This window comes from Alosa pseudoharengus, unplaced genomic scaffold, assembly GCF_046254945.1.
Source record: "Alosa pseudoharengus isolate Yale_2024_CS ecotype anadromous, Long Island Sound unplaced genomic scaffold, YU_APseudo_1.1 YU_APseudo_1.1_scf_18, whole genome shotgun sequence".
NCBI classification, from domain to species: Eukaryota; Metazoa; Chordata; class Actinopteri; order Clupeiformes; family Clupeidae; genus Alosa; species Alosa pseudoharengus.
The window spans coordinates 27,976,325-28,120,503 of NW_027468650.1; the positions used below are offsets into that span (position 1 = coordinate 27,976,325).

At 43.1% G+C, this 144,179-nt stretch overlaps 3 protein-coding genes and 2 long non-coding RNA genes across 5 annotated transcripts; 4 read left to right on the forward strand and 1 right to left on the reverse strand.

Annotated features, from left to right (window-relative positions):
• Positions 1 to 2,255: 2,255 nt before the first annotated feature.
• On the reverse strand, positions 2,256 to 46,956 carry vopp1b (VOPP1 WW domain binding protein b). The gene is made up of 5 exons (XM_076291347.1): positions 46,602 to 46,956; positions 34,744 to 34,802; positions 13,173 to 13,250; positions 11,407 to 11,540; positions 2,256 to 2,671 (listed from the first exon to the last, which is right to left on the reverse strand). Exons 1-5 carry the CDS (start codon positions 46,662 to 46,664, stop codon positions 2,487 to 2,489), a joined length of 519 nt encoding a protein of 172 aa, XP_076147462.1. The 5' UTR covers positions 46,665 to 46,956; the 3' UTR covers positions 2,256 to 2,486.
• A 19,193-nt stretch (positions 46,957 to 66,149) lies between these two features.
• Positions 66,150 to 66,775, forward strand: LOC143131738 (uncharacterized). Its single transcript, XR_012988198.1, has 3 exons — positions 66,150 to 66,175; positions 66,280 to 66,303; positions 66,694 to 66,775. It is a non-coding gene; the product is annotated as an uncharacterized LOC143131738 (long non-coding RNA).
• A 5,798-nt stretch (positions 66,776 to 72,573) lies between these two features.
• LOC143131739 (uncharacterized) lies at positions 72,574 to 73,962 on the forward strand. Its single transcript, XR_012988199.1, has 3 exons — positions 72,574 to 72,938; positions 73,512 to 73,587; positions 73,843 to 73,962. It is a non-coding gene; the product is annotated as an uncharacterized LOC143131739 (long non-coding RNA).
• A 25,880-nt stretch (positions 73,963 to 99,842) lies between these two features.
• Positions 99,843 to 102,889, forward strand: LOC143131740 (U5 small nuclear ribonucleoprotein 40 kDa protein-like). Its single transcript, XM_076291349.1, has 2 exons — positions 99,843 to 100,811; positions 102,391 to 102,889. The coding sequence occupies exons 1-2, from the start codon at positions 100,027 to 100,029 to the stop codon at positions 102,647 to 102,649; spliced, it is 1,044 nt and encodes a 347-aa protein (XP_076147464.1). The 5' UTR covers positions 99,843 to 100,026; the 3' UTR covers positions 102,650 to 102,889.
• Positions 102,890 to 109,764: 6,875 nt separating this feature from the next.
• On the forward strand, positions 109,765 to 116,817 carry hnf4g (hepatocyte nuclear factor 4, gamma). Its single transcript, XM_076291350.1, has 10 exons — positions 109,765 to 109,891; positions 111,769 to 111,937; positions 112,253 to 112,347; positions 113,166 to 113,272; positions 113,958 to 114,113; positions 114,484 to 114,571; positions 114,729 to 114,881; positions 115,019 to 115,255; positions 115,497 to 115,619; positions 116,681 to 116,817. Exons 1-10 carry the CDS (start codon positions 109,765 to 109,767, stop codon positions 116,815 to 116,817), a joined length of 1,392 nt encoding a protein of 463 aa, XP_076147465.1.
• Positions 116,818 to 144,179: the final 27,362 nt, after the last annotated feature.

A 144,179-nucleotide genomic window follows, 5' to 3' on the forward strand; every position in this document is an offset into this window, starting at 1 on the left:
ATAAAACATTTATTTCCTCATAAATTTGACTCAATTTGAATTCTGGCATTTATTGGGTACAATTCTGGCACTGCAGAAAAAACAACACAAGCTTGCGTTTGACATCCAGTCATTTTCGATGTTGCATCACATTTGTTTAGCTGTTACTTTGGAGATTTCCATATTTGACTCACCTGACCCCTACACACAATGTAGAAACAATTCAGTCGCACAGCTTCCATTATGCCATATACAGCAATAATCTCTTCATAGCTGCAATGTCAAAACAGAATCCAATAAGGCTGCTCAACCACCACAGTTACTCAAGGATAAAAAAGAAAAACATATACACCAACAATGAGCCAATTTGGAAATGGGCTTTTCATTCACCAGAGATGGGTGTTAACATATGCAGGTTTCAAAAGTGCAGATCGTATCACTGTTAACAGGCAAGGGAGAGAAATTATAATAATGATAAGTGTGCTGTATTATATAAAATTATCTTCAGTGTCAGGTAAATAAAACATTTTCTCAGATCAATGCCATTATCAGTCAGTTAGTTCAATGGGTGATGAAGCTACTAACATTTGTTGCAACTACTATGTTTGATTTCAGGGTCATTGCACCACCAAATATTTTGCCTACGCAGTTCAGCAGCAGTAGACCACATTGCATTATCTTTCTAAAACCTCAGTATCCAGCACCTTCAAAACAGACATTTCACGTTTGTTGATCCTTGTTACAGTATGAGTATTTGTGTTTCCAGAGGTGGAGTCAGTCACAGTCACCAAATAGACTGTGACCAAAACACAGAGAGTCAGACATGTTGCTGTTCTATGGTCGTGTTTCAAGTTTCAATGTTCCATCTCATCATCAGTCCATAAAGGCTGGATTAAACAGAATGTTTCAGTTTTTATGAATGACAGATGTCTGTTCTAGTGATACACCATTATCTGTGAAAGAATATCACTTTTACGAGTGCAGCGTCTTAATCTATCCTGTCCCCTTGGTTGGCATCCGGAGGTCATTGATCGTCACAAACAAACAAGTCTCTGAAATCTCCCTTTCTCTCTTTTCTTCACGGAAAACATGGCACAGGGACAAACATGATGGCTTAGATAACTCTGGTGTTATTCTCCCGCATTTCCCAGCGCGAGATGGGAACTGATATCGACTCTGGAGCAAATCTGGCTGTACATCTGCCACATCAGCACCACAGCTGGTGCAGAGTCGCGTCCAGTGAGCTCTGATTGGCGACGTTTGGAGGAGAGTGATTTTTGTGCGGGCCACCAGGCACCCTGTGGAGCGTGCTTCCTAATCTCTATATAACATCTCCATAAAGCATCATCTGGAAAAGCCAGGCCAGCAGCAAATCGCTCGACAGAAGCTGATGGCCTGATGCTTCGACGGAAGCAATTAACAGCAGGCCCCTTCATTGCCTGTGCCTGACATGGTGCCTTTGAACTGTGTAAACCATACAGCTGCCTCTGCACAGCAGGCCTTTCCAAGATTATAGTAGTGGGAGCCTCTGATGCCTGTTGTTTTGGGGAGGGTATCACAAGCCTCTGTGACTTAATTGGTACACTTATAGGTGTGGTACACATACTGAGGGAAAGGTATATCTTCTCTACACTTTGCGTTACGTGAAATAAAATCATGGCCTAAATGCATAAATGTAAAAGTAAAAGCCTGAGGCTCTGCTGGCTGTTCTCAGACCTGGTTGCTAGACGTGCCCCAGGAATGATGACGCTGAAGGACTGAACAGCAAACAGATTATGAATCAGTGCCTTGTGTTTACAAACCAACATGGGGAATATCTATTTGATAACAGAAAGGATAATAGGCGTGCGTGTTTGCAAATTAAGGCATTGTTTTGTGAGAAATGCGCGGCTTAGAGGCCTCGTCATGCCAACTGGCGAGGCTCCCATGGCACCTACTCGGTTACCGTGGGAACCCATTCCTTCCCATCTGCCTCAAGGAAGCCGGGCACCCACCTGTGTATCTGTGGTTAATGACTCCTCAGCAGAACAATGCCTTTCACACGCACGCACACACACACACACACACACACACACACACACACACAAGCACAGTTTAAAAAGGAAGACAAGAGAGATTAAAGTTAACTCAATTTTCTGTTAATTTGCTAGAGTTCTCCAACAACTTGGTAAGTTTGTTCCATGTTCCATGTGTCATGGTCTGGTCCATCACTAGTTCAGAGCAGGCTATAATTTGGCCTCAGAAACATCAATAGGTGAATAAGATCCTGAGGACAGTGCACTGATCTCACACACACACACACAGGATCGGTTTCTGAGCATTTCGCGAACACACACACACACACACACACACACATACACACACACACACACACACATAAACACATACAAATCTGACTTCTCTTAGGTGTGGATCTGTTTGATCAGAGTTTCAGAGGGAGCGCCGAGCCTAGAGCGCCCCCTACATGTTGAGCAAGGAGCTGTGAGTGCCCATCAGTCCTACTTCTTCTACTTCTTTTCTGTGTTGTTGACCACCTGGTCATAGGAGGGGGGAGGATGGTTGCAATAGGATGGAGGAGGCGGGTACGAGCTCATGATGTGGGGGCCAGGTGTGGCAGAGTAGGCGGGGACTATTGGCGTTGTGGCAGAACCTCCTGGGTCACCAAACATCTGAGGTCCTGGTTGCTGGGATACTGAGAGAAAGAGAAAGAGAGAGTTTAAAATCAAAGATTCTAGAGCTGAGCGGACTCTGAATCTTTGGTTTAAATACCTGAAGAGCTATGAGTGGACTGCAGTGAGATAACATTAAGATAATCATAGAGGCAAAGAAGTACAAAGAAATAAAGGAGATAATATATGAAGAAACAAGCAATACTTTCAATGCCGCCTTCACATTGCCACTTGAGATCAGCTCCGATATTCGTCATATGCTCGTCCCTTTTCGATGACTTCTGTTCTGTGAAACTTTATCGTTTAAAAGCATGTCCCAAAGACTGGGTCGCAGGATTTGATTTGGGTCGTCAGCACAATTTATGTTGTCTAATAGGCCTAACTTATACCATTTAGGCCAGGAAACCTATCAGTTTTCTATTAGGATATAGTTTGTTTACCACAGTCACGGCCCTCTGTGCAATTTTGCATTTAGAATAGCTCTGAAACTGGGGGGAGAACACGTCGCACAGGGGACAGCCTGGACATCTCACTCGCAAAATGAAACATTTCTGTGGGGCGCCTGCCATGGACCTCGCAGTTGCAAAATGCAAGGGACATGAATCAGCCTATTTGCACAAACATTAACGGACACCAGCTCTTCAACTTGACCGATTAAAATCTAGTCAACTAAAGCAGACATCCGTATACCGGACATGGCTATTCAATTTGCGTCATAGGCTGTAGATAGTTTCAATTGTAGATGCACTCTTTAAAGTTATACCATGGTCTAGGTTGAAAAGGGTGTCGTTTAAAAAGTGATATACTACACCTATAAAAAGACGTTCCGTTCGAATTGCCTGAGGACAGTTCTAAATCACTGCGCTGGCTCAAACGCTAGTTGGTAATCAAGCCAACGGAGACTAAATATGTTTACTAAAGTTGTTTGTGTACAACATATGACTTATGACTAACGATTTTAGCTCTAAAACTCATTTAGTATTAATAATTGATTTCAAATTTATTTATTTTGTAAGTGACCATGGTATAACCGGGATAATGCCCTTCGATGTGTCCATTATCAGGAATTAATTCAAGTCCATTATCCGCTTCGCGTCGGACAGTTCACGCCTCCGCGTCGTCCATTTATTTCTGATAATGGACACCTCGTCGGGCATTGTCCCTTACTTAATAGTAACCTCCTCACATTCCTTATTATTTCGGATTTAAAACGCTCAACAGTGCATTATATTAGGCTACAATTTAAATGGACATTTTAAACGCTATTATTTCCTCTCGTTTTCCACCTCGCAAACTCTTTACTAGGCTACAGTAAAGGTGCATTATCTTTTGACTATTGCGCAAAAGCCTCTTGTTCTGATATTTATTCATTTCACATTCTTACAACATAGCTTGTCACAACATCAATACACAGCCTTGGTATACGGCCTACAAACAAACGTTTAACTCCAGAGGAAAATGCGGATTCAACTTTCCAAATAAAGAAATCTCCACAAATAGGCTACAATATAACGATTTGAGTTACTTGCTATGTTTACATAGGAATTGACGGTGTTATGAATCCATTTGTCTGCAACGCAACGTAGCCTACAACATTCTTTAGAAATACAGGAACAGCTCACTATGCTGAAGAGTGACGACTGCGTAGCATGCAAGAATACCCCCAAGAAAAGTTTGAGAACCTGTGGCCTAAAACAATATGGTTGCATGCAGGTTGCATGTTAGATCGGAAGTGAAATGGGTCTAGATGGTCTGTCATTTTTAAAAGTGGGTCCCCAGAAAAAAAGTTTGGGAAACACTGTAATATGTAAAAAAGATAATTATTCAGTTTGTTTATCAGCACTAGGGTTGCAAAATTCCGGGAATTTTCAAAGTTGGAAACTTTCCATGGGAATTAACGGGAATATACGGAAATTAACGGGAATAAACGGGAATTAATGGGAATAAACTGGGAATTTTTAATATGGCAAGTTAGTCTATAACAGGGAACTTAAATGTAGTGGACAAAACCCCATCTTGCTGAATAATATTAGTTAAAACAACCTGATTTAAAGCAATTTCAGTCAAATTTCTACCCTGCACATACGTCAATCCCATGCACACAGCAATCAGCATAGGGTACATAAAGGAAACCTATGGTGCGTTCATGTGCATGGGGAAAATAAATTCCCAGTTAAAATGTCATCTCATGTGACATAACTGGTGTGAAACTGGGGGAAGTTTGCAAACAGAGTTGCCCAGTTATGGGCTTGTCGTCACTTTTGTCCTCATTAAAATGGGTGTACGTCATTTTGCATAAGCTGTAATGGGACAATTAATCTGTCTGATTAAGTTTGACAACTTATATATAACTTAATAAACATAATCTATAAGGTTTGGTTGGGGTGGTATGTTGCGTCATCATATTTGTATTTGTTTTACCATTTTCTGGGATTCTAACTGAACAAAATGATAGTCAGTCCATGTTCCAACCAATTTGATTTTGTTGTTGAGTGGCGTGGTGTCTCTTGGGCAGTTTAGTGGTTTCAGTGTTGCTAGCTTAGCACGCTAGTAAACCATAGGCAGAGAATGGAATTCCCGCTAGCATGGTAGCTAGCTTTGTATGCTAAGCTAAGCGAAAATACGAACAAACAAATCATATTGCTTATTACGAAACAAAATGTTAATGTCTGTATATGAAACAGTAGGAATTCCCAGTTAATTCCCATAAATTCCCGTAAATTCCCATAAATTCCGATAATTTCCTTTAATTCCATGAAAGTTTCCAATTTGGAATATTTCCAAAATTCCCCAGCTTAACTTCCCATGGAAAGTTTCCGGAAATTTACCGGAAATTTTCCGCCCCTTTGCAACCCTAATCAGCACCACAGCAACGGTCGGAATGTCGGTACGAGTTGTCGGCGCATCTGGATGACCAACGGACCCGAATGTTTTCACACCGCACTCGTTCGCAGCAGTTCGGACCTGTTCGCATGCAGTCTGCGAATCCCATAGGAAATGAATGACTTCCGGTCGTTTCGCTGCCGTATCTACAGTTCTAATGTCAAGAGGGCATAAAAAGGCATCACACAAAAAACAATAAATAAATAAGTTGTGTGTGTGTGACTGTGTTCCACTTCTAACTCGGCTTCAAACACAAACAATTATTTGAAACAATTCATCTCTTCTATCTCCTACAGTATGTCGTCATGGAGACGATTGCTATAATAATTTCACCCTACAGAAACTGAGGAGCCTATGATTTAGCGTCCAGCTATCTATGAGTACAACAGGGCTGACATTTCAGAGAGACATGAAGCCCGACTCGTGGAGGAAGATATCACTTGAGCAGCAGCGGCAGGATTTCTCTCTTGTGCGCTCACATTCCCCCGTGACTTTCCCCATCTGTGACACACACACCGCAGAGATAGAGAGTGTGAGCAGACCAGATAAAACACAGAGAGAGAGAGTGTGTGTGTGTTATGGGGTAGAGAGAATCGCTACAGCATTATGATACTAATGTTTTTTAAGTCCTTATCGAGACTAAACTTTGTTCTGTTGTTTAAATACCTTTTTGTGCTGAAGTTTGCACCTTTCAACCAACTAAACAGGAACATCAATTACCGAAAAAGAAAATGTGACATTAAATTAGCTAAGAATACAGAGATTTAATCACAGATTCAATGCTAAACACTGGCATTCTTTTGGAAAGTAATTTCGAGCCCATTTAGCCAAAGAAAATTGGGAATTTCCTATGTATTGATGAATATGAGAATTTGACAAATACAAACCAGAAAAAAAAACATATTTCTGTTCAGTTCAATTCTCCAGCGTGCAAGACTTTATATGCATAGAACTCAAGGAGCAAAATTAAACATCAACATATTATTCTGTCCTGGAATTCAATTTTCTGCGCGACTGAGTGAAATAATGACCGATTTATTTTTTTTGCTCTGAAGTGATGCAGAACTTTGAAAAGCCGGAGAAAAATGTTCGGTGGCCTACTTATGATGCCTTCTGATTATCAGCCTGAACTTTGAAAATGCAGCAACAAGGTTTTTTTTTAGAATTGAAGCAATTTGTTGGTGAATCTACCCAACTCACTACTTAATGTGACAGAGAGATAAGAGAATAAATATGGTTATCTAATACACTGAGACAGAAAAGTCTTTTTGGAAATATAACATACTGAAAAAAACTCCATTATAGACCAAGAGCTTTGAGTAAGCCTGAGACCTAGCAGTCTTCTCTTAAAAAAAAAGTCTGATTTAAAATATGTGATAACAGAAGGGTACACCCCCACTCCCACACACACATACTGTACAAACTCCCACACAAACACACACATATGCACACACTGTGTACACATACACACACACACACACACACACACATACAAACACACCCTCTATGCACACACACACACACACTATACACACACACAAACACACACACACTACCAGTCAAAAGTTTGGAGATACTTAGACATGTCCATTCCACTTGATTATAGACCGAATGCCAGCTGAGATCATTTGCATTGTTTTTAATCAGGGCAGCAGTTTTCAGATTACATTATGTGCTTACATAATTGCAAAAGGGTTCTCGACTGTTGGCTGATCTTTAATGCAATATCTACATTGCCCATTATCAGCAACCATTCATCCAATGTTGCAAAGGCACATTCTGTTTACTAATCTGATATCATTTTTAAAAGGCTAACTGAGAAAACATTGGAGAACCCTTTTGTAAGTAAGCACATAATGTAATTTGTAAAGTAAAACTGCTGCCCTAGGTAAAAAAACAATGCAAATGACCTCAGCTAGTATTCTGTCTATAATGGAGTGGAATGGAATTTTTTAAGTGTCTCCAAACTTTTGACTGGTAGTGTATGTATGTATGCATGTATGTATGCACACACTACACACACACACTCACTCACATACAAGTGCACACCCTGCACATACACACACACATAAAAAGACACCCTGTATGCACACACACACACACACACGTATGTATGCACACACTCTACACACACACACACACCATATGCACACACACTCACACACACCCTGTATGCACACTCACACACACACACCCCGTATGCACACACACACACACAACCAGCCCAGAAGATATTACAGAGCGAGAGAGCGTGCCATCCATATTCATGTCCTAATGACAGATCACCCACTCTGGGTCCTGTCACTGACGAATCTGCGGACCAGGGGCTGTTTTATAATGGCGCTCTACAGAGGGAGAAGATGTAGCGCTTTCAGCCCCGCTATCTCCCCCAACTCCCCGTGGGACGGGGCTTAGCGAGAGCAGCAGCTTCACTCCTCCCCTCCGCCCTGCTCTCCTCCCCGGCTCGGGCTGCGCTCCTCGGGTCATGAAGGATTCAGAGCACCAGATGCCCACGTTCGCCGGGGTGTAGTCGCCGAGGACACGCAGCGCAGACAGGGCCTCCAACAGGTCTTTTATTTATCTCGCTATAAAGGCCTCATGTCAACAGACTGGCTTCATTGTGATGGATAGAGAACACAAGCGAGGGAGGAAACTCAAACCAAGACAAAACAGATTATCATTGTAAGATATATGGAAACACACACACACACAGAGCTGGAGGCACTGTACGAATAGCGTTTGTTTCACAATAAATGTTTGATGTCAACAAGGTTTTTCATTTTGATGGATACTGAAAAAAGAAAGAGAAGAAAGAGAATATGACCATGTAAGATGTAGGAGTGCTCCAACACGCTTGCACACACACACACACAGACACACACACACACACACACACACACACACATACAGAGAGAGAGCTGGAGGCATTAAATTAATAGTGTTTGTGTGTAGCAAGTCAATTCCTCGTTGGCTTCTCCTTCTCTGCCGCTGAGAGGAGAGATGTTGCTGTGAATCTTTAGCAGCCGTATGGCAGCGTTGCTGCCTCTGTTCCCAGTCAGGCCAACTTCATTCCAGCCTTTACTGCTTACGCGACACCCAGGAAAAGTGCAACCATCACCCGTGGCAAGGCGCCAGTCTTCTGATGAGTGTCTAATAATAGCTGGTTTCCATGCTGTTCCTGGGGACCCATCAGTATTGCTTTGTGCTAGGGTGCACTGCTCAGGACACGCAGAGTGGGTGAGATGCAAGGCATGATGGGAGACACATGAGGACTCGGTGGAGCAGGGCATGAGGCGGGGATCACACTGACCAGCGCCAAGCGGCAGGTTTCCTATTGTTCTCTACGGTCCGGCAGCATAACGGTGGCAGCGCTAGTGTAACGGTAGCATTGAACAAGCTGAGCATTGAACTTGGTTCAACTTTCAAAGCGCAACGCAAGCATCAGTTTAGGCAAATCGTTTGTGTTACCATAGGTACGAAATAGAACTAGATGGTCTGGGCATTGCTTTACCCTTGTTGCAGCCGCTTGCTGCTGGCCAATGTGATCCCTGCCTAAAGGTAGGATCCCCGTCTGTCTGGACTGAAGAACTGGCAGCAGTGAAGAGGAATATGATTGACTGCTTAGTCAGCATGGACGCTTGCTGCATTAATGAGAAACTTAAAGGAATTATCTGGAGTAAAATGCACTTTAGATCAATTTACGGATGATTGGGAGTACACACGTTGAGTTGACATCAAAATCATGTCATTCGGATGTGTTTTGAGAAAGTTTGATTTTACCGTTTTTAGTCAAAACTCGTTAGCGTGGAAGTGAGAAGGGCATATTATTTCGCCGCTACAAAACACTATTTTTATACCTCTTCTACAGTTCCAAACAACATTACACTTACATGGTAGTGAGTAGAGGGTCCCTAAAGGCAAACCGAAGTATCCCGAGGTCTTTATGTGGTCGGATAGAGAGTCCAGAATGAATTTCATCAAGCCAGTACCTTTCCGGAAATGTTGCCATCTTTGCTGCCATCTTTAGGGGAAAGTCCGTAGGAGTCGATTGCCAAGTATGGGAGTAACACGCTCTGGAAATTCACAATTTCGTCGCCGTTTAAAAAAAAAAAAAAACATAGTCCAGTATTTCTTTTGAAATTGAAATGAAGTCGTATGGACTGGACTATGTTTTTTTTTTTTTTTTTTTAAACGGCGACGAAATTGTGAATTTCGGCAATCGACTCCTATTCTACCCATCACAATGCTAGAATGTATTAAGTGGGAAGGGCGATTTCTAAGTTTCGACCCTGCAAAATCAAAAAGTTGCCCTCACCTAAAGGGTTAGATATTTTTCTTATGAGTGTGTGCTCCAGGTAAGAGTACACTCATTTTGTGGCTGCACCTTTTAGTTGCCTAGATATTAACCGTGATGCAACCTGCGCATATTTTCCCCCTTGGGATCTACCATATCATGGTCTCTACGAAAATTAATTGACGTTACGGTATCCATTAATTGTCTAACAAAGGAAAAAATAAGACCTTGCAAATTAAATTCAAGACTTTGTAAACAAAGTTCCAACATTTTAAGGCCTTAATTTGACAACATTAAATTTAATACTTTTTCAATACTTGTAAGACCCTGCAGGTACCCTGTTGTACAGTATGTGGTACAGACACTGTCATACTTATTACTGTGCTCTTGCCTTTATGTGGATAGGCCAGTAAGAGCACTCTTTTTAGACACAACATACCCTAAATGACCCCCTCAAAAAACACCTCATGCCCATGTGTAAAAAAAGAGCCTTTAACTGTGTGAGAGATGAGAGAGAAAGCTGCAAAATCACAAAAGCTGAGAGAATTGGGTGTCTGCTATGACATAAAAGGAATACCTCTGTTCTTTCTTCTCATAATCACCAGTGATTCACAATGGCTCTGGGGATGGCCATGTATGAGTGGTTGTTGGTTGATAAGAGCAGCTAAAAAAAAGTCCTTTTTTTCTCTCTGTCTCTCTCTTTTTCTCACTCCGAGCAGGAGAAGAGGACAGCACTTCATTTCTGGAGAGGCGCGGTGAGAAGTCCTCTATAGGAAATTGATCGGCCAATTACACTCCAAGGAGAATACCTGCAAACACACTGACCCTAAAGGAATGGAGTTCATCAGACTAGTCTCTCACTGGGCCATTGTTTGCTGCAGTAAGGGGCGGCTCCCACTGGGCCACTGTTTGCTGCAGTAAGGGGCGGCTCCCACTGTTTTACTATTTAGAAGTCTAAAACACATGCATGCAAAGGGAAAACATTGTGTGATGGCATAATGCTATGTTCAAAATTTCAGCTTGCATGCCAATCATTTCCATCATTTTTGTGAGGAAAATTTGACTGCTGGCAGTCAAATTTGTACTTTTTTTGTACTGCTGGCAGCAGGGTGGGAACTAGGGACAAGATCTGTATGTATATAGGATAGGTGTAATTGGAGGTGGAGACGTGCATAATTGCTACAACTATACCTGATCTCCCCTATCTTATAAGATACCGTTTCTCTTTTTCATCCAATATGCATCTACAACTACAATTTTTGGGGCAGCCGTGGCCTACTGGTTAGCGCTTCGGACTTGTAACCGGAGGGTTGCCGGTTCGATCCCCGACCAGTAGGCACGGCTGAAGTGCCCTTGAGCAAGGCACCTAACCCCTCACTGCTCCCCGAGTGCTGCTGTTGTAGCAGGCAGCTCACTGCGCCGGGGTTAGTGTGTGCTTGTTCACTGTGTGCTGTGTGTTTCACTAATTCACAGATTGGGATAAATGCAGAGACCAAATTTCCCTCACGGGATTGTGTCTTCACAAGACTTTACATTGCTGTGATGCTGTGATTGGCCAAACAACCCACTGCTCCCACTCACCTGGAGTGCTGATTGGCTGCCTGGTGAATGACACGTTGAAGGCCGGCTCATCGCTCAGGGGGGAGGGATACATGCGTCGGCGAATGAAAAATCCGGCACCGCAGCAGAAGAGCACGCCCATCATCAACATCAGCCTATCAGAGACAGCCGGAGGGGGAGTCATGTGATCAGTATGATGAACGTTACAAGAATTGAAATGCCTCTGAACAGCTGCTCATGATTCTGAGATAATCAATTTTACAGCCCCAACCTGCCACTCCAGATACACACTAGAGCAAGTGCACTAAATATAGCACATATGTGGATGGTAATGTATTTCTGTTTGATTAACCATAAACTCCTGCTCCATGGCATGACTATGAATCATAGATGAGTAATTAGCCCATATATCTCTGCGTATCCCCTTCACTTACAAGTCATGCCAGGAGAGACTAGTCCTCATTGTAGTTCTTATTATTAAAAGCAACACATTGTAACAATTAGTATTTGCCCACTGGTGTCAATTTTACTGGTGTCAACATACTAAATATACTTTACTTGTAGCATTTGTTTTTTTTAAATTACGCTAAAGAAGTTCCCAGGGTGCCAAAAAGGGATGATAAGGGTCATGTTCAGTACAGCGTTACATAGTGCAATACTAGGCATTCTGGGAACAGGTTTGAAAAATCCATCCTTCTTCACAGACTGAGCAGACAATTGTATATGAACTCTTTATATTAGATTAGATTAGATTCAGCTTTATTGTCATTGTGCAGAGTACAAGTACAAAGCCAATGAAATGCAGTTTGCGTCTAACCATAAGTGCAAAAAAGCAGAAAAGTATAATGTGATATACAAAGTATAGACAGGTGATGCATAGGCAGGACAAGAAATACAGTGCAGTGTAGACAGTAGTATGCAGTAGGTTTACAGAAGATGGTTTAGAGTAATATAAATTAGATATAAATATGTGCAGTGTATTAGCAGCTATTCATTATGAAATCATATAGACAGATATATGTACAGTATGTGCAATGTGGTAACAGTACCATTCTGGTGCAGATACAGTAACATTATAAGACTATTAAAAATATGTGTATGTGCAGGATGGATAGTATGAAGAGCAGTAGAATAAGGCTATGTATAAGTGTAATTACAGTGTGTACATTTGTAAATAAATAGAACACTATGGGTGGGATAGGGTAGTGCACATTTGATGAGCCTTGACAGTTCAAACTTTTACAGTTTTGCATGGTTTTACAGAAAAATACAAAATTATATATGTGTAAAGCTAGGGCCACCTACTTTTCCCTTCTCTAAACCAGGTATAGTGACTGGACATACACTCGTCGCTCGCTCCATCTCTCAACTCAAATGTCTCAATGCCACATCAGCACTGACTAATGCTTTCCCTTCTTTTCCCCCTAAAGTGCTGCATCAAGGACTTTTGCCTGAATGGCTCAGAAAAAAGCGGTGTGACAATGGAGCACTTAGGAATAATCAGGGTGCGGAATGGGGAAGGAAATTAACTCAGAGACTCTCTGGAGGCCCCTAATGCACCATATTGATTAGGGAGGGCAAAGCATTGACCTCTGTGCAGGTTCCACAGAACACCAATGCATGCTGGGAACAGTGGGACCTAAGGTTGGAAGAGCACCTAGAGCAGATAGTAGAGGCATAGAGAGTTTTTCTATTCAGTCAGTGCTGTCTCTTCCAGCATCCTGACAGAGGAAAGCTCCATCTCTTGAAGTAGGGTAAATACAAACACCCGAGGAGGGGTCTCTTACCAGAAGTACCACAGCCTCTGGAGGGACAAGGCCCTGATGCAGCATCGCGTCCCACAGCAGTCTTCATAGGAGCGACATCTGAAACATATACAAAATGACATAACAATTAAATAACAATACATACAATTCCAAACTCCTTCACACCAGGATCAGAGTTGTCCTCACAGACCAGCTGACAAAACCTGGAACAGGTGCTGTGCAAGGTTCTTATCATACACTTTTTGTCACATTCAGAAAATTGTTCTTTGCAGTCCTCTAGTTATTCAACAGGGTTTCAGGAGAAAGCAAGGGAGGGGTGCTATTAGATTGGTGTTGGCCACACATATCACAAACATGTGCAACACATTGGATGATGAATTCATGTCTGATCAATCTTTTTTTACTGCCTGTCTTTACAGCGGTCATCGGCCTTTTGAAAGCCTGTGCAGAATCAGTAATGGAGATCTGGTGTCAGGCACGTGGGCGCATGTCCATTATGCTGCTCATAAGAGAGGCCTTGAGAGCGATAAAGGTCAGGGGCCAAGCATATACATGGCAATGCCGCCCCATATCCAGACGATGAGGAGGGTGCAAGGGGTTACGTTTTTCCATAAGAGGGTGCTCAGGAGACCACGTGTCCTGTTAAATGGCCAGATTAGCCATGGCCAGTAGGTTAAGGTCCTGAAGGACTGTTTCAAGATGAGCAGAGCAGGGCTTCGTCAACACCTGCATCCTAGTTTAAAACACTTGATAGCGGCAGCACAATCAATATGGAACGCACATTGTAGTCTAAAGGAACACTTTAATGCTTTGTGTACAAACATCTATTTGATCACAACAGGCAGAGATTTGCTCAGACAGTTTTAAGGCCGACTGCAGTTTGCTGAGGCTCGGCCGAACTTTGGCACTCTGGTTGTGATGTAACATCTCAGCCTGGCCCTGAGCCCCAGTGTATCAATTATGGATGCAGAAGTACACCTTGCACAGAGACTCTACCGGTTTCGAAGAGGGTGATGAAAGATGGTATAGAAACTGCATAATTCAGTGTTTCAAACTGTTGTCTCCTTTTTCAAATCGAGACACAAATACGTTGCACACACAAGCTAAGCTTTCACAAAACAGAGAGCATCTCATTTAAGGTAAATCTAAGACTAATCTAAACCTCATCTAATTACCATCTAATAATATTACCACTAATAATTTTTAATAATATTTCATTTGCTTTGTAATATACTGAAGCCTGAATCAGAGCTTGAAAAGCAGTGACTGATCAAAGCTATTGTAATGCACAGCAGCCAGTGATAAAAGCTACTGTAATGTACCAAAGCAGAGCGTACTGCTACACCACTCTACCAGGGAGCGTAGTTTAAAGGAACCATGGAGACAAACAAGTTGCATAAAAAAATAATAAATAAATAAATAAATCAGTGATGTAAAAATGTACAAGGTAATAAATGATCATGGTCGGACATAGTTTTTAAATAGACCTATCTGGTATCCTAATGAAAGGCTCTTATAAAATATATTGTGAAATAATTTATTATGAATAATAGTGTCAGGTCTTTGTTGCCACAATACCTTTCAGTATGATAGTGCGATACATTGTGTGATTGCAAAGGGAAATTGCATAATGTAAGATAATGTCCATACTCTCATATGATTTACAGCTTGAGCATATTGCCTGCGTTCCATCTGTTGAGCAGCTCCATTGCCTGTTGATTTTCATTTCTGCGCCCATGTTACCTGGTCAGAGGTTACCAGGTTAAACATAATTTATGTTTAAAAGGGGAAATGGAGGCCACATGTGTACTATAAGGTAGCAGAAATAGGGTGACCACCAACTAGACTGTTGAAAGGAGGACAATTTGTATAAGGGCCCTATTTTGGCAATCAGAAACGTAAAGTTTATAGACATTAAAGGCGTGTCCAGTCCACATTCACTAATTTAATGGAGCGATTATGTGGTCTAACGTCGGGCGCTTGGTGCAAAAGGGTTGTTCTTATGTTTCTTAATCAGTCATACGTGTGTTTTGGGTGTAACATCCTTTAAACCAATGAGAATGACAACAGCAAGCAGCGCAACTTCAAACATCGCATCAGTATTTTGATAGTCAGCGGTACATTTGAAGGAATCTGCTTGCACGAGACCATATGGAACAGGGATTCAAAGTATAGCCTACATGCATCTGCACTCATCTATTATTTGAACTCATAGGCAAGGTGAAACTAACTTCACTGTGGTCTCATAGTCAACGACAAAACAGCTCTACACATTTAATTACTTTCACTACTGACTGACACCTGGGTTACTATCGATAACATGAGAAAAGCTGGGCTAGCGTGCAGTAGTCTGAAAATTGTGGGTTCAATTCCCGGCTTCTGAAAAAAAAAAAGATACCCGCACACTGTTTCTATAAGCTCCCAGAGTGGTTTATTAACACAACGTTTCGACCAGAGGTCTTCGTCAGGTATCAAGAAGATGAGCGGGTGGGTGGAGATATATATAGACAAAGTAGTGGGTAATGCCCCATGTCCACCAATCAGTCTGTCCTATCCATTAATGCATCAGACAATTGTAAGCAAATGGCCTATATGGCCTACATCAGCCCACCAAGTGTTACAGTTGCATCAATTCAATCCTTTGTATAGGTCATTATACATCAGACTGAAAAACACACCCAATCCCTCACATCTGTACAAGTGCCACACATTACTAGAAAAAAAAAGGAGAAAAAAAGAAACATAAGAAAAAAAGGGAAAAGTTGATATTTCCAAGTCTCCAATGTCTTGTGGCAGACGAAAGGAGAGTAATTGTGCAGTATGGTCAATCTCACACACTGCAAAGAAACAAATGACAGATTTTTAGAAAATAATTATAAACGTTTAAAAAAACATTTATAAAAAGGGTTTTATATCAAACTCCTCGTTCAGTCCAAATGGAGCCATGGTATTGAGGGCATGTATATAATATGTTTCACGCCGTACGTGAGCAGACGTTCATGGTCACCACCCCTAGGTGGCCGTTCCACTTTTTCAATGCCCATATAGCGAAGGGTGCTGATATTGTGCCCAGCTTCTTTAAAATGTGCCGCTACAGGGTTCCTCACATCCCCACACCTGATATTACTCCGGTGTTCACTAATGCGTGTGCACAAAGCTCTACATGTCTTCCCAACATAAGCAAGACCACAAGGGCATTTGATCAAATATACAACAAACGTGGTGTTGCAGGTTATGGCCCCACGGACCTTAATGGTTTTACCACTGTGAGGGTGTGTGTATGTCTTACATCTGGTGGTGTAGCTGCACTGTGCCCAACTACCACATCTGTAGTTACCGTCTGGAATGTTTATTGTACCAGTGCGTTTGTCCCCAGGTGTATATGATCTCACTACTTGATCCTTTATGTTGCGAGGGCGTCTGAAAACCAGCTTAGGTGGCTCCTTGAAGACATTTCCCAGTCTTGGGTCAGATTCGACTATGTGCCAATGCTTATGGATAATTTTCTTAAGCTCAGACCCGATCGGTGAGTATTTGGTTACAAAGAAGGGGGAGTTAGTGTTTTTGCTTCTAGCTTTAGGATGTAAAGCCTCATCCTGAGAGATGGTGCTGAACCGGTCAACAGCAGCTTCAACCCATTCCTGTTTGTAACCCCTCTCTATGAATCTGTCAGCTAGATCAGTAGCTTGTTTTTTGTAACTGGTCTCAGAACTGCAGATTCTCCTGACCCGATGGAATTGACTGATGGGGAGACTTTTAATGAGATGAGTGGGATGGAAACTATCCCCACGTAATATAGTATTCCTATCAGTGGGTTTCCTGTATAAATCTGTCTGTAGAGTTTTTCCTTGTTTGATGACCATAACATCCAAAAGCTGATTTTGTCTGGACTAAATTCTAAAGTGAAATTAAGGTGTTCACTGACCGAGTTCAGATACTGGTGAAATTGTTTCAGAGCCTCTATCGTGCCTGTCCAGATGAAAAAAATGTCATCAATAAAGCGTTGGTACAGAAGGATATTCGTAAAATATGTATTTACTTCTGGATTAAGGACAAAATTATTCTCAAACAAACCCATGTATAGATTGGCGTAATTGGGAGCCATTGTACTGCCCATAGCAGTACCCTTTGTTTGTAAAAAGTAGTCCTTCTTAAAAAGAAAGTAATTGTTGGTAAGTACAATCCTGGTCAGGTCAGTGACACATTCAACACTAGGTGTGCTAGCAGGAGACTTTTGAATCTTCGGAAGTGTATAGATCACAGGAGTGATGGGGAAATCGTTTTTCATAAACTCATATTCTGATTTATTGATTTCACCCCTCTCAAACCAGCTTTTCAATTTCTCATCGACCACAGTCTTAAACTGAGCTGTGGGGTCAGATGGGAGCTTGGTATAAAAGTTACTATCACACAATTGTCTGTAAATCTCCGAATCATAGTAAAAAAAATTCTGAACAACAATGGACCCACCTTTATCTGCCGGACGTACTACTATCGTGTGATCATTACGTAGATCAGTAATAGCCTCTCTCTCCAATTTAGGTAGGTTTTTATAAACCTTAAACTCCTTTTTGTACATAGAACATAGCGTACATCTTGGTCAACCAAACGGCAGAATGTGTCCAAGGACGCATTTCTATTCTTGGGGGGGATGTATGTAGATTTTTTCCTAAACGGGGAGGCAGATTTAGAAGCATTACAACAAGTCAAATTCCACTTCAATTCCCAGCTTCCACCGTTGTGCCCTTGTTTTAGGCTACTATTGTTAAATTGCAATGTGAGCGGCAGCCAGCAGGGGAGGATACGTCAGCAGGATTATTTACAGTTTTTTCTGAATGCTTAAACACATTTTTTGTAACTATGGCTTTTTTTGCAAAACTCTACACACAAATGGCAAAACCACTCACTGAGTTCGCAAAACTAAAAGCACAAACACTGCTTTGCACTCAGTTTGCAATTTTGTAACACACACTTTGCACAACTGTAGGCACAATGGCTATTATTTACACTATTTTGCCAACTCTCTGGCACACTTTCTCATGTGAAAACTGTTTTAGATAATTAGTTCACTTTGCAATCAGCCTAAGCACTATAAATAAGCCACAGGTAATGTACAATGGGTACAATGGAGTGAGCAGGAAGAGTGAAAAGAGAAAGAAATAGCCCTTTTACAGACAAAAATACAGTCTACATGTGGGGATATTGTCATGTCAGGTCTGGATACGTTATTCCAGAATATATTTTTCCCGGTGCCTTGGACTAGAACATTGCATGTGATGTAGACAGAATTTTGAGAGAGACGACCCGATGTAGACTGATTTGTTTTGTCTCAGTGAAATGCTATTTTGTGTTTTGACTTGGAAAAACACACTTGTGTTTGTTTTGATGTGTGTAAATAAACACTAATACTTGAAGTTTGGATCCCTGTATGTTTACAGAACTATGACAAAAGTATGACCTCAAACTGACATAGTCTACCTTGTGCACAGAGAAAGCAAAAGCCAGATGTGTTTTTTATTCATACCATCAGTGTGTAGTTGGCACATTGTGTGCTTACTATTGTGATGGCTTGTGTTTACTGTTAGATACGAAAACACCATTTTTACGAAGGTGTGAAGAGTTAAGCAAGGTGTGTTAGCTTTTGCAAGAGAACTACAATGTTTTGCTGATTGGGTGAGAGGTTTTGCCATTTGTGTGTAGAGTTTTGCAAAAAAAGCCATAGTTACAAAAAATGTGCTTAAGCAATCAGAAAAAACTGTAAAAAACAACTGCTACATTGTGCGTCTGCCCTGATTCTGATACCGTGGCGGTATTAATTTAAACCATGGCGGGCTGCCATGCTAAAATAAACGTAGAGGACTGACATCGACACTGACATCGATTTATTGGTTGGGCTCTGTACTATATTTGTTCCACAAGAAATTTTATTTCACAATTTGAGATCTATTTACAAAAACCTAAATACTTACGCATATTGCTTGCATATTTATAATACAGTAAAACCTATTCAGCACAGTGTTTCAGTCTGTGTGCATTATAATGACTCCTATAATAATGATGACATGGTGGTGGCAAGATGAGGGCAATGATACATGTGAATCATGTTGATCATAAGAATGAGGATATTGATGATATTCAGTGGAAAGGTAATTAGTGTCACTGGGGCATCGTTAGCAGTAATGCAGATGTGTGATGAAACACTAGTTCATTCTGTGTTTTATCATGGAAAGATACACTTACAGTAGATTGCAGTCTGCATTAGTGTGCCACAGAGCAACATCTCTCGGTCAAATTTCCTGGAAATGTGGTGATGGTGATGTGAAGGCATACAGTACAAAGTAAATATAAAATATTGCATTCATAATGCACTTCCCCTTTAAAGAGCTGTACTTCCTCTGCCTCTGGCACCCCTTGTTTTCTCTTGCTGAACCTGCTGGAACCTGAGTTGTGAGAAACAGTCCCACAGAAGACGCAAGCCATAGTCACACGCTGACATGGGAGGTGGGTGTCCCTGCAAGTAGATTAATTGCGTGATCCATTTGTACATGCTGACAGTTTGTGACAACTTGTAACTTGTGAAATGATGTAACTTCCTTGTCGTAAGAACTCGCTGTGAACTGGGCGTCCATTGACTTGTACGAGATCGCTTCTCGTCTGACGAGTTTAATTTTTTTTTGTGTAAATTCCGTTTTTTCAGACAACTTACTACTCGTAAGACGAGCACATTGGACAAATGGATCACACCATAACACCTCTGGATCACTAGCATGAGTCTTTGATGTGTAACAGGGAGGCTACACTGGGCACTTAGCCTAGCCTAACTGAAGCGTTTTGTTTCTGCAGCATCTGGAACCAGACGTGATAGCGGCGCATCCGATCGGAAAAATCAGACCAGTATTCTAAAACCATTTTTACACTCCGCGAACGGAGCACTTTAGTTGCAGACCCAGTGTAGCCCGGGCCTAATGTCTACTCAAATCTCCTTATTCACCTGGATACTGTTACACTAACTTCAATGTCACTGGATAATAGCAATTTCTTTCTTTGTGATTGCATTATGTTCCATTTACAGATTCAGTAGGGGTTCCAATATCTATTCAAGGCTTATGGCAGGTTTCATTATGCAAAGCAACATCAACCTAGTCCAATACATTTATGCATTCAAATTCTGAAATTACTTTTACAAAGCTCGTCAGTTAATTTCTTCAAAGTTTGTCCAAGGTGACTTCTTTCCTGACACTAATCTCCTTCTATATCTGTAGTATTATTTGTGACTTTGTGACTAAAATCGTCCAAACTAATATAAATGACTTCTAATAATTATTACATTTATAGTACTAATAACCTGACTAAAAAATATATGAATCACTAAAATCAGTGATTTCCAAGGCTTTCATCTGATCACAAATCACATGTGCATTTATTTGTTGTCACATGACCTTTAACAAAACTAAAATGATTAGCCATCTGAATCTTCTTAGATCATCAACTAGAACATTTCCATGCTAAACATACTCATCAAGACAAAAACAAAATGTCACACACTAGAGCCTAATTATTTATTTCTGAATGCTCCAGATATTTTGCATTTAGATGAGAGGAGACGGAAATGTCAAAATTAAGCCTTATTCAGGGATATATGGGAAATGACTCCAACACAAGCTGAAACCGACTGAGAGAGATCAAAACAAAAAGGAAAAAAAAAAGAGAGAATGACTAGAAAGAAGAAGTTCAGAATGAGAGAAATGTGTGCAACTGTACCCCTGTAGAGCTGGGTATCACCGCGTATTTCCTGAAACGGTTTGATTACGATTTACAAGGCCTCAATTCGATTCAATTTCCATTTTGATTCGATTCAATTCCATTCCTCCTGCTGTGTGGTGTATAACCTCTGCTGTGTGGGGCATGTTACATTGCATTCTCGATGCACTGGGTTTAGCCTAATTGCCTCAGCACTGAACATGTCTACTAATGCCACCACAGTAATGTTACAGTTGTTGTTGAATGGTCATGATCATAGATAGCTCCATTCACTCACCTTCATTGATTGAGCACTCTAGGTGCACACAGTGTCAGTGCTACTATGATTTTAAGTGGAAGTGAACAGGCTCTCTGTAGATTTATGCATCCATGCGAAAAATGTCTAGCCTATCAATTGATCTCATAATATAATGTAAAGGAATATCGATACAAATCGGAAAATGTATTTTTAAAACCCATATAGCCTAGCACTTTTCTACTCCTCTGAGCACTTAAAGTGTTCTACAGATTCACACACCAATGGCAGTTTGGGATTCAACGGGGCCGAGAGGACCCTGAACTTCTGGCTGCAACTTCTCCATCCCCAGAGTAGAGCTCCATCACATTGACTATCTTATATCATGATAGTTCCTCCCCCTGATAACAATCTCAACTAGGATATTGTCAAATCACCATACTGAACTGATGGGGGGCGGTGGATCTGAATTAGTGGCAGCACCAGCTCGTTCTCCTCCCCGGCGACCGTTTAAACCCGACCGTTTTAAAATGTCGAGGAAACTGCATCAAAAGCTGTTTTGCTTGAGAGTTTTACCTCCACAGCGTCTCTCTAACGATCACTGTTCAAAGCCACTGATCAAAGCGCGACATGAGAGGGAGCCCAACAACGACTAACGCATGGTTGCCAGGGAAACGACACAAAGTGACACCTCACTGCTCCTCGGGTATTGACAAGTGGAATAATAATGAAAGCAAAAAGGAGGACATGAAAAATTCAGCTTTCCTCACAAACAAGTGCGCATGTTATTAACCTCTGCTTAAAGAGGCCTTTCTAGAACGCCCTTCTGTGTCAGAGAGAGACAATGATCTGCACACCAGAGCAGCACGTCAGGAGAAATAGAAAGACTCAGAGATTCATCCAGTTCTGTGTCTCCAGATTGGCTGGGACATATGAGGACTGACAGCCCTGGCCGCCCTAATGAATGAGCCCCATTAGGACTGCTGGAGGTGAATATTAGCATACTTAATGGGCTGTGTAAAAGGAACTCGCCGAGTGACATTAGTGGTGCGGTAATGGGAGCCTGATAGCAGGATGCTCCAGCAGCCGAGTGCTAAACGCCTCTGATGGAGAGCCATCACAAACAGTACCACCAGCCACATGCTTCATGACTCTCATGATGTTGGATTATTTTATTTTTAGACAGGCATGGTTTTATATATCAGAGAGGCACAACACCCTTCTGCCTGTGCATTGCATTCCTGTGACAATGTAATAACACATCTATTGCACAGAAGGTGATATATATTTAACAGTAGTGAGAAACGGCTCCATTTCATCCCCACAAAATACCATTCATCAAATGTAGGACAAACATGGTTCACTTAACTTGTACATGAACGTGTAACTTAAAAAACACTAGATAAGTACTTTCTACTCCTTAAAATGACAGATTCAAACATATTTTGATACTATACTGGCTTGTAACAGTGATAATAGTCTCTTTGTCACTGCCACTGGGTGCCTTGAACACCTGTGTAACTTTGGAAATGTGACGTTCCTTTTCAATGCACTGGGTATGCCTTTAGCGTAATTTTCCATCAAATTAAGGTGTGCCCAGTACGTTCACAGCACAAATTAGAAAAAGACCAATTCTTATATTGTGTTGCTTTAATTTTTTACACTGAATGGGGAAAAATGGCAAAATTGTGGTGATGAGTTAAACCCTGTAGCAGCAGAAGGCCTGGGATCTGAATCCAGGGGCTGTGGTGAAGTGGGCGACTTGACCAGAGCAGAAATGAGTGTGGACGCCGTCGCTAGTTTCACACTCTATTACACACACAGGAAGATAACACAAATGACATCTCTCAGGCAATGGCGCCAAGTCATTTTCATCTAGCACAGTTGCTGGACTGATTACTCTCAAAAAATGACAAAAATTTGTCCATGTAGCCTTAGGCGTTAGTCTATAAAGTTAACTCTGGGAAATTGTCTCAACTCCCTAGACGTAATTCTGTTTTGAAAAGGTCTAGATTTAACATCACAAAGAGACTGCCAGACACAAGCCTTGACATGAGGAACAGAGAACATTTCAGTGCAGGGTTTCCCTCGTTTCAAAAAAAGGTTAAATGCATTTAAACTGCTTGTGACATCCCTTGATAATTAGACGTCTGACCCGGGTAACTTAATTTTACATCCCTTCAAACTGACCTTCAGAGTTCACATCCTAATGAGGCTGAGAGGCAGAACACAGCTCCGCTGCTCAAACTCTCGACAGATCGAGAGCAAGAAAGAGAGAGAAAGAGAGAGAGAGAGAGAGAGAGAGAGAGAAAGAGAGAGACAGAAACAGAGTGAGAATGTAAGCTAGATGGAACAAGAGCGATAGAATATGATAGAGCAAAAGAGAGAATGAGAGAGCAAGAAATGGAATGGAAGGAAGAAAGAGGGAAAGCAAGAGAGAGAATAAGAGGGACAGAGGGAGTGAAAGAGAGTGAGCGAGCTCTGACTGGCGTTGTTTTATAAGACTGAGGGGGAGACTCCCAGACACGGATTGCTCGCTCGGTAATAACCTCTATTGCAGCCCCACGGGCCTGTGTCCGCCTGTGAAGACTTCTGAGAGCCTCTGAAGGACACAGCAGTGGGCGGACCAGTCTTAACAGGCTTCCCCACCGCCTTCACAAGAACACAAGCATCTTAGAAAGCCACAGCTCAAAGTATTACACTCATAATGTCATGTAAGGCAGAAAAGAGTTCTTTTCCATTTTCTTTTTGCTTCTGTTTGTAGAAGGCTAAGCTATGAACCACACACGCCATCATGGTGGTGATGGCAAAAATAAGCCGACTATTATTATTTTTTGAACTAAGACATTTTAATATCATTGAACAAACTTCCAAAGGTTGTTATATCCTGTTATAATTGCACTTTTTGTTAATGTTATGTTAAACGTATACTTGTTTAATTTAGAACCAAATGCACCATACTGCCAACTGCCACAATGGTTCCCCCGAGTATAAGACATATTTCTAATACTATTCTAATACAATAGTATTTACCCCTATAGATTTTATTTTATGGCCCCTAAATATTCCAGACGCAGCTCACTGCAACACATCCAGCCATTACCTAACACTGACTTCCCAGATCAGGGCCAGAGCCGCTGATATACCAGCTCCTATCACCATTTGTTACCTAATTTATATCTCTTCTTCTCTTCTTCTCGCTCTGTCTCTCCAGGAAGAGAGTGGGCGTGAGGTTATTCTCTATTCTCACCCTGTGTATAAGATACCTAGTAGTGAGTAATACCTTTGACCAGCATGTTGAGGTCATTGTTATCTAATAATTGCTTCTGGGAGGCTGATAAGTCTTTAATATATTGGCTCTTTGTCCAACAGGGTCGACTCTGCAGAGGGTCCCAATCTTAAGCAGCATCTCTAAAGGTGATGATCTATGAGAGCTTTTTGAGCAAGGTTACCAGGCAATGTTGTTTGGGCTGATATTGGGCTACACATGTCTGTCTGGAGAACTTCAATCATTTGTGGCAAGTTGTTGTAATTGTGCAATCAGAACACTTGGAATCAATCATGTGACGGGAAACTCTGCTCAAAAAGTGGATCCATCAAGGCCCCAGCTGTGGCGCAACTGGCTGGGGCACCTGCACCGTACGCCGGCGACCCGGGTTCGATTCCCGCCCTGTGGTCCTTTTCCGGATCCCACCCCTGCTCTCTCTCCCATTCGCTTACTGTCACTATCATTAAAGGCATAAAAAGGCCAAAAAAATATACTTAAAAAAAAAAAAAGTGGATCCATCACCTTAACAGTCTCCATATCTGATTGACTGGGCACAGAGCAGGAGCCATTATCAAACACTGTCATCTGTGGACGTAAATAAGAAAGAGCATTTTTAATATGCCGTCAATGTGGCATACACAGAAAATGTTACTGCGGAGGAGGGTGAAGTGTGTAATTACCTATTAATGATGACCTTTCAACATACGACTTGCAATTAAGGCCTTTTTCCCTGTGTCTGCCACGCTGCAGAGACAATGGCGGATTTAAGTTTGAAAGGTGAAATTAGCCTGCATTGGATTCTTTATTTCCCCCCTTGCAAATGCCATTTATCTCTTGGGAATTCACAACACAGTCTCTCCCTTGCTGTTGACAGAGTCACACTTGGTGCAGGATGGATCCACAGCGTCCACTTAAAAGTCATTAAAAGGTGATTTTCGCCAGGTGCATCTAGCGATAATAACCGGTTGAGTGAACTACACAGCAGGTCCAATGAAGACTATGTAAACAATTACCGGTAAGAGCTAAAATACTTGGTAACCATTAGCTGTCTAATTAGCCTAAGTGCAACAACACCAGCAAGCAAGCAGCAGACTCAAAGGAAGTTGGACACTTATTTATCATTGCAGAATGTACCTAGTAATTTATCTACCTATCACGTATCTAAAAAGGCCATCACAGTAAGATAGGATTAATTGCTTAAAATGACTGCAATTAGCATGTCAATCATTTCATTCTGCCAATTAATGTTTGACAGGATTATGTGTATTAACTTTTTTAACACTGAAAAGAAAATAGTCATAAATAATGAGGCTTTATGAAATTGTTAATTTTTGACCAAAGTTTAGTCCATCAACAAGGATACAAGGAGGTTTATTGTCACATGCATATAGTTACTGGAAGTAAGAAATGCAGTGAAATTATGTCTGGTGTCAGCCTATTTGTGCATTTATGGGGGGGGGGGGGGGGGTAAAAAAAAAGAGGGGGTTTAGTAGATATTAAGTGGCAAGGGCTGCATAAGAAAGGTGGGGGAGGATTTGGATTGGGGGGGGGGGGGGGCACCAACAAGGAGCACCCAAGAGCAACAGGGGCAAGGAAAAACTCCCTTACCAAGGAAGAAACCTTGGGCAGATCCACGGAGATGGGATAGTGTGCTGTGTATGTGGGGAGAGGTCAGTATGCAATATGTGTGTTGGAGAAGCTTCCTCATGAGACAATGTGCTGTGTATTGGGGGGGGGGGGGGGGGGGGGGGGTGCAGTGTGCTGTAAGTATGTTGGGGATGTGTTTTGGAGAAGCTTCCTGATGAAATAATGTGCTGTGTATATAGGGGAGAGGGGGGGGCAGTGTACTGCAAGTATGGTGAAGGGACTTACTATTGCAAGCAGAGTACTGTATGTATGATGTATGTGAGTGATGACAGTGAAGATGTGTGTGTGGGCGGGAGGGGAGCAGTGACTGTGTGTGTGTGTGTGCAGTGTGTGTGTGGGTAGGTGGGGGCAGTGTGCTGTAAGTATGTAGAGGATGTGTGTTGGAGAAGATCCTGAAGACAATGTGCTGTCTATGTATCAAAACAGTATGTGTATGTATCAAGACAATGTGCTGTGTATGTATGTAAAAACAGTATTTGACACTGTAATACTTCATTCTGAAATAACCCCTGTGTAGTTCTAAGAGAGTCTGGCACACTATATTGGTACACTCTCCCTTTAATTTGTTCCAGTCTTGTATTTTGCTCCAAAGAAATTGCAGCAGATGCCAAAACATCCTAGCAGGCAACTGTCTAACAGACACACACACACACACACACATCTCCCTGGGCTCTATTCCCCCAAAATAGCTCTGTATGTGTGTGTGTGTGTGATGTGCAATGTTCAACATGGCTGAAACCAGTGGGAAGGACAAACTGGTTGATGAAACGAGACATGCCCCATCTTAGCCTCACAGCCCCTTCTGCTCCCTGGGCTTCTGATATGATAGGGTAGCAAGCGGGCAGGCACTGGGATGGAACTAGTGGTCCTCCACCCAGTGATTCCCACCACCGCAAAGAAGTGCACGCTCTGGGCTAATGTGGCCGCCAGGACAGACTGCTTAGCCATGGCTATTAAGATAAGCTTAAAAGGTCAATTGTTTCCACAGTGAGGGAAGCCAAGCACAAAGGCACATTAGAGAGGAGTGCAATTAGCATGGTGGTCGGGTGGGGTGTGGTGTGGTGTGGAGAGAGGAGAGGAGAGGAGAGAATAGCAGGAGGTTTCTCAGTGGTGTGTGAATCCGCTTCAGAAGTGAAAGCTAATCTCCTTCAGCTGCTTCAGACAGGATGAGAGGCTGGTGACAAGTGGTCTCGTCGCTGGCCCTGCCACTGTGAAATACACTGCTCCTTGCCTCGCCTGGGTGGTCAGACCATCTATTATTCCTGAACTCCATCAATAACAGAGAGCAACAGTGTGCGTATCTTGGCTGGCTTACGTCCATATTGTTTTGATCTTAACAAAGTGACATTGCCTTCTATATTTGCAGCAGGCAGTCATGAATTATGCACACAACACAGAATCCATGCAAAGCTTTGAACAAGCTTGATTATCCCACTTGTGCAGCCTCCTGCAGGGTAAGCTGTTTATAGAGATGTACTGTGTTTAAACTCATGAATGCATATGAATGCGTGTATGTATTTATGTATGCATGCGTATGTACATTTGTTTATATATGGTCATACTTAGAGGAAATATTGCACACTGGACTGGACCAATTTAAAGGTTTTGTCAACAATTCTGGACATTGTCTTCCCTACAGGCTCAAAGGGATTGCATTTGAAATTGCTGCCACTACCTTTAATGTATCTGATGCTGATACAATCTAAATCCTAGGAACCAAAACCCTGAGCCATGAAAGTGTGAGGAGACAATTCCAGCACTCACACTATTCTACATAATCATGGAGAAAAGCACCATTAGATTTGTTTTCCAGCCTTTCAGATCAATTCACGATGACTTACGTTTGAGTGTGTGTGTGTGTGTGTGTGTGTATCTCTGTATGTGTGCATTGTTTCATTTCTTTTAAGAGGTAAACCTGCTGTTCAAACAAAAAAGTTGACTTTCTGGCCTGCTCTGCTTTTTCATAAAATTATGTAGAACCTATTCATCGTTATACTCTTTCCTTAAACACACACACACGCACACGCACACACACACACACACACCTGCTGGAGTTGCATAATGAAATGACTCTGTGATGGAAAAGGAGTTGGGTATCGATGGGGTGGTCTCAGACAGGTAAGACACCTAGGCCGGTGATGAATGGGGAGATGAAGTGATATTGCGGCTGCCCACCAGCCCCTCCGCGTCTCACAGGACAGAGCCAATCTGTGATCCACTCACTCCCTTTGGCAGCCGTCGCATTTGAATAACGGGACGATCGCGTCGGAGGTGATTTACGAGCGTGAGGCTTGCGGAACGGGTCAGGTCCAATCATCCCGAGATGAATCGGAGGTGTTCCTCGCCCGTAATGTTTCCATTTTCACTCACTCACGCCGACGGAGAGAGAGAGGCGTCGAAGCGGCGTGCGGGTGAAGAAGATGCTAATTTGTGCCGCGTCAGCTAGAAAAACAAAAATGCTAAGATCTGCTTGCTCTCGTAAACTAGCTGCGTTCTGACACTATTTCCATTCTCAGCACACAAATCACTTCTCAACCTTTGAGGCTGCAGTACATACTGTATAGAGGCTGCAGTACATACTGTATAGAGGATACAGTACATACTGTATAGAGGATACAGGGATACCATCTTACAGATCTTCCCACAGACAGAGAAGCTGACAGTCAAAAGAGGTCTGATCTTACAGACTGAAGGCCCCCATACTCATTATTCACTAAAGTGAATAATATATCTCCTCAACTGTTCATATGTGTAGGGGGCCATGGATTGTGAACTTATCTGTCAGTGACATGGTAAGGGAATCTGTCAGACAAAACGAGTAGCTTCTTAGAATTGATGAATTCATTTTACAATGTTGTGAGCACTAAAGGACTGTTTTGGTGACGATTTAATGGTGCAATTTGACTTGTGCATGTCTGAAATGAAGACACTATTTGACACATAGCTCTTATAAAACCACTGAAAGTTGGCACACACAAGCACCCGATCAGATCACTTCACTGCTGCTCAGTGACACCACTCTGGCCATCCAAGTTATTATGGCCCGGGCCCATTGGGGTGGACAGCCATTTTTCTGAGCCTCTGTTTAAATGTTCAATGAATGATCCTGTCTCTATAATCTAATCCTTGCTGTGCATCTATTCCACATCACACACTCCCCACAGCACCAGTGGAGGAGAACTTAGAACCACTTTATAACATTAAGCATTTATTTTTTATATAATTTATTTTTTATTATTAATTTCTGTGAGTCTTCATAATTAGGTACCAGGAAGTACATCAAAAAAGGTAAAAACAAACTCGATGAAAAAAAAGGAACAGTTTCAGAATTTCATCAAAACAGTATTTCATCTCTACTTTTACACTATATGCTTCCTTCAATACTTTTTAGTATTTATTATTGATTATGCCGACCCAATCCTACCAACCCCACCTCCCTTCCCCCCACCCACCGCCCCTATTAACCCATACACCCCACAAATGGTCCACATTCACTCACCCACAACAACAACAACGGCGACAACAACAACAACAAAAACAAAAACATAAATAGAGGGGTTCTAAAGATACATTTTAGAGGGCATTATAAATTTGGCTCCATTGGCTATCAAATTGTGTCTTTTTATTTGTGTCCTCTGACATTGATCTTTCAATACACAGGTAATACTTCATTAAGGCCTTCCAGTTATCTATTGAAGGAGCTTCCTTATTTTTCCAATTTTGCAATATTAGTTTTTTAAAGATAAGAGAGGAAAAAAGTGTCTGCCAGCTAGTAGGATATCTTATTCCCTCTATATCCTGAAAAATACACATTCTTGGAGAAAATAAGATTTTTCTGTTGGTATACTTAGATAACCAAATCTCTATGCTCTCCCATACCTTCTTAATTCCTTTACAGTACCAAAAGGCATGCAGGAGGGAATCACCATACAGGTTACATTTTAAACATCTATCTGATGATGTGTTATCAAACTTGCTTATTTTATCTCTCGTATAATATATATCCTTGTCATAATTTTAAACTGTATTAATCGCAGATTTTCATTAGTAGTTAATTTGTATGTTAGTGACAAGCATTCTTTCCATTTTTCTGTAACATCAACTCATAGGTCTTCAGTCCATTTATTGTATATACTTTGTAGTAATACATCACTGCTTTCCATGCTTATCAATAAATTGTACATAGAGCCGATCAATTTCTTCTTTTTGTTACTTTGGCTTAAGATCTTAGCCATTTCAGGGCTGATTTCCTTTCCCAAGTCGAAATTCCTAGTTATCCAGTTCTTCAGTTGCATGTACCTAAATATTTCTGTGTCTTTTAGGTTAAATCTACTTTTTAATTCACTGAATGGTGCAACAGAGTTGTAATTTGTGACATCTGACAACCGCTGGATTCCAGCTTTTATCCATGTTTCCCAGTATAGCTGGGTGCTCTGTATATTTATTGATGGGTTGTTCCATATTTGTATGTGCCTGGGAAGCCCTATTTCTTGATGGAGATTTTTTTTTTTTTATTCCATGCCTTTAATGTACTATTAATAACAAAGTTTGTTGATTTAATGTTGTCTTTGGAAAAAAGTGCTAACAGTAAACTGTTGCATTGTACTTGATTGTTTTCTATGTCTACCCATGGATCTTCATTTGTCTTATTTATTATACGATCAATATAAAATGTCTGAGCTGCTACATAAGTTAGGGAGATTAAGACCCCCTTCTGCTCTTGGGTGATACAAAACTTTCCTTTTCAATCTACATGCCTTATTTGACCAAATGAACGAAGAAATTATCGAATTTACCTCTTTAAAAAAGGTTTTAGGAGGCGTTATAGGAATATTTTGAAATTTAAATAAGAATTTCGGTAGCCACATCATTAAGCATTTATTAAAAGATTATCAAACGCATATTCACAGTACTTACCAATAACTGTTAGAGTCCTTTTAAAAGTACTTCAAAATTAATGGCTACTGACACCATATAAATCCACAACAGAAACAGTCTGAATAGCCTTCTAACACTGATTAACTTTATAGTCTCTCCATCTAATACCTTGTACATTTCTAACAGCAATGTGTTTTCAATTGGTCGAGACATCTAATGGGTATTTCAGTTCCCTGTGGTATTAGAGGGCTTCTGCAGCTCAACTCTGTCCATCAATAAAAACTGATAACATGTAATTTAGAACATAACATCATCAAAGCCTTAAAACATGTGCTTTCAGGTTCGGAAGAAAACAACATGAGTTTCCCCTTTTCCGTCACAATCCCTCTGAGACGGATTCCACTTCATCCGACAGCGCGAGCAAAATGCCCCAATCATCACTGCAGAGAGCTGGTCTGACAGCTCCAGAGGTGACTGGCTGAAGAGGAACACCTCTCTCCTTCTCTCTCTCTCTTTCTCCTTCATCCACTTGTTCATACTTTCATCCACTGTCAGTGCACAACAGTCATATAGTGTGTGTGTGTTGTGTGTGTGTTGTGTGTGTGTTTATGTGTGTCTCAGCCAGGATGTGGGACAAATCACTCGAGACAGGGGAAAGGAGAAACAGTAATAAACTGGCTCCTCTCCAACCTGCCTACTGTGTGTGCGTGTGTGCGTGCTCTTTTCCCTCCTCACTCTAGTCCATCTCCCAGTCCTGCTCTTTCTCTTTGAAAAACAGAGGCACGTGTTCCATGTACTCAAAACCTCAAAAATAAGTTGCAAATACTCTTTCTCTACTCATTCTCTCCCCACCCATCTCCCTCAATCTCTCTAGACATCCGTGATTGGGTTAAGAGGGTCTGAACGCTGAAGCCCTCTTCTCTCTGATAGCTGCTAATGGGTCTCATCTCATCTCTTGTGGCTGAGCGCATTACTGGATCACTCCCAACCCCCTCATCTTCTCCTCTCCTCATCTCCTCTCCACACTCTTCATCTCCTCTCCTCTCCACTCCACACTCTTCTCCTCCTCTCCACACTCATCTCCTCTCTTCTCATCTCCTCTCCTCTCCACACTCATCTCCTCTCTTCTCATCTCCTCCTCTCCTCTCCACACTCTTAATCTCCTCCTCTCCTCTTCTCCACACTCTTCATCTCCTCTCTTCTCATCCTCTCCTCTCCACACTCTTAATCTCCTCCTCTCCTCTTCTCCACACTCTTCATCTCCTCTCTTCTCATCCTCTCCTCTCCACACTCTTAATCTTCTCCTCTCCTCTTCTCCACACTCTTCATCTCCTCTCCTCTCTTCCTTTCCACTCCACACTCATCTCCTCTCCTCTCCTCATCTCCTCCTCTCCACTCCACACTCTTCTTCTCCTATCCTCTCCTCATCTCCTCTCCACACTCTTCATCTCCTCTATTCTCCTCCTCACCCCTTTTCTCATCTCCTCCTTTGGATCTCCTTCACCAGGGATGGTCCAGGGTCACAGAACAAACATTAACAGCAACTAAAACTATACTTAACTTCTCCATTTTTACCAGCTCATGTGACAGAGTGAGCCTCTTGGAGGTTTGGTTAGTCGGAGAACATCCTAACTGTGATTAAAATGTTTGCCTGCCAGTTACAAACTAGCTATCACTTCCTTGGATGCTCTTGGAGAAAGAATCAAAGAACATTATTCACTGCATTTCTGACCCTAATCAGTGATTAGAATAGGCTGCAGTGTGAATTGCACTGTAAGACAAAAATTACTCTGTGAGCCATAAGCTCTATGTCATTGGTCTATGGCTTTTAAAAAAAAAAAAAAAAACAGAGCCAATCCCATGCTGGAAAAAAAGGGAGCTTAGACTTAGATGATCATACCCTTGCTACAGTCAGACCGAGTGAAGCAGGGGATTATCTCGAGGTGATTCAGTCAGGCAAAACTGAGTCAGAAGGCAGAATTTCAAATGTACCACACAGGTAAGTTGATAAGGAGAGAGACAGTGGGAAAAGATGTAGGGATAGGGATGACATTAACAAACACTGTTATCTCTCTACACAGAGTGTGGAGTAGGAACATTATCAGACATTCTAAGGCCCCTCAGATTGTAGGTGCTTTACAAACCTGTAATTTATTTATTTAGCAGATGCCTTTATCTAAAGCTACTCATGCTATTAATATATTGTTCATTTGCCGAAAACACAAATGAGAGAAAATTAGGATTAGTGAGTAAATGAAAACAACACAGAGGCTTCTTATTAAGAAGAGTAGTGCAAGGTGCCCTCTTCTCTGCCTCCCTCTCTGTCTCCTTCCCCCCTCGCAGACTCCTCCTCAGGCCTGTCTATCTAATCTGGGCTCTTTGCATGAGGAGTTGTGTGAGTAAATGAATGAATGAATAAAGGAAGAAAGAACTGTTGGATGACTCTGATCTGGCAGGAAAATGAAGAGTGCGCACTCTCCTCTCCTCCTCCTCCCCTCTCTCCTCCTCCTCTCCTCTCCACACCACTCGGCTTCCCTCTTCCCTTCCCATGTCTGAGGTCTCGCCACGGGGAGGTGGGGGAGTTAATGGCATGGAAAATAACGAGAGCAGAAAATCCTGCAAATGCTGGGATTTGGCTTCCAAAAGATTAATGCGGCTGCTACATGTTTCATTACAGCCACGTGAAAAAAAGTCAAGGCTGCTTCTGTCTGCCTGTAGCTGCTCAAGTTTATGGCGAGGCAATGCAGTCGTTGTTCTATCCCTCAACAGCACTGCAGTGCGTGAAGAGAGAGGACTGAGTCACTGAGCTAAATCTCAGCGCAAACACAAAGTTTATGAAGAGGAGAAACGGTTATTGCACCAAATCTCAACACACACAAAGATTTGTGTAGGGAAGCGTAACTTGGAGTACAATGTTTGTAAACACTGAGGTTTACATACAGAAGAACCAGACACTCACCTCACCATTATCTCTTCAATGAAAACCAGAGAATGACACTACCTAGTCATTAGCTTGACTGCCCCATATTTCTGCATCTCCAGGATTTTAAAGCTACGCCCTCCTCCTCTTCCTCACCTTCCTCCTCAATGTCAAACTCCCATCTACATCACCTTCCACACTAACAATAGCTACAAAGCAATTCCATTTGGCTGGCAGCCAGTCGCTGGTGCTGCTGTTTCTGGGAGGCAGCATTCTCTCATTACAAGGGCCGTCTCTCCTCGCCACCTTGGGCACCTCATGCCAACTGCACCAGTGCAACAAGGGCACTCACCGGCTGGAGAGGCTACATAAGAGGGCCCTGTGGGCATCAGAAGCGCGTAATGGAGTTAAAGGTGCAGTCTCCAATTTCTGTTAAGAGGTTGTTGATAGTTGAGGTAGACAGCCAATCAAATTACAATGCTCCCTTTCGCACTCCTCAAGAAACATTCTGATTGGCAAAGAGCTTGATCTAAGCCACTTGCTTCCCATTTACCGAGCCAGCTCTGTGCACATTGTATGTATTTTTTACATGGCCAGCTAGAGGACTGTGAGGAGCAATTCATTGAATTTTACAAAAAGTGTACTGGATCACAGACCTTACCATTAGGGATTCCTCTCCCACATGTTGAGCCATTATGATCCAAGGCCCCAGACATACTGTATGAGACAACACAGCTAGTCTTGCACAAGGGAAAGAGCCAATTATGTTAGTGATAATGGCTGAGGCGAGAGATTACTATTATTCATGGATTGGGAGATAATTATACCCTCAACAATACAGAACCAAACAGTGCAGCATTGGCTATGCAGACTTTTTACTCACATGAAGTAGATGGGGTATCCGCCTTCAAAATACCAGCAGTATTTCTTGGCCTCGATACACTGCAATGTAGGATAGAGAAAAGAAAAAAGTTAGCTTTCCATTATTTTATTGAGTTTATCATTACCGGTACCGGTGGAATGTATTTAAACAAATTAATTAGTCACTGTAGGAAAATAAAGGGACTAAAATGAATAGGCTCTATGAAAGAGGGTAAAAACACTAAAGCACAAACCAGTTACAAGGTATTTGAATGCAAGGGTGAGCTATTTAATGTTATCATAAAATTATATAATTTTTTATTTCATTATTATCTTCATTTAATTTGCTTTAATACAACCCATACATATAACCCATAGGAAAGCAACAATATAACTGAGATGTTGAGATGCTCAAGCTCATCTGTTTCTTCTAAAGTGAAATAGGAGAAATAAGTAGTCAGTTCAAGTCAGGGTCAGTTTAAGTCCAATTTCATCTCAAAATACCCAGTTTTTCCTCTCAATCTATGCATATTTCTTTGTATTTCTCCTAGGGGGGCTTTATGATTACAAAATGTATTTCTTGTGAGACAAAGAAAACACATTTTTGAGACAAAACATTTTCCTTTAGGAACCGATGATACTATCTGAACTGTTATTATGTACTGGATTTATTATACATTCTCTGAAAAAATAAAACATCATTGTCCATGGTCTGAATAATCAATTCTATAGTGCTCTGCTGAGAATAATTTATCTAACAGACATTTGCAAAAGAGCTTTATGTAGGTGCCATTTAACACAGACTGGACTGTCTGTAGACATCTCTACCTCCCTTTATAAAGGAAATAGAGAACCTTTCTTTCAGTCTGTATTTAGTTAAGGATGAGGATGACTTGAGCCATACACAGCTATGGCCTGTGACATGAACCCAGTTTGACCATCCGTAGTGCTGTCCATCTCTCTTTCTCACTTTATTTCTTTCTCCCTCCCTCTTTCTCTCTCTCTCTCTCACTCCCTCTTTCTCTCTCCCTCCCTCTTTCTCTCTCTCTCTCTCCATCTCTCTGTATGGAGTAAAAGTACCTGTCAAGGTGCATCATTCTCAGGATGGGTAAGTGAGGATCTCTCCCTTGCTCTTGAAAATCGATGTGCAGCAAATAGACGCTGTTAATGGCTCTCAAACATTCGTTTCACAAGACAACAAACTTCCGGAAAAGTGTCAAAAGCTGTCAGGCCTGGGCCCCACTAACAACACAAACCCTCCAACACCCGGTAACTCAGAGCAGCAGGAAGGCTGTGTTTGATCATTTAGGGGGCTAACACCAAACACTTCCCTCTGCATGCTACTGCAAGGAAAACACATGCAGAAAAAATGAGGAATGAGGCAAGCTGAGGTGAAAAATATCTCAGAGAAAGAAAGATACTTATTTGTATCTACCTTGAGCACATAGTGCAGCTCTATAGAAACCACCATACTTTTTTCCCTCCTAAAATATGCTCCTGTACACAGAGGTCTGTCAGTATAGTGGTGGGCGGAGGAGAAAGCAATGAGAGAGAGAGAGAGAGAGAGAGAGAGAGAGAGATAGAGAGAGAGGGGGAGACATTCCATCCTAAATAGGCAGGCATAGTTTCCATTCTCTGAGGTCTGTTGACAAGGATGGTGCATAACTGTCAGTGCAAACTTCAGCTACCACACACCTCTTCCAGGAGCCAGCCTGTATTTACCCACCCCAACAGCCTATCATCTCCTACAATCCAATATACTCAATCTCTTTACTTCAGACTTAAAACAAACGGTAGCCTACTCACTTTTAAGCTCTCACACACATCAAGGTAGATGTATTTAAAAGGCACAGATTTGAGCTGGATGATGTGATGTGAAGTAGTGCAGAAAATACAATTGTGAAAACTGATGATGAATCAAAGTTTTAACAATCAACGTGAAGGGGGAAAAAAATACAATATCCGAGCTACCCAAGCATTTAACTCTACATCGAAGACACTGACACAGGGCCCTATTAGGCAAGATCATTACTCTGAAGGTCTGAAGCCATAATTTTTATCTCAGTGTGCCTTATCTGCCATTATCTCGTATCCTTTTTTCTTAATTATTCATTACTTGCAGTAAACACCCTGAGAGGTAGCCTGAGCGTTCTGTCAGTGCAACTTGTACTTTGAAGTGCGCTATTCAGATTAATTCTCCTCTGCTAATGGACATTAATCTATTTGCTGCTGTGTGTAAGTCTAACCAACTGACTTTCTCAGTGATGAAGCCATTTTCTGTAGCTTGAATAATAACAATAATAATAGTATCAGGGGCCAAGTGGAGATTGCAGGCTGTGTGGAAGCGCCTTATTAACCACTTTACTTCTCTTACGTAAATTCTGTTTCTTAAGTCCTATCATTCATGCTGACAGTGTTTTGGCCTGCCTGTCAGCTCAATAAGACTACGAGCTGCACAACATGCTCCATGCGGCCTCTGCTGAACATATGCTGCCATGATGCCAAGACTCTTACCGCCGTGTTACAATATCTGATGGGTCATCAGGGAGACAATAGTTCTCAAGCTTTCACAGCGAATCCTAAACGTCTAAATATTCAGACAGAAAGACAGACATGATGCCAACAGACAGGATGGGATAGGACTCCGTAGGAAATATGAAGGACAGGTAAGGGATAATGGATAACATTGCATCACATTTGGGTAGCTGAAAATAGTCTATGCCAAGATGGCAATGCAGCCATGACACAAAGCTGAGTGGCTGGGACACCTTGAAGTGCATCATAAATATTTATATGTATTTCATATTTTTATAAAATAATATTATGTAAATGTTGATTTTTTTTTTACTACCTTCAATGCAGTGAAGTCTATTATCCCAATTACACCACAGTTGCCATATGGCAATTCAATACACATGAGTTACATTTACATTTTGTCATTTAGCTGACGCTAGGAGTTACGTGAGTTACACACGAACAGCACATGAGTTCAATCAAGCATTAGGCTATGCATACTCACAGGATACAATAGATTATATAGCAGGAATTATGAGATGTAGGCTTGAGAAACAAGTGAAAACAATGCTGAATATAGAATATTAAACAGAGAAACACACTTTAGAACCCATCTAAATGAGTCTAGAGTTGGCATAGGTGACTGGACCTTTGCCAAAATTCAGTTTAAAAGAACATGAATGAGACTAGTGCAGAAGCTACAATGAATGAATTAAGAAAAAGCATTGCACTCACAACATCAAATATTCAGAGAGAGAGAGTTTAAAAGTCTGAAATTGGCATCAACATCTGAACTGATTCTAAAATCCAGTTTAAAAAAGGAAACAGTTGTTGAAGTGCTTCAAAGCAGGGATACAAATCAAAAATGGCAATTCCCATCGGATATCCAGAGCAGTTCCAAACTATACTCATTCAGAAGTCCTCCACAGATCAAAGTGGCCAACGTCACCAGTGAAACATCAGCAACCCGATGGTATTACAAGAATTTATCGAGACATCCGCTGGGGGGGGGGGGGGGGTGGGGGGTGGGTGGTGGCGTGGGAGAGGGAGTGGGGGGCGCAGGTGTGTATTACAATCAGCCAAGTGGTGATTTATGTGACAACAACCTGGATCCCCGCCGCTGGATCTGGTGTCACCCTCAATTATGCCCAACTCTGCTCGCCACCCCCCTCCCTTCGACACCCCATCCATTCACTGCGCCCAAACAAGACAGACTCATTGATGCCCTTGAATATAAATGCCCCTGATTTAAATAACTCTGCATGCCCTGCGTCTCCCTCTCGCTGGCACGTCCCCTCGGCCTACACGGCTGCGGGGGAGGACAGGGATGTACAGAGAGGTCGGCCTATGGACAATGTTTGCGTTCAGAGACGTCCGCACTGTGTGGGCCGCACGCTGTATGCCTGCTGGGGTCCCTGACCATGCTCGCTCAATGTTCTCTCTTTTCATCTCAATGGACACAGTGTGTCTGATTCCCTGAATATATCACTCTGACATAGACAAGAGGAGACTGAGAGGGGTTATGAGGATGAGAGGCAGTGTTAGACTTATCTAACGTTCAATCGGTTTTTGGTTTATTCTCTGGTTCTCTTGTGCTTCCCAGACGTGCTGCTGTCCCACCGCGGCAGTCTCATGCCAAAACATTACTTTACCTTTCCAAATGTTACTTTACCTTTTACTTGAATTTCTTAATTACTGTATTTCTGCAAACTCAAAGCTGCTGTGAGACTGCTGTTGTCCCGACTTTGAGGAAGAGAAGCCTGTGCGAGCTCTCAGTGTTTTTATAAGGGCAGCATCAGACGTTCGCAGAGATGGTCCTCCCACTCTGTGCAGGGGCAGACGCAAGTGGACAGAATGGGAAAGGTCAGCGATGTTCAATTAACACAGAGTGTCAGGTGCGATCTTTTAGCCCCGACTGCTCCTTTAGCACTCACACAGACAAATACCTCCTGACACGCAGAAATCTCTACCTAACAACATACACGTGTGGGACACACAGGAAGACAAAGGGAATAGAGATAGAAAGAGACAGAAAGACAGAGAGAGAAAGAAAGAAAGAATGAAAGAGCAACAGAGGAATAAACAAGAATAAGCAAGAGAGTGATACATAGACATATAGATAGATAGATAAATAGACATAAAGACTGAATTAAGGAGAGGGGGTGAAACAGCATTATGAAATGGAGAGAGAGAGAGAGGAAATTAAAGAGCATAGGGAAATGGAGAGAGAGAGAATGGAAGAGTGACAGAGCATGACACTACATCATTGGCATGAGCAGAAGAAAACAGGTTGTTCTTTCCCAATTTGTTCCAGAAATTTCTCCCGTGAAAACTGGAACAGAATAGGGCCTGTCCATACTCCTAAGCACCAGCACCCCCTAAGGTGCCCACGAACAGGGACTCCAGCTCTGGGGCAAACAAACAGGGGCACAAAGCAGGGGGCATAATGGGCTGTTTGTCATCGAGGTGGGCAACAGGAGAATGGGCAACAGACTGGGCAACCAAACGGGCAGCAGAGTGCACACTAACAGCCAGCCATGGCAGAAGACTGCTGGCAGACACTGGAAAGGCGGGTACCAGCGATACACCCACTGTGTACTCAAATTCTCCTGTGCTGATGCCAGCTTCCTGGTCTAAAAGCACATTTCCTGAGCCAGGCACCGAGAGACCATCCTTATTCGAGCAACACAGAAGAAAGACAAACACACACACACACACTCTCGCTCTCTCTCTCTCTCACACACACACACACACATACACACAGATCCCTCTCTTTATCCACAGAGCTAAAGCGACTGTGGAAGGAGATAATGTGGTACATGCAAGGAATTGCAATTAGGTTTAAATGCTCTTTGCTTTCACTCAGAAACCACACAGCCAGTGGCTATACATGCAACATTATGTTGCCTTGCAGTGGTGGAAACAACAATGTAAATTACATTACTGTATAAACGTCCCTACAAGGGAATCACACCAAATTTGAATCCACACAAACCAAATTGTATTTCCCAACACCTATCATTTCAATTAGGTTTATATTCTGATTTAGGAAAGTGCTGGTGTCCTGACTTCTGCTCTTTTGTAAGAATACCAACTAGGGCTGCAACTGATGATTATTTTCATAGTCGATTAATCTGCTGATTATCTTTTTGATCGATAAAATATCAGAAAATCATACAAAAATGTTGATCAGTGTTTCCTAAAGCCCAGGATTATGTCCTGGATTAAGTTTAACAAGCTGTAATCAGAGAATGTGTATGTATTTTCCTTGAAAGATGACTAAAACTTGTTGACAACTAATCAATTCACTAATTCATTGTTGCAGCCCTAAAATCAAAGTAATTTAAATGCCTTGAGATGCCATGTCAACTTGATCTCTCTAAACTGTTACAAAGCCAGGGTACAGTGTGCAAACAGACAGGTCACTTACTGAACCTGACCTATGATGGCAAAACAGGGCAGTAAATCCTCATTAAACACAACTAGACTAGCTAGCTTTCGGCACACTTCCCACCAGCACAGCACGGGAGCCAGAGAAGGCAGTGTATCTTTGGAAAATCTTTGGCCATTAACATCCTTCATTAGTCTGCCCAGGATGAATGGGGGTAATTGTTGGAGCCTGCTGTAACAAACTGACAGATATTACAACTGGGGAGAAATCTGATCACTGGCAGATTCTCCCAATTCTATTTTCTTCCCCCTGGCTGCGGAAGAAAATAGAATTAGGAGAATGGCTGCGGAAGCGATAACATTGTTTAGCCACTGCTTCACTCGGGGAGAAAAATTCTTATTACAATCGAGGTGAGAGACACAGAGAATATAACACTGCAAAGCCCCCGAAAACACATTTATCTCTTTGTGTGTGTGTGTGTGTGTGTGTGTGTGTGTGTGTGTGTGTGTGTGTGTGTATGTGTGTGTGTGTGTGTGTGTGTGTGTGTGTGTGTGTCTTGCTGTCCACCTCCTTGTCCACTAATGTAACATGGATCATTTCTGTGCGCTTAGGTGTCAGCGTCGCTGCCGGCAAACACAAACAAGCCCTTGAGGATCGTTTTGCAGTGTTTTATGTTGCCACTTATTGGTGGGCTAGCCAGTAATCCCTGAAAAGAATTTCGGCGATGGATTAGTGTTGTCTCCCCCTCCTCTCCTCACAGCCTCGTGTTTAACTTTGAGCTTTCCCTCCTTCAGCTTCAGACACAAGTCTATGAACTTGATCAAGAGTGTGTTTGAGCTAGCGTCTCTAGCAAACTAACAAACGTTGTCTCCTTTCTTCAATAACTTGCAAGTAAAGGCCATCCGGCACTTATTAGGCCATAAGGCACTTATTGTTAATCTTACTGCTTAGGGATATTTTAGCCATGGTTGCATTTTAAATGCACTTCACTAGCTCAACAAAGTGCTATGAACACCAAAGTTACAGGTTTGATAACCATGGATGATGCATATGGTGAAAATACACTATCTACTCTATTCTGTTAGATAAAGGAGTAACAAGAAGTGCATTTGGAGAGTGCAGACCTCCACCAAGGTCAAAAGCTGTATCTCACAATATCAGAGAAGGACTCCCTGTGCGTCAGAGCTGATCCATAATTTAATTAAATCCATGCTACACCTTTTCACCAAGTTTCAAGTGGGAAAACATAACCTCGACAAAGGTAATAAAAATGTTTTGAAAAGGTTTTCACTTTCTTATACAGTATCTACTATCTTTCAGAGCAGAATGGGCACATGCAGTGCCAAACACACTTCTACCCAGTAAGATCCACAATATCAATGTTCACACAGTGGAGAGAAGGTGCTACACATGCTACGTTGGTGTCGCATTCGCACTTCATGGGAAAAGTGCTGTACGTGTGAACAAGACTCACTAAGATGGAGTCTGTATGGCCTGTTCAGAGAGTCGAAAACTCACACTGGAAAACCTGCAGTGAGCCACGTAAAAAATATATTTATAGCTAGAGGTTTTTATCTGTTAGACTGAGCAAGATGTTAAACATTTCAATCTGCTGGGATGTAAAAATGATGCTTGGGTGATGCTTTGCACAGCCAAAGGCTACCTCATATTCCAAAACTCAGGATCCGTTAAAAAAAAATGTTTCATTGATCATTTGAACCGCATTCACCAGGTCTCTTTATTTCAGTCCATATCTCTACTACTGTGAGTCAAAAGTCTCTTTTTATAGAGTGACTGTGAGCAGAGCTTTATTGCTTGCCTGGATCGAAAGGCCACTAAAAACATACAGTGTGAGAACAATACAATTACACACTGATACAGAAATAACCGGCAAGCTCTATAGTCATTTCAAATTCTATTATCAGCTCAGTCAACCACTTATTTTCCAATTTTGGAAAATGAATTATAAATCGAAATAAAAAAGGTCATTGTTTATTTTACCCATGTCACTTCACGGTTGACATAATTAAAAGCTGATTGCATTAGGATTGGTTCATACTACCAGCCTTTTGATTGAATTCTTATTTACTGGCTGACTACACAAGTATGACGAAAGCTTGAAGATACCATAGAGGTCCGCATACATTGCATGAAATACCCGTCTTTGCTTTGTATGTAAACAACAAGCAAAAACACACAACCTCAATCAATAAACACGCCTAGCTTGCTCAGTGTAATCCTTCCAGAGACAAATGTTGTTCAAATGTTATTCTGTGAATCCTCTATGCATTTTTATGAATCCATTTTAGGGCCATGGAAATGTAAAAAGATCTAGTAGGCTACCTAGGAGAGACAAAATAAGATGCAGTTTTGTCTTGCCCTCAGAATTTCATCTCAACTTTAAACACAAACTGTAAACTACCCATCACAACTTCAGCTAGACCTCAAACAGGATGCCTTTGTTTTTGTTGTGTGTGCACAGTCCCAGTAAAGGCCAAGTCTCATCACTCACTCACACACCCACGCACAGTGGAGAGAGCATTCAACATGGCTGTCACGTCTGCTGCCTCAGAAGTGTCCTTGTAAGAGGCTGAACCCTGTTCAAAGAGAGGAGAGCCAGAGAGGTGTAAGAGTGACACTGGCACCGAGCTGGGAGTTAACTAAGCACTGACCTCTAGCATTAGTCTTATACATCTGTTGCTGATATGAGAGAGAGTAAATTTATGTGAAAGTGTGTGCGCGCCAAAGAGGGGGGGGGGGGGGAACTGGTCCAAAAGAGACTTGAAGTAATCCCAAAACTAATGCTACAAGACACACCCAATCCTTTGCTGAAAACTTGAGTTGTTTCTTTGTTTCCCCTTGGAAATGTTCTAATAAAGACTTTTCCCAAATAACTTCTTTGTCATGAAAATCCTGCCGCTGGGAGTTCAATACAGAAGGGCCATTCACTAGAGAATGAATCTGATTTAGTCAGCTATACTTATACAACAGCACAAGATCCTTTAGTGGAAATATGGTTTTACGGTGCAATGATATGGGTGATTCATTCCTCTTACATAAGTTAAATGACCCCTTAATGAACTACTTTTAACCACACCTGAATAGACAACTAATGCTTCAAACTTTATATTTCCATGGTTAATAGAGTGACAGCGAAGGGGATGGCTCACACATTACACACTTCAAGGACAATTTAGAGGAATGTGCTGAGCTGCTAGAGTTATGGTGCCCTAAAAGTAATCCACCTCAGCCAAAAGGCTCCAGCATGATTTCAAACTAAGCTAAATATAAGTGCATGCCGCCAATGGGTTAAGCATAAGCTGGACCAGATCCAGGCCAAAGTCACATGCTCATTGGGTCCTAGCTAGTGAACCAGACCACAAACAAACAGGGACAACCACCTCCTGTTATAGGTCATTTCACCACACTTTTGACACCTCAACCTTCATTTTAATTGGGTTATTTCCAGTTTACACATAGTCATTTCTGTTTATGTACCCCTCCCCCCCAACTCACCCTCCCCCCACAAAAATCCTCTTGTCTCATTAGTGCTTCACTGTTCAGAACAGAATTTTGCCACTTTGATTAGGCCTGCATAGCACAGGCGTTTGTTCTCACTTTGATTGGTCAACTCTCCCTTTCTGACATTTATGAACCACATAGAAATGCTGCCTCCGATTGCATGGAGACCATCAGGAGCATGTGGCTATACGTATGAATGCGACACCTCCTTTCGAACTGAAAATAAACAAACTGGGACCTTTTGTCACCTGTGTTTTAATAGGAAGACAATTTTGGCAACACCACACCTGATCATACTTTTGTACTGAACTTATACCTTGTCTTTGTCTCTCTGTTCCTGAATTGGGAGTTGGAACATCTCAATACATGCCAATAATACATGCTCTAAGCAGCTGCCTGTGAGGACTGTACGTCCTTTTCTACATTCCTCATCATTGCTCTCTGTCTCCCCTGCCATGAAGCTCTGGTCTGCTGCAGAGGCTCTCCTGTGAGGTGTCTCTGGATGTGGAAGAAACATCACGACACAGAGGCCTAGAGCCCAGAGCTCAGGCCCCAGCCTGAGAGAGATGGAGAAAGAGAGAGAGAGAGAGAGAGAGAAAGAGAGAGAGAGAGAGAGAGAGATGGAGAGCTCTGTGGGCGGGCTTGTTTATTTATTTATGGCCTCCAATGTTTTATTTAATGCCTAAAAGTCACTTAATTTCTTCACTGCACTCTTGTCGTCGAACACACTCACGAACACACACACACACACACACATACACACAGCAGATTAATTTAATGTTTGCTGTTCTGCCGTTGCAAACACGAGAGATGTAAACAGGTGAGCACATTCATTTTGGTGCACTGCCAATTTACAACAGTGGAAACGCAGAAGTTACATTTGCTTGGTCTAATGAAATAAACCCAGTGTTTCCCATACATTGACTTATTTGTGGCGGCCCACCACAATATCAACATTGACCACCACACAATTTCCAGGTTGTACTAAATTGTGCTTAAATCTGGTTAGCATCATAACCAAGCTGTGCTAATTTGTTAAAAGCTGTTGCATTCAAGTTAATTCTGCAAACCAACCACCACAAATTGACCCTTGTAATCTTTAACAGTCACTCATATCAGCACATCAGAGGAAAATATAACTGGAGAAGACACGGGAGAAAGAGTAAGGATGAGGGAGTGAAAGGTAGAGAGGTTTACTAAAGGAGTCAGAGCTAAATTAAGCAATGGCAACAACTATCCCTTTTCAATTAGCTTAATGCCTAATTGCCAGAAGGCCTACATTACACTGTATTCTATAATTAGCTAAAGAGTGATCAAGTTTGCTTCTGTCACAAAACAAGCACTGGCTAACAACTTCCCAGGCACTGCATAACTCACCGGCTTGTGAGCCTACAAGCAGACAATGTCCTTGCATTATTCAATGGGTGTGGAAGAGCTGCAGGAAGGAGAGGCCTGAACTCCTCAGCACGCTGGAGCCAGATAAATCAGAGTAAAAGCAGGAGAGTCCTGTCCTGAAACACGCAAACCGCTGAACAGGCCATTGCTTTAGGAGTGTGTGGAGCAATTGGCGCAAATCAGTCAGGTTATAACACTCTAAGAGGTGTGAAAACAATCTAAGCTTTTTTGCCTTGGCCTTCAAAGACAGCACTGGAATTGCACATCCAGTGGACCACATTGTACTGGCATTGCATTATCAGCTCTATCTTACATTAGTGCCCTGCAGCCATCTGAAATAATCATTACCATTAGGTCCACAGATATGGCTGCTTCAGTTATGGGACTATCTGGGCAGATGGTGATGTTTATGCTTGTTGGATTGCACGGTTTGAATAAACAGTCTTGGCAAGAGGTCAGTTATATTGTGAAAAACAGTCATTATAAGCTTCATCTTGATTTTTTTATCCACGTAATATTGCATATAGTATGCCCATAAAAACTCATTCACATGCTAATTGAACTGTCTTGTCCTTTTCATTTCCGGTAGGCTAGAAATCGTCTAACATTAAGGTAACGCACGTTCTTCCAAACAAAGAGTTCCCAGGATGTACTGAACCGTTAAGTTTTTTTGTGTGTGATTCTTCTTATTCTTTTCATATCAACGTAGACTATACTAACCTGATCGCATAACAGAACTACATTAAGCTTTAAGATGTATAATTCGCAGTTTACAGTAAAATGCCTTGAGTTATACTTTGATTAATAGTAAGGAGACAAAGGACAATTGCACAAGAGATAGCTACTGTACGCCTGCCTTCGCTTACAAGGATGTGATGTGATGAGCACCATTAGCGATAGAAATCTAGAGAGATACCACTCAAAGTGAGTATTGTCTTTTAACTACAGTCCATCTTCAGGGTGAAGCTGTATTGTCTGACATCCTATTGTGTTAGTTGCTCAGGACACTTACAAAGATCCCGCTGGGTGCAGGTTGCTGAAAACAACAAACGGCTCACCTCTAAAACAAACCCCAACGTCAGGACAATTCCAAGTAGTTGGTTTCCCATCTTTCCTTGCATTAGCGACTGAGCACAAATGTAGTTTCTCAATCACGATATCAGTTTCATGCCACGGTAGGTTTATGAACACAGTCAGCGGGACAAGCAGCTCTCCTCATAATTCGTTGTTAATAGCCGCCACAAACATCCACCAGTGCGAGTGCTTGCCTAGTCCGCTTTCGATGCGGGATAGCACCCTGTCTGACGTGGACCGCGTCTTTGTTAAAGTCCTTTGTAGATTGGTATCTTCGCCAAAAAAGACGTTCGTAACGAGATGAACATGCTCTTTTTCCAGACACAAAGCCTCATGAAGTCAAAAGCTTGCCGTCAGGACACAGAGAGAAGACGGTACAGGAGATGTAATCCACGCCCCTTTTTCAGTTAGCTCGCTCAGATGACAGTCTAGGAAAGTAGCTGTATATCAGGTCAAGTCAGGTTGGAAGGCTGAACGGCCCATCTCAAAACTTGCAGCTAACACACAGCAATACATTAGGCTACCACAACCCTATTTAGATTTTTATTTGTAAATCTAGACGTTATGTCAATATTGTCCCATAAAATAGCCTATTAAATTGAAATGTCAGTAATAGACAATAGTCTACAATTAGACCAATGGAAACTGTGAAGGAAATCACTGCAAGCACTCAAGTCAGTCAAAATGAAATGATCTGTGGGAATATAATAGAATAGAATAGGCTTAGCACAGCCCATTTGGAGGAATAAGTAGCCTACTTGTGCACTTGAATGTGTGTTCGTCTTAGATATAGGCCTACTTTTATTTGCCAAAAGGATTAAATTGTCTTGATGATTTTATTCACTGGTTTGTCTTGGAGAGTACACCTAATTAATCTATTATAACAAATATTAGTTCATATTGATAGGCCAACTAATGTTTCATACACTAGCTTTACTGTGCTGAAATGATAAACAAAGTAGACTACCAGAGGGGGGTGGGGTGGACATCCCCCACCCTGGCCTGTGAATGTTTCCATAGCAGCAGCAGCATATCAACATAGAGGGAGAAAGTGATGAAGATAGGAAAGTGGAAAAGAGAAATGGAAACAAGTGGGTCAGGAGAGAGAGGGAAGCTGTGAAATAGAGAAAATGAACAAGAGATGAGTCTGGAAGAGGAGTCCAGGCACAATGGGCAGAGAGACAAAAACAAAAGGAAAACCACGGGGAGAAATAAAGAGGGACTGTTCGGTGTCTTGGTGCCGTGTTCTCATTAATTGGCCCGCTGTTACAATGACGGACCACTAACGAGATGCGATAATTTGCACTGATGAATGAGTAGCCCAGCTTTTCCATCACCTGACTGCACTTCACTCGTCTCGAGCCGAGACAGGCCGAAAGGGAGAGCAAGCGCCAAGGCAACAATGGCGGGGCCCAATTAGTTTTCCCTGATCTGAGGGGCTCGCCCTAAATATCTTCAGCGTTTGTGACAGCCCAGGCAGCCAGAGAGCGCTCGCACAAACATGAACGCAAGGATCCGCAGCAGACAACCTAGAACAATGCCACCGGGAGGGTAGACGCTAGCATGTCTCATGCCCACGCACCAAACGGGCTTGGCAATGGATGCAATTTTACCTGGCAAGGGCATGTCGGCTTCGATGACATGGTGGCCATGGCAATGAGATGTGGAGGCGTCGCGCAGAGAGACAGATGAGAGAAGAGACACACGCCCCTTGTCAGGCCTCTGTTATGAATGTAAACTGAGATTGAGAGTCATTGCAGAGAACATATGGGAACCAAAAAGCAGGTCCCCACAAACACACTGCAACACTTGACCATCTGGACTGCATGAAGATAAACACCACACATTTGGCAAAGTTTTAGTTTCTGTTTTTTGTTGTTGTTTGTTTTGGTTGTTGTAGTTGCTGGAAGGTCATGTCAGGACAAATATTGGGACAATATTTTTCCTGAATGCATCACGCAGCTCACATCAAGACATCCGTCCTGACAAACCTAACAGCACAAGGGGGAAATCACAGGCCTCTCGCAAATGGAGCTGAATCCATGAGCAGACTAACCTGACTCTCGCCAGATGAATTTCGTTCCGCCTAGCTCCACTCATCCATCTGGGAACGATCCATTGGAGAGATGTTTCAGAAGGCTGGGCCTTATCAAAAATCCTTGCATATGATTGGATAAGCCACTTTTCCGTCATCTATTGACATACTTCAACCACTCACATCGAAGCCAACCCGTGACGCTGAGAACAGTCTCACAGTCGCTTCTACGCTACATCACAACTCCCGCCCTGCGTCCTGATTGGCTCTACCATAAAATCTGGTGCCGAAATCACTCTCAACGGAAGCGATCCCAGATGGATGTGAGTGGAGCTAGGCGGAACGAAATTCATCTGGCGAGAGTCAGGTTATGAGCAGACTGCCTCACCATTACAAAAGGCGTTTTTTTTTTATCGCATCCATGTGTATCTCCCTCCATAAGTGTCCTCTTTGCCATGTGGGTAATTGTTACTTATTGGTCTCCTCTGTCTGATATTACTGCTCTAAAGACCTCTAATGGATCTAGTGGAAATGTATGTGTCATATGAGCCCATGCCCAATAAAAGCTGCCAACCATCTTGGAAAGGACACTTTATTTCACACTTGTTTAGCATTTATATGTAAACTGGTGTATCCTTGGAGGTCTTTAAATGGTTCTGATCAATATTTATTTAGGAAATGAATATATTTATAAAGATCCTCAAGGGCAGCAGAGGTATCCACAGTAATGGGATTGGTAAATGGGTCCCTATCATACCTGTCAACATTTAGCTTTCCAAAAAAATTTTGGAGAGGGGGGGGGTCAGTGTTTATACCGGATCTGTGTTTGCATATTTAATACGTTTCATACACGTGTTTCAACACTGCATTTCGGTCGTTGCTTTTACCTTACCATTACCTTACTCATGCCAGTTATGTATCCACCAGCTGCCTGCCTGCAACCTACTTCCAAAAGTCCAAAGCTGCAGCTGTCAGATTTGGTTCCGAGGGCACAAGTTCAGTGTATCAACAACACTCAATAACAGTTTATGTAATGTGTTAATCAATTAAATTCCCAACAATTTCACAACAGCTAGTTCTGGAGAAGGCCTAGGCCATTCAACTAACCCGCTTGCACGACGAGACTAACGGCTCCCACACACAGCTGCGTTCCGTCAACGCATTCCAGTGGGTGTTCCCGACGGTAGCTATGCAAATGAATTGAAGTAAAACCGTAATGTGATTGGTTGGTGCCGTCCGTAGATTGGCTTGATTGGCCGGTGCCGTCTGTCGGTGCAGCAACAGCTGAACTCCTCAACGCGAGCAGCGGGAGAAAGGCGACGTGACGGACCCACAATTCAGTTCGGCAACGGATCACGTGAGCCCATTTAAAGTGAATGCGATGCGTCTCCAGCAACGCGATGCACGCAGCTGTGTGTGGGAGCCGCATTGACGGAACGTAGCTGTGTGTGGGAGCCGTCAGGCTGCGCAGTCGGCACCCGCTTCCTTATTTGGGTTTTGGGTTGCCTGGTTTTAGCCTATGACAAAACGGTTGAAACTGAAACTAAGTGATCGTGTATGTGTAGGGTGTATTTCATACACAATCTGGCAACCTGGGAGATGTCAGACTAATAGAAAAAATGAATGGATCAATGATTTTAAAATGAAGTTTGATGGCCATGCAAATTACAGGAGTTTTCCGGGAGAAATAACAAAACGGGAGGGTGCTGGGATGACTTTGAAATACGGGAGAAACCGGGAAAAACGGGAGTGTTGACAGGTATGGTCCCCATGTTAAAAGTGCATCTCTTGCATGTGCACTCATAAATAGTGACTTGCTCCCCATTTTTGCATATGAAGTAGCTTGACCAGTGTAAGAACTTTAAAATTATTCCGACATTGCCCTTGTCGGAAGCTAATCCTGAAAAGCATCTGAGCCTGATCAGAGTTGGCCAAAGGTCAGGCCTCCTGTGACTGAATTCTAAAGTTTGAGCAAACTCCTCACAGCACCTAGTCACAGGTTTGGCCCACATGATGATAAAAGATATAGTCTGAGACATAATGTTAAATACCACAACGTGAATGCATCAGCGGTCCGATGCACTAGAGTTCTCTAGTTTTTAATTTTGATAAGTTCCGGAGACACCAATATCCTCACGTGGAGGAACTGCCTGCAGGAGGTGGGTTGTGCAAGACCTGGTGTACGGGATCAGGTTTTAACTTTAGTCAGCCCGGCATTTAAAGACATCCTTAACAAGATTCGTTCTCGGGGTCCCCCTACAGTTGAGAAGCGCAATAATAAACTAACTATGCGTCTTTTGCAAGGTATGAACATAACTCCGATTTTATAGGGGGAATGCACCGTAGTAGTCTGTAGAAAAAGATCTCCGAATTCCTGTAGCTAGCAGCTCTTTTTCGATTAAATTTCGGAGGGGGGTTTAGTTTACTACCCAAAACTAGAAAGTCAGTAATCACCTACAGAGGGCTGCTCAGACAATGGCAGAAGTGCCGTTCGTCATATGAGGTTATATGCCATCAAAATGATTTTGGAAATGTTATGTTAAAGGTACACTATGCAAGATTTTCACCTTAAAGAAGCACTATGCAACAATTTGAGCAAAAATGACCTTAGTTATGCAGGTTGAGGTCGATGGTTTTACAACACTTTCTGGGTCATTTGGTGGGTGCTTAGTCTCCCCCTATCGCTTCTCCGCGGAAAAAACCAATATGCAACTTTCTGTTCCCGGTCCGAGGAAATCCGGATGTGACTCAGCGGAAGTATCCAATCGTGCCTCGAAAATGTAGTCAGATTGTAGTTTCGAAGAAGACTGCAAAACGGATGCCGAACAATGTGTTTGCTCGACCGTTTTATTGTGAGCCCTGTATGTGGCTAGCTCGGTAGCTAGTGGGGGTTTAACGTAGCAGGCACTTGCTACCGAAGCTGCAGGGGGAGCTGTGTCGTGAAAAATGCGAGTCCAAATCCGGCGAAAATCCAGAAACAGCGAAGGAATAACCAGACCTGCATAGGGCTTCTTTAATATAACCTTTACGAAGCCAAGCTGCGAATCATTCAACTAGCATAGCTATACAGCATAACCGCAGCGAGTCACTAACAAGAGAACTAGCCTTGCAACTTCAAGAATAGTCGACCTGAAGACATCTCACGAGAATTGTGAAACATTACCTTGTCAGTACCTTTGGAGATAGTTTTTGCCTGTTGTTAATCCTTCACCTCCACAACAAAAGCATTTTCATTGTGTACAGGGGGAATAAGCCACGAGAAGAATGCAAAATACCTATGATGAAAAAACACTTAATGTATAAGTATAAGTATATATACTCTTTTGATCCCGTGAGGGAAATTTGGTCTCTGCATTTATCCCAATTAGTGAAACACACTCAGCACACAGTGAACACACAGTGAGGTGAAGCACACACTAATCCCGGCGCAGTGAGCTGCCTGCAACAACAACGGCGCTCGGGGAGCAGTGAGGGGTTGGGTGCTTTGCTCAAGGGCACTTCAGCCGTGGTCTACTGGTCGGGGTTCGAACTGGCAACCCTCCGGCTACAAGTCCGAAGCGCTAACCTAGGCCACGGCTGCCCATTCAACAGACTCTTTCTTATTCTTTCATTTTCTAAATATGGACAAGATAACTTTTCTAAAAGCTTTTGCCATGACAACCTTTGGAGCAGCCGTGGCCCACTGGTTAGCACTCCGGACCTGTAACTGGAGGGTTGCCGGTTTGAGCCCCAACCAGTGTGAATGGCTGAAGTGCCCTTGAGCAAGGCACCTAAACCCTCACTGCTCCCCGAGCGCTGCTGTTGTTGCAGGTTAGGTTGTGCTTCACCTCACTGCGTGTTCACTGTGTGCCGAAATTTCCCTCACAGGATCAAAAAAGTATATGTACTTATACTTATACTTGGAAGGGGTCCACGTGGTTTGCAATGAGAGCCTTTTCATTTGAAGCCCAGGGCTATTTACTACCCCTAATTTGGATATGATCTTGTCAGCATGGTGGTCCACTTTACAATTTAAACAGACCAACATAACTGCAGAGATGATTAAGACCAACATAACGGCGGAGATGATTAATAGCTATTATGTAATAGTATCGTAATATTTTTGTTATTATCGTATATTATCGTAATACAAGGCAATTAAGAGATATCCCCTCAGAAATATACTGTACCAATACCTTGCCAAATGTTTTCCACTTCCCTTTCTGCTTACTTAGGGTGGGAGTTTGGCGGAGGGGTCATGCCCCCAATCTTACAACCAAATATTAATGAATAATGAATTTAATGATAATCAAAGCTATGTGTGTCTGGATTTACAACAGATATTTTTGATATGAGAATTAATTATATTTCTCAGTATATAATGAAAAATACACACTAAGCCCAATTATGTATTTTATAGATGTAAAATTAGTAGAGTGCATTTAAATTAGCATAAATCTATCAATACACAATCCAGAAATGTTGTTGGCCTAATTAACAGCACAGGCTGTATGCAAAGTCATCATGCTGTGGAACTTAAAAACTCTAAATTCCCATCTCCAGCACTGATTAATGTTGTTTTTGTCTAAATTGCTCTGAACAACGGGACCATATGGGATCCCAGTGTTTTACTGCAAAGCTCAATGAAACAGAACGGTGCAGAGAGCAACACACCTCCAAACACTCCTATAGTCAAATGAACACAAATAGCATGTCCAAAGCTATCGGTATGGGGAGAGCACTAAAAGCTGCTAATCTGTGAAGTTATGTATACAAATACCTAAAAAGAGTAGAATCTGTGACCTAATCTAACTGCTACATGAGTCATTTTCTCATTAGGTTTTATTCTCTTAACAAAACAAATGTGTTTTTCTGTATGAGAGTACGTTATAAGTATGAATTCTGAAAGGTTCAGGATTAGTCCATCTAGTGCGATGAGGACTAGGAAGAAGAAGAAAGAATCCCTAAAGCTAACCGCATCAGAGTCCCCAGTCATTCAGGAGAACCCTGCGAACTTTGATGTCTCCTGAATTATTTAAGCAAACACAGCTGTCACTCCCAATGAGTTCCACCATGCTTGTCGACCAGATACAGATTATTTTTTATCTATCTCCTTGTGTGCATGCGAGGACTATTTTCAGCCGTGCCATGATGTAGCACTTTCTGCCCACACTGGAAACAGCTGGAATATGCTGACTCGGCAGTTTCACAGCCAACAACGAGACCAAATCTGACATCATAGCCGAGGCTTACATGTAAACCAATGATCCATTCATAACTATAGGAACATTGATTTCACAATCCTGCATTGGCATCTGCAGTCAGATGGGGTGTTCTGAAGTGTAAAGAGGCGTAAAGCTCTACCTGTTTCATTTTATGGTTAGCCTGTTAGAATTGAATTATGCTTTTTGTATACTAACTAACAAGATTGTTATCACTACCAGTATATTGTACAAATATACGAAGTCAAGAGAACGTATACAGGCCGAGTGCCGCAGAAACAGTAGTAGACCAGCTCATAAGCACTCTCACAAAATATTCACATGAACCTGGTATTATTTCTCCATTCTTTGTGGCATCTCTAAAATTACGTAGACCTTAAACCTAATTATAATTTGATGGGAAAATAGAACCCCATTTCAAAAAAGATGGGACGCTGTGTAAAATGCAAACAAAAACACAATGTGATAAACTGCAAATATCGTAAAATCAAATTCAGTAGCAAAAAGACAGACAACATATCAAATCGACAAATTTGATATTCATTTTGAATTTGATGCCAACATGTCTCAAAAAAAGTTGGGTTGTCGAGGGGAACAAGGAGGAACATTTCACAATTAATTAGATTAAAACTGGCACCATGATTGGGATAGAGGCATTAGAGGAGTATTCCTGAACTCCTGAATCTCTCAGAAGTAATGATGCATGATGAATTTCCTTTTGATGCTCCATCCACAAAAAGTTGGTTGGGGGGTGGGGGTGGTGCTGTGGCGCACATGGCTACAGCACTTGTACCATATTTGGGTCCATGTGCCCATGGACCCGGGTTCGGGTCTGGTCTGGTCTGGTCCAATCCCGCCCCATCTCTCTCCTCCACTCACTTCCTGTTTTGCATTGTCCTGTCGAATTAAAGGCATAAAAGCTCCAAAAAATATTGAAAAAAGAACAAAAAAACAAACGTTGGTTAAAAAAAGAAACCATAGGCATGATCCAGAAACTGTCTTATCTTAGCCTGACGAGCCAGACCCACATCAAGATGTAGGGTCTGGGGACTCACCATTCGCAGTGCTCAGTCCGAGGGGTGGGATAAACGGTGGTCTTTCAAATTCCCTCTGCACGCAATAGGATAGCTACAACTCATGAGTCCTATGCGTTTTCCCACCAGCGGAGCTAGCTGGCTAGATGTTCAAACTTTTGCCAACGTAAACAAAGCTTAACTCATGTCACGCTGTTCGCCAGCAGCAGCATCCATCTTCTATGTTTTCAAATAGCAGGGAATTCACGCCAAACCGTCGCAACTTTGCCATCATTAGGCCTATGTTAAGCCCGCCTACCGACTCTATACACGATGTGATTGGCCTGGTCGACAATTTCAATTTCTACACCGTTTCAACAATTGATATGTTGTTCTTGCACTATTCTCAATTAAATAGAGGGTTTATTTGCCAGTCATAACATTCTGTTTTTGTTTATAGTCTACTCCACATCACAACTTGTTTTGTGTAAGGGTTGCAATTTGCTCAAAGATAAATTGTCAGGGTTGTGCAGGAGGACCCAAATGCAAGACTCCACCAGGAAGAGTTACAGACAAAACAGAATTTATTCTTCACACAAACTTTACATTTAAACTTTCTTACTCACATACGGGCTTTGACAAGACAAACAGAGAGACGATCCGACAAGGAACAGAGAAACAGGAGGGTAGAAATACACATACCAATTAACAGAAAGACAGAGGACTGGACGAAACCAAACGAGACAATAACAGGGAACAGGTGAGGAGGCAGAAATGGAGGGAAAACAAACAAGACAGGAAGCACAGACCAAATAAGGAGATGGGGCGGAGACAAAGACAGGTGACAGGCAGGTAACACAAAGCGGAACAGGCAAAAACAAACACAGGACAATACACAAAATGGCCACCAGGGTGGCACAAACTTAGCAGTCCGGGCCAGATCCTGACATAAATGTCCTCATAAAAAGCCTGTTTCTGGAGTAAGTCTGATAATGTGTTAAACTGTAGATATACTGCATTAAGAAGTCATACCACATAGCAAAAGTGAGGAGCTAATAGTATGCATTTCTATGTAATAAATACAAAACTGAATATGGAGAGGATATGGAGATAATCAAGACAATTTAACTGCTCAAATGAAAAGCGAAGCAAGGTGCCTGGTTTTTACCTCCCTCATGCGGTCAATGGACCAAATGTGAATTGATTTAGACTGTGGAACAGAACCATAATTTATAGCTGTTTGAGCATTGACCTCATGTGGTAAATGATGAACAAGGTCCTATCATCCACAGACAAAAGCAATTCAGAAAACAAGAAAATCAATTTTGCCCATTGGTATTGATGAGCGGTGGTGGATTCAATGCATATGTTTAGAGGCTTATTCATTCTAAATTTGCTGCATTTTATACATTTTTGACATATATTTTCAAGATGTTTCCATCTGCTTTCTGAAAATAAATAGCACAATCTACTGAACAAAATGATCAACCATCAGGGTTCGTATGGAGCCCCATGTGTTTGGGGAAATGTGGAAAAGCAATCCAGTTGAATAAATTAAATGACCAGCCATTTGAATCACAACAGTGTGTGAGACCTGGCCTTTTCTCTCCTGCCATATTCTGACTGTGATGAAAGTGGTTTGGGCATATAGCCCATTAGCAACGTTACACACACACACACACACACACACACACACATTAACATTTACAAACACACACTCATTCAAACATGCACAATTACACACAAACACACACTCGGCTCCTTAAAGGCTTAATTCCACGGAGCCTGTCGGATCTGATCAGAGGATTGGAGCCTCTGGTCGCTGCGGGGGTCCAGGTGTGGAGCGACAGCGCTGCGGGATTGCCTGGCAACTGGAGAGACGGAGACGGAGCCTGGGGTCTGCGCTGAAGGTGATGCGCACCCACTCTCCCACCACAGCATCCATCAGAGCAATTCAGAGCCTGACACAGACTGCAGAGTGGGTTCTTAATGTGTGGTGTGTGTGTGAAAGAGAAAGAGAGTGAGAAAGTGTGTGCGTGTGCCTATTAGGGGAGTGTTTGTGTATGTGCACATGCCTGTCAACCTTCCCATTTTTCAGGGAATCTCACATATTTTGGCTTTTTTCCTGCTGTCTTCCCATTTGAATATTTTGCTGTAAATATCCCATATTCTAATATTTTTCATAACATTAGCCCCACCACCGGACCGGTCAGTCTCTGTAGTGCTGTCCTGTTGCTACCTCCTTCCACTTCCAGTGAAAAAGATGTTGTCAAAGCAGAAGAACAGATGTTGTCAAAAGATGGTTTTGCTTATAGGTGCATATACGACTTTAGAGCAACATTATTTGAAACAGACATAATGGAAAACTGTTTTACTTGGCTTTGTTGAATAAGACGAGTCAACCAGCCAATCAGTGTAAGGTTTGCTTAATTATTCATGTGGTTACCACTAGATAAGACAGTGTGCGGATCTTCACTTTGTCTTGGTACCACCAGATAAGCATGAGGGGTGATATTTTATTCCCTAGCCTAAGTACAGTGTTGTAAATGGATTTGTAAAATAGCAGATGTGCAAAGCCATACTGTGCTGAGGTCAGAAATGAGCAGTTAGAATTGGTCAACAATTGGAACAACCTCAACCCTAACCTTCACCATTCAGCAGTTCATCTCTCAGCTTCACGTGTTTGTCAGTGAGTGGTCAGGGGTGGTAACGTGTGTGTGTGTGTTTGTGTAGATGTGTGTGCGGTTGCATTGATTGGGTACAAAAGGTTCTACTGTCCCTCCATCAGATCATTAGAGAGCTGCTAGAACAGCCCTGCATGTTTCATGAATTACTCACACTGCAGGCCACTTACACTGCAGCACTCCAGAGAGAGAGAGAGAGAGAAAGAGAGTGTGTGTGTGTGTGTGTGAGAGAGAGAGAGATAGGGTGTGTGTGAGTGTGTGTGTGCTTTCTGAGAATAACTACACTCACCGCAGGGCATATCCAGCTGCAATGTCTGTGAGTGCGTGTGTATGTGTGTGTATGATTGCAAGGCTGCTGCAATGTCTGTGAGTGCCTGTGTATGTGTGTGTATGACTGCAAGGCTGCTGCAATGTCTGTGAGTGCGTGTGTATGTGTGTGTATGACTGCAAGGCTGCTGCAATGTCTGTGAGTGCGTGTGTATGTGTGTGTATGACTGCAAGGCTGCTGCAATCTCCTCTTTCACTCTAATTTAAAACAGACTCTTTGTTTGTGTGTATCAAAAGAGTGTTCATGATAAAAGTGTGATTGCATTCACCACTGTGTGTGTGTGTGCAATATTTGCATGCAATAGTGTTTATAGTGCGCTTGCATATGCAAGTCCTGTAATCCCTTTGAATGTGTGTGTGTGCGTGCGTGCGTGCGTGTGAGTGAGTGTGTGTGTGTTTGATAGTCATTCATAAAATCTGTGCTGATGCAGCAGAAATAGGACCCACCCCTGGAGCAGGCAGGGATATTGCAGAGGGGGCTGACATTGATGCACAATGTCTGTGTATGAGTGTATGTGTGTGTGTGTGTGTGTGTGTGTGTGTGAGAGTGTGTGTGTGTGTGCGCGCAGTTGTGTGAATGCCCTGCTCGCACGGGGAGATGTTGAAAGTGGTTTAGTAAATTACCTAATAGGCTATGTGTGTGTGTTCTCGGTGAAACTTGTTAGAATCCTATGGATAATCCTAAACATGCACTTAATTGTCAGTCAACTTGAAACTGAAGCTTAAGTAAACGGAAATAAATGCCCGGCACCTACAAAGAACTTTACTGATTGCCCGATATGTCCCTAGGATATAATAGGAACACCACACACTATTGACTTAACTCTATTACCATACCTGAGCAAATCTGAGGACGCTGTATGAGAAACGCATTATTCGCTCTAAATAAAATAGAGTAAAGTCAATAGTGTGCAGTAGTGTGTTCTTATTATTGCTATTTAAGTTTGTTCCTGCAATCTACCTGCACCTAACCGGGTTGTGCATGGACTCTGGATTGATTTGGAATATTCCTAGGATATGTTAAACTCATATTGATGAGCCTAGGGTTACGCTCTGAAGTTGAACCAAGTTGGATGCTGAGCATGCTGCTGGAGTAATAGTGGTGCCAGCCGTTTCGCTGCCGAAAATCTACCACTTGCCACTGGTCAGTGTGTTCCCGCCATAGACCAGATCTCTACATTCTTAAAAACCAGGCAAAGACTGAAAAGCACATCGTTCATGAACATGTTACATGACCATCATAAGTATCAGTCCTCTATAATGCACGAGACCCAGGTGTAATAGTTAAAGGTGGATTTGTGGATTTAGTGGCATCTAGCTGTGAGATTGCAGATTGCAAGTAACTAAAGACCTCTTTCCGTTCACCCCCCTCCATTCAAATAATCTACAGTGATTCTCAGGACCTATGCGACATGAAAGGCCCTCTCTTTAGTCATGCAATGCATGATTTGCCCCTTCTGGATAACTGCATATACATGGCAGCACAACGTAGCAGACTCTGTGGAAATAGACCCACCGTTTACGTAGATGTGAGGGGCTCATAGAAGGACTCTTAGATTACTGAAACCCAATTATCCGTATTACGTAGTGAATATGATTACACACACTAATGAAAAAAATAATGATGTATATTATATTCAATTTCTTCTAATCACTCCCCGAAATCCTACATACAATAGTATCTTTAGATATGAACACCAATGGCTGACATCATCCCTCAGTACCATGGACAGCAGCCACTGATTCCAGTCCTGAAAGAGAGATTTTGGTTTCTCCTGAGCACTGCGTCAGAGCCAGCATCACTGGATCAGTTAGAGAGACATTCATCACAGGAGCCAGTGACTGAACACCCCGTTTCAGCACCATGAACAGCTCCTGGCTCCAGGGGTGCAGCTCAGGCTGACTGAGATTTGGCAGAGAAAGAAAATGGGCCAGGAAAATAACACGAACATATGCATAAATAATAGAATTTAGTACTGGAAACAAACAAAATATGTGCGACCAAAGGAGTCAGCCACAGAATGACTATTTGCTGATTTAAAATCAATTTAGTCAAACTAGCCTGGAGGCTCCACTCTGCACACGGTCATCACAGGGAGGCTGTTCTCTCGTCAGGGCCATTAACAGATCCTCAGCTATCAGGCACACAGACAGAGCACATAGTGTGGATCACATTACATTTCGGATTCAATTTGTCAAATTGTCATGTTTGCCATTCATCTTTGGCATAAATTAGAGAAATAGTCATTTTATTGTCAGTTCGGAGACTAAGTGATAAAGAAATAGAGGATTGATGAAGAATTCTTAGTATAAGAAACACACAAAAAAAAACACATCTGTTGATTTATGTGCATTTGAGTGGTTTTCCAGACTGTGAGTAACAGCAAAATATTGTCTGATTCTGAACCAGTTGTGGTCCAGATTTGTCCCTGCCTGAAATACTGTTTCAGTTAATACTGTGTATTAGCAGAGCTTCTCTCCGATATTGAGCAGTCTGGACCGGCATGCTGTCCCTGGCTGGAAGTCACACCGGATGCTGTAGCACTGACTGCAGTGTGATCAAAAGCTGTGATTACCACCCCATGGTGATGCCAATGAAGTCCTTCTGTCTTGATCAGAGGCAGCTCGGGGAACAGTATGCTTTAACTCAGTTGGGAAGCTCTCATGTCCTCCATTAGAACAAAACTGAATTTACTGCAAGAACGGTGGGAGGGAAAAAAATTGGAAGAGAAAGTCAGACGAAAGAGAGGGAAAGTGACAGATGAAAGAAGTCAGATGCGAAGGATGAGATCCTGAGGGTGTGAGTAAAGGACAAAGGAGGACAAGGAGAGAGCAAGGACATGTGTGTTTGTGTGTGTGTGTGGGGGGGGGGGGGGCTAGCATAGATATTATAAAGCTAGATACCGCATTGTCTGTAGAGTCCTATTAGGTAGCATCGTAAATGCGGCCGCCATATTGCTGGGGGCAACACCTTTATTGTCTATGGGCAACACTTGCCGGCAATCAGAGACACCTGTCTGATTTCGAGTCACATGTTCCTTCATTGGCCTCCAGTGATGGTTGCCCCCACCAAGTTGGCGTCGCTATTTACGTTCTGGAGCCCAATGCGGTATCTAGCTTTCTAATATCTATGGGTGCAATGCAAGTACATAAAAGAGGAAGTGAATGAGAATATGTGTAAGGCTGACTGGGAGAAAGACAGATAAAGTCGGTGGACTATACGGACAGCTAACATTCCTGTAAGTGGATTGTGAGCTGGATTTTTCAGCAACAGGAGAAGACCTTTACAACCCAAATCACATTCACTGGGATTCACTTGTTGTCATGGCAATAGCTACAAATGGTGGGAAAGATGAGAACATGCACAGACCAACATATAATTCTACTCTATAATCCTGGGTATTTGAACAAGCAGTGGAATATATTTAATGTATACATGGTGGCCTAACAGAGAGTCTCTGAACAAAAAGAAGTAGTCCAGTTTCAAATCTGAACACTTCACTTCTATCCTAAAATCAAGTCAATGTATTCTTTCCTTCACAGCACTTTAAATGCCGACGGGATATGTGGGCTGCAAATCGACGCTTGTTATGCAAATGTCACTATCCATTCAAAGAGCCATTCGTCTTTGGCCACTGTGGACAAAAAAGCAGACGGAGTCAGATCATTAGTATTCCAGCTGGTGGGATTACACCAGTGAAATAACAACAACAGGCCCAAAAATGTACCATGATACTGGTACACAACAGAAGCAATTTCACAGAGGGAACTCTGAAATTAGGGCTTCTTTTATCAGACTGAACTGAATAAAGGGCTGTCTGAAGCACATGGACTGGGTGACTTATGTCTATTGCTATATGCTATTTCTATCAACAAGCCACCCACTTGTATCTCAGAAGGGTGTTGTGAGTGGCAAAGGGAACAACAGTAGCATTAGCCTTGACTGAATAACGTGGCAAGGCAGATTAAACTCTCAACCAAATGCGTGTGTGCGCGCACACACACACACACACACACATCATGAGATTAGGTGTTAGTATTGTTGAGGGGAAAAATGCTAATCATCTAGAAGAGAAAGCTCAATCTTTGTAATTTCCTTCCACAAAGACCGAGAGAGACTTAACTCACAATATCTCTACCCCTGACTCCCGGACAGGCAGACCTGCCCAGTTGTGGAGGTTACAGTTTTTGCCCATTGCTTACACATTTTTTGCAAAATTTGGCTATTTATGTCAAAACTCACACAGCCAAATATCTCCACTTGGAGATAAACAACTCACATATAAAATGAAAACACTGCAATCAAAACCCAACAATCCTTTCTAAAAATGTAACTATTGCAACAAAACCATACACACATGCACCATTTGAATTACTCTTTCAAATCAACAGCAACACACTGATGCGCTCAGACTCAAGTCTTCTGTGAAACTCAAAAGTAGAATTTATGCAGCTGACATTTTTTGCAACAAAGGTTTTTACAAAAAACAAACAGCAGAAATAAAGGAAAATAGGAAATGTAGGAATAGGAAAATGTAGCAACAAAACGAAAGGAAATAGAAAAAAAACAATTACTGATTGTTGTTATTAAAAAAAACAACAGAACATTTTTTTCTTGGTGTTCAGTTCTCTCTGTAAGTGTTTTCAGGTATGTGTGTGGGTATTACCAATTACCAGATGAGCTTGTATTTTGGAAGTGTTTTCCCAATGATAACAGGAGATTTCACTTTTGAACAAAGTGCCTAAGAAGTTGTAGTGTTTCGCAAGAAGTGTGTTGCAGAATTGGAAACAATGTGCAAAGAAAATGTGTTTAAGCTATGGTTACACAGTGTTTAAGGTATGCTACCAAAAGTTTAGGTATTGAGCCTTTGGTATAAGCATTTGTTTTTAGCGTGTAAGCAATGGGCAAAAACTGTTATTTTGCAGCATATTCCTAGAGCGAGAGCTGTTCGTTTTTTTGTGTTATGGTGCCCTCTAGTGGCCAATTGCAATACATTGCAAATTCTGCTCCTGATTGGGGGGGGGGGGGGTAGGGGGGATCATGATTTACGTGTCATGAAAACTGGGATCATGATTTACGTGTCCACACCTGTCCAGGGGGGTGCATAGGCATGCGGTGTTCATCTTCAGGCAGCATATGACCGGATAATTGCTACTATACCTTATTTGTGTCAGCACTGGCCCAGGTCCATATTGCTATGCATTTAGCATAGTGTGGTGTGCAGACCATTGTAATAAATGGGAACAGCCGTATGCTCATCTGCAACCAGCAGCAGGCTAGCATATGGTGGTGGTAGGGCATATCTCTCTGTGTCATTCCTCCCCATATTTTTTGTGCCACTGAATAGGGAAAGAATCCATCACCTAGTAGTGCTGTTGGGTCAAACATGCCTCTACACAAATGTGATTCATTCTGAATGTATAATGATGATAAAAAAATATTTTATTGTTGTATGCTGTCAATTCTGCATTATCAATTTCAAGCCATTGACACTCGACTAAAAGAAACACAATGCATAGAAATTAATTATGAAACACTACAATTTCCATGTCCTCGTAGAAATGCATGGTTGTAGTTACTCTAAAATGCATATTTGGGGCAGCCGTGGCCTACTGGTTAGTGATTCGGACTTGTAACCGGAGGGTTGCCGGTTTGAAGCCCGACCAGTAGGCACGGCTGAAGTGCCCTTGAGCAAGGCACCTAACCCCTCACTGCTCCCCGAGCGCCGCTGTTGTTGCAGGCAGCTCACTGCACCCGGATTAGTGTGTGCTTCACCTCACTGTGTGTTCACTGTGTGCAGTGTGTTTCACTAATTCACGGATTGGGATAAATGCAGAGACCAAATTTCCCTCACGGGATCAAAAGAGTATATATACTTATACTTATAAAAACTGCACAAGTCCAGGCCTTTCAATTGCAGATTGAAAGTCGTCATAGTACAATATCATCATATTTACGTAGTCAATTAAAGCCTGCTATATCAATCTAAATATCACCTGTAAATTCTTGTAAAAGTTACAACACATAGAGAACTCCAAACTGACTGCATGCCTCACTGACAGGCTGTTTTTCTGTTTGTGAAGTTCACTCTACTCCACTTCTCTTGAGAGCAGAGGTTTTGGCCTCCACTGTTTCTGAATGCTGAAATTCTTGTTTCCTCTGCTTTATGTTGCCCATCCAGGCTCCTTTGATGTGCAGGACTGCTGTCTTTTCATCTATCAGAGCTCGCAGGTATGAACCAAGATAGGCTGAAAGTTTTGTGCAGAAAAGTCTCAACATGCTTTGGGGGGAGCTGGGGGTAGAAGAGCCACTGGGGGCTGGTGGGGCTTTGGGGGGAGTTAAGGGAAGAAGAGCCATTGGGGCCAGGTAAGGCTTTGGGGGGAGTTAAGGGAAGAAGAGCCATTGGGGGCAGGTGAGGCATAAGTAGCCGCATCCCAACCACATGTGGGTCCAAGTGCAAGTGCATAAGATAAAGACCTGAGTTTGATTCTGACCTGTGGTCATGTTCCTCTCTCTCTCTCTCTCTCTCTCTCTCTCTCCTGTCCTATCTGCATAAGGCAAAAAGCCAAAATGCTGCTGTATGATCATATTTCCACTACGTGGATGTACAGTGTTCCATATAATGGCCTTGTCTGCATGTCCTGTGATACTGTGAACACCATATCTCAAGTCTCAAAGTCTTAAAAGTACAGCAGTCTTAAATGTTCCAGAGGACTGCATTGTGTACCTCCCAATGCCTCCCATGTATGCAGATTTGTCAATTGTCTCATAATACAGGTTAGATTATGCTATGTGAGACCATTCCAGTCTCACATTTATTGCCTTACTGGGCCCTGCATGAGTGAATTTTAAATCAACATATTTAAAGGCACCCTTAACAGTTTTTTTTACCTTACATAACGTTTCCAAAATCATTTTGCTGGCATAACCTCATAACATGACAAACAGCACTTCTGCCATTGTCTGAGCAGCCCTCTATTCACCTTATTCACATGGCGGCCATTGTAATCCAAAACGAGGCTACAGGGTCCATGAACCATATTGTTGTGTTCAATGTACCCTGTAGCCTTGTTTTAGTTTACACAATGTGTTCGGGTAGGAACACTGTAGCCTGACGTTGAGCAACGAAATAGCATAGGAAGAACACACAAACCATCCTTCTTCTCCACAAATGCCTTAACATTGTTTTCTGGTCTTTTGTAAAAGTTATTGTGCCATCAATATCTCCTACAACACTCATTAGCAAAATCTAAGAGATGCGTAGGCTATTAGGAAAAAACTGATAGCCTATATCCCCTCCGTTTTAAAAAATAATTCCGTTGAACACTGATATGCTACAAACACAGCTGGGAAAGGATGTCGCAAATCCCTCGAACAGTGGTCAATCAGAGATTTCAAACGGACGAGGGAACAACATGTCACAATGCAACACGCTGTTTTCCCTTGATGAAAGTGAAACCATGAGTTTTCCCACATCTCAACTTTGGCCAAAGTTTTCAGAAATAATAATTTTCAGTGATAAAACCTCATTGAAATAATATGCATTTTCCATATGGGGTCTTAGAAGCCATGTCTCCTTCTAGCCACAGCGTTTGTTTTGCAAACATAATCAACTTAAGCATGCTCAGATGACGTGATAGACGAGGCGCTGTTGCTCACCTGTCCATCATCGTAAAGCCCGATTTGATTGGTCCGCCCAGCTCTGGGGCGAGCATAGTTGCTCCACAATAGACCTCTCCGGAATAAGTCCCGCCTCCGAAACATCCGGATCCACCCAACTTCCGGGCGTTGAATGTCTATGGGAAATAACATGGCGTTTCGAAATATCATACCTGTCAAACATCTGTAGGTGGCGAAGTAGAAAACAATGGTGGGCCGATTGGCCTACACACTTCTGCCATCTAGTTTACACTGGATTTTTTGATTGTCGGTGCCGTTAAAGTAGTAAACGATTATTATTATTTTTGTCTGATATTATTTTTTATATGTGGTGCTACTTTCTTTACATCAGTTATGCCCCTTCGGACACTCCTTGTGGAAGTGGAATTCTCAGCCGACCCTGAGATTTGGTATGCAGGGTGGTGACTTCATGCTGTCTGCCAACATTCTCCTGTCTGGCAACAACTACAGGAAAGTAGCCTTGCTGTTCAAGTTTATGGCGATGGGGATGGTCTCAGAGTCAACTTTCTTCAGGATACAAGATGCCTACTGCATCGAGCCAGTGCAGGAGTACTGGGACAAAACCAGGGCAGAAGTCTTGGAAAGTCTTTGACAAAAGGACCGCGTTGTTGTCCTAGGTGAGGCCAACTTCTATTACACATAGAAATCTGTCACCGGTTATGATGGAAGGATTCACTCTGGAATCTGAGTTTCTAATACCTGTAATGTTTGTTTTCAACAGGTGATGGCAGAATGGACTCCCCTGGTAAGTTCAAGTGACTTTTGTTGATCGTCATGTTATGTTGTCTTATGGCCTGTATTTAGATTCATAATAAGGCTTGACTGCCTACTATGTCTAATTTGTGAAGCTGTCTGCAGTAAACCCTCTTGTAGGAATGGTGTGTATCTCACACTTTGTTAGTAACAGTTGTTTGAGGTTCTGACACTACTCAATGAGCATCACATTAGACCTTATTCTGTGCACAGCCCATGCAGTTCATCTCTCAATGTCTAGCCATTGTGTCCTGACCGACCAGTAGGTCGGACCACCCTTTTTCTGATGCTATTCATTTGTGTAGTTACAAACATGCTTGACGTGCAAACTGTGTTTTTAAAAATGCACACATGTATGCTGACATCAGTGCTGTTGTTGCAGGTCATTGTGCACAGTTTTGCACATACACCACCATAGAGCAAGACTCCAGAGACATTGTCCACATCGTCTCTGTTGATAAGCGGTCAGGAACAGGAACTCGGTCATCATGGAGAAGGAGTGCTTTATTCGTACAATGGAAGCTCTCCTTCCAGAGCTTGCCATCAAAGAAGTTGTCACTGATGCCCACCCACAGATCAGTGCATTGTTGAGTGAGTTGTTTTTCCTGTATTATTTGAAGTCGGTTCAAATTGTATGTAGTGTTTTGGGTTGGGATGTAGTTCAACATATATTTTCTTGTGACAGATCCAGAGCGTGGTAAATACAAAGCATGGGGGATCCAACACTCACTGGATATATGGCATGCAGCTAAAAGTCTAAGCAAGAAGCTTCGACTGGTATGATTCAAACTATTTGTACCATTTGTAATAGACACATGTTGTCCACTTGATATTAGGTTGGGATATTAGGTTGGAAGGGTTAGTTTGGCGCTGAATATTGATGATGTATGTGTTACTCTTGTGTGCCAGGTTGGGACTGTAAAAAATCAAACAGATATTCAAGCCTGGATCAAGGACATTGTTAATCACTTTTGGTACTGCAGTAAGCATGCTGTAACTGAGGAGCAGTTCAAGGTATGTCAAGTGAAAATGTATATATTTTGACCAGGTCTCCTCCTTACGCTGGCAGAGATTGCTTGGCTCTGTATGCACTGTATGTAATTTTCCTTTTTTGCAGATGATGTGGGTTGGCGTGCTGCACCACGTACGGGACGAGCACTCTTGGGCAACTGGGTGCTGTCAGTACGAGCCACTGGAGGAAGGCAGCCAGGAGAAGCAATGGATCAAACAAGGTATTTTCAGTAAAATGAATGCAGAAGTTGAACTCCCTGTCCAAATCTATGTGTATATGTGAATTGCAAGGTTATCATTACAGGTTCTGCCGCTCACAAGGCATTGGCTGGAGTTGTGCTCGACAAGTGATGGTTGGGCCTGGTGAAAAAGTTCTTGAACTTCAGGTAAGCATCTAGTCATTCATTGCATAGAACGAGTTGTTGCCATTATTCCATCTCTAATTTGGGTATGTTTAGTCATTTCATGTTAGTGTGTTATTCTCATCACCCATTCCTGTCCCACCTTTATAGGACCACATCTGATTTGGAGTCCTTCCAAAATCACATCCTCATGTACTCATCAAAGCGGCACGCCTACACACCATTTGTCTACAAGACAAGGACACTACTGGCTGCCATTGACTACAACAAGCACAATCGGCGCCTTCCTGCACGCAACCGGGATGGTCAAAAAATGTATGTTTCTACTGTAATGTTTCTGTTGTGAATGTCTTACATTGTAAACAAATTTGGCTATATTGATTTCAACACATTGCTCTGTTTATTACTTTCTAGCTACAGACGCTCATACAACAAGAAGTCAAAGAGCTGGAGTGTCTACACTATGAAGGAAAAGAAGCAGTACAGCTACATTCCTGACCTTCAGAGGGCAATTCTGGCAAGGAGGCTGGGAAGTGGCAAAGGCCTTCCCCGCAAGCAGACTTTGAGGCCTGCTGACCCAAGGCGCCTTGGTTTGCTCGCACCGGAACAGCCACCACCTACAGCTGAACTTGTAAGCATACATGTGTCCCGTGGGGACTTGGGCCACAGAGACACAGAGGACCTAGAGGACTGAGCAGATGGATGTTTACGATCCAAAGTATTTGAATTCTGTAAATAGGAAGTTAGGAGGCACTTTTCTCTTGTGGTCAAACATGTACAGATCTTTATTTGTAAATAAACTTTGAAAACAATGTGTGTTGTGCTGGTATGTCAATAAAACAAAAATTTAAAAAATAGAATAGAACTATGTACAATTAGTTGAAAACTTTACAACAAGCGCTGCACCCTAAAACCAGTGTACTGGCCCCTTGGGTCAGGGAATTTGTCCCTGATGCGACACACACAACAGCTGGCTATCACAACCCTGTTGCCCACACCCAGGCGTCCGTGCTGCCACAGGACAAACTGACGGTAAGCCGTATGCCTGAACTGCCGCTGGTCTACCCCAGGTTCAGGGTTATCCTCCAGGGCAAAGATGTCGTTCCATGCAGCACGAGCCAGCCCCAACACACCCTCATCCAAAATATAATAGTCCATATGGCCCATTCTACTGACACAGTCCTGTGGTGACTGCCGACAGCACTTTCTCTCCAGGTCTGTGTCCATTTCTCTGCAGTTGCCACAGATGCACCAGTGTAGACCAGCTGGGTCAGGGACAAGGACAGGGCTTGCTGACGTCATGCATTTCCTGGACGTTCCAATCATCATTCCTGGTGACCGTTGCACCATTCTATCCAGAATTCTGTCCTTCTGGATAGGGTCCAGGGAATAAAGTTTGTCCTACAAAGCAACAATTAGTTTTATTATGTGACACTAAGAATATCTAAAATCTAATTAGTATCAGTGTTATTACACACCTTTATTTCAGCCTTGCGTCTGTCTTGGAGGTCCTGTAACCTCTTCTGTTCAGTTGAGTCCAGTCTTGCACCCCTCCACTTTGATGTTCTCTGCCTGGTTTTGGGCTTTGCACCCCTACCCCTTCCGCCTATAGCTTGAACAGAGAACTCAGACGAAGCTGATGTTGAAGCTGATTCCTGCAATATTATCAGAGAGCTGTTGTCAATAACAAGTTTAGCCTACATATAATAGCTCATAAGTCCTGAGCCTCAAATGATTTCGTGTCTAGTCATACTATGGCAGACCAGAATAGTCTGATTATCTACCATGCTATTTCAAATATTTCTGATGCATGCATAATGTTGTTTAGACCAATTTCAATTATTTGAAATGTACCATTTCAGTGCTCGAGGTGCAAGCCACAGACATCAAAACCCCTCCCCCCAACGACGGTCGGATAAATGTATGGGAAACTTCAACTTGGCTAACTCAACTCTTCTATTTCTAACTTGGCTAACTACTATCTTTGTTATTTAGACACATACATAACGAATAATGTATGAAAACACACTGCAGTTACAAACGTGTTGAAAATTGGAACAAAATAGTTTAGCCTACATAGCATAATAGCTCATAAGTCCTGAGCCTCAAACGATTTCGTGTCTAGTCATACTATGGCAGACTACAATAGTCTGATTATCTACCATACTATTTCAAATATTTCTGATGCATGCATAAGGTTGTTTAGACCATTTTCAATTCTTTGAAATGTACTAATTCAGTGCTCAAGGTACAAAACCACAGAAATCAGAACCCCCTTTCCCCCAACGACAGTCGGATAAATGTATGGGAAACTCCAACTTGGCTAACTACAATCTTTGTTATTTAGACACATGCATAACAAATAATGTATGAAAACATGCTACATTTTCAAACTCGAAAATTGGAACAAAATAGCCACTTGCCGCAGTAGACATGGTGATTCGTTGCGTTCGCCTGTCTGCTAAGCTCAAAACAACCGCGCCTGGCTTGACGGAGAAACCAGGAGAATAGCTGAGCGTCTTTACGACAGTGCACTTTTACTTTCGGCCTCTGGGGGGAGCCTCGCTGGAAAATCAACCCCGGTTGCATAGTATACCTTTAACTTAGCTAATGTTTTCATTCTTAGTAGTTATGCTAACTAGCATGTTAGCAATGCTAACATGCCAACTATGCCAACCATGTGACTTAGCTAACCTAGCTAATCATTTTTAGTAGTTATGCTAACTATGCTAACTAGCATGTTAGCAATGCTAACATGCTAACTATGTTAATAATAATAATAATAATAATAATAAGCTTTATTTGTATATCACATTTCATACACAGAATGCAGCTCAAAGTGCTTTACATTTGAAGCATGTAACATATCAATCACATTTCTTCATTGCTGGGGCCGTTTATGATCCACTCAGCAACATATCAAAAATACAGAAAATGACATGTCGTAAGACTGGCAGCCTTAACCCTCTTACCCCCCACAAGCACGCCATATGGCAACTGTGGCAAGGAAAAACTCCCATATTCCAGGAAGAAACCTTGAGCAGAACCTGACTTAATAGGGGGAGCCCATCTGCTTCTGGCTGGCTGCGCCCTCCAATAGCAGCAGATGTAGAATAATCTGAAAAAGTCGTCTACAGGATAAGACGAGTTAACTAAAAGCTTTCCTGTACAGGTATGTTTTCAGATCTTTTTAAAAAATATTTACTGAACTCGCCTGCTTGATGTACAGAGGCAGGGTGTTCCATAGTTTGGGGGCATAATGGATAAAAGCAGCTTCTCCACTTTGTTTGTGGAGCACTTTGGGTACGATTAAAAGATTAGAATTGGATGATCTGAGTTTCCTTTGTGGTTGATAAGATATTAAAAGCTCAGAGATACAGTATATCAAGGTGCTATGCCATTCAGAGCTTTGTAAGTAATTAACATAACCTTAAAATCAATTCTATAGGAAATAGGGAGCCAGTGCAGTTCAGCCAACACAGGGGTGATGTGTTCTCTCTTCTTAGTCTTAGTTAAAAGTCTAGCCGCAGAGTTCTGTATGAGTGCCAATTTCTTTAGATGTTTTTTGGGAAGACCAGTGAAAAGTGCATTGCAGTAGTCTAACCTGCTAGTGATAAAGGCGTGAATTAGTTTTTCTGCATCTTGTTGAGTTAAAAAGGGCCGCACTTTGGCAATGTTTCTCAAGTGGAAATAGGCTGTTTGAGTAACTTTACTGATATGGGGCTTAAAACTTAACTCTGCATCTAAGATGACACCGAGGCTTGTTACTTTTGGTTTGACCTGGTGTGCCAAGTTCCCCAGATTACTAAGAACAATATCTCGCTTTAGTTTTGGTCCCACCAAAAGTACCTCTTTTTTGTCATCATTTAGTTTCAGAAAATTTTTGCTCATCCACTGATTAATGGAGGTTAGGCATGCAGTGAGGGCCATCTGGGTTAGTTGGCTCCACAGAAATATACAATTGGGTATCATCTGCGTAGCTATGGAAGTTTACATTATGCTGACTTATGACGTTTCCCAATGGAAGCATATATAGGGAAAATAGCAGGGGACCAAGGCAGCTCCCCTGGGCCACACCAAAAGGCAAGTCATGTTTTTCAGATACATGATCTCCTAGACTGATATAAAAATCTCTGCCAGTAATGTAGGTTTGAAACCAGTTTAGAGCATTATCAGAGAGACCCACCCACTTCACAAGGCGGTGAATTAGGATGCTATGATCAATGGAAGCATATATAGGGAAAATAGCAGGGGACCAAGGCAGCTCCCCTGGGCCACACCAAAAGGCAAGTCATGTTTTTCAGATACATGATCTCCTAGACTGATATAAAAATCTCTGCCAGTAATGTAGGTTTGAAACCAGTTTAGAGCATTATCAGAGAGACCCACCCACTTCACAAGGCGGTGAATTAGGATGCTATGATCAATGGTGTCAAATGCCGCACTCAAATCCAGAAGAATAAGGATTGAGACTTTGTTTGAGTCAGTAGCCAGTCTGAGATCATTGACTATTTTTACTAGAGCCGTTTCTGTGCTGTGATTTGATCTAAAACCTGATTGGAATTTTTCAAGGATACTGTTTTCGTTGAGGAAGGTATTTAAAGGGGTCATAGAATGCAAAACCGGGTTTACTTTGTCATAGATGAATAGCGATAGTTCAGTGGGTGAAATGGACATACAGAGAACTTCAAAATCCCACCGACACCTCCTTCCTATGCAAATCTCACAATTCGAAACTCCCGCCATAAAACGGGCGAATCCAAAAGAGGCTGCGAGTTTACGCAAACTCGCAGGTGGTACCTTATTTGGCTCTGGCCTGTACATTTGTCACGCCTCAAAATTTACATACAGACCAGCCCACTGGTGCTCTGAGCCCAGGAACGTGAATGGAGAGCGAAGATGAGACAAACACTAGTTTAGCTGCCTACTCGTTTACTTCCACAGGAATTATAAAGCAGACAGTTCTTCAAGGACATCGAAAATGAGCCACGGTCGTAAATGCAGTGTTCCAGGCTGAAACTTAGGCTACAAAGAAACCTGAGACTTAGTCTTCCAAGGATTCAAAAGTTCGAGGGGCATGGATAATGTTTTTCTACCAGAAGATCCCTGCAAAGTTCGACACTCCGTTATTAATTTGCAACACATTTCACCGAAGTCAGTTTTCAAAACCTTGGACAGTTAAGCAGGATTTGCTAAGCTGCTATTACTGAAACGAGGGGCTGTTCCGACCGTAAGGTCATCACAACCGCATGCTGTAAGTATTTTGTCGCTAAGCAGTTATTAGCCATGCTAACGTGTATCTAGCAAGTAGAATGTGTGATTTAGTTCATTGGCAAGGCTATTTAATTTTCCTGTGTGTCATTCGGATAAAACCTGTGTTGTCATGTTAACCTACATTTTACTATGCATGTTTGTCGAGATCTCTGACAGGTTATGTTCTCAGCAAGTAGCTAACTGAAGCTGAGTAACACGATAGTTTGCTTGCTAGCTGTAATATAACCCATACCCATATAACACATACGTTTTTGACGTCAGAAGTGGAAACAACTTCACGTTATCAATTCAAATGATATCTAGTCGATATGTTGAAAACCGTGTTGTCTAGATACAATTGATTTATTTGCACGTTCTTATTTTATAACATTACAAGAACGGCAACATGACAAACGCAGCATGCCAAACAGATGCTCCAAGTGTGGCATCTTGCAGGGCTTAGAATATTAGCAAATGCTTTTGCTGTGAGTTAACAGCTTGGTGTGTGCATGCAAAAGTGACTTTCACTTGTGTTAAAACCTAAACCAAACAACAGAAATGTTGTATCTTGCAGCCATGCACTTCAATGAGAATGCCCCACAACGGAAGACAGCCAAGGAGAAACTATGTACAGACTTGCCAAATAATTTGTAAGTTTAATAAAATATATATTTTTATTACAAACAACAAATCAAAATGTGCAAGTATAGGCACTAAAAAGAACTTATCGATTCACACACAACAGGCTGTCTTAGACCTGATGCTACTGGTGTTGAAATCATCATCAGTACTGTAAACAAAGCACAATGTTCAGGGCCATACAATTTGTTTATTGTACAGTATACAGCCTACAATGCACTGTATTACAGTATCCAATATAAGTCCTCTTTCTTGTCCTCTTCGAGATCATCAAAGACCCTCTTCCTTATTGGGATGCCGTCCAGCGGATTCCTGTGCCCCAGGACTTGTGTGCTCAGCTTGACAGACCTTCCATGGAGGATGCTGTTGCTGAACATGTGTCAACGGTTCAGTCGAAAAGGGGTCTGAATCCAACGTACTGCCCTGAAGTATCCGGAAGCTCCCTCCATATGCGTAGCACCACACATGAGAGGATCATGACACGGATGCTTCTTCTAAGGAAACCCCAGCTCCTGCTCACAAAAGACCTGTAGGCCAAGTCACTTCATTGCCTGCAACGAGAACAGGGTGGAAAAGCAATTTATTTTTTTTACTATTTATTTTATAATATTTTACATCAGTATCACTGGACGATTGTTGGAAAAAATAAATATTTTTGTGGTGTTGATCAAACTGTGTTTTTGCAATATGCTGAACCAATAATGAATGAGTATTGGTTAAAAATATTTTATTTATATATTGTAACTGCTAACACTTGTATCAGATTGTCCTCACCTTTCCATTCCTCTGATTCTCAAACGGCCGTGGTCAGCTCTGTAAATATTCATTGCATTTTGCAAAGAATATAGAGGCACAACGGATCGAGGCCATGATGGTCATTCAGGTCAGCTCCTCAGGAACCTGGGTCATTCTTTTAATAACCTGTAAAAACAAACATAATTTCCCTGCTGTTATTTCGTAATTTTGAATGAGCAGGTAGCACAAAGTAGCAAATGTCTCCAGTTTTAGTTACCAGAGTTGTAAGATCACATATTAGACTACATGGAAAGAAGGTAATAATCAATCAGATGTCAGCAGGATAGTTACAAGATTACATTAGACCTACTGACTGTACCTACTATATTTTAAACAGTGATGTTTATAGGATTTTTGATTATTGTACTCTACTCCATTGTACTATGTAAATAAAATGATAAATAAAAGTGTTGAATTGAAACAAATTCGCCTAGTAATATTTTCGTTGACCTCGTTTCACTTCAGCCATAGGCTACAAACTGCACAGAGCTCCTGCCCAGCTAACTGGACGTCCCGTTGTAAGATCATACATTACTACATGGAAAGAAGGTAAAAATCTCGATAATCAGATGACTTAATCAGCAGGATAGTAGTTACACGAGTACTTAGACCTACTGACACAAACGTAATATTTTCATTGACGCGAGCAGTAGGCTACTCGTTTCACTTCAGCCATAACGTTATAGCCTACGAACTGCACAGAGCTCCTGCCCAGCTAACTGGACGTCCTGTTGTAAGATCATATATTACCACTACAATAATGTATGTAACTCCTAATCAGATGACCTATTCAGCAGGAGAACATACTTACTGACTAAAACGAGTACTTTCCTTGCAAGCAGCACTCCTTTCACTACAGCATAGCCTGAACTGCCCACGACTGGCTACGAACTTTTCAGCTAGCTAACTGGACATCTTGACAAAAATTGCACAAGAGTAAAAGTTGTAAAACATTTGTTTGTGTGCAAATTAATAACTTCTGTTGCTTACAATGCTAAAAACGAACCTAATACAATGTTTAGCTTAGTCTACGACACTAACGTGCAAATATTACAGCTAGCTAACTGGACTATGTGTGGCAAACTCAAGTAAATGACAAAACTTACCACTTTGAAGTAGTCATTTCCAATCTATGGGCGACTGGTTGCTCCTCTATTTCAGATTCTTCCTCTGATTCAGGCTCAAATATGCTGTTCAACACCTGTCTCCATAGTGTTTCCACCTTGGCTGTTTCAGTGAGTGCTGTCGGCCATGTTTGCGTCTTTGCTCCGGAGCTTCGCTCGTTGTAAACCAACCAATCAGCACGCAGGTTATCTAAATATTCATGAGCATACCATAAAAGGAAGAAAACCTCTCGTTTCATTCTAAGGCTTTTAACCAGGCTTGCATTAGGGCGCATAGAACAGCATATATGCCATTTTCAGCCCAACCAATGTTACACACCCTATTCAGAGACCTTAAGGACCAGCACAAAATACCCTATATCATCATTCTATCACCCCTTTAACTGATTACAAACAACTTTTTCAAGTACTTTGCTCAGGAACGGTAGATTTGATATAGGCCTGTAGTTGCTCAGATTGGTATGGTCAAGATTTGACTTTTTAAGTAAAGGTTTCACAACAGCGGTTTTAAAAGCAGTTGGAAATATACCTGTTTCTAATGAGGTATTTATTACCTTGAGAATAAAGGGAGCTAAGCTATCATATACTTTTTTGAAGAATCTAGTAGGGATTGGATCTAAAACACATGTTGAGGAGCCGGTTTGAGTTATAATTTTACCAAACTCAGATTGAGTAATAGTGCTAAAGGACCTTAATTTTGGGGGGCTGTTTTTGGGTGTACTATCAAACATATTACTTGTGTTACCAATAGCCTCCCTTATAGAAATTACTTTGTTTTTGAAGAAGTCTGCAAATTCTTCGCATCTTAGAGAGGATGCCTGACTGAGTGTATCAAAAGGTGTTTGATGCAATAGCCTATCAATGGTAGAGAACAACTAGCCTGACGTGGGCGGGACTAAGTTCGGAATGGCACCCAGGCTAGAGAACAACACCCTAGAGTTTCCACTGTTTTCAGCAATTACCTTAGAGAAGTGGTTCCTTCTCTCATTCCGAATAGCTCTATTATAATTTTTTCTTTTAGAATGGCACGGTGAACCTGTAACTTAGTTTTTCTCCATGTTCTCTCAGCTTTTCTACATGATCTTTTTAGATCATGGATATTTTCGTTCATCCAAGGTGTCAGTTTGCTACAGGGCCTTTTTTTTAGTCTTTAAGGGTGCCACTCTATCAAGCATAGCGCCTAATTCATGGTTGAGAGCCTCTACCATTTGATCAATGGGATGATGTAAAATATCTAAATTTATGGAGTCTATAAGAGCTATGAACTGCTGTTCTGCTCTAATGTCCAAGAGTCACGATTTAATTGCAATTTCGGGATGAATTTTTGGAGTATGTAGTACTATATTAAAAGATACACAATAATGATCAGACATATTTATATCATTTACTGATAAGTCTGTGACTTCTATCCCTCTAGAAATGACTAGATCTAGTTGTTGCCAAGGTTTTGGGTGGGTCCTGTAACATGCTGCTTTAGCTCTAAACTGTCCAACACATTAAGGAACTTACTGGCTTTAGCATCAGTTGTCTTATTGACATGAATATTAAAGTCGCCATTTACAATTATCCGATCATAGCTAGTGATGATGAGCGACATAAGTTCAGAAAACTGGTCAAGAAAGCCAGCCCATAGTTTAGGAGGGCGGTATAAGGTTAATAGAAGTACAGCTGGGTCAGCCTTCAGAGTGAGGGCAATGTACTCAAAGGAAGCGAATTCACCAAAGTTGACTCTAGTGCAACTATATTTGTTTGAGAGAATGGAGGCAATTCCACCACCTCGTTTGTCTTGTCTAATTGAGTGGAAGAAATTATAATTTGGGGGACAAGTTTCAACAAGAACAGCTTCGCTGTCTGAAGTCAGCCAGGTTTCAACAAGAAACAGAAAATCCAATTGTTTTTCACTAATAAAATCATTGATTGCAAAGGTTTTGGTAGTAAGTGCACCTATATTCAGTAAACCCATGTTAGCTGAAAATGCCTCTGGCTTTTGAGGAATATGCTGAGGTATGGAAAGAATATTTGTTAGGTTTCTAGTTTTAAATTTGTCTTTTCTTTTTACTATACGTTTGGTAGAAATCAACGTTGGAATAGAACTATAAGCATAAGTCATGCTATTGCATGAAGCAGCTTGATCTATGGTAGTAGTATTGTATGTTACCCTGCAGAAAACATTCTCAGACCCATCCACATGTATAATGCCATTCGAATCAATACCTGGGGGGCGTGAATCTGTAATATTTTCTACAGAATGTCAATGCCTCAGTGTGGACGCTATGTTGTCAGAGAGTAGCCTGGCTCCATGTTGGTTTGGGTGGAGACCATCACGCTTCAGCATACTGGGCCTCTCCCAGAACAAGCCCCAGTTGTTGACATAGGGGATGCTTAGGGAAGCGCAGTAGCGTTTGAGCCAGGTGTGGAGATTGAACAGTCTGGACCATCTCTCAGCACCTTTTCTGTAGGTAGGGAGAGGCCCAGAGATGACAAAGCGTTTTTCTGTGCCCATCAGGGTGGTGATGAGAGTTTTGTAGTTTTCCTGCAGTGCTACTGACTGCTTATCTCTGATGTCGTTTGTGCCCACGTGTACGATGATGTTGTTGACCTTGGTGTGGCAGGCCAGGATGCTTGGGAGTTTCTGCTGGATGTCAAGGACCTTGGCACCAGGGAAGCAGTAGACCTTGGAGGGACCGCTACATGATGGGGGAATGCAGAGGTCTCTAACCATGGAACTGCCGATGACCAGGGTGGAAGCTGATGAGGTCCGGGGAGGTGGGGGTCGGGGGGGCGCCGACTTTGAGGAGGGACCAGGATGGTTGTCTCGGGGCAGGAGGGGCTCCTCATCCTCGGTCAGAATGGCGTAGCGGTTTTCCAGTCGTATAGGTTGGGCTGGGCCTGAGTGCCGTCCGGACCGTCTGCCGTGCTTGTGATGCTTGCTTCTACGCCATGGCTCAGGCTGATGTGGAGTGGAGCTGGCCAGCAGAGCAGGCTTGGTTCTCAGCAGAGGCCGGGGAGAGGCAACAGGGACAGAAGTTGCATTAGTGCATGGCATGGTTAAAGTATTGGAGGACAGAGTGAAATCAGGGCATCTGGCATTAGTGTGTGTAAGAGAGGTAACGTTACTTACGGAGAGAATGGTGTCGAGGAACTGTTCATCCTTCTCAATCTGATGGAGGGTCGCTATTCTGGCTTCGAGTTCCACTATCTTTTCGCTGAGAAGGACGCATGAGTCGCAGCCTGGTGCACAGCTGAGGGGAGGCATCGTGTCGCGGCGAGGGCTCGTCGGTGTCAACTTTATTTTAAACGTTTGTTTGCTAGTTGGCTAGCAACAGCGATATCGTGCAGTTCCTTGATAACTCGAACACAGGTAGCGGGTAAGTAATCTGAGAAAATCTCACTTTTATATTGAGTCACTAGTTTTGAGAGACGTTTGATGCTTTCTTCTTCCAGATAGCGTTTCCTTGGCCCGGTATTATTTGCAGCCCTTGATGCTGGCTTAACATTTGACATTAACGTTTGACAGAAAAGTTTGGCGATCAAGGTTATAGAGTCTGATAATCCAAAGCCTCGAGCAACAACAGTTTATGCAACAGTTTGTTCACGAGATATAATCAGTAGCCAGTAAATCCGTGGAAAGTAGATGGTAACAAGGAGATTTTAAGATAGATAAGTTTGGAAGTTTAGGTAGTTACATACGGAGCACGCCGACCGGAACCGGAAAAAGTTCCGGTCGTTAACCATGTGACTTAGCTAACTTAGCTAATCATTTTTAGTAGTTATGATAACTATGCTAACTAGCATGCTAGCAATGCTAACATGCTAACTATGCTAACCATGTTACTTAGTTAACTTAGTGTGGAAAACTCCCTGCTGGACAGATGAGCCTACGTCACTCCTTGGACTCACGTATTGTGCACATGCGCAATACTCTTTTTTCCTTTGTAGTTCGTTGCCAAACACGAGTACAGCTGCTCTTACTGTTGCACGTTAATCATATAAACGTTCTGTTGTGTTGCCGTGTGCGTTATTGAAAACAAAACCACACTCACACACACATACAAACACCCCCCCACTTAAACACACAAAGTACACATACCATTGCAAGCAACAAGCACTTTATTCACCTGCTGGAACTGGATTTCAATAAATCTGTTGAACGAAACCAAAGGTTGCAGCGACTCTCTTACCGGAGTACATAGCCAGTTCGGGTAGCGCCAGCGAATAACGCACACGGACTTCACAAGTGGTCCTTCGAGCCGGAGTGCCCCCCCGCCACCCCCCCACTGCGCTATGGCCACCTTTAAGGATTACGACAGAGAGCCAGATGTCCAAACTCGTCCCAGCAGAGTCAGGCAGCTCCCAGGGTACCTCGCCGACTTCGAGCTTGGCTATCGAGCCAAACAGCTTCCGCCATTCGAGGGATCCCTCCGTCAGGCTACTGAGAGTCTACTGCGTAGTGATCGAGCCCAGGTCGACATCGCCACGCCCAACCAGATCCCGCATAGGATTAGCGAAGAGGAACGTTGGCAGCGCCTTGAAGCACGTTATAAGGACATGAGTAAACAACTGGAGGAGCTGCAGATTACAATGGAAAGTGCTAAACGCATCCCTTACCCTCAAAGCTGCCCAGCTTATCCTCCACATTATACTCAGTATCCTCCACAGTACTCCAGCTTGCCTCGGCTAGATCTAGGCAGCCCTGTTGGTAGTCACTGGTCAACCCCAGTTCACAGTCCACCGCGGAACACTACATCAGGTGTCAGAGAGCCCCTCCAGCAGTCAGAACCCCTGTTGGGTCTCTCGTCACAGCAGCCTAACCTCATGCCAGCCCAGACCGGAGAACAACATGGACAAGGTCAATCCACTTATACCCTGCCAGCCCTTACTTCCAGGCCACGGGTAGTTATGGATCATGATGCACCTGCTCACCCTACCTCTCCACCTTCACTCCATCCTGTTCAGGATACTTCTCTGCATGCACGGTCTGTGCCACAGTCTGCCCTACATCAGGCTCCGCTTGCCCAGCCCGATATGCTTCGACCTCATCTCCAGCCTCCTAATCCTCATCCTCAGCATCTGCAGTATCCCTTTCCTCCGCCACTACAGTACCAGCCTTACCAGCCTCCCTCTGCCTATCCTCCTTATCCAGCCAGCTATTATCCACCATATGCACAACCTCCACCAGGGCAACCACTGTCAATGCAGCCAGCTGCGCTTTATGCACCAGCCATGCCACCGGCAGGTCCTGCCGTCCCAGGCATCCTGGAAATGGCCATCGCTTCTTCATATGGCATTCCGAAGCCTAAACTGACTCCATTCAGTACTGGTAAGGAGAGTGACTTCATAATGCTGAAGAAAGGATTGGACAGTGTGCTTGGCCCACATAAGCATTTATCAGAGGATTATAAGTATCAGGTGCTGTTAGACCTCCTCAAACTGCCAAATGCTTATCAGGTGGCGAAGAGGTATGTGAACGATCCAACTCCATACACTAGCGCCATGCAAGCCCTGGAACAGCGTTATGGCCAGCCACGCCAGCTTGTTCAAGGAGAGCTGAAGGCCATTCTCAACTCTCCTCCTATCAAGCCAGGTGATGCTCAAGCCTTTGAGGATTTCTCATCTGCTGTTAGTACCTTAGTGGGCCTGTTAGGCACTATGGATGGTCCCTCCAGAGCTGAGCTGAGATGTGGATCCCACGTAGACACTCTGCTTAGTAAGCTGCCTGCCAACTACAGAGACCGCTTCGCTGAGTACTGTATATCCCAAGGGATTATCTGCAGTGGCACTGATAGTACATATACACTTCCTGACTTTGCTGTGTGGTTGGAGAGAAAGGCACAAGCCATACAGATAGCGAGGAGAGCTACTGATGCATCCAGGGTGGAACCTGCACAGATAGAGCGTAAGGACAAGGCAACAAGGTCCCAGAAGTCTAAGTCTGCCAGTGTCTACATCACCAACCGACCAGAGACTTCTGAGTCCCCTCATAGCCCTGACACATCTACAGCCAATTCCAAGCCAGGTCAGTCCTCTTCAAAGAAGCGAGAGCGCTTTAAGCCATATTGCCCTTACTGTTCTAACCAGGAACATTACCTCAGTGCCTGTGCTGAGTTTGCTAAGCTTAACACATCTGAGAAGGCTAACTGGGTAAAGGAGAAGGGCAAATGCTGGAGATGTGGCCGTGGACACAAACCAGAGACGTGTACCCTAAAGAAGCCATGCTCCACCTGTAATGAGCAACACCTCATTGTCCTACATGAGGTTGCACTTAAAGCAAATCAGAGCATCCTCACCGTTAGTACCTCCTCCAGCATGGTGTATGTGGGCCAGGCTAGCCACTCCAGTCGTGTCCTGCTGAAAGTCGTCCCTGTTCAGCTCCACAATGGAGGCAAGACCCTGGATACACACGCCGTACTGGATGACGGCTCCGAACGAACCATCATCCTTCCTGCTGCCGCCAAACATCTTGGTCTCTACAAGGAGGATGAAGTATTGCCCCTGAGGACCATCAGACAGGATGTTGTGAAGCTGAAAGGTGCTTCTGTATCATTTGAGGTGTCGCCTCAAGCCAACACACAGGTGAAATACCACATCCATCACGCCTTCACTGCAGATGAGCTAAGCCTTGCCGATCAGACATGCCCAGTGGAGTCCCTTAAGAAGAGATATGACCATCTGAGTGGAGTACCAATACATGGATTCAATAGAGTACAGCCCATGCTCCTCATTGGCTCCGACCATCCCCATCTAATCACTCCAGTATGCCCTGTGCGGACGGGACCTCCAGGTGGCCCTGTGGCCATATCCACACTGTTAGGGTGGGCCATACAGGGACCTACCAACTTCCTCCAGAAACCCCACCAGAGAGGCCTCCTGCCTGCACACAGCATTCCTGTCTCCTGCTCAAGACCTTTATCAGCACGTTGAAAGGCTGTGGCAAATTGATACACTGCCATACAGATCTGAAAAGGAGGCTATTCGTTCCAAGCAGGACCAGGTAGCCATCAACACACTGGAGAAACAAACCATTCGGGTCACAGTAGATGGAGTTGCCCGCTACGCTACACCTGTACTACGCAAAGCAGCAGCACCCAGGTTACATGCTCCTCCAGCTGCAGTGATGCCCCTCTTAAGAGCTACTGAGCGGCGCTTGGCCAGCAGCCCAGATCTAGCCAGGGTCTACAATGAGGAAATACACAGGCTGGTAAATGCTGGGTACGTTGTGAAGATCAGTAGTGACGAGGCAAACCAATCTAACGAATCGTGGTACATTCCTCACCACATTGTTCACCACAATAGAAAAGCCAGGGTGGTATTTAACTGTTCATTCAAATATAAGCAACTTGCCCTCAACGACATCCTGCTTCCTGGGCCTAACCTCGGTTCACCACTACTGGGTGTGCTCCTCAGGTTCAGGGAGTATCCAGTCGCCATAAGTGGGGACATCCGTGGGATGTTCCATCAGATCAGGCTCCTTCCTGAGGATCAACCACTGCTCCGCTTCCTCTGGCGGGATATGGAGAGAGGACGTAACCCTGATATCTACGAATGGCGTGTCTTACCCTTTGGCACTGCCTGCAGTCCATGCTGTGCTATATACGCACTGCAACGGCACGCCAAGGACAACAGCTCTGGCAACCAAGAGGTACTGGACTCTGTTATCAATGCCTTTTATGTAGATAACTGCCTGCAGTCTCTTCGTTCCCCATCACAGGCAAAACAGCTTATTGACAAGATGAGAGTCCTGCTCGCTGCTGGTGGATTCGATATGAGACAATGGGCAAGCAATCAACCAGAGGTCATCGCTCATCTCCCCCCAGAGGCAAGGTCAGAGGGTTGCGAGCTATGGCTGACTGCAGACAGAGCTGATCCCCAGGAGTCGACACTAGGTCTCCGGTGGCACTGCCCATCTGACACCCTCGGTTACAAGCACCGCCAAGCCGTAGCTACTGAGCCCACATTGAGAAATGTATACAGAGTGTTGGCATCTCAATATGACCCACTCGGATACATTATCCCCTACACCACGCGGGCTAAAGTTCTGATCCAGGCTCTTTGGAGGAATGAGCAAGGCTGGGATGAGCCCATCACAGGTGAACTCCTCTCTGTATGGCAAGCATGGGAGAACGAGCTATCTCATCTCCATCACATTAACCTGCCTCGGTGCTACATGCCAGTCAGCATTGATCCTGAGCACTCTCCTGTGGATTTGCATGTTTTCTGTGACGCCTCGGAGAAGGCGTATGGATCTGTAGCCTACCTGCGTGCCGAAGGGAATGAAGAACAGGTGCACGTGTCATTCGTTATGTCCCGATCTCGTGTTGCTCCACGGAGACAGCTCTCCATGCCTCGCTTAGAGCTCAGTGCTGCACTGACTGGAGCTCAACTAGCCAAACTGTTACATACTGAGCTCACTATACCTATAAGGCAGACTACTATGTGGTCAGACTCTACGACTGTACTCAGCTGGATCCAGTCTGACTCGTCTCAATATAAGGTGTTTGTTGGGACGCGTATAGGCGAAATACAGGATCTCACAGATACTACTAGCTGGAGGTATGTTCCATCTGAGCAAAACCCGGCAGATGACATCACACGGGGAAAGTCACTACACCAGATGACACAACCTACCCGCTGGAAGAATGGACCTGATTTCCTGTATGCTCACCCTGCTCAATGGCCAGCTACCCACACCATAAAATCAGAAGATGCAGGTGAGCTCAGGAAATATACATTCTGCGGTCAGCTCACTGTCTTCGATGCATCTGCTCCTGACCCAGCACAGTACAACAACTGGTCTGACCTACTTCAGGCTACTCACCAGTCCCTTCATGGGGCGGCAGCTTTTCCTATGTCTGCTTCCGACCGACTAGATACAGAGGTAGTCCTTCTCAGGCGAGCACAGAGCGAAAGCTTCCCAGAGGAAATCAACGCCCTGCAGCATTCTCACACTGTCCGGTCTACCAGTCGTCTCAGTCCACTCTCACCAGAGTATGACCAGACTCTGGGCCTTATCCGAGTTGGGGGTCGTCTCCGTAAAGCTGAGGATCGATCACCCCATTACACAGCTGTTGGTGCAAGATTATGATGATCGCTTACTCCATGCAGGCCCTGAGCGAGTCTTCGCAGAGATCAGAAGGACCTATTGGATCCTCAGAGGCCGCCAAGCCATCAAGAAACACCAGCGGCAGTGCGTGGAGTGTCGCAAGTGGCGCAGTAAGCCAGTGATACCTAAAATGGCTGACCTCCCAGCGGCTCGACTCCGACTCAACAAGCCCCCATTCTGGTCGACTGGTGTGGACTGTTTCGGTCCATATACGGTCAAGATAGGACGGCGACAGGAGAAACGATGGGGCATTGTGTTCAAGTGTCTCACTACTAGGTGTGTTCATCTTGACATACTGCCTAGTATGGATACAGATTCATTTCTCTTGTCTCTCCGCCGCTTCATCGCTCGAAGAGGGAAACCCTTCGAGATCTTATGCGATAGAGGCACTAACTTCCGTGGTGGAGACAAGGAGCTTCAGGAGGCATTTGAGGCACTCGAACCATCGCTCCGGGAACAGCTAGCAACACAGTGCATCACTTTCAGATTTAACCCACCTCTGGCTCCACACTTCGGTGGAACGTGGGAGAGGGAAATTAAATCTGTAAAGGCATCTCTCCAAACCATCCTGAAGGACCAGGCCATCCCTGAGGAGGTCCTGCTGACTGTCCTCATCGAAATTGAGGGAATCCTCAATTCCAAGCCGCTAGGCTATGCATCATCGGATCTTGCTGATCCTGATCCCGTGACCCCCAACCTGCTGCTCATGGGGCGGCGGGATGCTTCGCTGCCTCAAGCTGTGTACGGTTCCAGTGACCTGCTAGGACGCCGCCGCTGGAGACACAGTCAGGTACTTGCTGACCATTTCTGGGGTCAGTTCACCCGCAAGTACCTTCCTGGTCTCCAACCACGCCAGAAGTGGCGGAACTCGACGTCAGACCTAGCCGTGGATGCGGTCGTCATGGTAGTCGACCCACAGCTCCCGAGAGCGCTATGGCCGGTTGGACGCATCACCAGGATCATCCACAGCGACGATGGCAAGGTCCGCACTGCCGAGATCGACATCAAGGGCAAACTCTACACACGTCCTGTCGCCAAACTGATAGAGCTCCCAAGGATGCCTGACGACGGAGATACCAGCGCTCCCTAGCCCAGCAGCGACCTTTCTGTTACTGCGCATTCGTCCCACGAATCCGGGGGCGGCTGTGGAAAACTCCCTGCTGGACAGATGAGCCTACGTCACTCCTTGGACTCACGTATTGTGCACATGCGCAATACTCTTTTTTCCTTTGTAGTTCGTTGCCAAACACGAGTACAGCTGCTCTTACTGTTGCACGTTAATCATATAAACGTTCTGTTGTGTTGCCGTGTGCGTTATTGAAAACAAAACCACACTCACACACACATACAAACACCCCCCCACTTAAACACACAAAGTACACATACCATTGCAAGCAACAAGCACTTTATTCACCTGCTGGAACTGGATTTCAATAAATCTGTTGAACGAAACCAAAGGTTGCAGCGACTCTCTTACCGGAGTACATAGCCAGTTCGGGTAGCGCCAGCGAATAACGCACACGGACTTCACACTTAGCTAATCATTTTTAGCAGTTTTGCTAAAAATGCTAACTAGCATGCTAGCAATGCTAACATGCTGACCATGCTAACTAGCTACAGTGGGTAGGAGTCATAGTTGATGACAAGTAACAGTTACAATGGCTCAACAGTTAAAAAGTTCAGTAGTTTAAAGGGTTAAATTTCACTTTAAACAGTGAAATATTGTAGTGAGGACTTTTATTTTGAAACAGTTTTTGGCAGAGGAAGCAGTTGGACAGGATGTGTAGTCTTAATAGGGCCAGTTTGTATGCTTAAAGCCTGAGACTGGCAGTTGATCCAGGTGGCCGGAACACCTGCCATAGGATTCTAATTGCTTAACGGCTCAATAGACCTCTGAAGTTCGCCTACAAAAAAAATCCAAAACGGCCATCTTTGCCCTATAAGGAGATCCGGTTGTTAATTGAAGCTAACTACCTATGGCAAATTGCATTGCAAGTTAGCTCTGGAGTAGCAAAAATCTAAGTGTAGCCGCCTTCACTTACCGGAGATCACAGTATCCACTCGAAGGCAGAGGACAAAAGTGTGTTCAGGAAAACATCTGCATTTCAGACTTTTTCATCCCCACGAGACTTTAACAGGTGCGATTATTCAAAATCCCCATGTTATTTTCCCATAGGAAAAATCGCCAGATACCGGATGTCAAAGATGGCAGCTTTTTTGTAGGCGAACTTCAGAGGTCTATTGTGATGTCATCAGCCCATGTTAAGTCTATGGGGAAATTTTGAATAGTTTTTAATTAATAGTTTAAAAAGTTACAAAGATAAAAAAATACATTGCCCGGGTGTCCTAAGTAAGATCTACGCGACAAAGTTTGAATGAAGTTTCTACGTTAAACGGTTGAAGCTGCATTAAGTGCGTTAGAAGAAGAAGAAGAAGAAACCTAGGAAGAACAGTATAGTGCATTTTCATGCACTCTAATTACAAGTAGCGCCCTCACGTTGAACCAGAACCGGAAGTTTCCCGAGAGTGGCGGTTCTCCCCATAGACAGTAAAAAGGCTTGTTCGTCTTCATGCAGATCTGTGCAGATCTGACTTGATGTGATGCATGCTGGGTTGAACACAATGCATACTGGGATGGACGCTTTGCTTACTGGTTAGAAATCCTGTCCGACTTCTGTCAGCCGGGGAGGGACTTACCACATTGTCACCATATCACATGACCTTAAAATATCGCGGGAGTCTTAGCCTGCAGACAGATCTTGCAGTTGCCTTCCACGAGCTGAAACACACCCTCATGACAGAATTCTAACCAGTAAGCATTGCATCCATCCCAGTATGCATTGTGTTCAACCCAGCATGCATCACATCAAGTCAGATGTCAAGTCAAGTCAGACCTGCCTCAAGTCGAACAAGCCTAATGCTCTTCCACAGGAAGTTGATTTACACAGTGGCCCCATCTTGTGAAATGGGCTAATTCCAGAGCCCATTTACGGAGAGCCGGATCACTATTAACTCCATTGAACCTGCAATCTGTTGCAGTTCCGCTAGGGGCGATCACGAATAAGTGCATAAACAATGGGGGTCTATGGAGCTAGACGGCTAAATTTGTCTCTTTCAACTGGTTGTCGTTGAGAAATTGAAGATTTGGTAGTGGTTTCTGCAAGCTCGGATTATAGGTCAAAAGTTGAATGAACGAGTAATAACGTCCTGTCGATTTCTTACAGGTTGGGTCATTGTTGCCCACAACACACTAGCTTTCTGCTAATGATGACATCATTGACACATTTGAAAGGTAATACTCAGTGGTTTGTATTTTCTCTGCCCCCTCTTTTGACTGCAACATTCGAATTTCGGGGCAAAAAATGATATCCTGAGAAAAGTGGATTTGAGGGGTACAGCTCCATAGGCCTCCATTCATTCTGCACTTATTTGTGAGCGGCCTCATGTGGAACCAGAAAAGGAACTGCAACCAGTTCAGAAACCGGAAGTTTCCCGAGAGTGGCGGTTCTCCCCTTATTAAGACATTCTCTGCTAATAGACCTCTCCAGAATAAGTCCCGCCTCCATAACTTCCGTATCCATCCAACTTCCGGTCGTCAAATGTCTATGGGAAATAACATGGCGTTTCGAAAGATCGTACCTGTCAAACTCTGTAGGTGACAAAGTAGAAAAAGCTGGTGGGCCGATTGGCCTACACACTTCTGCCATCTAGTTTCCACTGGATTTTTTGATTGTCGGTGCCGTTTTATTAAGTAGTAAACGATTATTAATGCTAACCGGGAGCTAGTTCCTATATACACGGGCGGAGGAGGGCATTAGATCTTGCTCACAACTAACCAGTCACAACCTAACGTGATGGTCATTTTCATGTGTGATTCATGCGTGGTTTTAGTGGTCTATCAATGTTAATCGTTTGCAAGGTTCAGCCTCTTTTCAACATGACTTAACTTTGGTTTGACTGTGCGGGTTTGTTGGCTGTTATTGAGATATTTGAAAAAAAAAGAAATTGCCGACGAAGACACTAAAGACATGACGAGATGAGATTTTGTTTCACGAATAACAGATAATGATAAGCAGACTAGGAATCAGAGGCTGAATCGTATTGAGTTGATAGCTTTATTTTGCATGACCTTTATCAGAATAGTAACGTTTTCAGAATGTATTAACAACCTATCAAACATGATGATTTCTTGCAGGGTTAGTGCCACCTCCGTAGACAGGCTCTGGTGTCACGAACTCCATTTCGGTGAAGACAAACTATGAAACATTGCCGTTGCTATGCAACCTTGACTGAGGGAGTCGTGGCGTCTGAAGCGTGCGTTAGCTTAGTGCTTCTTACTGATATATTTCAACTTTAACGGCACCGACAATCAAAAAACCCAGTGGAAACTAGATGGCAGAAGTGTGTAGGCCAATCGGCCCACCATTTTGTTTTACCGGTATGATATTTCGAAACGCCATGTTATTTCCCATAGACATTCGACGCCCGGAAGTTGGATGGATACGGAAGTTACGGAGGCGGGACTTATTCTGGAGAGGTCTATTCTCTGGTAGTGGTCTGAGCAAGGGAGCAGGCGAACGAACGTTCGGAGAGCGTAGACACTATGGCTGATCTGAGGCTAAATAGTAGACCAGTTTACCTAGCCATCCCATTGAAGCCCATTAAATTTTGGCGCCACTTTGACATCAAATAACGTTACAGCTGAAGAATTTTAAAGGAATTATCCGGAGTAAAATGCACTTTAGATCAATTTACGGATGATTGGAGTACATACGTTGAGTTGACATCCAAATCATGTCATTCAGATGTGTTTTGAGAAAGTTCGATGTTACCGTTTTTAGTCAAAGCTCGTTAGCGTGGAAGTGAGAAGGGCATATTACTTCTGCTACAAAACGCTATTTTTATACCTCTTCTACAGTTCCAAACAACATTACACTTACGTGGTAGTGAGTAGAGGGTCCCTAAAACCAAACCGAAGTATCCCGAGGTCTTTATGTGGTCGGATAGAGAGTCCAGAATGAATTTCATCAAGCCAGTACCTTTCCGGAAATGTTGCCATCTTTGCTGCCATCTTTAGGGGAAAGTCAGTAGGAGTCGATTGCCAAGTGTGCTCTGGAAATTCACAATTTCGTCGCTGTTTAAAAAAAAAAAAAAAAAACATAGTCCAGTCCATACAACTTCATTTAAATTTCAAAAGAAATACTGGACTATGTTTTTTTTTTTTTTTTAAACTTTATATTAACTTTTTCTATTTTCGGAGTAATACAACATTGTGTAATTGGCGTCATAACCTCGTATATGACTTCACGGCTGAGTAATAAACTTTTTTCCGAAATCAATGCTAAAGTGACGTAAATGAGCATACAACCAGAGCGGGTGAAAGGGTCGCACAGGAGCAAAATAACCGTATTCTCTGGATAAGAACGAAAGCATCGGAGCACATTTCTGCGAAGTTTTGATGGATTGACAGTAGCCTAGGCTATGAATGTGGCGAGTGCTGTTTATATGAAATCACATTTATCTACGAACAACTAGGACATTTAGAACAGTAATGTAGACATGGTGGTAACGAAGTAAGTGGCTACATACCCAATCTCTCGGTGCAGCTATCACAAGAGTTACACGAGTCAGACTACGTGCCTATGTAACCTGCGTGTTGAACCTGCACGATTCAGCCCTGCACACGCCCGGACTCGAACCCGCGAACAGCAGCACCTCGGATCGGGAGGCGAGCGCGCTAACAATTGAGCCAATAGCCCAGGCTACTGGCTCGCATGCCAGCAGCACTCTTGAGGCGTCGGGGAGTAAGGTTTACCAACGTTCCACAAGCACAGCTAAGCTAGCTGGCATCTGTTACACTCACCCCCCTAAACCTCACTCCCGATCCGGGTCACGGCACCAATGTAACCTGCGTTGTGTTGAACCTGCGCAATTCAGCCCTGCACACGCCCGGACTCGAACCTGCGAACAGCAGCACCTCGGATCGGGAGGCGAGCGCACTAACAATTGAGCCAATAGCCCAGGCTCGCATGCCAGCAGCACTCTTGAGGCGTCGGGGAGTGAGGTTTACCAACGTTCCACAAGCACAGCTAAGCTAGCTGGCATCCGTTACACCTACGTTACATTTACGTCCCCTGAGCCTGCGCAGAAAGCCTCGCACCCGCCTCGATTGACGTCTACGTGATGACTCTGTCCATATCTTTTACTGTCTATACACGGGTTTCCCGTTTACCAACAAAACTAGATGCGCGCGTAGCCGTGGGGCAGAAGACGCTTGGTGGCCGTCCACAACGTTATAAACTTAACCTAAATAGTCGGCTGCTGTAAGCTACAATCGGATTTTTTTGTATACCCCTGTTGTCTCAATGATAATAACATCTCATTTCAGACTATATTTCAAAGTTTGCCATTCATTTGCATTATTAATATAGCATCGTATTGTAGCGACCATGCTATGCGTAACCCCGGGCACGCTCATGGTTGGCAGCCTGGCGAGAAGGGGGGCGGGACCCCCGAGGAATATAGGCTACGGTTCGAGGAAGTTCTGCCTCTTTCGGTTCTGGGCCTGACACGGCCCGCTGTGTGTTACATGCTGCATTGTGTGCTTTGTGCAATAAACCAGTTCATGAAACTCTGGCTCTTAGTGAAACGCTACACTGGTGTCAAAAGTAAAAATTATCGAAGGAGTGATTAGGGAAGACCGAGGGTGCACCCTGCACGATTAGTTAGTCACCAAGTTTAGTTTAGTTAGCGTTAGCAAGACCGTGTCGCCACAGTGTGCGTGGGGAGATGAGTGACGGAGTAGGAGCCAGAGCCGCAGAATGGATGTTTGGTCATCTACAAAGGGAGCTGAGACGGCTGGAGGACAGCAGAGACCTCCTTAGGGGTACGATGGAAGCGATGGCCTCTGAGACTGGCTTCGATGGACGAGGGCGTGCACGCTTTGCGACCTGCAAGCCAAAGCTGGAGGGGGACGCAGACACTAACGTCACCTCCGGCGCGGGAAGCTCAGATGTAAACAACAATGGCGGCGCCCAGTCCACAATAACAGCGGTAGCGGCTAGCTCCGTGAAAACTCTGAACTGGTCGCAAGAGACTAAAGCGTTACAATTGGCGATGTGCCTTACGGATGAGGCTTTAGCATGCTTGCTGCTCTTAGACGTGGGTGACAGAGGGAGCTACGGCGCACTGGTGGGGGCTCTCCAGCGACGGTTTGGGAACTTTACAGGAGCGGGGCTCCTCCGCAATGAACTAAATAACAGATACAGAAGACAGGGCGAGCCGCTACGGCAATTAGCCAATGACATTGAGAGCCTTACCCGCAGAGCATATAGCAGCATGCCCCCGGCGGTACAAAGCGAGCTAGCCCGCGACCGTTTCATGCAAGCCCTCTCACCACCCGAACTGCGTGTGGAGGTGCAGCTGACACACCCACGGTCCCTGCAGTAGGCGTTGGAGAGGGCGTCGGAGAGAGAGACGGCCCGCGCCTACATCACAATGCCCACACAGGAACACAACAGCCCCCAGGTCAGAGCAGCAGCAGAGGTTCCGCAAACACCAACATGGGCAGCGGAACTGACAGAGCTAGTGCGGGCAGCCTCCTTGGGCACTCAGCATTAGTGCGGCCCGATGTGCTCCCCAGGCGAACTGTGTTGGAGCCAACAGCAGTCCACCTGCGGACGGTGACGGGGGAATTGTCACCCATGAAAGGCAAAGGGACACTGACATTTGTGGTGGGCGGTAAAACAGTGCGCCACCCGATGTGGGTGGCGTCAGTCCAGGACCCCTGCATTCTCGGACTGGACTTTTTGAAGAACACAGGCTGTCGGCTGGATCTTGCAGAGGCCACCCTGTGCTTTCCGGGGGAACGGCCTGTCAACATGGCTCCACCCCCCCTGTTCTTCAACCCTACAACACCCCAGGTAACCAATGTGTCAGCAAACTCCCCCAATGACCCCACTGTACGGACCGGGAGGCCCACTCCCTGAGACCTCTGTAGCCCCCCACCCCTCCACTCACAGCCGAGCAGAGGCATGTTACAGCCCCCGCTGCTCGGAACACACCAGCCGCCTCCCCCACTACCCCCCTCACCTCACCTAGCCGCCTCACCTGCGCCACAGCCTGCACACACTATACAGACCCCTAAGAGCCGGGCCCCTGAACCATTGGCAGCCCAGCTCCCCCAAACGGAGGAGGGAAGTGTCGTGTCGGCAGTACGGGGTGTATGGCGTCGGAACTGTTCTCATCTAGACCCCCAACAGGGTGAAGAATTGTGGCAACTATTGTTGCATTTCAAGGATATTTTTGCATTCAAAGAAGGTGACGTGGGGCGTACACACCTAATACAGCACAACATAGTTACAGGCGACAGCCCGCCTATCAAGTTACGCCCACGTCGCCTCCCACTGGCACGCCAGGAAGCAGCAGACAAGGTGTTATGGGAGATGCAGCAGGCGGGCATTGTGGAGCCGTCTGACAGCCCGTGGGCCGCCCCTGTCGTCATGGTCCCAAAGAAGAACGGTCAGTGGAGGTTCTGTGTGGACTACAGACGGCTCAATGGGGTGACGAGGAAGGACTCCTACCCCCTGCCACCACTGGCGCCTTAATGCAGGGGCTTACCTGGGCTTCAGCCCAGGGGCCTCGACCAATAAGGGGCCTCCTAATAATAATAATGATAATCAATAATAATAAACGGCGTGTCCGTATTCGCGGCGTCATTAGCCTACTCTGGAGCTAGCCTAAATAATTGAGCACATCGTACTGCTCTACAATTACATCCATGCAGAGGCCCCCTTTGTCTTCTCCAATTCTAAAATATAACAAAATGTAACAAAACGTAATAAATCCCAACGGGTGTAGAGGAGAGGCTGAAACTGACTGACAAACTTATCATACAAACTCTGGAGATAACGTGGGTAGGATTGAAGCAACGATAAACGAATGACGTGGATTCCTGTAACTGTCCATGAAAACAAGGCATAGCAGGTAAATATCGTAACAAATAGCCTGGAAATGAAACGGCTTTAAAAACATGTATTTCACTTGTCTCATTGGAGTGAACGCAGAACATGGGCTGTGGCGCAAATAAATGAATTAGTGATCTGCATCTCCGTTCCCCAACAGCTAAGTTTGTGCTAACCCATTCGCACATATAATAGTCTATGTTATGTTTTCTCCATTGTTAACGTGAGATATGTCTCCATGTAGTGTGATAATGCATAAGGTAGCCATGTTCACGTCACATGAAATAAAAGAAAAGTAAGCTGAAAAGTATTTCTGTCCCTCCCAAACTGCATTAAACTGGTGTGTTAAGTAGACAGAATTTCAAAAAAACTCCTGGGGAACCCCCCGACACGACAAACACATGCACTTTTGAAAAGCGTTTAAACGTCCATGTGTACCCATCTTTTAGCCTACAGCCTACAGCCAGTGTTGTAAAAGTTCAACGCTTGTTTTCGTGCAGTAGGCTAGCCTTTTTGATAAGCGATGTCATGGGTAGGCTGACGTGATTCGAGGGCTTTCTGTTCCTGTTTATGTAAAGGTTTTACGTGCTGAATAATGATAGGCTACACTGCATGTTATTAACCAAAAGCGCACGCTATGTGTCGGGTCAGATCGCGGGCCGGGTATTATTTAATCATAATTAATATTTGCGGTTGGGGGGGGGTCCTTAAAAAACATATAGCCCAGGGGCCTCGGGTGGTATTAAGGCGCCCCTGCCTGCCACGGGTGGACGAGGCTCTGGACCAGGTAGCGGGTTCAGCCTGGTTCACGTCACTGGACCTGAGATCTGGATACTGGCAGGTGCCCCTCTCCCCCTCTGCCAAACCAAAGACTGCTTTCTGCACAAGCCGTGGCCTCTGGCAGTTCAAAGTTCTCCCATTTGGCCTTTGCAATTCACCAGCCTCGTTCGAAAGACTGATGGACAAAGTGCTCTCAGGAGTCCCTCGGTGTGAGTGTGTGGTGTACCTGGACGACATTCTTGCCCATGGCCCCACTTTCCAGGCAGCTCTCCAGTCTTTGCGGCATGTTTTGGAGCGTATAGCAGCAGCGGGTCTCAAACTCCACCCGGAAAAGTGCCACTTCATGCAGAGAGAGGTGTCATTCCTTGGGCACAGGCTGGGCAGAGAGGGCATTGGCACAATGGATGAAAAGGTACGAGCGGTCAGAGACTGGCCCACACCAACGGACCAGCAACAGCTGAAAAGCTTCCTGGGCTTAGCCTCTTATTACAGGAGGTTCGTGAGGGGGTTCTCCTGTGTGGCTGCACCGCTGTTCAGGCTACTGCACAAAGACCAAGACTTTGTGTGGACTGGCGAGTGTAAAACAGCATTCACCTCGCTACAGAAGGCGCTGGGGGAGGCTCCCGTGTTGGCTCCGGCTGACCCCTCCCTCCCGTTCATCCTGGACTGTGACGCAAGTGGCCAGGGAGTGGGCGGGGTGCTGGCACAGCTAAGCCCAGAGGGAGAGAGAGTGGTGGCGTATTACAGTAAGACTTTTAACAAGCACGAACGTCGTTACTGTGTCACACGCAGAGAACTCCTAGCTGTGTTATCATCCATCCGCCACTTCAAATACTACCTCTGTGGGCTACCGTTCACCGTCAGGACGGACCACTCTGCCCTCCAGTGGCTCATGTCCTTTAAAGAGCCGGAGGGCCAGGTAGCACGCTGGATGGAGGAGCTACAGTCTTATGACTTTAAAGTGGTGCATAGAGCGGGAGCTCGCCATTCCAACGCCGACGCCCTCTCCCGCCGACCCTGCGCTGAGGAGGGGTGCCGCCACTGCGACAGGAGGGAGACACGAGACAGGGAGCTACAGGGCCAGGAGGCAGCCGTCGTCAGTCGGGCCGCGGTGGCGGTGTGCTGTGAGCTCACTGAAATGTCAGCGATGCAGTGGAGACAACAGCAGGAGGCCGATATGGACATACAGCCGGTGCTCCAGTGGGTGGAGATGCAGACACGGCCACCATGGAAGGAGGAGGCACCGCTCTCCACAGCGACGAAAGGGCTGTGGGCAAAGTTCCAGGGCCTGCGGCTCACTGATGGGGTGCTACAGCAGGCCTGGAAGGATCCAGCGACGGGAGAGCTGAGGTGGCAGTTGGTGGTCCCCAGAGCAGAGAGACTGACCGTGCTGAAAGCAGTGCATGGGGCCATGGGGGCTGGTCACTTCGGGGTCACCAAAAATCTCCGTCGCCTACGTCAGAGCTTCTACTGGGGGCAGTCCAGGAGGGACGTAGAGGACTTCTGCAGGAGGTGTGACAGCTGCACGGCAAAGGAGGGCCCCTCTGAACAGTCCCATGCACAGCTCCAACAGTTTCCAGTCGGCGCACCCATGGAAAGAGTCGGGGTGGACATAGTCGGTCCACTCCCGGTCACTGACAGCGGGAACAGGTACGTGCTGTCAGTAATGGACTACTTCACTAAGTGGCCCGAGGCTTATGCCCTCCCTAACCAGGAGGCAGAGACTGTGGCTGAAGCTCTACTGGAGGGCATGGTCTGCCGTTTTGGGACGCCCCAAACCATACACAGTGACCAGGGGCGGAACTTTGAGTCACGAGTATTCGCTGACCTGTGTCATAGACTGGGTGTAAACAAAACTCGCACCACCCCCCTACACCCGCAGAGCGATGGCTTAGTAGAACGCTTCAACAGGACCCTGATCCAGCAACTGGCCATCATCACTGCTAAACTTCAACGCGACTGGGACAAGCGCCTCCCGCTCGTGCTGATGGCCTGTCGGTCCGCCGTCCAGGAATCTACAGCCTGCACACCAGCCCTGCTCATGCTGGGTAGAGAGCTCCGCACCCCACCAGCAATGGCCTTTGGCCTCCCTCCTGACACCCCAGCTGTGCCCCCAGGACGAGAGTATGCCAGGAGACTGCAGGACCGCCTAGAGACAGCCCACGACTTCGCACGCGTACAGCTGCAAAGCGCAGGGGAGAGGCAGCGCAGAAACTACGATCTACACTACAAGGGCCGCCATCTGGAACCAGGGGAGCTGGTTTGGGTCCACAGCCCGCAGAGAAAAAAAGGTCGTTGCCCTAAGCTGGACAGTGACTGGGTAGGCCCCTGTAGAGTGCTGGAGCGTCTAGGGGAGGTGGTATACAGAGTACAGCTACCCCCACGTGGCAGACGAGTGGCCATACATAGAGACCGGTTGGCCCCCTACCATGGAGATGCTAACCCCCAGCTCCCACACAGGCCCTCACAGACCCCCCCTAACAGCCCCCTCCCAGACACTACTCACCCTGCATTCACTCAGCGGGAGGGGCACCGGGCCCTACACACGCCCACAAATGGGCACACAGACACACATTCGGACATTCCCACCTCACCCCTCTCCCCAGTGCCACTCTCTCCCACACGTGACATGGCGGTGCCTGCTCGGCCCCAGAGGCCAAGAAGACCGCCGGCCCATCTGAGAGACTTTGTTTAAAGTTGTTGTGTTGTGTTGTGTGTATTTGTTGTTCCCTCAGGGTCGAGGAACTTTGATGCGGGGGGGGGGGGCCAATGTAGCGACCATGCTATGCGTAACCCCGGGCACGCTCATGGTTGGCAGCCTGGCGAGAAGGGGGGCGGGACCCCCGAGGAATATAGGCTACGGTTCGAGGAAGTTCTGCCTCTTTCGGTTCTGGGCCTGACACGGCCCGCTGTGTGTTACATGCTGCATTGTGTGCTTTGTGCAATAAACCAGTTCATGAAACTCTGGCTCTTAGTGAAACGCTACAGTATTTTGTCATTTTTGGCGAAGACATCAGAATGTCTGTGCATTATCGCCACGCTCTTACTGGAGGACGACTCTCTTTTTACAGAATATCCAATAAAAGTCGACGTTGGTCCATGCGTTGCCACATCATTTCAGCAATGATGTTGCCACTTAACAAGAACAAGAAAAAGTTGCTCGGGAACGCGCGTGGAGTCCGAGTGGAGTCGCCCTGAAGCGCAACTTCATTTCATTGGATAACATCGGCTCTAACTAAGAGCGGTCTGCCTGCCGTCCTGCTGCTGCAAATATGCATTCGAACATGACGTGAAATATCCGTAGTCTAACTATAAATAAACTATTCGGTTTTTAGTGCCATGTGTAGCGCATTTTTACAGTCTATGATTAGTTTGTGTTTTATTTTATTGCCATCTCATAGCGGACGTATTCTAGCGTTGGCCCATGACCAAATCAAGCCAATAGGCCTAATAGCCAGTAGCCACAATAATGACTGGAGCCAGAGCCCTCAACAGCCACCCTGTTTTGAAAATGGAAGATAACGCACAGAACGCCCAGCCTGAGCGGACAATTCCGTCCCCAACTCATCTAAAATGTCTTTACTTTGGGTTGTACACCGCAGATGGTAAAGTAACCGTTAAAGAGAATGTAGTCTGCGGACTCAGCAAAAACAGTTTACTTACGCATCCACGACATCCAATCTTCGCGCTCACCTGTCGAGTAACCATCCAAATGAGGCAGCGGAGTCAGAGGCACAGTAGACGGCCAGAACATCGCCAGGCGTCCAACATATGATTGCATACTTTCCGTAAATCCTAAATTATGTCCGGGGTCTGCTATTTACTTAGGCTGCGCAAAGCACAGGTATTTATTTGGGGTAGGCTTATTCGAGGCAGACCTTTATTTCTTACATTGTGCGTTTTATTGTGAGACATTTGGAGCGCCATACCAGGCTATCAAAAGCAGACGATTTTCGGTTTTGGTATGGGATTTAATTTACTTTTGGACTTTTATTATATAGTTAAATGTTGAGACTGATGTGCACTTAAATCTAGAGGGTATTTGATGATCACTGTAAAGTTTCGTGTAGTTGAAAAGTGTTGGAATTTCCAGCTGTTTATTGCGAGACAAGCTAGGCCTTTCACTCATTCATTGAACGTGCGCTGTGCTCTTTTTTTTTGCGCTGTTCTCTAATATAACCTTATTGCGTAGCGAAGTAGCCTAAATTGAGTTATTTTTTTAATTATGCATGGTTTACTTTTCCTCGCGGCAATAATTGTGTTTCAGTGTAGTAGCCTAGTGCTTCAGCCTCTGGCAAGCTTCAAAGGGGGCGGCTATTGAGAGCAACGTGTTGGAGACCCATGGTGTAACGAGACAAGGGCTTAATGCCTCTGTTGTGTAATTTATTGTCTTTAATCATGTTTAGGCTATTTTTGTTCGGGACAAACAACAACGAAAGAAGATCAATACAATTGTCTTTATTTGTCATATGATCAAATAACCATAATAAAGGCTACACGTCTTCCCATAGGCTCCTCAAGAAATACGCACTGAATAACGTTTGGCTGTAGCCGCCGGATAGGTACCCGCCCATCAACATGTACGCGCATGAGAGCTCGTGCCCAACACGGACTTTCGTGCACGGAGCTGGTTCCAAATGCTCCATGCGGCGCCATACTTGAAAATGGCGTATGCTAACATGCCGAAGCTAATCTGCACGCTGTTGACCCCCTGTTCGTAATCAACCATTTTTGGCAAGGCCAGAGAATGTCTAATAAGGGGAGAACTGCCACTCTCGGAAAACTTCCGGTTTCTGAACTGGTTGCAGTTCCTTCTGTAGTTCCACATGAGGGCGCTCGTCCACGAGTGCAGAATGCATGGAGGTCTATGGAGCTGTACCCCTCAAAATCCACTTTTCTCGGGATATAATTTTTTTTTCAAGTAATTTGAATATTGTATTCGAAAGGGGAGGCAAAGAAAATACACTTGTAAAGTATTATATTTTTTAAAGTGACTTAATTGTTCTAAAAAGCCTTTCAAATGTGTCAATGACGTCACTCATTAGCACAATGCTAGCGTGTTATGGGCAACAACAACCCAAACTGTAAGAAATCAAAAGGACATAAGTACTCGTTCATTCAACTTTTGACCTATAACCCATGTTGAAGTTATACAAACTACAATCAAATCTGAGATTTGTCAACGACAATCAGGTGAAAGAGACAAATTTAGCCGCCTAGCTCCATTGACTCCCATTCATTCTGCACTCATGGCGATCGCCCCCAGTGGAAATCTGGTGGAACTGCAACCAAAATTCGGTACAATGGGACTTATACGGAGTGGCAAGGCTCTCCGAAGACGGGCTCTGGGTCTGAGCTGGCTCAACTTCCGGTCGAGTTATAGTAAAACAAATAATAAAAAGTAATGGCCTCCGTGCTTTCACCTTCTTCTATGTTCACAGTTTATGTGACTTTATAAATAAAAAAACATTCTCGGAGGGCTCTGATAAAAAATAAATGAGCAACTGGAAGTTGTTGAGTTGACCCGGAAATACTGTTCATAATTATGCGAGGCATACAGTCTATGGTGCGAGGTGAATGAATGGTGCTGTGTTAGCGTGTACGTAAGAGTAGAATTGAGGTTTTGACAATATAAGTCATCCTAACAGAAGACAAACGAGGTAATAGTGCCAGGCTGTTTGTGCAGTAATGATTGAACCCAAGAAACGTGCTGCCGATATGGCAGTGGTCCCAGCTGCTGTGAAGAGGCCGCGCAACGAGCTTGTAGCCGCCGTGCAGTCCCAACAACTCATGCCTACGGGACCTCCGCGCTGTTCCAGCCTCGAGGCTCCGATCATGCTACTCTCTGGGCATGATGGGGAGATTTACGGCTGCAAATTTCACCCCAATGGAGCCACACTAGCCTCGGCCGGCTATGACCGCCTCATCTTGATGTGGAACGTGTATGGAGACTGCGAGAACTACGCGACGCTAAAGGGACACAGTGGAGCAGTTATGGAACTTCAGTACAACACAGACGGGAGTCTGCTGTTCTCCGCCAGCACCGATAAGACGGTGTGTATCTGGGACGCAGAGACAGGTGAGCGTGTGAAACGTCTGAAAGGCCATACCTCCTTCGTTAACTCTTGTTACCCTGCGCGCCGTGGCCCTCAGCTGGTGTGCACGGGAAGCGACGATGGCACCGTGAAGTTGTGGGACATCCGAAAGAAGGCATCAGTTCACACTTTTCAGAACACCTACCAGGTGCTCAGCGTCACCTTCAACGACACCAGCGACCAGATCATGTCCGGAGGCATTGATAATGACATTAAGGTTTGGGACCTGAGACAAAATAAGTTGATATACAGCATGCAAGGTCACGGGGACTCCGTTACAGGACTCTGTCTTAGCGCAGAGGGATCCTACCTGCTCTCCAACTCCATGGACAACACCGTGCGGGTATGGGATGTCCGGCCATTTGCTCCGAAGGAGAGGTGAGGACACCACGTTCTTGTATACTGTACAATATTTAGTTTGAAATAGAGCCTTTCATGTTTTTTATTTTCTTGGTTTAAATATACCCATAGAAGAAGTCTTAGTCTTAGTCTGCATAAGTGCCTGATGGCAGTCAGAAAGTCTAAGTCTTACTCTTTATAAATGGCTGATGGCAGTCAGAAACGCGCCAGATGTTGTACCCAGGCCCTCCTTCACGGTCCAAAATGTGCTGCCCGTAGCCGTAGGGGCAGTCGTGGCCTACTGGTTAGCACTTCGGACCTGTAACCGGAGGGTTGCCGGTTCGAATCCCGACCAGTAGGCACGGCTGAAGTGCCCTTGAGCAAGGCACCTAACCCCTCACTGCTCTCCGAGCACCGCCGTTGATTCAGGCAGCTCACTGCGCCGGGATTAGTGTGTGCTTCACCTCACTGTGTGCTGTGTGTGTTTCACTAATTCACGGATTGGGATAAATGCAGAGACAGTGTTTCCTCTAGGATTTTTTTAAGCAGTGGGGGCAGGCCTGTCCGAACCCCCATCGCCCCCCCGGCCCACGGAACTGACAACTGACACTTCGCTGCAACACAAACAGTTATATGTATTCACCTCTATTCACACACAATGAGGCATTATTTTCAGTTGTGATTGAGCTGTATATTTGGAGAATCTACAACAGGTCTGCACAATGAATTTTGAAAGGCAACTGCGACTACTGTGCATCTGCCCCATTTCTGATACTGTGGGGGAAGAAAATTAAACCGTGGGGGGCCGCCACTACCAAATCAACATAGAGGAAATACCAACAGAGCAACAAGTAGGCTTCTTTAGTAAATGCTTATGCCCCGTTGATGTGGGCTCTTAGAAAAGCCAGTAGCCTGGCTCTGTGACCACCCGAAGAACCAAAACGGCAAAAAAAAAAAAAAAAAAAAAAAACACGAACAGAACAGCCTTCACGAGCATTTTACTGGGGGTTATCAAGAAGGCACCTTCCTTCGTCGTTTCACTGAATTAGACCCATGACATCATAAGAAGGCTCAACAGTGGTGTTTCTTGTCCCAGACCCACCCCCCTCCACACATTGGGTAGACACAACCAAAGACACCAACAAATACCCCTGAAACACAGTGACTAGTTTTACTAGAGTTAATTCAGGTTATAACACGACCCCAAACGTCTGTGAGTGCCTCAGCCGTAGCCATTTGCTTGCCTTTTCAGCAGCCTTTTACAACTCCTTTCACTAGATCTTTTAATTCAACTCGTTAAAAAAAAGTGGGAATGAAAACTATAGTGCTGCATTTATATTTCTGTCCAGTGTAGAATATCTAAAATACTTAGAAATTTAGAATGGCATGCAAGGTAAAGAGACTCCATGGATACCAAAACCTTAAATATACTAAATAACCAGAAATGTAGAATAGTTGTTTTATATAGTCTTTTCTGATTCTGTTTGTGAGCCACACAATCTTGTAATTGTCATTTTTGTCTTTTATAGCTGTATTTAGGCTACCTTTGCATTTGTCAAAGTCTATACTTTATAGCAAAGTAACATTTTCCTGAAGTATGTTGTTACTGTTGTTGTAGGTGTGTGAAGGTCTTCCAAGGGAATGTTCACAACTTTGAAAAGAACCTTCTGCGTTGCTCCTGGTCTCCGGATGGCAGTAAGATTGCTGCTGGCTCCGCTGACAGGTTTGTGTACGTCTGGGACACCACGTCCCGCAGGATTCTCTACAAACTTCCGGGTCATGCTGGGTCAGTCAATGAGGTCAGCTTTCACCCTGAGGAGCCTATTGTGCTGTCTTGCTCCAGTGACAAACGACTGTACATGGGAGAGATCCAGTAAGACTGATGACATGTCTTTGCAAAATGGAGGGACAGCCGTTGAAGGACATTTGGCGATGTGTTCAGTAGACCTGTGTGTGTGTTTGTGTACATGTGTGTGTACGTATGTGTGTACGCAATGCCATGTGTGTATATGAGAGAATGGAAGACACTTGACTTTTACATAGGCAATCTCAGCTTTTCTTTTATAAAAGTCTTGTAAACTTGGATGTTTTTGACATCTTTGAATAAACTTGCTAAGAAAATACCAATTTAGGTGTATTATTCTGTCATGTTGGGAATAGCTAACCAAGTACAGTGTTTCCTCTACGTTTATTTCAGCATGGCGGCCCGCCACGGTTTAATTAATACCACCACCGTATCAGAATCAGGGCAGACGCACAATAGTTGCAGTTGCTTTTTAAATAATCCTGCCGACGTATCCTCCCCTCCTGGCTGCCACTCACATTGCAATTTAACAATACGTAGCCTAAAACTAGTCAGAGGTTATTATGGCCCGTCCAGTTTCACTTCACATATTATTGTATTGATGTAGCCTATTTAAAACATTAACTTTCTTCTCAGTGTTTCCTCTTCATTTAGCGGTGCCACTGCTTCAGAATTAGGGGAGACGCAAAATATTGTCCGGAAGCATAGTAGGCTACATGCTCTCCGCTGGCTGCTGAAAATTGCAGTTTAACAATAAGCAGTATTGCTAATCCGAGGTACCTGTCTAGTTTTATTCCATAAATATATTGTTTTTATAGACGTAAGTGGCATGCGCTATCAAGAGCTATGTGCTACGCATGTTTGTCAACATTGCAAAAACTAAAATTTTCGCACAACTTGGTGGAAAGGTGTAGCACAGGCTAAGGAGAACCTATTGAACCCATTCAACGTGGGCTGCCGCCACTGTTAAAAAAAATCTAGCGGAAACACTGAAGTACTTCAGTGAAATCTTCACAACATCTTTGTTGTTTTCATTGCCAATCAAAAACTGGTGGAGGGAGTAAGTTTCAGAATTTTATTTGAATTTGCAATTAGGCACTTTACATACTGTGTGTACTGTATTATGATGTCCCACTCTCAGTGCCACATGTTTTCAAGAGTAGTTCTCTAACTTATACAAGGTGTTTCCAGAGAAATCTGCAATTCTGGTTTACAGGAACTATAATTTTAATCATAAACGTGAAACTGATATTAGCAGCATTAAGCAGTAAAACGCAGAAAATCGCAAAGAAGACATTATATAAATATGGGGGTCTATTAGGCCTCACCTACAAGAAATTCAAATGTTAACGTAAATAAATCATGACATGTAGCTTCACATACATAATAATGAAAAAGTAAAAGGGGCAACATGCTACAGCGGGGAAAATAAGTATTGAACACGTCAAACAATTTTTCAGTAAGTATACTTCCAGTGTGGCTATTCGTATGAATTTTTCACCGGACATTAGTATTAACTTAGGTAATCCACACATATATAAAAATCCAAACATTAATGTCTAAAAGTAGAGTTATGAGTAAAAAAGTGGAATGTAGTTAGAGAAATTATCCCTCCTATCTATGCAAATTGATATAAACTGGGTTAGTACATACTGGTAAGCTATAAAAAGGGTTTTGTTACCAAGGTGTCACACAAGAAACATTTCATGATGGGTAAAAGCAAAGAGCTCTCCCAAGACCTTTACAACCTTATTCTTGCAAAACATATCAATGGAACTGGTTACAGATGTACTTCAAAACTTCAGAATCATCCAGCAAGCAGTACTGTAGCCATTATCTGCAAGTGGAAGGAACATCACTGCGTCATCAACTGGCCATGCACAGGATCTCCTTGCAAGATTTCTGACCAGGAAAACGGAAGGATAGTCAGAAGAGTAGCCCAAGAGCCAAGGACCACTCGTAAAAAGCTCCAGAAAGACTTGGAGGCAGCAGGTACAATTGTTACAGAGAAAATCATAGGTAATGCACTCCACCGCCATGGCCTCTATGCACGCTCATTCCGCATGACTTTATTGCTGAAGAAAAACATGTCAAAGCTTGTTGAAAGTTTACTACACAACATTTGGACAATCCTATGAAATACTGAGAGAATGTATTCTGGTCAGACAAGAGCAAAATTGAACTTTTCGGATGTCATACTACACACCATATTTGGAGGAGAAATGGCACTGTGCATCACCCAACAGTGAGGTTTGGAGGTGGTGGCATCATGGTGTGGGCTGTTTTTCATCTCATGGTACTAGCAGACTTCATACAGTTGAAGGAATGATGAATGGAGTCATTTTGTTCTGGGAGAATCTTTACATCCACCAGGATGATGAGGATGAGACATGGCTAGACCTTCCAGCAGGACAATGATCCAAACCATTCAGCAAAGGAAGCTCAATTGGTTTCAGAGAAAGGAAATCAAGGCCCTGACTTCAATCCAATTGAACAGTTTTGGAAGTTAACTAAAGATCAAGATTCACAAGATGGACCCCTGGAATCTTCAATATTATAGGACTATCTGTTTAAAAGAACTCACACCAGAATACTGTGACTGATTAGTTTCGTCATACAGGAAATGCCTAGAAGCTGTCATTATGAATAAAGGCTTTTCCACAAAGTATTTAAGAAATTTTAGCAGGTGTGTTCAATACTTTTTTTCCTGTGGCATTCCACTTTATTACACATAACTCTACCTATGGAATTTAATGTTTGGATTTTTTTTATATGGGTGGATTATCTGAGTTAATACTAATGTCTGGTGAAAATTTCATGCAACTAGCCACATTGGAAGTATACTTATTGAAAAAAATGTTGACGTGTTCAATACTTATTTTCCCCGCTGTATATTTCCCAAAGTATCCAAAACAATTTTTTGGAGGTTTTTAATATGTATTGTTTTCTTCTACAATTATAACATCTCTGATTTTCTGCTCAGCTCAGCACTCCCTTACAAAAAAAGGAATTCCTTGCCATTTATATGAATTGATATGCAATTCATATGCATACAGTATTTTTGACATGAATAAATTGCATTGCAACTACATTGTATTGCACTTTAAGGTAGAACTGCAGTATTTTGGACATGAAACTGCATAGTACTACTAGAACATAGTGCTACATTAGCCTACATATTATATTAGTAGCCTACTACAGTTACCGTACTTCGAAGAAACTGCAGTAGGCTATAACAGGTGTTTTGTCCCTGTCCCATAACTGCAGTTAGTCCACCTCTTCAGTAGAGTGGCCTCAGCAGCCACGAGTGTCCGTTTTGGAAAGAGCCTCAATACGCGCGCGCCATCTGTCGTCTTCAAGTGAAACTGCTACTATGGTCCGACTAATAGGCTAATGGTCTTGGGAGATGTGGTTACATAGGCCTTTGGACCAACCACTTGCAATGCAGTCTACCTGTGACTTGTCATACTATTACAATAGGGTATAGGTTAGTCACAAATCAGGCCTATGTAGTAGCCTAAGTCTCATCCGAATGACACAGAAACCGTTTCAGCCAAATTATTTTCTGATAGGCATAAAGAACCCACAAACTAGTAGCCTAGGCTAAATAAAATAGGCAATCTATTTTTTTTGTCAGTCTATAGCCTAAACAGAACGACTATAGCAACACGTTCAGCGCATATGAACCTATAAACAAACGTCCACAGATGCTTTTTCTTTTTTATTGAGGCTAGTTACTGTTTAACATCCCCACCCAACTTTCAGTTTGTTTAGTAAATCGATCTAATGACAGGCCCCTCACGCCCGCAAATGTGTGGCTGAATGAATTGTAAGCGACATATTTGCGACACTGAATCTTTTGCAGGCTACAGTGCGGACTCGGGAAGAACTGAATTATTCTTAAACTGCCGGATTCGGGCACATAGGCCGCAAGAAAGGTAGGTCCGTCATTCATATTCGAACGAGACTGTGGTGCACATGAATCAGGTCGTTGCTATAGACAGTTTAACAAAACTGAAACATGACGACTGTCACATAACCTAGTTCAGTACCGGTGGACAGTTCATTCTTCTTCACAATGTGAACCCTGGTTTATGTTGCATCACGTGATTCTAGGTTACTGTTGTCAAAACGGGGATTCACATTACCTCGTCTTTAGGTTGTGTTTGGTCGCAAAAGCTAGACTTCCTGGTTTAAATCCATAATATCTCTATCTTTCCTCGAAACTGTTTGTGCTCTTAATGTTTTAAAATTAAGTAGTCTAGTCCAGTCTAAATGTTTATGTGAGGCCAAATTGAATTATATCAGTCAATTAATGTTTAGTTTTATTGCCTAGATAACAACAGATAGGCTACTATCACATTCTGTGAAGTATATTTCAATAGTAGGCCTATATTTCAAGATAGGCCTACTATGTAATTTAATATGCCATATTTCCCAACGTTTTAGCATATTGTGAGTGTGCATGTTAATTTATCCGAATTTGTAGGCTATGATTGTTTACTGATCTAGCTTATTCCAATGTGGCTATACTGTATGGCTATGAGTTCTGTGTTATTCTTAGAAAATGGTTCTTGCTCATCTCATTTAGAAAAGGTATAGCTACAGCAGGGATCTCTTAAAGGAAAGGATATTTGTCATGAGAGTAGGTGTGTGGCTTATGAACTTTCACTAGATACTATTGTTTTATTTCCTGTCTGTTTATTGAGCAATCAAAGCAAAATAAGTGAAAATACAAACAAACGAGCAAAATACACTTATTAAATACTGAAATATCTCTGCACAAAGCCTCCACACATACAGTGTAGTCTATTGGACTTGACCGCCTCTGTAACTGACTTCTTACAGTGCTCAGCGACCAAGTCAACTGGTTGTTTTTTTCCAGGTCTGTTTCCTTTAACCTACAAAGCAATACAGGGGAACATGACTTCATCTTTTATGGCCGTATGGTAACATGCTGTGGATGCACACTAGCTACCCACACACTTCCTCATCCAGAGCTCTGACCCTGGCATGTTAATCTCAGTGTCTAGTGAAGGGTAAAACTATGGTTTGCTTTTTTAAATTATGGTATTTTTTACTGTACTGTTCGGAGGGAATCCAAAACTAAATCTGTGTTTTGTGTAGTGCTATTTTGTGCATTCTATCAAGGCTTTTTTTTACTGTAAAAATTTTATACTGAGAAATATTTTCTTAGTAGAGATTTTATGATATTTGATTATATTTTATGATATTTTATTAGCATCATTCTTCATAATCCATGTTACACAGCAGACACACCATGGATTTAGCTGTATGTAACTTGCTAGCACTTTATTGTACAAATCTTCAATTATTATAAAAAATAACTTTTTATAAAGTAACAGTACATTTTTCCAACCTGTGATACCTAGCCTATGTTATGACTCAATCATACGCCAGTGTATAAAACCTAGTTGTTGGCCTAGTTAAAGGAATGCCCTAAAATGGTTTGAAACGTTAAAGGTATAGTCAGCGGTTATTTTGCCATTTCACAAAAGGTTGTTAATATTCAAACTTAACAGCCAATAAAATCACAGTTTCATGCTCCTGAAGCACCATCTTGATTGGCTGAGACTGTTTTTGGCATATGTTTACAAAGGGTGACAATATGATACGATCATGATATTTATTGGGATTCTTTACCTTTTATGATACATAAAGCCTTGTGGTTTGATTCTGTGATATATTGTAATTTATTTCTACCACAGTTTTTTATAGCCATCTTGGTGGTAAAATTGTCTCATATTGACAAATACTGAAATGGACTCATACTTACTTTCCAATTTACAATGTGACACGAGAAACAAGAGTCACACGCCACGCCATATTGTGGACTTCAGAAGCAATATTATGAGAATAGATAAATGCTAACAGCTAGAAATGCTATGAGAAATTAACGGAAATCTGCCTGGCATTAAAGGCATAATGAGCAAACGGTCTGGTAATTTGGATGTATCACTTTTACAACAAGCACAAACATTAATGAAACACATTACCCTATGCTATTCAAGAATGCCGAAACACAGAAACCCCAGAAACACTGCCACCCTTTGTAAACAGTGATCTTAATGATTCTTCACGTTTACCCAAAACCTCTCTGGCTATATGTGTAGTTTTGCCAAATATTTATTGGTGTCAATCAGACATAGGGTAGAACTGGGTAAATGGAGCCATTTAAATTTTTTATCATTCTAATGTGTCAAAGAGGTTTTGTTTTGTAACCTTCACACCAAACAAAAATTCAAATTCTACAACTTCTGTAACCAACAACTTATGAGGGTATGGGGTAAGATTAGCCTAGGTGTGGGGTAACAAAGAATTCAGGTAAAACATTTTTATTTTCTTAAAACAATCATTTCATTTCTACAAACAGTAACAAACACTTAACTGAGCATTTGGCAAATAGATTCAACTGAAATCTTGCCAAGACAGGTTTAGGCCTATACAATTTTTTGTTGCCTGTTTACCTTTGAATTTGCCCATTTAATTCACTTAAATAAGTCAGACTAATTTGCAGCCTAGTCTCTTTAGTGCTTAGTAACACTAAGGAACCATATAGAATGAGGTCACAAAATCAAGGCAAAGTTAATCTTACAGATGCAATACAAGAACTAGTTAGCCCTCACATCATAGCTTAAAAGTGAACCAATTGAGGTGTAATGCATCTGAAGGTTGTTCTATTCCCATTTTCTTTAAATCACCCTAATTCTGGACATGAATAGAATCCACTTAGAGAGCAAAAAATTATAGGCCTAGTTTTACACACATATTTTTTTTACCACATTTGCTACATGCCGTACCTTTCCACAGATTGTAAATAATGACTCCCTCTTCCTTAAAATGCTGTCACATGATAAAATTTGTTTATGTGCCTAATCTTACCCATACGCTCAACTTACCCCGTTCTCCCCACAAGTAAATCTTTCACTAATGGCTCAACAATTAGATATGTGATCAGATTGTTCTGATCAATTTGGATAAGCACAGATAAAGTTGTGTTAGCCCTCAACGTAAGCAGCAGGTAAAGCTCCTCCTTGCTTGTCCAGGATGACAAATCAGCAGCAGTCTGTGCGAGATAGAGAGATGTGCAACCTTAGGTTACCTCATGCGTGCTAAACTCCAGGGCCCTGTTGGGTAAAAGGGCTTTGCAGAGACAGTTGGGCAGGTATGAAGTATCCTCCAACACCTCTCTCCAAATCCCTGCTGGACATGGAGGTGGCCAATTACTCCGAGGGTCTGGATCCCACCTACAGCACCCTTGGGTTTGAGAATGCAGACGTCCTTTATGAAGGGGGTGAGTGGTAGGCATTTGAGCTCATTGACACAGACAGGGATACTAGCCATTTGTCTGTCTGGTGGCTGCCCACATCCGTAACCAGCACTAATGGTTAATTAGTCAAAGTGTTACTGGGCACATAGGGCGATGGCCATTAGATTTGAATGCAAAGTGACAATTCTGACTGAGGGTTAAGGAATGTAGAGCGAGTGTAGATGGAACTTTACAGATCTGTATTTGTATGACAGGTGTTTATGTCTTCCATGAAGCATAACGTATCCTTTCCTTGGTGGTAGTTTACTGTTCTGGCCACTTAAAAATTCAGTGTGGACAGAAAAATGTGGTTGCTGTTGCTGAAGGAGAAAACAAAGTTTTAAAAGGCTGTTGACTGAATGAAGATATTTTGTCTTCAAGTCTGTCTGGATCTTTTCAGGAATGGTTGAATAATTCCTTTCCATATTACCTGCCATCAAGCCCAAGCAGCTAATGATTAGCTAAAATTCGAGAGTTGCCATTTAACTTTGCTCAAAATATAACTGGGGTTCCTTTAGGCTTTCATAGTATCCCATTAAAAAAAACTTGTCAGGTGCCAGTTAGCCATGCCATTAGTTAAAAAATGTGTGGATTTTCTCATAGTGGTGTAGAAAATGACTTAGTCTCTACTTTCTTTGTCATTGTGATTACACAAATCTTGGTGTAAAATGCAGAGCCTGTGGTTTCTCTTTGGGACAGATTGGCCTTGTTATCTTTACTGTGCAGTGCACTGGCATCCCTTGTGATAGAGAGGAGTCATAAAATAACAAGAATAAAGAACTATTCAAAGGGCACGCATAGGTTACCGCCATTTCTAATCAGGCTGCTCTCAGAAAGTTTGGCTGAACACAACACATTACTTCTGTCAGATATTGAATGCAAACTAAGGCTTGTGTATGCCAATTGTTCTGCTGTTGGTGTTTGTCGAACTTGGAGATAACACGTTACAGGTCTTGGACAGTGATAAACAAAGAGAAACCAATGTGAGGCCTCTTTAGATTGAAGATGTATTAGCTGCAGTACTATAGATGTCCTGAGATCATTTTTTTAAGATTCTGCCTTAACAACTGTTTCAAATGACTTTGTCAATCTCTGGAGATTCACATTTTCATTTTGATTCTCCCTTGCCAGCAAACCCTAAAAAATATAACACAAAGAATTGAATTTAGCAGAGCAGTAACAACTCACAGTGATGCAATTATTCAAGAAAAGGAAAACAGAGTCTTGTGCATCTCATTTATAAAAAATGTGAGTGCAGATTAAGTTATGGATTATGCTGAATCATAAAGAGGTTGCACTCCACACGTATTAAAAATAGCAACAGCAATGCCAGTCTCCATTGAATATGTGTCTTGAAGATAAAAACATACAATGGATAATCCTGATTAAGTCTGTCCTACATAACAAGGAGATTTCAATCAGACTGCACATAAAAAGGGAGAAGTCCCCTGTTGCAGTTCTTTTGTTGAAATGTTATGATTTTGAATGCACAAAGGAATGATTGATTTCTCCCGCCGCTGTACCCTAACAGAGGGGTGCCGGTTCCTGATTACACAAGAGGGCCTGCTTTGGTGGAGACCCTTTGTTCACATATGCAGAACTCCCTCATTGAAATCTTCAGCTACCCAATTAGCTCCATACTTATTGAAAGACAGCCCAGTTTGATAGACATCTACCTAAGCCTCTCTGCGGTTCGTCCATGCATCTTTCAGGTTGATACGCTGAACTGGGCTAACCGCTAGGATGCTGAGACTGGATGGTGTTGATAAGACTCGGAGTGGACACTTAGAGACACACTCGGCCTCATGGGATGTCATATATGTGTGTGTTTTCTGTGTCTGCCCCCCCCCCCCCCATAACAGACATCATGCCGGCCGAACCCAACATGAACCAGGGGGATAATGGCATGAACTCCAACTGTGCCATCTGCGGGGACAAAGCCACTGGCAAACACTACGGCGCTTCCAGCTGTGACGGCTGCAAGGGCTTCTTCAGACGGAGCATACGCAAGAGCCACGTCTATTCTTGCAGGTTAGAGCCACCCGCATCCACAAAGAGCATGGGGCCCATATCAGCATATCACCAACCGGCTCACGCAAGACACACAAACACACAAGTTGCTGTCCGCCCAAAATACATTTTAAACATTTACTAATATAAACAGTGCAGTATAAGCACAATGGCAGGTCAAAGACATTTCTCACACGTACTTAACAGGTTCTGATAAGCAGAAGGGTGTGTCACTTTTCAAGCACAGGGATTCCAGGTTTTAAAACTAGCTGTCAACTCAATGGCTTCTGCAAACACACACTGATCTATGGTGGGGATTTCCTTTTGCCTTCGCAGGTTCAATCGTCAATGTGTAGTCGATAAAGACAAAAGGAATCAGTGTCGGTTTTGCCGTCTCCACAAATGCTTTAGAGCCGGAATGAAGAAAGAAGGTAATTTGAACTCATCCAGTAATTCTTTTCACACTTGTGCCCCATACACAAATGAGAGATTGCAAACTGAGTTAGTGTGCCGTAAGTATAGAGAAGGGAATTATCAGGTACACATACAGGGGTTTGTTCAGGGAGAGAAAGAGAGCGAGATAGAGGGAAGGGTGAAGGAGTGAGAGAGCCACGCTCAGGACCTGAAATGGTAAGCAGCCATAAACGAGGCATTGATTACACAAGGAATGTGCTGTTTATTGGAAGGACAACCTTGGCAGTGCAGTTTATGATGGGCGATCATGTGCTTTCTCCTTCACCCGCCCAGCGAACATGTTGTTCTGGGTTGTGATCGGTTAAAGTTTTACCTTTTGCTCCACTCTTTGGTTTCAACCAGCCCTCATCAGGTTTTCCCAGTCTCCGAAGTAAAAATGAAAACAACTAAGTTGGTCCTTTTTCCTGAATAGAAATAAAGAAGGGGGGGAGGGGGTGGTTTAGCCTGTAACCTTTTTAAAAAAAGGGCATATACTGCTGAAATTAGTATGCAAATAAGCATGAAAAGCCTTGTTTCTTGAGGGATGTCATTACATTTTTAATCAGCTGATAGCTAATATCTCCTCATCAAGATGCCAGACACAGGCTTCTCATATCACCAATGAACAACTGTCTGTCTATTAGATTCAGATCCCTGTCCTGGGGGAGAACGAGCCTACTTCTCTGTCAATTAACTGAAACAGCTAATCAGTTATAATCTTTGGCCGTGATTAGCTGTCTAATCAGTTAGATTTTGTGTGTGTGTGTGTGTGTGTGTGTGTGTGTGTGTTTTGCAGCGGTACAAAATGAAAGGGATCGTATCAGCTCAAGAAGAAACCTACAGGAAACCAGTGACCTGCCCCCTATCACCTTACTTGCACAGGCAGAGTCCCTATCACAACAGGTAAGTAAGGTAGCAGCTGGGTTCCCACGCACATTCAACACACAGCATTGCAAAGAAGACAAAATAAAAACACACAAGGTGACAGGACACATATACACGCAGGCAGACAAAAAGATTTCTGCCAAAGTTTCACACATGCTGTAAACATGCAAATTAATCATGCATTGCACACACACACACACACACACACACACACACACACACACACACACACACACACACACATACCCATACACACACAGAGAGAGAAAATGTATGGTTGCAATGTTTATGATTATGCAAATCAAAGAGAAACTCTTCTGATTAGATTGTGCTTACTTGTTCCATGAGGAAAATCTTTTTAGATGAGGAAATATTTTTTTTAACTGGATTTACAGGATTTATGATTGACACTGATTACTCTTTTGAGTGTATTTGTGCGCACAAAACATATTATTGGTGCTGAGGGATGGCAGCCATGATTCACATTAGGATTTTTTTTTTGGTTAATCAAGTCCTGTAATGTCTCTGTTCATGTTAATCGTTAGTTAATTTTATAAATGTCTCCAATAATCTGCATGAGTACTTAAGCTTTGGAGAGTTTACTGTGAAGGAGCCAAGAAGCTGTGAAATAGACTAATACACGACTCTCTGACTGAGGCTTTGACTACAAGTTCATATCAGCGTTCTGTCTGTTTCTTTGAAGATCAACGCCATCAACCCCACAGTGCCCCCTGATGTCTCAGAGAAGAAATCAGCTACCATAGCTGACGTCTGTGAGTCCATGAAACAACAGCTGCTCGTTCTGGTAGAATGGGCTAAATACATTCCGGCTTTCAGTGAATTGCCACTTGATGACCAGGTAATGGACACTGTAAAACCAAATAGCGAACATTAATGGGAAAAGGGCTTGCTTTAACTTTGAGTTACATGTTATTTGGATAGTCCATTTTAGAGACTCTGTAAACAACTATATCTACCTATCTACTAGAATTAATTCTTACCTAATGGTGAACTTAGCCATACAATAATATGTTTCTAACCTTGACCCCCAACCCACATTTATTTACTAAAATAATTGACTATTGAAATTAAGTAAACTTTTTAGAATATCTAGTTACTCACTCACCTGATGTTTGTCCCTAGTATATAAAAAGCTGTTAAAACTGAATTTTTTGTTGAAATTATGAATTACATATTGAGTTAGACTAACAGTGTCTATTTTCCTCCAGGTGAGTCTCCTAAGAGCGCACGCTGGAGAACACCTCTTACTTGGTGTGGCCAAGAGGTCAATGCCCTACAAAGACATCTTGCTTCTCGGTAAACACTGCCATCCCACATGAAAAAAAAAAAAAATACAACACGGCAATGTGATACATATAAATGGCCTGTGAAACATTTACTTTTGAAATGTATGTATGAAGATTTCTTTTCTGTCCCAGACCTTGGTTTTCTTATGGATACTATCCACCCCCAGGTAATGGTTGTGTAATCCACCGGAACTGTCCTGAGGCAGAGATCAATCGAGTCGCCAACCGTGTCCTGGACGAATTAGTCTTACCCTTCCAAGATATCCAGATCGATGACAATGAATATGCAGCCTTAAAAGCTATCGTTTTCTTTGACCCCGGTAACTGTTTATTTTCCCCATCGGCTTGTCTAGCATTAACACACCCAAACACACAATTCTTCCTTCTTGATATCAACACATGCACCTCATGTTTTTTGTACTTGTTCAACATATTTTTTTTATGTGACCCTCTTCAGATGCCAAGAGCCTTCGAGACCCAGCCAAGATTAAAAATATGAGGTATCAGGTCCAGATGAGCTTGGAGGACTACATTAACGACCGGCAGTACGATTCGCGGGGCCGCTTTGGCGAGCTGCTGCTCCTGCTGCCCACCCTGCAGAGCATCACCTGGCAGATGATCGAGCAGCTGCAGTTCATCAAGCTCTTCGGCCTGGCCAAGATTGACAACCTGCTGCAGGAAATGCTGCTTGGAGGTGGGTGTGAGACACAGTGGAGATGTGCTATTGGTGTACTGCAAAAATCTGATTATTAAAACTGTATAGTATACTGTTGCCAAATATCCATATGAGTCCATATCATGTCTTCATGATGAGTCCATCATCAAGTAGCATCATACTCTGTCGAAAGGCAATCAGTACTTGTGCTCATCTTGTACTATGTAAAGGTGCTCATCTTGTACTGTGTATGTTTGACCAGCTGACCTGTCGTCCCCAGGGATAACCACAGAGCAGCCCCACCTGCATCCCCCTGGCCATCCCCAGCTTGCTCAGGACCCTCATACTGGCCACATGCTTGTCATCAGCTCCATCCCAGCTTCTGTGCATATACAGCAGATCGGTATGCATAGGGTTGTCATGTTTGTTTTGTTTTCTTTGTTTACTTGTTCTGTTTTGTTGTTATTCTTATGAGGTCTATTGTAACATCTAGCCAGGAACTACAGATGAAAATGAGCCTTTCTGGCTTACTCTTGTATTTAAGGTAATTTGCATGAATGTGCAGTATCCCTTGTAAACAAACAAATAAACCAACAAGAGCAGTGGTGGTGATACATAGAACTCTGGGGGGTTAGCTTTTGAACAGTACTGAGAGTTAGTTTGTTGCTGAGTATATTATTGCTCAGCAGCAATGAACACTGTCGTGGTCTTGAATTTTTGGATGGTAACTACCGGATACCACCTGTTTATAACCCTAGACAGGACTGATTAGAAAGGTTGATGGCAATCAGTACATTGGGTATATTCTGATAAAGCACGATTTAAACTTTTTTGTGTGTTTAAGGTATGATTTGTATGGTGCATCCAATGTTGTAAGAGTATTTTTAAGAGTATTTGTAAATTCAGTTTTAAATGAATTCTGTGAGTTAGTGCAGGTGTTTACATTTGTGCATTTAATGTCGACATGGAATGGATTTCCCCCACTGCTTTAGTTTTTTTTTTCTTATTTCCAATCATATATTCAAAGATATTATGAATGAAGACACTAGGAAAGTAATGCAAATGACATTGTAGTCAAATACATACTGTTACCTCCACCAAGAAGGTTATGGTGTGTTTTTTGTTGTTGTCGGTCTATAGGCAGGATTATGCAAAAATACAAAAACAAACAAAAAGCAGCGACTGGCCCAATTTCCATGAAATTTGAATGAATGAACCAATTGAATTTTGGACTGGATTTGTGTGTGTGTGTGTGTGTGTGTGTGTGTGTGTGTGTGTGTGTGTGTGTGTGTGTGCGCATGCGTATGCGTGCGTGCGTGTGTTAGTGGGTTCAATTGTATCTAGATCAGAATCCAGATGCAGGATTTTCTTTGAAACTTTAAAAGTCACTCTTTCATACAAACCTGATAACTTCTTCTTGGCTGTAATACCATGTTAAACCACTACCACTGTCTTTCCCTATAGCTTCTCCAGAGACCCCCATCCCCTCTCCTCAACAGCTGCCGAACCAGGAGATGTACAAAGCAGCATCTAGTCCCAACAACATTCTACTCCCTGCCACGGACCAGATGAACAGACAATCCCCAGATCCTCCTCTCTGAAGCCTCTTTGTGCCTTTTTAGAAAACTAACGTTATAGATATCTGAATGTTATATTTTTAAATGTGAAAATTTTAGAGGATTTTTATTTCCATGATGCCTCTACTTCATGCCTGTATGAATAAATTTGTTAATTTAGTAACATGCGGTGGGGTTGTTTGTTGTTACTGGTGATGTAGCATTTGTTTTGTATGACCATACTCAATGTTTCTAGGTGTTGTAACTGTTAAGACATGATAACTGTATGTAATTTTGGCTAGATGTCATTCAAAAAGTAAATTGTGAGTCCTTCTGTTTTTCACATAAATTCTATGATATTTGTGACTGTTGATTAGTTTAGTTTAATAACATATTTTTTATAAGTTGTAAAGAAGAAGTCAGGTAATTTATTTAGTAAATATTATTGAAATTCTGAACAATTTTCGAAAACTAAATGCTTTGTACATTTGCAAGCTTATGAATAAAAGGTAGCCTACATTATGTCAAAGACCAAATGATTATTTCTGTTCATGCATCTACTGTATTGCATGGCCTAATTACACATGTGTAATTTTGAAAGTAGGCTACAGCATGTAGGCTACGTAGGCCTACCGCTATAATTAATAATGCTCATGTGCAATCAATGTAGCCTTTGTGCAGACTATCTGTTGAACATTTTGCAGGGCCATAGCGGAATGGGGAGGGGTTTTCTCTGTTAGAATCTGTCCAAATTGACAAAAATCTTCAAATATGTGGGAAAGAGTGAGATGTTGTGTGCGCGAGAAGGTTATGTGGTGTGATGGTAGACCTGTCAAACTTTGGAGCATTGCGTGCAGGCCATAGTCCCTAACGTCATCGTTGGCGGCTTTAGCTAGTTTGTTTGTGAGTAAGCTAGCCTATATTTCATTTTCTTGACAACAGATATTTGAATTGACTGATGATGAGTCACTTTTGCTTTTTACAAATGAGGATGACAAGATGAAGCTGACACTTGAGAAATAGCAGCCATATTGACCTAGCCTTTTTCTACTTGGCTAATTCGGTAAAATATATAAACAAGACTGACAAAAAAGTTGAAACACCTTTAGCAGTGTCTGCAGTTTGAGAAAAATAAATTTGTGTCATAGGCCTACAGTTTATTGTTTTAACATATTTCCTGCGGTGAGTCTAACACCGTTAAATATTTCACTTTTCAGGCAGCAGGTCAAGCCAGGACAGGTTCTGTGTAGCCAGAAGTTTCTAGAAGGACCTCCATGTCTTCATCACAAAGAGGGGTAAGCTTGATGACAGTGAGACTGTGTTTTAACTCTATCTGTAGACTATATTATGTCTCCAAATACACACATGAAACACTACCCAATGGCCTTTAAGTGTGCTGCTGAGACTACAGTAGCCTAGGCTATAGGCCAGTGTATTCAGATGATATTGCTAAATTTTTCCATAGTAGCCTATGGAATATGTAGAATGGGCCCATAAGCTTTTGACTTAGCCAAACACTGCAACAACAAAATAGTCAGGAAGATGTTTCTGTCTCCCAAGAGAAGACCAAATGTATCAAGCTTTAAGGCGCACAGTTATGGGTATGAGTAGGAATTTCTTTACTGTACTCAGGTTCTGAAATATTCAGACAGGCCAGACCAGGCAAGAGTTCTAGAATTCAAAACAGAGCTTGCTAAAGGCACTCTGACCTAATATAATTAAATTTGGGCATTTGGGAATACATTGCCTCCAGACAAAATGGCCTTTTTGTTTAAGGTGAAGGTTGCTTTAAAGGTGCCATGTGTAAAAATTGAGGTAAAAATATCCAAAAAATGAGCTACACGCATCAAAAGAATGAGAAGAAATTAGGATGATGATGTCATTTAAAAAATGACAAGGTATAGTGCTGCAGAGATATCAACCTGAATTAGCATGCTAAATTACTAGCCACAGCCCGACAGGTGTCATAATACCAGTTTCGGCCATGGGAGACGGTATGCGGGCAACATAACCACCAGCCAAACTGCAATACACATGTCTCGGTTGTTACTATAGGGTAGACCAACTCACTTTCTGGAGGTATACTGCCCCCATCTTTTATGGAATGTGGAGTATGAATTTATTTTTTGGCGGACATTACACATGGCACCTTTAAATGAAAGCTGCAAGTTATTGCAGGTGTTTACAGGGATGCTTTTAATAAAATGTTGACATGGAATGAATTTCCCTCACTTAATACCAACCATTCATTCAAAGATTGAAGGAAAGGAAAAGGGAAAAAGGAATGTAAGTGCCAGTAAACAAGGCTCTTGTCGATCTTCTTTTCAACTGAATGTCATTCACTTCAGTAATGCTATGTTTGTGAATACACCCTTGCAACATGCCTTTGGGTTTATTGTGATCATGCCTTGAACCAGCAGCAGTAGTGCTTTTGTGTAGTAGGCCTACACGTTTTCTTTAAAGCCATGATCAGAGAATCCAATATTTTTCAACAAAAAAATGTTTCAACAGGAAGGAGAAAATACCAGTAGATTGTAATCCCTCGGCTTGTATGAAGAACAGTGAATGTTCTACATGTGACCTATGTTACAAGGCCAATGTCTGACCCTGTAAGTGTCAAAAAGGCAAAAATTCACCAATGAACCGTAGGATGCAGTGGTGCCTCCATGCTCTGCCACGAGAGCTTCCAGGAACCAAACCCGTGCGAGAGAGGATTGAGAAATAAACAGGCCCAAATCCCCAATCAGTACGGTAATAGAGCCACGCAGCGGATCAGGTTAAACCGCAAGGTTTTATGCAGGAGACACAGTGCATTCCCAGCCCTTTAATGAAAAGCCCTGGGATGCCACGTGTGCCTTTTCCCCCGAACTTGAACTGGCGTTTTCGTATTCCAGTCACACTCGCCTCATTTCGAGTGCCTTTCCTCGGTGTGACGGGTGTGTATTAAGTCCTGGCAGCTGATACTGAGCGGTGTGGAGGGGATAAAATAAGCATTTCCTTTCTTTGTGTTTGCTTTACGTGGCGGATGCCTGCACACAACCGCTTGACATTATAATGACAGTGAGGCTGCGCTCAGAGAGAGAGGTTGTGTGTGTGTGCGTGTGTGTGTGTGTGTGTGTGTGTGTGTGTGTTTCTGTATTAATTCTCAGGTTGAAAATGCCTTTTCTCAAGCCTTTCCTTGAATTGCCCTAGTTGTTTAGGTTCCAGCCTTTAAAACAGTATGAGGAAGGGAACTCACACATACTGTATAGGAAAACAATAAAATTGTGCAGACACAGAAAATATTGTCTTTTGGCATTATAAATCAATAACAGTTCCCACAATGAATGAGCTATTTTTAAATGCAGAATATTGATGGTGTTAAAAAAAAGAAAGATACAAAGGGGGACAAAAGCCGGGATCTTTGCGGCGCAGTACCATAGTACACCATTAGATGGCACTACAAGGCTTTGGTAGTGAGATGGAAGGCACAGAGGAACACAGGGTGCCTGTCATTGTTGTACATGGAAATCAGCGGTCCCCTTGCATTTTTTATTATTTGGAAAATGCAAAAACAGGAATTGAAATGTTCCTCTAGTTGTGGCGTAACTCACTAATCGGGGTTTGTCCAGTGAGTCAGTATAAATCAGACACGTTGGAAAATTATAAGGGGTTTCCCCCCTAATAGTCATTCTTTTTGGTCACCCATCTAATTTGTCAGGTTAAACAAAATATCCAAAATGTGGTGGCCAAGAACACTGCAGGACTTGTCAAGAAAAGTTGACATTGCAAAATGGGGTCCACCCCACTCAGCTCTCAGAGTTGGCAACAGCGAGTAGAAAATCTCAGCACGTATACCCAGGGTAATGTAAGTACAGTTTGAAATTGATGGTGTGTCAGGCAGGGGACCAGACTGCCATTCACTGAGAGATTAAGGGTAAAGATTGCGCCCCGTCATTTTTCACACATACATTTACTCATAATTCCCCAACGTTACTGACTCCACAGGATCAACAGAATGTTCTGCCATTAACTTGACTGTGGGTGGAAGAAACGTTGCATCCATTTGCAATTTAACCCTTTGCTATTTAAGACGCAAACCCACTTCAAATTCCCCTTTGTGATGCCAAAATAAACCCTTTTCTATGGTCTGTTTTGTTTAGGCTAATGCTTAAATCTTGACCCTCGCCGAGTGCAGGTGACTGTGAACAGGTATGTCCATGGTGCTCTTGGTATGCTTTCCATGGCGCTCCTCCCTGCTGTATATTCTGATAAACAAAGGGTCAAATTCACAGGCAAATACAAGGCTGGATGCACATTGTTTGGCTCTCTTGGATAGCTTGTGTTGTCCACAGTCTGCCCAGCCAGCATGGGAGAAAGCATTCAATGTATTCAATGTATTCAATTCAAATCCAGTTGATGTAGCACAGCCTAATCTTTCTCCATTAAACGTGTCAGTGTTTTGTGATCGTTCCCCAATATATTTTACTGCCTCGCTTATAACACTAGTGCTCTGTGCTCTGCCACCATCTCTGTAACCTGCTGAATTATTTACTCAGGCGTGGCCTTCAGATATCACGTTAGAATTACCTTGATTACAATGGGAAGCCAAGCGTTGAAAATCACTCTCTTCCCCAGAAAACGCTTCACTCTATAGACATTTGAATAATTATGAAATGTACATGTAAATAGTAATAGGAAATTAATTACACAGATTCAGTGGCTTCCTTTGTACTTTCAAAGAACTCTCCTCAAATGCTTGAGCAAAATAATTAGATTTGTAGTGTTCGTCTTCTTCTGCCTTTTTTTTGTAAAAAGGCAGTGTTATCGTAAATGAAAGGTAAATTATTTACACTTCACTCTTTCTAATGATTGCCAAAAGTAATTGCAGAACACAGACTTTCTCATTTTGGTGGGCGCATCACAAAGATGAAAGTTCTAGAGTTATTTAACACTGAATAATGTGCTTTTAGACACATTCTATCATTTTTTGGGTGATGTAGTTATAGAACCGTTAATCACAAAGAAAATGATCACAGCCCCTCTGCCTAGACTGATGTGTGAGCCACTGAGTGGAGCTGTGGCTGACTACTCCACAGAAGCGGGTGGGAAATGAGAGAAACTGATTGCTGACAGTTTTGTGCACCTTGAAATTGCACCCCTGTATGCAGTTTTTTCCCCTCTTCTTTTTCTGTCTTTCTTTTTTTTGTAAAGTTGTTGTAAATGGATTTAAGTCCATTAGGCCTTGCTCTTGTGGTGTAATACTGCCCTCATTATGGCCCTGATAAACAACATTTGGAGAGGACATCTCCATTAGCGCTGGCCTGTGTGGAATAATACATTTCTCATTTCTCCACTGATAAATAAGGCTACAGGGGACATGCATTTAGTGCATTTAGGCTCTTTCTTCCAAAGGGAAGGCCATTGTTGGGACTGAAATGGCATCATTTATTTAGCCTGGATTCATCTCCTGAATCTGATTTTCAGATAATTCATGAGAGCTTTTCCAATCCTGATTTTAGAAGTTTGCATGGATCCTTTTTGTTTTGTTTTAAATGATGTACAGAAAATATTAATCTTTGGAATCATCACTGTAACTCATACTGATACTGTATGACTGTCACATGGAAGACAAGCATGTATTTGTAAACAAAGCTTTACCTTTTTGCTATACTGAAATAAAACCTCAACACACACACACACACACACACACCCACACACACACACACACACAGAATTGAAATGCATGTTGCATTAAATTCCACCTGGAGAACTCCCTGTGCATATTTGTGTCTTTGTAGATGCAACCTGGCTTTTTCTAAAAATGCGTTTGTATATTTGCTGAACCATCCTGTCAGACATGTGTCTGGGGCAGATAGGCCCTGGCAACCCCTCTGCTCCCCAATACGCCCATGAGGTAAATAACCTACCTGCATGGGGAAGATTGGAACTCAGCATGCTTCCTGATAAAGTCAAACTTTGGTGGGGCGCATTTATTTACACTGTATATTTCAACATGGCTGCAGTTGTAACAGCTTAATTTGCCACCAATAATATTTCTGCTCACCTCCGTGATAATGAGGTGATATTGGTTATTTGAAACTTGGCTGCTTGGCTGACTCCTGTAATTCAAGCTTACTGCGTGTGTCAGGATGGGGTTAGCCTAAAGGCGAGTTGCAATGTGACTTGCCCTTGGTTTAAGTTATCAAATCAAACACAGGTAAAAAATAGGTGATTTTTTTTTTTTTTTTTTTAAAGCAGCACACAGTGGCACCTGCAAAAGTTTCATATATGCTTCAAGTTTGAGCTGTGCCATCCAGTGTTTATAATGATGATTATGAAAGTAAGCTGAAGCGACTATCGAATTTGTGGAATATTTCTGCCCTCCAATTTTCGACTAATTCATATGGGAGTGAGCTCAATCCCACAATTCATCCTGGCAGGTCGTGGGGTGTGCGGACGAATGCACATTCTTCACCAGGTGTTTCCAGGCCACCTCTGTGGGGAGCTTTTTGTATTTCTCTGTCTGACGTGCGTTTCCTCACGCCCTAGCTGTAAATTGAAAACACCGCCTGCACTCCCTAACTCTCTCTCTCTCTCTCTCTCTCTCTCTCTCTCTCTCTCTTTCTCTCATCCTTATCTTCTGTGCTCCTTGGGAATGGACTTCATTCGTTCACGTGAACTTCCTGTAACCCCTCATATGCGAGACACTCATCATGGGGCAGGAGCTCAAGACTGAAGGCTGCTCCATCACCACAATGGCAGGATGAAACGCCACCCCCCCCCCCCCCCCTTACACCCCCCTCAATCCCCCGCCCCTCCCCAGAAATGACATGAGGGTCCTTCCTCCCTTAGTGTGATCAGATTAGGCGCCTCCATACAATCAGCAGGGGGAGAGTGCGCGGCGTGGCGTGTTCTCATTACCCCCTCGGCGCTGTCATCTCTTCCTCCCCGCGTTCCTCTTTTGCTCTGGCAAAGTATTCATCCCCGAACTCCTGATCAGCGAGTAGCCCAGCGCCACTTTCATCAGTCTAATGCATTCCCTTCCTATCTGTTTCTCTCCCCTATCCTCGGGTTTGCCCCAATCTCGCTCTCGCTCGCCTGCTCGTCCGTGCTGCTGATGCCCTGGTCCTAATTTCATTTCCTTAACCTTCTTTAATATTGTTGCCTAGGCGGAGGGGCCCATCACGAAGATCCCGAGCAATCCCTCTCCATATTGTAAATCACCTGTGCTCGATGGGTGAGGCTCCTCTGCGGACGAGAGAGCGAGATAGAGAAAGGGAAGGGGGGTAAGGGGTTGTGTGTGTGGGGGGTGGGGGGAATGATGGCCTCAGATTGGGCGCTATTGTCTGTCTTTTATCAGGGTGATATCACGCTACCTGCTTCCTGCCAGCAGGAAAATAAAAAAAAGTGTGTGTGTGTGGGGCGGGGTGGGGGTGAGGGTGGGGGGCGAGAGTGAGGAGAGACAGAAAGAAGACATCAGGTGTCTCACAAACAGGCCTGCAAACACAGAACACATAAATATAACCGTGTCACGGGAGGGGGTACTCTGATTAAATTGGAGTGTAAAAATACAGAAATAATGGTTGTATTCGGAGTTCAAGGAATACTCTAATCATGCAATTACAATAAGAGCACTGTTAATATTCAGTGCCTCTTACCATCCTGCTACTCAGGTGAATTAATTTGCTTAAGCTCAACTCTGCTGATTCCATTCGCACCATCGCTGTGGTGTCAGCACGTCAAAACGTCCCACAGTGTCTTGGGTGTGTGTGCGTGTATGTGTGTATCCAAACTTAAGCTCTGGAAACAAGAAAACAACAAGAAAACAAACAAGAAAAACACTTGCCACATTCATTACAGCTTTGCCTGTCATTATCCTGAAATCTGATTTTTCACTACTTATAGGATTCTCCGCAGAGAAGACATGCTGTTTTTCATTGTTCCTTTTTCTCCGCAGTTGAAAAGTTCAACTTGTGGGACATGTTGTTTTCATGGCGTCAGGCCACTGTGTCACTGAAAAGCACCACACACGGTATCTGTCTCGTATTTCAGCGCACCACATTATGAGCGGTGCAGCAGAGGCAAACTGTTTTAGTGTGCTGCTCGTTGCAATTTTGCGGTGCGTGTTTTTGGATCCGATCCCCCACCGCCTGCCTTGCAAGAGTCGATACATTTTCGTTACTCTGAGTGTCACAGCCTTGTTGTAAACGAAGTCTGCCCTTCTGACTCCCTGTTGAATAATGAACTATAACTCTGAAATGTGTTATTAATTATGAGCTGCTTTTTCCCCAAAGCCCACAAGAAAGACTAGGTGATTGATCAAAGGCACCTTATGCACTTATTCAGTGTGTTAAACATTAGGTGGGGAGGTTGCCGACTTTGCGGGAGTAAACAAAAAATATCTTGTAAATCTATTTTGCTGTAAGCCACTGTAAAATATGAAACAGATCCATTTGTATTCCACCTCTGCAGGGATAATTCATTCTTTAACCTCACTGATGCTGGCAGTAATTACTGATTAGAAATAATATTTCAGTTTTCATATTTCATATTGCTTTTGTTACTGTATATCTGTGTGTGTGTATGTGTGTGTGTGTGTGAGTGAGTGAGTGTGCAATACTGATAGAAAGTATTATTTCAATGTATTTTGTTGCTTGATTACATAAAAGAATAATTTCTCTCTGGATTCGTAGTCCCATTCATAATTAATTGTACACGTTGTCAAAAGCTGTCATCTATTTGTTGATTGATACAGGAGTCTGTTCACTTCTCTGATCTGTGGAAACTTGTACAAACTGCCCAGCCTGTACCAGTACATCTGACAGACCCAGCTCCTTTTGGAGACTCTGTCAGCTGGACTGCCTTTGAAGAAGCGTGCAAGGTGTGATCCTGAGATCCGTTTTTTCCCCCTTCTTACTCTTTGCCTACCGTCTGTAAGTAGAGCGAGAGGATCCCCCCCACCCCCCCATCATCTTTTCCTATTTTATAAAAGGTAACACTGAAATGCTGCAAACACTACAGAGGACCAGACGGCCCTATGCCATACTCTGATACAGACGTGCAATAACATTTGCAAAATTACACTGGGCAGGTGAGCACACAGTATACACTTCATGACCTCTCTGAGGAGGTGCACTGTCTGCCTTGGGCTCGCACTGCCTGGTAGCATTGGTCAACTGTATCAGGCAGAGTGTGTGTGTGTGTGCAGGAGGTCCCATGGTTATTCGGACACACAGACTCTTAGGTCCCCAAGTTAAACTCGTTGTGAGTCGGGAATGCTACATCACATCAGTGGAAAGCTAGCGTCTGCCTGGGTGGGAAAGCCAGAGTGTCCTTAAAATGTGTAAATGGCAGAGTGGTCTGACAACCCATTGTGATATTATAATTGAAGGGACATTAGCCACCTGCATGCTAAATAATAAAAAAAACACGCATCTCCTATTTTGCTAATAATCCTATTTTTGTATTAGTCAAGACCTTTTGTGCTGCCCAGAATGAGCTGAATGTAACTTGATTAAGTAGTGTTTGACCTAGAGGGGAGTATGTAAAAATATTTGTTAAACAGTGTGTCACCCCCATTCCTGTAGTCCGGAGGCTGTTGTTTGACAGAATGGTAATTTAAAATGAAGCAAACGGTGTGTGAGAAAAAAAAATCCCCTGAAAAGGGCAGCTCAAGTTAGAGTAATCTACATAACTGCTCCAGCAGCTAAATTACAGCTTGTTGTTGCGCGTCTCGCGGCACACTAGCGCCTGCGCTCGCATGGTTCTAAATTGTGGGCAGATGCCTGCAATTGTGAGCTCCTCTCCATTGTGGCGGCCCGCTTCCCAGTGTTCATCAGCCGCCGCTGTCCAATGGGATTACGGTAAGCCTCGGCAGTAGTTTGCCAGCCACTGATCAGAAATTCATATCCCTGGATGGTAGATTGCTCTCTTCATGGTGTCCTTGTGACAGCTGGGATTGCTGTCATGGTGTCAGGCTGGCTGGCTGGCTTGGAGAGGAGAGGAGAGGAGAGGAGAGAGAAAAAATAAATAAATAAAAAGGAGGAAAAAAATTAGCATTTTGCAGCGCCCCAAAATTCTGCTGTCCGGCACATAATCAAAAAAGAAAAAAAGAGGCTGAATGGGTAATTTGGTCTGTCAGAAAATAGCAGCGGCCTCCGCCGCCGCTGTGGCGGTGCAACCATCGAAGAATCTGCGGTCAGAGGAGACAGAGGGAGAAAGAAAAATATTGTGACGTCTGTGGTGGCTTGTTCTCTGAGTCGGTGCTCGGCAAAACAGCGTGTTGTGTGATGGCTGAGCGCTGTTTCCACGTTTCCCCCATATGTCCATTTCTGAGGGAGGCTCAGGGTGGCGTGCATTCCCCCTTTTTGGAGGAAGAGAGAGAGACTAAAGGAGAGAGAGGTCCATGTGTTCTCTATTGGAGAGGATTTTGGGGGATCGGAGCGGGGTGGGGTGCGGTGCGGCTGGAGGTAGGGGAGGAGAGGGGTAGTGATGGATTCACAAGAATATGGGGGAGCTGGTGTCAAGGGCAAAGGGAATTAATCACCCCGCACCAGCTCGCAGGGGGTCAGCGGCTGACTCCTGGGCGTCATTTTGGGTCACCCGTCTCCGGGGCCATGGTTGTGTGTGTCTGTGTGTGTGTGTGTCTGTGTGTGTGTGTGTGTGTGTCTGTGTGTGTGTCTGTGTGTGTGTCTGTGTGTCTGTGTGTGTGTCTGTGTGTGTGAGAGTGAGTGAGTGTGCCTGCTGCACTGTGTTATCACCCTGTCTGATTTTTCTGTCCGAGAGGAGGCATGCACACACACACTCACACATGCACTCACCACATACGTACACACACACTCCTGAACACACTCGCCAAGCACAGCCTGAATTGGGGCGCTTCAGTCACACAGGGAAAGAGAGAGAAAGAGAAAGAAAGAGAGAGAGAGAGAGAGGAGGCAAGCACTCTGGTAAATATACTCAGATTTTTACGACGCATTCAGCATGTGACTCTTTGTTTCTCCTGACCTCCATTTAATCTTTCTTCAATGCAGATTGCATGTGGCTTTGTCTGTCTATCGCTTGCCTGCCTGCCTGTTTGTCTGTCGGTTTGCTGTGTAATTTCTGGGGTTGTGTCCCATTTGCGTCTCTCCTCTGTCTCCTCTGTGTGTGTGTGTGTGTGTGTTTGTGCCTGCGTGAAGGCCATTTCCAGCGCTGTTAGCCTCGTCTTGAATGTGACGTTGTTGTAATTCTGCTCTCCTCCTGATGAGGGGCGTGCGTGTGTCTGTGCAGGATGCTGGGGCTCAGATGAGGCTGGTTGATGATGAGGCTTCAGTGGGAGGCAGCCCGGGCTGTGCTGCTGATAACGTTACAGGGATGAGCCCTCTCTTTACAGGCGCCTCAGTATTCCCTTAGGCTTAATCCTCGTGTGTTAATTCTCAGCCTTCCCCCCACACGCACTCCTCCCCACATCCACACCAATGAGGGCATGTCAGTCCCTTTGACATTTAAGGTGGGCAGATTTATCGTGTGCAGTCTGGCTCTCCTGGCTCGCTTGCTCAGGCGCTTGCTCTCCTTTCTCTTCCCCCTATCTCTCTCTCTTTTTTTGATCTGCTAGAGGTTATCCATCATCTTTAATCATGCAAGGGGCCGAGATTGCTTCATCACTGCGTCCCATTGGTCGGCAGGAGAGAGAGAGAGTTGGAGAGAATGAAGAAGAAAGAGGGAGAGAGAGAGAGCAGAAGATGAGTGATTCTTGGGACAAATGCAGTCAAATGATCATTAAGGGATGTGATTTGCAGACAGAGACTCTTCTGGCTTGCTGATGCTCATTTGAAGCAATGATGTGTTGAAGGCGTGAACGCTTGGCTTGAGGCTTGGGTGCGGGGGGGGGGGGGGGGTGTGGGCTAAGAGTGATTCTCATCCAACCTGTGTGTCCTAATGTGGAAGCGGTCGTGTAATAGTCCTCACAATGACAACTGCCATTGTCTCCCCGGCAGCATATATGCATTGTGGTGATTTATTTATGCCTCTCTTACCTGTGAAAAGACATCAACCCTTCTACATTTATTTAAAAATAAATACATGTTGCTTATATTTGTTGGTTGTTGCTTATATTTTAAGAAGTATGTGAGTAACCCATTTTAGCAATTTTTTAACCCATTTAGACCTCTTAAATCACCATCATAACTATCATGTTTTTGTGTTGTCCCCCCTCCCCTCAATATCCATCATTTCAAAGTTCATAATGGTTTACCAAATTAATGTTAAAACTGTGAGTGTGTTAAAAATCACTGTACGTATGTTGTAGAGCTTGTTAGAGTGACGTTAGATTATACGCTATGCTGTCTGAACCATCAGATGTGAAGCACAGACTGTAAATACTCGTACTATGTGAGGAGCATTTTGCGGAAGACGTTTTGAATGTATGCCTTTTGTTTGCACTGTAATGTGGATCTCATCTTGTAATCGACGGCAGCGTACCTCCATCCACTTTTGTAGCTAGGATCAAAAGACCCTAAATATGTTGTAAATGAGTGTAAATGTTTAGCCTTTACACTCTGAAGACAGATTTTAGATTTGCCCTGTTTTTATATTTAGTTAATTATGAAAATAGTTATTATTAATATTAAACTTATTACTATTATTATTATTATTATTATTATTACTATTTTTCATTTATCATTGATACTACTCGTGCTTGTGTTTTGTCAGAATAGCTGAACAAATAAATAGTCAAAAAGACCACTGGTTGCAGTTGGGCTTGATTAGAAAGAATGAAATCGTCAGTAGTTACAGTACTAACTTCTGATATTTTACTAGATGACTTTGGTGGTGTAGCATATGGTAAAACCTGTCTCACCACTCACCCCCCTCCCCAGTTTTTTTTTTTTTTTAACTGTAGGACAGAGAGAGCTCAGCGTCAGTGAGCAGCTGGGAGGTGTAATGTGAACCGCACAGGCGGAGGGGAGAAGGGAAGAAAGGCGGCTTCAGAGGGCCACTGACCAGCGGGTCACTAATGAAAACAGTGTGCGGTGCCCCCCCCCCCCCTAAAAAAAAAGAGGAAAAAAAAGAAAAACACCACACCACCCCATGCCCTTCCTATGCCTTCAGAAAGGTACAGAAGACCCTTTGGCTGCTCCTCGCCCTTCCCACCTTCTTTTTCTCTCTCCAAGAGTCTCTCACCTTCCCTATCCAAACACGTGGAAATATGGAAATTCTAAACACCTTAACTATGGGGGCTTAAGTGTAATCATGTAGTCAGATGGAAGGGACATAGTTTGTTCTGAACTACCCTTTTCTGGGAAAACAGGCAGATTTTCCTGTGTGTGTGTGTGTGTGTGAGAGTGTGTATAATATATATATATATATATATATATATATATATATATATATATATATATATATATATATATATATATATACATATATATATATATATATATATATATATATATATATATTATATGTTGTATGAGACTCTCTCTCTCACTCTCATACAGACACACACAAACACACACTATACAGCAGGACAGGATTTAAATATTTTCAAACCGTTTTTTTTTTTTTTTACAGTGAACAAGTCGCTGGATGAGGTTGTAGTTTAACTCTGAGCGTGTAAAAAGGCATAATTGACACAAATGCGTTTTCTTCATTTCATGTCGGTGTAGGTTTGTGAGCGTCCTGGTGTATGTTGTAGTCCCTTTGTCAAGCAGATGTGGGAAGCCACACTGATAAGGCTCTGTCTCTATGCTGCATGAGGATTTCAGCACCGTCATAAAGGTGGTAATGCCTGTGTCCCACTGTGCATGTGTAAACCTTATCCACTGACATAACTGCTGCTGGAGGATGATCATTTGCATGTCTATCACTGGCTTTATGATTCAGCCATGCATTTGTTGACTGCCCCCAATTGACCAGTAGGTGGCACTGTTTCCACAAATATATTAGACTACTGGCAAATCTGTCAAGGAAGGGAAATTGGCAAGGATGAGACCGGGGAATGAACCATTGTTGGGTGGCTATTTTGAGATGGGGAAAGGGTAAACAGCACATTCTTTACATTCATATATGGAGTATGCAAAAAATGACAAGGATGATGTGCCGTGTAGAACTATTTGCATTGTCATACAGTACTTTTACAGCTGAACACCATAAATATTCATCAGGAGCAAACACTAAACTCAAGCCTTCACTCTTCAATTGCACGCTGCAGCACAGCGTTTTAAAATGCTTTTCTCCCCATCACTAACATTAGTGAAATACTTCTCCATCTTTCAGCAAATCTGCTTATTGTATTACGTGATTTAAAAATATATATTAATATTAAGATGCAAAAAAATTAAAAAAAATATCAAGGAAAAAAAAGAAGCACTGGACTTATCATGAAGATGAGGCCGGCTGATTAAAAATCACTCTATCTGTTCATTCCGTTTGCCCTCATCAAATCCATTTCTAATTTCTATGGCTTTCATGGCAGACTGTACCAAGCCATGACCCTTAACTTTGACATATAATGTTCTTAATATCCAGATTAAATTTTCTTTAATCTGTCCTGGAACATGTGAAATTATTTCTGCAATCAAGTGCAGGGCTCCAGCCAGCCTCTGACTGCCTGATGCCTGGATCAGGGATCAGATCCCCAGCCCAAAAGCCAAGAGACCAGAGATGGGCAGATTTGGCCATCAGCATGCAATTAAGAGAGTACAAGTAGCAGAGGTGCCATTATGTGACCAAAGAAGTTAATGAGAATGACATCCGGCACAGACAGTGTTGCAAGACATTAATCTGCTTCATGCTGAGACACAAACTCATGTGAGACATTTTAAATGAGTTTATATTTTTTCCCTCTCTCTCAGCTAGTTTATTATGCACCAACTCGCTTGATAGGAAAGAAGTGCTGTTTACAAAACCAAGAATCAAGATCAGCCGTGGATTTGTGTGTTATACAAACATTTGTTTGTAGTATGGTTGAGAAGCGTTTGTAGTAATCTAAACCTGTGGGCAGCACAGGTGTAAGAGCAAAAAGACCACATTTCTCTCTCTCTATGTGCATCTGTTTCGCGGTGCCTTTCTTTGTCTCTGTACGAGTTGCACGGCCAGACTACCTGGTGGTGATGGACAGCTGCTAGTGTGATGTGTGCAGACATGTATGATGGACTGTGGAGAGGTATAGTGGTACACCCCCGCCTCCCATTTGGATCACCATGTCTTTTTCAAGTGTTCTTCCACGTAAATCTAGAAAATAGGATGACTGTTAAATAGATCAACGGTGAATATATTTACCTTTTAGCTACATTCTGCAATAAATAAGAAGTAGTTGTTTTAGGGTCTTGTGATTGTAGTGTGAAGCCCAGTGTTTGCCTTGGTTATACTGCATTTTAAGAGTTGGTTAGTGGTAAGGACTAGACTAGACTGTGATGCTGGAAATTGCAAATTGAAACTGAAGATTGCCCTATACCATGGACTTTATCTTAAAGCAGTAAAGCAAGTAGCTGTGACTACAACTGCAGGTATTGATTTTGCAATTTCAGCAAATTAAGAACAAGACAGGAAAGCCATTAGGCCTTTCAGTGATTGCCACTGGTACTTTTTGGGGATGTTGAAGTTGACATTTAAATTAGACTTGAGGCCATGCCAGGGGTGAGACACCGAAGCTGGTTTCTAATTATTCAAGGTGACCGAGGCCGACACATACATATGAATGCTGACTGTCTGCTCGTCTTCACATATAGCTCAAATAATGTATCATACGCCCTGAATATATATTGCTGATATGTAATGATATTACCCCCCTCTCTAAATCACACATGAGGGCTCGAGCCTTAGAATATAGTAATAAAGGGCCAATATAAGGCCATCTGCACAGGAAATATTAAGAAAAATGGTTAAATAAAGAAATGTATGAGGCTGAACAGTTTGCATGATTGAGTTATGGTTTTAAAATGTGAGGCTAATATGGGTCTGTTTAGCGATTGTGTAGGCTGGTGGGCTGTCACATCCTCCTCTGCCACTGCCTTTAGAAATATGGCACCTCTGAAATCTACGCTTGATCGAAGTCAAATAAACGAATCTTCAAAATTAGCCAGATCCATATCTGCAAAATTTAATAAGCGGCATCCATATGCTTTGTTTGCTTTTATCATTGAAAATTATCTATATTGGGATTTTATGACAGAATTTGACTGATGACATGCCTTACAATTATTATTATTATTATTTTTAATAATCGGGGGCTTGTTTACTGAGAAAAGATTTAAGGGGAATGTGCTCCAAGCATGGCTGCAAAATTTGTTTTCAATTCAATTCAGCATTATGAGAAAACAAATACAAATGTTCTACAAGGGGGTATTTGTGTAAAATTTAACAATATGCCATTTTCATTGTTTTTTCCATGGTTTTAATGAATGCAAGAATGCTTGTGGCACTGACAGAAAGGGGAAAAAACGATCTGAATAAATTAATAAAGTGATAAAAATGAACATGACCAAAGGTGCAAAGAGATTTAGTGCTCCATTGAGGGGCATTAGTACAGATGATTGACAAAAGTGCAAATTAAATTTTATTCAGCAAGTCATGAAGGTGTCATTCTGGGGGAACTGGTTATCTTTGAGTGGGCGAAAATGGCTCTGAACATGTGTACGCGAAGTGCACCGCTAATTCGTTGATTGCCCTTTGGAAATTATGGCTGCTACTTGTTAGGTAATTAACACTAGGCTGTAATTGCGTAGCCCCTGGGGGGCGATTAATTTTTCAACGTGTCATATTAGCAGAGAATGGGTTTGGGAAGCTTGTCTTTGGCAAGGGATGGCGAGACAGATGGCACATTGTCAACAGAAGAGATGTTTTGTTTGCCTGAAGTTGTGGGAGAAAAGACTGTGCCTGGGGAGCTGTCTTCCTCTTTCTGCCTCATTAATTAAATGCTAATTGACTGTAATTATTTACATCATGTTCCAAATGGAGACATCAAGTGCCTGCAACACAAGTGTCTTGGCACCCTTCAAATGGAGTATGAAAGACTAATCTGTTCTTAAAACCGGGATAATCATGAGTTTCTAAAATATTCCTTAGGTTACTATTTATACAAAAGATCAGCAGAGCCCCATTTGTTGACATAGTGAGCTTTCACAATCCTTGTTGTGTTTCTCCATGCCAAGCTTTGGGCCATTTCTCCTGATATCTACTCCACCACTCTTCATTTTTCCATCCTTCATGTCTTGTATCTTATGGCTTTTATTGAAATGTTTAATGCACCATAGCTGGCCCTGCAAGGAGCTGTTAATGAAAAATGAGAAAACCAAAAAATGTCAGGCTGTTTGCTTGTAATTGTGATGCCCCCTTATGTGTTTTTTGCCCATATATTATGTTAATGGCATGCTGACTAGGCTATAACTGATATGTAAACATATAGTTGATTGCGTTCACATGTGTGTTATGAGACGAGGAGAGGCTGTCAGGTTGTATGTGACTCCCCGCCTTTGCAGTGTTGTGGTGACACCTCGGTATGACATTGATCAGATAGTCAGCGAACTCACTGTGGCAGGAACCCCAACATTAACACCTCCAGCTAATCGACATGACATCAATTTTAACCTGACCTAGAAACTCTCCTAGGCTGCGTCCCCTGATTGACAAACCGGGGTCTTTTTCCAGGTCACGTGAAGAAGAGGAAGTGTGTACGGCTGATCTGGGTGAATTAGTCTTTGCCAAGAGTCATTAGCATCTATTGTTTGCATACAGTGAGTTAAGAAAAGATCTTGGGAATCCTGTGTTCATTTTGTACATTTGGTGAAATGGATTTAGATGGATCTCACTCACACATATGCCTGTAATGATATTTGATTAAGCAAGATGGCATTGTGCTGTAGTCAATGTGCTACAGGGATTAGTATTGGGATGCTGTCTCAGATTGACCACAAGGCCAATCTTTTTCAATGGGAAATTATTGCTGACAAAGGCTGTTTAATGGCATAATAGTGATGTTTAGAATTTTAGACTTATTAGTGTTCATTTTGGGATGAGACAAAGACAAAATATTTCTATCAAAGATGACTAAGACGACATGAAGAGTAGAGAGGATTGTAATTATAAAACATTTATTGTGACGATATCAACATGCAATATTGTTGACAAGACTAGACGAGACTAAAATATAGTTTGAAAATAACATCTGTAGCAAACTTTATATTAGTTACCAAGAAACAGGAGACAAAGAGTAGGCCTATTTTCCCCTGTCTTCATTGCATGGTAGACGCTTCAGTTCCTGCTTGGCCTACTGTATATGGAATATCTCCATTGCGTGTTGATTGTCATTTCGGCGCCCATGTTAACAGTTTAGAGCAGCCACGCTGCCTCCGTGAAACACGCGTCTCAGGTGCGGCTCGAGCCACACTGTAGGAGTCAGCTAGAGAATAGAAGTGGAGCCTAAGTTTTGCATGAAGCAAGAGTGTTGGAAGCAGTTCTGTGCCAAAATACATAGTAAGACTGGTTTAGTAATATTGCTGTTCTAAAAGGGGAAAGTGGAGGCTGCATGTGTAATATAATAGCAGAAACTGAATGTAGGCTATATTACATTATGTCGATAAAGTTAACAGAACATTATGTGTTTTCTGGTTCTCTTACTCTGTCCCTGCAACTAAGGTAAACAAAGTGACATGACTGCTTTCTGGTAACAACTGGCCATCTTACTGATCTTCACTTCAACACATTATTGTATATTTATGGCCATTATCAAAGGCAAACTATCTATCTAGAAAGCTTGTAGCAGTGTGCTAATTGTATCAGAGACAGTCTTGGTGTGAAGACACACACACAACTGCACCACAGCAATGCAGTGGTGACAGAATGCAAAGTGCGTAAACTAATATACAAAAATAATGACAACGTTGGGAGGTGACGAGTTGACCGATTTGAACCCATTAAGTCAAATAACCAAAAAACCTAAACGCAAAGAATTTGAGGTAGGCGAAGTTGTTGTTAGCTATATTAGTTTTACATTATGTAGGTGGTGTTTTATAGCCAAACTCAAGATTGAGTAGGCTATAGATAGACTAGAATAGGTCATACAAACTATCCCTTTCCTTAATATGTTGCACAGATCATTTTCAGTGTATACCTTTGAAGGGAGCTTGTTACCTGGTTGGTGGTGTTTGCCAGGCAAGTTTGCAAGGCTGTTTTTTCAGCAGGCTGGTTTTTCAGCAGCGGTAGCTGGAAAAAAAGTGTTGAGTGAAAAATTACTCTATGAATATCAAAAGTTGATACAACCTGAACCTGTCACATTGATTCCATTTTCCAATTAGCTTGGGAAAACATTTTCACTAGTGACTACTGAAAGTTGACTAAAATGTACAGCATGTTTGTCGACTAACCCATTCGTGCTGGATGCTGCATGACGCAACATTGACCCTCCCGCTGGATGCTGCGTAGCGCAACATTGACGCTCCCGCTGGATGCTGCGTAGCGCAGCATGCTTTTTATTTCATGTTTCTAGGTGCTACAGAGGCTTAGATATTACATTTTGGTAGACGTTGACAATTTTTAGTATGTTTTCAGAAAACCCTCAGGAAATAAGGTTATTTAGTCTAGAATGCCATAGGATTCTATAGGCGTTTTTAGCAGGCATTTCAGGAGTAAATGGGCTAAAATGTTCTCAGTTGTTGTCGACTAAACTATACTAAAACTGTAAGCGATAGACTAAAAAATAAACTAAAACTAGTAAGCATTTTTGTCTGAAGACTAAGGCTAAATAAAAGATGACTGCTAAATGTACTAAGATGTACCACACATCAGTATTGATGTAGGTTATCATACCTTTTTTAACATTCAGAGTTGTGCCTGGCACTCACAATGCTGAATTTTAATTTACATCTGCAGTTACTGTTGACAAATAGAAAGGCCTCATCATAAAAAAGTAATAGAAATATCCAAAGGTAGCATTAACTGAGCATTTTATAACAAGACAACATAAGAGCTTTTTTTGGGGTGGTAGTTTTTTTTTGTTTGTTTTATGTACATTTTCATCACTGTAATCCCCTGTGTCCAGAGATTGTTTTTTTATTCAGTCTTTCTTTTGCTCTCTTTTTTTACCCTGAATAACACTGAGAGATAAGGAGGTCCTACATATTCAGGACTACTGTAGGTGCGGCTGCAGAAGCGCAGGATTTCCCCCCCTCTAGTCAATTGCGGAATTAATTTCAGCTGGCAGCATCATGCTGTGGTCATTTTGTCTGGAGAGACATGTTGTTATCTTGATTTGGCCATAACAGCTACGAAATGATCACTCAGCATGCAGGCTGTCCGGATAGCACAGACAGCCTGCCTGGCTAGGGCTTTTTAAAATACAGGCGAAGAAGATGGGGGTGGGGGGTTGGGGGGGGCTGCAGGTCGTTTTAGCATTCAGATAAGAGAGGAAGAAAGAAGGACAGAAGAAAGAAGGGGACAAGACAAAGGGAAACGAAAAGCAGGCAAAATTGCAGCTGTCATCAAACAAAGTGTCCGATGGGGAATGAAAAGCAGGACTCAGAAAGACTCTTTTCTTTCTGTCTGTCTGTCTCTCTCTTTCTCTCTCTCTCTCTCTCTCTGATGATATGAAAGTGCAGACCCATGGTGCTTTTTAAAGCAGACATTTGTAGCCCCCAAACTGTGACAGTACAGTATTGGTAGGCAGGTAGACAGTGTTTTGTTTGGGTCAGTGTTGTCATAAAAATAATATTTATTGCCAGTTTAAGCACAATTACTGTGAAATGAAAATATCTATTTTGGTATATTTTCTGTTGCTTATCGGTCAAAAGCAGTTAAACTCACTGCTGTTAGGGCTTTGGTGACTGCAATGGTGCCTGCAGTCTGTTATGTGAGCAACCCACTGGATCATTAAATTAAAGTTGGGAAGAAACAGATAGGAAGTAGGCAGAATGGGACGTTTTTGTACATTTCATAAGCCTGGTACATCCGCCTACTTTTTCTTATCACACAATTTGCATAGAAAAAATATGATATTTCTCCCTACAAGTTGTAGCGGACTCCAGTAATTAAAAAAAATTGAGATTTGAAAATGTCAGCAAGCCTTGATGTCAGGAAGATTGCCGAAGGGGTCACAATAATCAGTGATTACATTTTAATCTGAAAGGGAGGCGGAATAGAAATGATGGATTTCATCAGTAGCAGTTTATGTGTTTATGAAGCTTCCGCAGAACCGGACAGCGGTTCCAGGAAGATTAGAACACTCACATGTATTGAGATGTATTGGTGCAGGTTAATGCTACTTTTTTACATTCAGGATTAAGAGCAGCATCGGCAGCGGTCACACATCTGTGAACTGTAGCTGCACAAAAACCAATGACCCTGCACGCTTGACATTTGCTGTGCAGTGTGGTCAAATAAAAACAGATAAATCTAGATAAACTAGTAAATGCAAACGATCATATTATAACATAAACAGGCATTGTACCATAATGAATTTATAGTACATAAAATGCAGTTTTTATCTGCACAGTTACAACTTATTTTGTGTTGCAGAGTGGAGCCTTTGTGCCTAACTGAGAGAGTAGTCTCTCTGTAAGCGGCCTTTTTCACACGACTAAGATGGATGGACAGTGACGCATCCCTTACTTCCTCTCTTGTTAAAGCCGCCCTCTTCATGCGTGTCAGATGCTTTCAACCCTCCACAACAGTTTGTTCCACCAAATCTGGCCATAATATATCATTATCACAACTTTGGGAGGAAATCCATAGGATCAATATGTCTGTCCGGTCCCTGGGCTGTGGATTGCTTACACGCTGAGCGGCTTGTTGTACCACAAGTCAAGTCCATTGAGCCACAGGCGACCGCAGACTACAGCAGCTCCCCTGCTTGGCTCTGGGTCTGCATACAGAGGAAACCAGCCAAGAAAATGCCCAGAGATGGCACAGCCGATTCCCAAGACGCAATCTGAAGGCGTCGGGGGGTCACGATTATTGCCTCTTATTCAGATGCATACCATCTAGCCTTATAATTGCTTTGTTCCCAAATCTGTGAAGGCACAACAAGAGTATTTCTGTTCTGCCAAGTGTGACGCACAAAAAGGAAGCACTAAAACCTGCCGATACAGGAACCGTACATGATTCTGACTCTAAAGGCCAGACAGGATTCAAGGGCTGTGCTGGAGACCCACAACACAGAGCGCACCTCCCCCACTTATTACGACTTCTCCCCCTTCATCCCTAATGCACTGGTCAAGCTTTGGTGTGGATTGATCACTCAACCTTCAAGCTTTTTTTTTTTTTTTGACTTCATTAACGTGGGGTCTGGTCAGCGATGGCCAATTGGAGAGTTGTTAGGGGGGTGGTGTGTATGTCTGTGTGTTGAGTATGAGTGTGTGTGTGTGTGTGTGTGTGTGTGTGTGTGTGTGTGTGTGTGTGTGTGTGTGTGTGTGTGTGTGTGTGTGTGTGTGTGTGTGTGTGTGTGTGTGTGTGTGTGTGTGGTGTGTGGAGGGGGGGTGTGGACTTCGAAAGTAATTACCATCCGATAAACAGGTCAGGAGTGAGTACGGCCACAGCTGCTGCTGCTGCCGCCGTGGCCAGGGCCGTCCGCAGTGGCAGCCACTTCAGGCAGCTAAGCTCCCGGGTATTGATTGGCCAGTCTGTGACATCTTCTAAGCCATGTCACCCAAGTGAAAGAAGACTCCAAATTGACCAATAATAAAGTGTTGGGGAAGTTGTAGCCGCCACCTCCAGGGACTTGTTCATGCGCTGGAGTGGATGCTCCTCCTCTCGGACCATCAATCCTCCCTGAAGGCTCAATATAGTGCTAAATTAGCCAAAGGGACGGCGGAAGGACCACTGGACATCTGTTACAGACCCTTGACTTATCCCCCACCCCCACACCTACTCACCACCCCAAACCCCAAACCCCCACGATCTCTTTGCTCCCAACCCCACACCCCCATTTAAATACCACAGTAAAACAGTCCAAAAGCCCCTAGCAATGTAATGCCAGGATTTACAGTTGAACAGAAGCTTTAAGTAAAAACAGATCTATATGAGAAGTGAAATTTGCACAAACACCCCCCCCCCCCCTCCACATACACACACACACACACACACACACACACACACCCCAACCCTACCCCTCCCAACACACACTCGCACACGGATGGACGGAGTTTTGGTGAGCTGACTTTAATGGTATTAACTGGGCTCATCTTTCTCAGAGTGACAGTTATGTCACTCTTTAAAAGAAAGGACCTAAATTACACTCCGGTCCGCAGCTGACTGAGGCAGTGGTGCTTAATGGCTGCCCCGGGAGACAGGCCTTTCATAACAAGTAGAACAAAAAAATTATAACCCGTGTACACGAACAAAATGTGTTATATTTACAGAGCAGAATTATTCAGCAGTCACTTGTGGGTGTGCTGTGACTTGTTTTTTTCCCTCTTTTCTTTTTCTATTCTTTTTCTTTTCTTTTCTTTAACAGAGCATAGCATGCCTTATCAGAATACTATGAATTTATATGGCTCCTGTGCCGCGCTCCATGACAGAAAAGTGCCAGTAATTGTTAGCTCTTTTGTGTTTATTCTGGTATTTTTCCTTGTCACCCAGTCCTCGCCGTTCATGGGCTACTGATCTCCCAATCGCCTTAGCCGACTTTATATCAAAGAGCAACAAGCATGGAGTTTGTTGGTGTACTCTCAGTGCACGGCAAAAACCCAGCCACTATGAATATTTAATCCGAGGAGACGGGTGCTGGACTTCAGCTTTGTCTTTCATTGGATTACGCCTCTAAGACGGCGAAAAAAGATTAATGGTACTGCAAATGGGAGAGGGCTGTTCATCTCTCGGGTTGAATCTTGGAGATAAATGGAGAAAAATTACCATACATATCTATTTCAAAAACACTACTTCTCCAAGAGAGTGGTCAGAGGATGTCACCTACTCAGATCAGTGAAGTTTCACACAAACTCAAGCAAGCATGCAAAGTCATATATTTCTGTTTCTCAAATTGCAACCATGTTGTTTATTGTTTACCTGAGGGGACTTAGTATTTTATTTTTCAACAGAGCAGAAAAAAACAGGTTGGCCTGTTTAATTAGAAATCTGTTAAATAGCAGCTTGCATTTGAGGAGATGATGATGCAGTTTTTTCTCATTGATTTTGCATTATTGCTAAAGACATTCCATGGTTCCATTCAGCACTGGGGGTCTATTGGGAGCACCATTCAAGAGAGTGCTGATGTATTGAAATGATACCCCCCCACACATGCACCCAAAAAATCAATTGTTTTGTCTTGCATAAAATGTAAAGGGTAGATGTGCAAAGGCCCTTCTGGTTTCCAATTGATGGAATTACTCAACATAGACTTTGAGCCAATAATTTCTCTGATGACAAAAGTAATTCATTTCGTTTAGGAATTGAAGGATTTTTTGTTCATATGTAAGCAAAGTGTTCCATTTAAATACAGTATGCCTGGAAGTGAGATGATTCTACGGTTGTTCATGCTGAACATGAATTTTGGTTCTGGTGGTGATTTCATTTATTGGACATAGAATATTTCATGTTTGCTTAAATGCGGAGCAGTGCGATGTTTCTAAGGCCTGTTGAAAAGCTGCATTAATTTAGTTTTTTTACTGTAGGCCTGTTTGGATTATGTTCATCAGCATAGCTCCCAAAATGTGTTTAAAAAACGAATTAACTCTCAGGAAAGCGTACTTAGCAGAGGGAATGTGGTCATAACGTCCCACAATGCTTGATGTTGTAACCTCTCGCCTCTTGGGCTGCTTTCCAAGCTTTTGTGTCCGTGGATATATCAATGGCCAAGCGGAATCACTCTTGAGTATGCAGTGCAGAGAGAAAGAGCTCTTAAATGACCGGTAAATCAAACACTTTTCCTGAATGAGCAGCCTTTGTGGATTACCAAGATCATTTGCATTACTTTGAAGTATTCAAAGCGTTTTGCAGCCATTACAGTAATTAACATCATTGTCGATGTCAATTGCATGATGCCACAAGGCATCGCAATTACACCCATGCTAATTAAGCTCTGACTAAGCTTTTAGAGAACAATTATATTATTTAGCTGATCCAACGTAGAAGCCCCCATGGATATTGCGCAGCCCCCCCCCCCCCCCTTCCTCACCCATTACAAACCCGCCCTTTCTCCTCCCGCCTTACACCAATACACCCCATTGCACATTTTGTCTTCTTGTTTTGTCTGCGAGCCTCCTGCTAGACAACAAGGAGAGCGGACAAGAGCAATTTCCCATCTGATCTGCCGGGCCTCATTGTAGTGACGTACCCAAATTAAAGCATGCCCTTATTAGGATCATGTCTGCACAGAAGCTGTAGAGGCTCACGCTGACGTGAGCCCTGTAGATTTTGACACTGATATCACCAATAACATCTCGCTCCAAAATACTTGGGGATAAGTGTGTTTGGACCAAAGCCAAGATTTTATGATAAAAGTGGGCTTGTACTTGCTTAATTGGTTCATGTGCCATTACTTGTAATGTGCTGCACAGACGATACATTTAAATCAGAGGTTTTAACAAGGTGCTAGGCTCAATCTTGCTTCCATTCTTTCACTTTCATATGTAAATTTTGATGTTTTGGCTTGTAAAACTTTTTGGACATTTGAATAGTTGAATAGCGCACTTGATTCACTTTGACTCAATTAGGGTTCAAGCAATCCATGCGTTACTTTCTCTATTCATGTAAAAGTATTTTTTGCATTAAATGTTTCCACCTAGTTGATAATTTCATCCCTTACTGTATATTTTTACATACCCATGTGTGTGTGTGTGTGTACATGTATGCATTTGTTTAAATTCCACACAGAGACCTGCGTGTCTTGCCTGTCTCCTTAAAGTAAATTGATACTAAGAGGAATGGAGATCCTCAGGTGAAGAGCCTGACGCGTGGCCCAGGCCTCCACAACACTGTGGGATCAGCAGACTGTGTTAAAGAGCCGTGACCCTTAAAGTGCTTCCTGTTCTAGGCCAGGACCTGTAAAATAGGTCTTGTTTTGGGTGAATTTGTGCGTATTACTGCCCTTGCTGTGATCAATAGCTGCGTGTCCTCCTATTGATCCGGCCGTCTGCAGGGGGAACGTGTGGGAATGGATCTGTTTTGGTTTTCAGTCAGACCACACACGCGGGCCATCAGGTGAAGATCCGACCTTAAAAGACAAGCAAGGGGCCATTCTGCGTGTTTTTGTGTGTGTGTGTGTGTGTGTGTGTGTGTGTGTGTGTGTGTGTGTGTGTGTGTGTGTGTGTGTGTGTGTGTGTGTGTGTGTGTGTGTGTGTGTGTGTGTACAGGTTGGCTGCTCATAGCAGTTCTGTAGAACTGAAAAGATGAGTGTGAGTGAATTATGCGTGTGTGTGTGTTTATGTTCATGTTTATGTTTTGCCGGATGTGTATACACCTTACACATGATAATCCAGCAACTTGATTGGTAGTGCAGCATCCTAGCCACATGGAGGTTTTGGTGGTCAATTCTAGTCAGCAACACATGCTGATGCACCTTGTCTGCATTTACTTTTGCAAGTTTGTGCCAAAGAAACAGAAGAGACTAATTGCAGAGCATGTAATACATTCACATTGCTCTGTTGTATTTTCAATCCATTTTTCACTGGCTGTTTTGAAAACAGACTTTATTTGCTGGCAATTTAATGCTGTGATCACATCAAACATGGTTAAACAGACTTGATGTGGACCAGCCCTGTAGACATCAGGCAGATGTAGTGCCAATCATCATTTCTGTTAATGACCCTAAATGTCAACTTGGAAATAGTCTGATCTGCTGTCCACCTCTGGCAAAGCAGCGTGGATGGAGAGAGAGCCTTTCGGGGTGGAAATTTAATTTCATACATGCGCACACATCCACACGAACACAGACCTTAACCAAATACACACACCCATGCAAACAAACACACACTTGCACATACAGTACTCTCTCTCTTTTTCAGAAATCATATGTTCACAACCACATATGTACACACACACACACACACATGCAGACGTGCACAAATATGCACACACACACAAACACACACACACAGACACACAAACGCTCTTGCTCTCTCATACACACACATACACACACGCACACACACATACACACATACACACACATTCTCTCTCCCTTTCTCTCTTTCTCTCTCTCTTATTTCTCTCTCCCCTTCTCTTATGCATGAACACACACACACACACACACACACACACACAAACCAGCACGATCCTTCCTGCACTGTGCCTTGAGCTCCCTCATTAGTCTTTACATGACAGTCCTTGACCACCTGATGGCACCTATGACTTCTCCAAAAGAGGCCTGCTGGTCAACTCTCCATGCCCCCCCCCCATCCCCACTCACACTATGATGACCATTCCCAAATTTCCTTAAATGACACAACTGTCCCAGCTGCACAAACTCTTTAAACTGAGACCCTCTCCCAAACCCACAAGCCATGACTGGAAAG

Excerpts from the sequence above, each read along its gene's own strand:
- hnf4g (XM_076291350.1), top strand. The coding sequence starts at position 109,765 with ATGAAGTATCCTCCAACACCTCTCTCCAAATCCCTGCTGGACATGGAG. Across the intron at positions 112,348-113,165 it reads AGCCGGAATGAAGAAAGAAG|CGGTACAAAATGAAAGGGAT; the intron begins GTAATTTGAACT and ends TGTGTTTTGCAG. Across the intron at positions 114,114-114,483 it reads AATTGCCACTTGATGACCAG|GTGAGTCTCCTAAGAGCGCA; the intron begins GTAATGGACACT and ends ATTTTCCTCCAG.
- vopp1b (XM_076291347.1), bottom strand. The coding sequence starts at position 46,664 with ATGCAAGGAAAGATGGGAAACCAACTACTTGGAATTGTCCTGACGTTG. Across the intron at positions 11,541-13,172 it reads CAGAGGCTGTGGTACTTCTG|GCTGATGTTGATGATGGGCG; the intron begins GTAAGAGACCCC and ends TGTCTCTGATAG. Across the intron at positions 2,672-11,406 it reads GCAGCCAATCAGCACTCCAG|TATCCCAGCAACCAGGACCT; the intron begins GTGAGTGGGAGC and ends TCTTTCTCTCAG.
- LOC143131740 (XM_076291349.1), top strand. The coding sequence starts at position 100,027 with ATGATTGAACCCAAGAAACGTGCTGCCGATATGGCAGTGGTCCCAGCT. Across the intron at positions 100,812-102,390 it reads CCATTTGCTCCGAAGGAGAG|GTGTGTGAAGGTCTTCCAAG; the intron begins GTGAGGACACCA and ends CTGTTGTTGTAG.